We start from the raw sequence: 144,179 nt of genomic DNA on the forward strand, positions 1-144,179 counted from the left end.
AATTGTTATCAAGTGCCACCCATACAGTCATGAAGAACACTTACTCTAGTACTCATGGTGTGATTTTGGGACGTTTTTACTGTAGGAATTTGAAATATTGGCATGGCAAACTTATGTATAGTGTCAATTTGGTTGTTTTTAGACCACTTTTAAAAAATCAATAAAATTAACAAATCAAATTGTTATCAAGTGCCACCCATACACTCATGAAGAACACTTACTCTAGTACTCATGGTGTGATTTTGGGACAATTTTACTGTAGGAATTTGAAATAATGGGATTACAAACTTATGTACAATGTCCATTCGGTTTTGTTTAGACCATTATTTGAGGCTCAATAAAATCAATAAATCAAATTGTTATCAGGTTTCACCCATGCTGGCATTAAGTACACTTACTATAGTACCCATGGTGTGATTTTGGGACAATTTTACTGTAGGAATTTGAAATAATGGGATGTCAAACTTAAGAAAAATGTCAATTCGGTTGTGTTTAGATCACTATTTGAAGATCAATAAAATGAACAAATCAAATTGTTATCAGGTTCCACCCATACTGGGATTAAGTACACTTACTCTAGTACACAGTGTTAGTTTGGGACAATTTTACTGTAGGAATTTGAAATAATGGTATGTCAAACAAAAATGTCGATTCAGTTGTGTTTACACTACATTTAAAGTCCAATAAAATTAACAAATCAAATTGTTATCAGGTTTCACCCATACTGTCGTTAAGTACACTTACTCTAGTACGCATAGTGTGATTTTGGGACAATTGTACTGTTGGAATTTAAAATAATGGGATGTCAAACTTAACAAAAATGTCGATTCGGTTGTGTTTACACTACATTTAAAGTCCAATAAAATTAACAATTCAAATTGTTATTAAGTTCCACCCATACTGTCATTAAGAACACTTAGTCTAGTACCCATGGTGTGATTTTGGAACAATTTTACTGTAGGAATTTAAAATAATGGGATGTCAAACTTAAGAAAAATTTAAATTTGGTTGTGTTTAGACCACTATTTGAAGATCAATAAAATTAACAAATCAAATTGTTATCAGGTTTCACCCATACTGGCATTAAGTACACTTACTCTAGTACACATAGTGTGATTTTGGGACAATTTTACTGTAGGAATTTGAAATAATGGGATGTCAAACTTATGTAAAGTGTCAATTGAGTTTATACCACATTTAAAGTCCAATAAAATTAACAATTCAAATTGTTATCAAGTTCCACTCTTACTGGCGTTAAGTACACTTACTCTAGTACACATAATGTGATTTTGGGACAATTTTACTGTACAAATATGAAGTAATATGATAACAAACGAGTAAAATGTCTATTTGGTTGTTCACATACCACTATTTGAAGATCAATCAAATTAACAAATCACATTGTTATCAAGTTTCACCCATACTGTCATGAAGAACACATAGTCTGTTACTCATGGTGTGATTTAGGGACAATTTTACTGCACAAATTTGAAGTAATATGATAACAAACTTATGTAAAATGTCAATTTGGTTGTGTTTACACCACTTTTAAAGTCCAATAACATTGGACTTAAATCAAATTGTTATCAAGTTCCACCCATACTGGCATTAAGTACACTTACTCTAGTACACATGTTGTTATTTTGGGACAATTTTACTGTACCAATTTGGCGTAATGGATAACAAACTTGAGGAAAGTGTCTATTTGGTTGTTTACACACCACTATTTAAAGATCAATGAAATTAACAAAACAAATCAACTTGTTATCAAATTCCACCCATACAGTCATAAAGAACACTTACTCTAAGTCTAGTACCCATGGTGTGATTTTGGGACACATTTACTGTAGAATTTTGGAGTAATGTGATAACAAACTTTTGTAAAATGTCTATTCGGTTGTGTTCATGTAATCTAATTAATTATTAACAAGTAAATGTAATCTAATTGTTATCAAATGCCACCCCTAGATTCATAAACTACACTTACTCTAGAATGTACAGTGGGGCAAAAAAGTATTTAGTCAGCCACTGATTGTGCAAGTTCTCCTACTTAGAAAGATGAGAGAGGTCTGTAATTTTCATCATAGGTACACTTCATCTATGAGAGACAAAATGAGAAAAAAAAAATCCAGGAAATCACATTGTAGGATTTTTAAAGAATTTATTTGTAAATTATGGTGGAAAATAAGTATTTGGTCAATAACAAAAGTTCAACTTAATACTTTGTAACATAACCTTTGTTGGCCATGACAGAGGTCAAACGTTTCCTGTAAGTCTTCACCAGGTTTGCACACACTGTAGCTGGTATTTTGGCCCATTCCTCCATGCAGATCTCCTCTAGAGCAGTGATGTTCTGGGCAACACAGACTTTTAACTCCCTCCACAAATTTTCTATGGGGTTGAGGTCTGGAGACTGGCTAGGCCACTCCAGGACCTTGAAATGCTTTTTACGGAGCCACTCCTTCGTTGCCCGAGCGGTGTGTTTGGGATCATTGTCATGCTGGAAGACCCAGCCACGTTCCATCTTCAATGCTCTCACTGATGGAAGGAGGTTTTGGCTTAAAATCTCACGATACATGGCCCTGTTCATTCTTCCCTTAACACGGATCAGTCGTCCTGTCCCCTTTTGCAGAAAAACAGCCCCAAAGCATGATGTTTCCACCCCCATGCTTCCCAGTAGGTATGGTGTTCTTGGGATGCAACTCAGCATTCTTCTTCCTACAAACACGAAGAGTTGAGTTTTTACCAAAAAGTTCCATTTTGGTTTTATCTGACCACATGATATTCTCCCAATCCTCTTCTGGATCATCCATATGCTCTCTGTCAAACTGGCTTAAGCAGGGGGACACGCCTGGCACTGCAGGATTTGAGTCCCTCTCGGCGTAGTGTGTTACTGATGGTAGCCTTTGTTACTTTGGTCCCAGCTCTCTGCAGGTCATTCATCAGGTCCCTCCGTGTAGTTCTGGGATTTTTGCTCACCGTTCTCATAATCATTTTGACCCCACGGGATGAGATCTTGACCCCAAGGGAGATGATGGTCAGTGGTCTTGTATGTCTTCCATTTTCTTACAATTGCTCCCACAGTTGATTTATTCACACCAACCTGCTTGCCTATTGTAGATTTACTCTTCCCAGCCTGGTGCAGGTCTACAATTTTCTTCCTGGTGTCTTTCGACAGCTCTTTGGTCTTGGCCATGGTTGAGTTTGGAGTCTGACTGTTTGAGGCTGTGGACAGGTGTCTTTTATACAGATAACGAGGTCAAACAGGTGCCATTAATACAGGTAACGAGTGCAGGACAGAAGAGCTTCTTAAAGAAGAAGTTACAGGTCTGTGAGAGCCAGAAATCTTGCTTGTTTGTGGGTGACCAAATACTTATTTTCCACCATAATTTACAAATAAATTCTTTAAAAATCCTACAATGTGATTTCCTGGATTTTTTTTTTTCTCATTTGGTCTCTCATAGTTGAAGTGTACCTATGATGAAAATTACAGACCTCTCTCATCTTTCTAAGTAGGAGAACTTGCACAATCAGTGGCTGACAATACTTTTTGGCCCCACTGTATCTTGTGATTTTGGGAAACTTTTACTGTAGGAATTTAAAATAGGAATTAAAAATAATGGAATGGTACTTAAAGTCTCTATTTGATTGTGTTTAAAGTCCAATAAAATTAGCAAATCAAATTGTCATCAAGAGCACCCCACCACCAAGCTTCATGAAGAACCCGTTTGCTAGTACTCATCTTATGATTTTCAGACAATTTTAGTCTAGGAATTTGATAATGTAATGACTTGCCAAACTTATGTAAAGTTTGTATTCAGTTTTGTTTTGACTAATTTTTGAAGTCCAATAAAATACTCAAATTAAATTGCTATCATTTAATAATTTGATTTGTTTATTTTAGTAAACTTTAAACTGTCGACTGGACTTTTATTCTTTTTTTAGATTTTATTATATCTATATAATTTTATTCTATAGATATTATACATATACTATATATATATATATATATATATATATATATATATATATATATATATATATATATATATATGTATATATCTACTTAGATATATTCATACATAAATAATCATAAAAATAATTATAGACAGACAAATTCCATTGATGCTCTTTATTTTGCTTTGATTTTTTTAATGGGTTTATTTGCCTATATATATAGTATAATATCTAAATATTTTGTACTTACTGATTTAATTTATTAATTATCATTATAAGCACAAGTCACTTACTGATTAGTAAATGACAATATTACATTAATACTTAAATATCAACTGCTTTTTTTGTTACAAGAATAAATATTTTATTTATTAATTACACACGTACTAATTAAATATTACATTATTAAACGCATGTAGTATTACATTCATTTCATCATTTGTTAATGGTTTATCACAATTTTCAGATTATTAAAACTTTGGACCCCCAAGGTCTATACAAAACCAATTATGCAATTTTGTGATGCCATTACTCCAAATTTCAGCAGTTAAGTTGTCTTAAAAATCACAAAACGAGTACTTGATTAATTGTTCTTCATGAATGTAAGGGTGGTATTTAATAACAATTTGATTTGCTTATTTTATTGATCTTACTAGAGTAAGTGCTCTTTATGATCCTAGTGGTCGCATTTGATGAACTGATTTGGTTTTTTATTGGATTTAAAAATGTGGTTTTAACACAACCGAATATACACTTTATGTAGATTTGCCATCCTGTGACTCTAAATTCCTACAGTAAAATTGTCTCAAAATCACAATATAAATACAAAAGTAAATTTTCTTCATGAATGTAGGGGTGGCATAACAATTTGATGACAATTTGATTTGTTAATTTTAATGATCTTCAAATAGTGGTCTCACAGCCGAATAAACATTTTACATAAGTTTGCCCAAAATCACATGATGTGTACTAGAGTAAGTGTTCTTTATGACAGTTTGGGTGGCACTTAATAACAAATTGATTTGTTAATTTTATTGGATTTAAAAAGTGATGTAAACAAAACAGAATTTAAATTTTACATAAGTTTGCCATCCCATTATTTTAAATTCCTACAGTAAAATGGTCCAAAAATAACACTATGTGTACTAGAGTAAGTGTACTTAATGCCAGTATGGGTGGAACCTGATAACAATTTGATTTGTTAATTTTATTGGACTTTAAATGTAGTGTAAACACAACCAAATCGACATTTTTCTTAAGTTTGACATCCCATTATTTTAAATTCCTACAGTAAAATTATCCCAAAATCACACTATGTGTATAAGAGTAAGTGTACTAAATGCCAGTATGGGTGGAACCTGATGACAATTTGAATTTTTAATTTTATTGATCCTCAAATTATGGTCTAATCACAACCGAATTGAAATTTTACATATGTTTGTAATCCCATTATTTCAAATTCCTAAAGTAAAATTGTCCCAAAATCACACTATGTGTACTAGAGTAAGTGTACTTAATGACTCTATGGGTGGAACTTGATAACAATTTAATTTGTTAATGTTGTTGGTCTTCAAATAGTGGCCTGTACACAACCAAATAGACACTTTACTCAAGTTTGTTATCACATTACTCCAAATTCCTACAGTAAAATTGTCCCAAAATCACACCATGAGTACTAGAGTAAGTGCTCTTCATGACTGTATGGGTGGAACTTGATAACAATTTGATTTGTTTATTTTTTTGATTTTTAAAAAGTGGTGTAAACACAACCGAATTGACACTATACATAAGTTTGCCATGCCATTATTTCAAATTTGTACTGTAAAAATGTCCCCAAATCACACCATGAGTACTAGAGTAAGTGTTATTCATGACTGTATGGGTGGCACTTGATAACAATTTGATTTAATAATTTTATTGGATTTTAAATGTAATGTAAACACTACTAAATTGACATTTTACATAAGTTTGCAATGCCATTTTTTCAAATTCCTAAAGTAAAAATGTCCTCAAATCACATCATGAGTACTAGAGTAAGTGCTCTTCATTACTGTATGGGTGGCACTTGATAACAATTTGATTTGTTAATTTTATTGGACTTTAAATGTACTGTAAACACAACCGAATTGACACTATGCATAAGTTTGCCATGCCATTATTTCAAATTCCTACAGTAAAATATTCCCAAAATCACACCATGAGTACTAGAGTAAGTGTTCTTCATGACTGTATGGGTGGAACTTGATGATAATTTGATTTGTTAATTTTATAGATTTTTAAATAGTGGTCTAAACACTACCAAATAGACACTATACATAAGTTTGGTATGCCATTATTTCAAATTCCTACAGTAAAAATGTCCCCAAATCACACCATGAGTACTAGAGTAAGTGTTCTTCATGACTGTATGGGTGGAACTTGATAACAATTTGATTTGTAAATTTTATAAATTTTAAAAAAGTGGTCTAAACACAACCGAATTGACACTATACATAAGTTTGCCATGCCATTATTTCAAATTCCTACAGTAAAATTGTCCCAAAATCACACCATGAGTACTAGAGTAAATGTTCTTCATGACTGTATGGGTGGAACTTGATAACAATTTGATTTGTTAATTTAATTGGACTTAAAATATAGTGTAAACTCAATCGAATTGACATTTTACATAAGTTTGCCATGTCATTATTTCAAAATTCTACAGTAAAAATGTCCCAAAATCACACCATGAGTACTAGAGTAAGTGTTCTTCATGAGTGTATGGGTGGAACTTGATAACAATTTGAATTATTTATTTTATTGTATTTTAAATATAGTGTAAACTGAACTGAATCGACACTTTAGGTAAGTTTGCCACGCCATTATTTCAAATTCCTACAGTAAAATGTCCCAAAATCACACCATGAGTACTAGAGTAAGTGTTCTTCATGATTGTATGGGTGGAATTTGATAATTTGATTTGTTAATTTTATTGATTTTTAAAAAGTGGTCTAAACACAACCGAATTGACACTATACATAAGTTTGCCATGCCATTATTTCAAATTCCTACAGTAAAATTGTCCCAAAATCACACCATGAGTACTAGAGTAAGTGTTCTTCATGACTGTATGGGTGGCACTTGATAACAATTTGATTTGTTAATTTTATTGATCTTTAAAAAGTGGTCTGTACACTACCAAATAGACACTTTACTCAAATTTGTTATCACATTACTCCAAATTTGTGCAGTAAAATTGTCCCCAAATCACACCATGAGTACTAGAGTAAGTGTTCTTCATGACTGTATGGGTGGCACTTGATAACAATTTGATTTGTTAATTTTATTGTACTTTAAATGTGGTGTAAACTGAACTGAATTGACACTTTACATAAGTTTGCCATGCCATTATTTCAAATTTGTACAGTAAAAATGTCCCAAAATCACACTGTGTGTACTAGAGTAAGTGTTCTTTATGACTGTATGGGTGGAACTTGATAAAAATTTGATTTGTTAATGTTATTGATTTTCAAAGAGGGGTCTGTTTACTACCAAATAGACACTTTACTCAAGTTTGTTATCACATTACTCCAAATTCCTACAGTAAAAATGTCCCAAAATCACACCATGAGTACTAGAGTAAGTGTTCTTCATGACTGTATAGGTGGTACTTGATAACAATTTGATTTGTTAATTTTATTAATCTTCAAAAACAGGTATTTACACAAACAAATACACACTTTTTTCATAAAAGCTGTTAAATGCTCTATGCATAGATTGTAACACACTTTTGTTTCTGCTACACTTTATGTGCATCAGAACTCGGTAGTCATGTACAGTATATGAAGCTGTAAAGAGATGATTTCATCTTCGCAGCTGTATTACCGTATATTACGGTTTAAACGCGCAGTAAAAAATGAAGTGCAGATAGCGTGACCGAGCTTTTTTAAAGTGCAGATGGCGTGACCGCGGTCGTGCGATGGACTGGTAGATCGCGATCGAGGTATTGCCCAATACCTCGATCGCGATCTACCAGTCCATCGCACGCTGGTAGTGCCCACCCCTGCTCCACACCTTGTCGTTCAGCTGCAACAACCTTATAAAAACAACTCACTACAAACTCACAGTGACCTAAGGTAAGAATCGGACCCAGATCTACAGGACCATGTTGCTGTGCGGGATTGCTATGCTTGTAATCAACCAATAGAAACAGTGATTGCGCAAGAACAGCTGGTCACCATGGAAACCATCTCCACCACAACTGCTTCAAACTAAACGCTTTATGGCCGAAATGGAGACAACACCAAAACATTGCTTGGATCTGAACGCCCCCGGCTTTATTGGCAGTGAATTAGACGATGGACAACTCTCTCAGAACTCTGAGTACAAACAGCCGAACTTTAAGATCAGCAACATTGACTGGATTGCTTGTAAAGACTTTACAGCTGATGAGGGTAAAAGACAGATCGAGGAGTACATAAGCACTTGGGGGATGGACCCGGACTGGATGTTCAGTGTGAAGTTCCTACAGGAGAGTGAACTCGAGTTTGAGCTGCAGTACCACTACAGAACATGCTGGAGCATTCCGACCCCCCGCTGCCCTATTCCTAAACACACCGCTTCTGTTTACTTCATCATCCGCGTCTCCAAAGTCAAACCTTCCAGCGTTCCTGTTCTGGTCCAGTTTCAGGTGGAATCCAACAGATCAGTCCACGTTCCGGGGAAAACGAGATTCCGTGAAAAGTGGCTGAGAGATGTAATTGACAATAAAACCTTGCTAATGGACTCAGTCACATTTTAAACATAAATGTGCACTGGCTAAATGTGTCGGGTGTCTAAAGAAAACAACGTGTTGAAATAAACGTGTGTTAGTCATTTGTTTAATGCGGAGTCTGTAGATTTGACTTGTTTATGTTATATAAATGAATAAACCTAGACGACACAAACTGCCTTACCTCACTCAATATCCACAAACATCAGATCGTTTCATTTTAATAAATACAAAAAGGTAATGAGTTTCAACTTTGAAACACTGTAAGCTGACTAGCTAGCCTAGGTATACGTTAATACTAGGCCTATGTTAACGCTTACCATAACTAAGATTACATTTAGCAGCACATTCTCATAAAGTAAATAAATCTTTAATAGAATAATACACTATAGCTGTCAGTAACAAACGATTTCTCATACCCGGTGTTTGTTTAACTGATAATACTGTTAAAATAAAACACATACAAGGATGTGTTCCAAATAGCCAAGCATTCCCTAAGTAAGCAGTAAATAGGGTGTAAAAAGAATGGAATCTATATCATAAATAGTGCACTTCTTAACCACTATTGAGGCATTTGGAATTGAGCTGATTATGACAGGCATTGGTTTTAGTAATTCATTGATCAAAATCGCCAAGTCAGCACACTTACCCAGTTCCTCAATGTATCCTGCTATCATTTGAATAAAAAACAGTTTAAGTGGTCAAACTGAGTCCATTTTAATTAAGCGGTTTATGTAAACGATAGCCGGCTTTGCTGGAATGTTTACTTGCCAAGAAGCGTCGCAGATTTCCTTTTCCTCCCTCAACATTACTGTGTGCTTTTGTTATAGTTATTACAACTGCCGCCATCTACTGGAACAAGCTATGTGCTCCTCCAACATCATCTTTCTATAATGCAGGGATGCCCATACTTAATGCGATCTACTTTTTAAAATAGTTGACCTAATCATTTTTCAAAAAAACTGTACAGCTTTTTTTTTAAATGCGCTTTAGTTGCCTATTTTGATATTCAGCATTACAGGGCAAGCAACTGAAAAATCACACTAACCATATTCTGATTATTTGCACTGAATGGTGTCAGCCAAGTTTATGTAGTGTGGACAATAGCTGCTGATGCCAGTTCTCAAGCAGCTTTCACGTGTTCATCAGTAAGGGTGGACCGATATTTATCCTTAATTATTTTCATGTTGGAAAAGGCTGATTCACACAAGTAGGTCCAAAATGCTGTGAAATATGTGAAAATTTTCTCATGTTTGGATATTTTTGTTCAGCAGAAGCCCTTGAACTTATATGAATGTCAGATTGTAGGGTTTGACATTTTTGTAAGTAACATGATCCGTCAGCTTCTTCCAAACGAAACACAGCCGTCTTTGCAGTGTTCTTGCCCGAATAAAACCGTTTCTGGTTTCTTTGTTCTTGGTTGCTCACTCATCTTCACAAACAGTGTACAAAAGGAAAAATGTGCAAAGTGGCTACTGATGAATGAAAACTTTCTAGATTAGGAGTGCTCCTTGGGCGAGCTGAGGCGTAGCTATGGTAACAAACCCGCAAATTAAAGAAAAAGTGGCCACATTTCATGTCAGTCATATTGACCTGTTTGAATGAGGCACGATCTACCAGCATACACTGTGCGATCGACTGGTTGATCGCGATCAATGTATTGGGAATCCATGCTCTAAGGCCACACAGCCAGCAACAGTTTTTCATATTTTCTTTAAAAATGTTAGGTGCACCAATCGTTAAGGTTTTACAAACCGTACTATTTGAATATGTGACATCGTAATTGAAAAAAAAAAAACATTAAAAATATTACATGTTCAGATTTTGTCAGGTTTGTTTATTTTTATAGTTGTAAAGGCTTTAACTCCAAAATGGCAAAATAAACTGCATTCTTGTTTCTTAAAGGTTTTATGAGCTGAAAGTACATCATATAATAGAAAAACAATACATCAGAAATCAACTTTGTCGGCTGCTCAGATGGCGCAGCGGTTAAAACACACGCTGGAACCAGCGTGAGATTCGATACAATGTATTCGAGATCCCAACTCTGCCTGCCATCTAAGGCTGAGCAGCCACATGAGCAACGATTGGCCTGTTGTTCAGATGGGCGGGACTAAGCCGGATGGGGTCTCTCTCCTTTGACTGGTGCAATTACGACCTCTGCTGGCTGATTGATGGCACCTGCACAGAGATGAGAAAAATGTGATCTCAGGGTGTGTCTCTCCGTACACAACGCTGGGTTACACTGCACTCATCGAAGTAAAAAGATAAACAAAATACAATCATTTAAACATGCTGGAGTCATACATCCAAAAACATCTTTATTTGGTCTTATGATTGTAGCTTTCGCATAGTATACATAACCTCTTAAAGTTTAACGTTTCTCCTGCTGGTTTATGGAGTAGGCTCCTCCAGGCTGGGACCTGGATAGACTCTGTTCCTGTGATTAAGAGGGGGAAGTCTAATAGGCAATCTTCCTCTCTTTTTCAGTAGCGTCTGCATAGCCTGAACTCGTCTTTCCTGCTGCAGCCAGTAAAGCATCTCAATCCGGTCCCAACGCATTTTCTCTCCATACGGCCGCCCCTGTTACAAATATTGCAGAGGAGATGCTAAAAATCTCAGATTTATCAAACAAAAAGAAAAAAACTGTGAACTAATGCAAACAGAATTTGGCACAGTTCAAGGGTCCTGAAAACCACAACTCCACCTACTGTCTGAGGAGTTTAGCATATTCTACCAGCACCTCTGTGAGTTTGTTCCCAGTTTAAAAAACATGTATGTGGATTGCCTACTGCTACATTTTGAAGATTTATAATAGAAACACACTGAGATTTTAAACAATTTGCACAAAAATTACAAATTTTTCGTATCCAATTACCCTGATTGCTTTACCTCTTCTGATACAACCCTCCACTGCTGACTGAGGAGCTTTGCAACTGACACACACCCCCTCCGACTGCATCTTTTCACCTGCATGAGGCGAGTTCATATGCGGATCAGCTTTGTGCACGGAGAGCCACACCCTGATCAGCATTATTCCTCAACTCTGCGCGGGCGCCATCAATCAGCCAGCAGAGATTATAACTGCAACAGTTATGAGGAACCCAGTCCGGCTTTTCCCACCCTGTGAAAAACAGCTCATCGTTGTTCATGTAGGCGCCCAGCCCAGCTGGATGGCAGAGCTGAGATTCGATACGATTCGAAATCCCAGCTCTGGTGTGCTAGCATGTTTTACCGCTGTGCCAACCGAGTTCCCCCACTGCACTTATAGTTTATGTAATAAATATTACTTAAAATACAAATTGGATTTTTACTGAATGATGTTCATGTTTATATTCATTTCTTTTATTTTTTTATTTTGTAATTAATAAATGTAAGCATTTAGTAATAAAATCAGTTGCAGTTTATGCGTCAATAAAACAGAAGTAGTTGGTACGAAACATTACAAAGAATTAACACAGTTGATTCAATTGCTACATAATAGATTACCAATGATAAATTATTTATGCAGATAAAATAAATCAAAAATATTTAAGAAATTTAGGGAGTAAAACATGCTGGCTGATGAATACTGTGCATGATCAGGGCTGTACTTAAGAAACAAAACAAACTGCCAACAAGAAAATCACAGTTTTACAGAAGACATTTGTCTACAAGAGACATGATTGACTAAGACTGACCTTAAATGTGACAGTATCATTGTAGGTAGTTGATATATGATGGATGCTCTTGGTCAGCATGCCATCCAGAGCTGCTATCTTAGACAGGAGCTTCTCCCTGTGTCTTGATTCCTTCATTCTGACCATAGAGGAGCCAAAGTGACCTAGACAGAAAGTGACAGTAGTTTGTGTATGCCGGCAAGCGTATTAAAATGTGTTTGCTATGTTTTTAGGCATTTATTGCAGGATTATGTCGCCTTTTGACTGCAAAACTGATAAAAGCAATTACAGTGACAGTATTTTCCCACAATATTTTTTATATTTTCCAAAAACTGTCTATAGCAGTACATACAGTATATTGCAGCATGAAACCAGTGTACACTTTTAGGCATTGGGCAGATGCCTTTAGTCAAAGTGACTTGCACTTGAGAAATGTACAAACACAGCAATTAGGAGGGACTTGACCCTTCAATCTTTTAATATATAGTCCAGCCCTCAACTTTTGGAGTGACCACCATGGAATATAGCTGCCACAACTTTCAAAATTGAGTATGGACAGATCAAACAGAAGTGGCCCCTGTTTTTAGTTGATGTATAAAGATAGCCATGATATCAATTCCTTATTCTGCATTTACAAAAATGAAAAAAAATTCTGTTGTTTCATTTGCACTCTTCTTTTGTGAATCTTAATAAAGACTGTATTCTCTGCTTTCCAGAATCATATCTATACGTTTCTTAACTTTAAACATCAGCAAATGCCAATAACAACAATGGTCTTATATAAAGTACAACCCCATATCAGAAAAAGTTGGGACAGTATGGAAAATGCTAATAAAATAAAAATGCAGTGTTCTTTACATTTACTTTGACTTTTATATCATTGCAGACAGTATGAACCCACGATATTTCATGTTTTATCTGCTCAACTTCATTTCATTTTTTAATAAACATCCATTCCTGCATTTCAGACCTGCAACACATTCCAAAAAAAGTTTGGACGGGGGCAATTTAGGGCTACTAATGAGGTGAAAAAACTAAATAATTATGTGATTCCAAACAGGTGTCAACAGGTGATTGTAATCATGGTTTGGTACAAAAGCAGCATCCAGGAAAGGCTGAGTCACTGATGAGCAAAGATGATCAGAGGATCTCCAGTTTGTCAACAAATGTGTGAGAAAATGATTGAAATGTTTAATTCTTAATTCTTGGGGGATTTGCATATTTCACCCTCTACAGTGCATAATATCATTAAATGATCGGGAGGAATTTCAGAGCATAAAGGCCAAGGGAGCTTAAGCTGAACGCCCGGGATCTTCAATCCCTTAGACAGCACTGCATCAAGAACTGCCACTAAACAATAGCTGATATAACTACATGGGCAAGAGATTACTTTGGCAAACCTTTGTCAAGCACTACAATACAGAGTTACATGCACAAATGTACGGGTACATGTACTGGACTGGCCTGCCTGCAATCCTGACCTGTCCCCAGTAGAGAATGTGTGGAGAATTTTGAAAGGAAAAATGCGACGACAACCCCGTACACTTAAGACGTGTTTGCAGGAAGAATGAGAAAAAATAAAAGCTGAAACACTAAATCACCTGGTATCCTTAGTACCAAAACATATTTTAAGTGTGGTGAAAAGGAATGGCAACATTACAAAGTGGTAAATGCTTTACTGTCCCAACTTTTTTGGAATGTGTTGCAGACCTGGATGTTTATTAATAAATTAAATAAAGTTGAGAAGACAAAACATTAAAAAAATATATCAGGTTCATCCTGTCTGCAATCAAATAAAAGTCAAAGTAAATGTAAGAAATTTTTTATTATTTGCATTTTCCATGCTGTCCCAACTGTTTCTGATTTGGGGTTGAAATATCTTTAGTTTCATCTTTAAAAAAATGAAAATTCAAAAAGTGAGATCCCCAAAAGTTAAAAGTACTTTATTTATGTCATTCATTCTTGTTTTGTTTTGGCAGTTATGTTGTGTTTAGCTATTCGTCCACTGGTCTGACTACATAATCAAATAGAAGTTTTTAATTTCACTCATTAACTCCTATTGTAATGCGATTTACCAAGAATGTGCTCTTAAAATTGATCCTGGTTGCTCTGATCTTTAACACTGGCTATGTCTAAACACTAGAGTAAGGTAATGGTCCCAGTTTCTGATGTGCTCCCTTGCAAAATTTAATTGCCCACCTGTTATTATAGATTAAGACTGAGGTGTTTACATGTACACTGTAAAGAATCTCTATAAAAATCTGTTTACATGCACGCTACAAGTAATCCGATCCAAAACGACACACACCTGTAGAGTACCACTGGCTGTACATGTTACCATGACAACAAACATCTAACGAGTCTAGTCAGAGGAGCAGCAGTATGTTACCTGGGTTTTCAGTTGGTGTGTTTTTTTTTTTTATTGCTTTAAAATTATGGTGCACTCAGGAGAATGTAATTCACGTTAACTTATTAAAGAAGGGGCGAGAGGAAGATGCCCTGCAACATTCCAAGGCACATAAGCTGTATGCCAGTCGCACCACCAATAACTCAAAACCTTTTCATAAATGACACAGCAGTCATTCATAACTTTATAGGACTTGATGAAAAATTACCTTGCCCACGCAGAACATACTATAAAAGCCCCTATTCCAGTAGGAATGCATGTTGCTGTTGCCTTTATTATGCAAATGCACATATGCAAAACTTCCACCTCGTACAATCAGATAGAAATTGTATTCAGATTGACCTTAATCAGACTGGTTTATTCCCATTAAAGTGCACAGATGGACATATTCTATTCCATTCGAGCTATTAAGCTATTAGTGGGATTATTAATGGATCATCAGGCTGGACATAAACATGGCTACTGTTTTCAAGAGAAAACCCACATGAACAAATTGAGAAAAAACTTCAATACAGACAGTCACCAGATATGTGGATTACCATGACAGCTTTATCATGTTCATTTTGTTACATTTGTACTGAATCAGACTATGCACCTTGTCGGAAAAACCTGTTAGGATCAGATGCCATTGTTTCAAACTCCTCCAGCTGAGATACTAGTAACTCCCTTTGCTGGATCAGCCGAGCAGCCTGCTCCCACACCGCTGTTGCCTAAGATTAAAAAGCCCACACATACTCATTCAAACATCACAACCACTGGTAAAATAATGCTTATTAATTATGCAATACTCCAAGTATTAGATGGAACTCTACCTCCAGCAGCTGGTCTCTGTGTGTACTGGAGCTGTATTTGATAGCCATGTCCAGCCTCTCTGCATCAGACAGGCAAAGGGTTGTCCAGATTCTCTCCAGTCTGGTCTCTATTTGCTCTTTACCCACAGACTCCTGTACAGGCAAACTATAGTTCTCAAGTGCTTTCTGCACACAAACATTTACAGTGTGAATGTTTACCACAAGCATAAAAATTAAATAAATATCACAACAATTGTTTGGAATAAGCCTGTTTTTCCCCCACAAAATGTAATAGTCAGTTGGAATTTTTGCTAGCCAAACCATCACCATCCAAAATATAATTGGAATTATAATGGGTTGGGTTGCACCAGGTGAAGCCACACATCTGTGAGGTTTAATATATGAACCCAATATGCAGGATGTGTAACCAATGACAGACGAGAGCCAAGGAAACAGCTACTAACAAAAGTGGCCAAAATTCCAAAAATCTAGCAATCAAGCAAAAAATCTGTAGCCCAAAGCTAAAGGAGATACAACAAAAAGCATGTTAACCAGAATAGGGTGCATCACACTCCATGTGCACATGCAGAAAAGAAAAAAAGGCCCAAAACTTGTCCCAGAGAAACATAAGCCTACTGTGTCCCCACTGAGCTTCAGAAAACTCAGGTGTCCATACAGGAACATTGGCACTAAGCACAGACACCATACAGCACAATTCAATTAGACTGCAGTGAGGTGGCAAACAAAACCAGTATACAAAGGACTCTCCAGCTGTAGTGAGTTATCGCTACTGAGGTGCAGCAACTGCCTAATAAAAGAAAATGCCACTGTCAGTCATCTGCACCTCCATGCCCCATGCTGATCTCTCTATATCAGCTCATTACCAAAATACAAAAAAAAACATAAAAAAAAACTTGTTTTTGTGTTAATACAACCCATTGGTAGAGCATTACTGCAAGAAGACTACAGAAAGTGTGTAGGTGTTTTAGTGTTTAAAATCCTAAATGAAGTGTTATATAAGAAGTGTGCTAATCTTCTGAATAGAGGACAGCCTGCTGCTGCTGTTTTTTGGCACCTGTAATAACTACAAGTCCCATCATGCCCTGCACACCAGCCTGACCAGCCCCCCCATCACCCCCGTCTTTCATGGCTCTTGTGCTTATTCTATGTGTTCTTGCTTTACTGGGTTTACACAATCTGGGGTTTAACTCACACTCTCGTTGCACACTTTGTATATATAGATTTGAACAAGGGCAACTTGCATCCGTCTATATGTAGTATTTTTTTTTTATCTCTGGTGGTGGTTTGTATCATTGTTAGTTGTTGTACTGATACGCTATATTGCCAAAAGTATTCGCTCGCCTGCCTTCACACGCATATGAACTTGAGTGACGTCCCATTCTTAATCCATAGGGTTTAATATGATGTCGACCCACCCTTTGCAGCTAAAACAGCTTCAACTCTTCTGGGAAGGCTTTCCACATGGTTTAGGAGTGTGTTTATGGGAATTTTTGACCATTCCTCCAGAAGCACATTTGAGAGGTCAGACACTGATGTTGGACGAGAAGGTCTGGTCTCCGCTCTAATTCATCCCAATGCTGTTCTATCGGGTTGAGGTCAGGACTTTGTGCAGGCCAGTCAAGTTCTTCCACACCAAACTCGCTCATCCATGTCTTTATGGACCTTGCTTTGTGCATTGGTACGCAGTCATGTTGGAACAGAAAGGGGCCATCCCCAAACTGTTCCCAAAAAGTTGGGAACGTGAAATTGTCCAAAATCTCTTGGTATGCTGAAGCATAAAGAGTTCCTTTCACTGGAACTAAGGGGCCGAGCCCAACTCCTGAAAAACAACCCCACACCATAATCACCCCTCCACCAAACTTTACACTTGAAGTACCGTTCTCCTGGCAACCGCCAAACCCAGACTCGTCCATCGGATTGGCAGACAGAGAAGCGTGATTCATCACTCCAGAGAACACATCTCCACTGCTCTAGAGTCCAGTGGCGGCGTGCTTTACACCACAGCGTCCAACGCTTTGCATTGCGCTTGGTGATGTAAGGCTTGGATGCAGCTGCTCGGCCATGGAGACCCATTCCATTAAGCTCTCTACGCACTGTTCTTGAGCTAATCTGAAGGCTACATGAAGTTTGGAGGTCTGTAGCGATTGACTCTGCAGAAAGTTGGCAACCTTTGCGCACTATGTGCCTCAGCATCTGCTGACCCCGCTCTGTCATTTTACATGGCCTAACACATCGTGGCTGAGTTGCTGTCATTCCCAATCGCTTCCACTTTGTTATAATACCACTGACAGTTGAATGTGGAATATTTGGTAGGAAGGACATTTCTCGACTGGACTTGTTGCACAGGTGGCATCCTATCACGGTACCACGCTGGAATTCACTGAGCTCCTGAGAGTGACCCATTCTTTCACAAATGATGTTTGTAGAAGCAGTCTGCATGTCTAGGTAATTGGTTTTATACACCCGTGGCCATGGAAGTGATTGGAACACCTGAATTCAATTATTTGGATGGGTGAGTGAATACTTTTGGCAATATGGTGTACCTGTCAGTGTTGTAAATGAATACCTTGCATAATTGTTGTCTAATGCTTTCTCACTGTTACAGAAACACCGGTTTCAAAAGAGACACCCAGGTCAAACAGGGTCCCAGTACCTTTACAAGGCCTAACTATTTACACACACTCGCATCTGGATGCAAGCTAGAGCCGTCTCCGCGGTCAAGTCATCTGATGCTATATTTTTGGGATTTCTGCAACTGTTCTTTTTGTGACGTAATGATTGGAGAAGGGTTTTTTGCTGAGAAAATTAATGAATTTGTGTTTCATAGGCTTGTATCTGTTTCTTTTCTGTGAATGCAACTGTTTGTAAAACACAAGGCAAATAAAGATTATTTATTATTAATGGTATAGTGTACTTTTCTGGGGTCTTTTCTGTGCCAATTTAAATAGGGTTTAGGTCAAATTTTTTACCTTTCTAATAAATACTTTATTTTTTTAAGTTCCCCTTTTTACACCCAGTCTAGTTGTGGCCAACTGGAGCTCTCTCTCACCCATGATCAAGAAACCTGGCAGGGGCAGGGTCTCAGCGCATCGCAGTATCCCACATTGCACCAGCGACAAGTAGCCCTGTTTTAGCCATTGTCCCTCCGCTACAGACACAGCCAATTTTGTAGCTGTGTCGGCTCCCGGCTGGCAGATGGCCAAGCTGAGATTTGAGCTTAAGATCTCAGCACTGGTGGGCTAGCATGTTTTACCGTTGTGCCACCCGAGTGCCTTGAAAATATTTCTAAGCAACTTCAGGCTCTTAAGACTATCTGTAAAAACAGCATGAAGATCACATGGATGTAGAAAAGCAATTGCTTAATTGTACATCTACTGGAAACTCACCACATGCTCCTTTTCCTCAGCTGCTCCATCCACCTCTGAAACAAGCGAGTTAAGGTTAAAGTCAGATTAAATAAGATTAATTTAATCATTTACTCATTTTAACACTTCACTCTTCAATCAGTAACCTACATTAACCATCATACCACTAGTGCCTTGTGAGAGAAAAAGTTCATTTACACTAGAAATATTAATACATAATCAATTACTACTTAGAAAATGTAGATTAGGGCCAGTAGTCATATTCCAATATTTCAAGAATACTGCTACAATAGAAAGTTACTGGATGTGTATGTGGTGTACGTGAAAAGAAGTGCATCAATTGCATTGTATGATGTTCAAAACCCAGTTCTAGCTAATTTAGATCAGTTCCTATGTTCAAGCTAAGAAATCTCTGTTAACGGTGGAATCTTCCACTGTCCTACATGGTCACCAACGAGTATATAAGGATGTTTATTTTTTAATGTGTTATCGCATCCACAGAGTCTCTGTGTGAGACTTTGTCGGTGTGATTCTTCTACTCACAATCAAGTCTCTGAGGTATTTCATTAAGAGTTTTTCCACCGCAGCCTCATTACCCTTACGCTGCATTTACATGATATGTGGCAAAACCGATTTAGTACTGGCTATGATGTGAAAGTGTAAACACCACTGTATGTGGCAATATGTGCCCAAACCATCTGTGAATTAAGCACAAAACGCTTATGTGAAAGCAGCCTTAGAGTGAAAGGAAATTCAAATTTTAATGTGTTATAGTAAGCAAGACTGGAAAGAACTTGCCACAAGGCCCTGGTTCCTTCCACAGACCCCCCATCAGCACTGTGTCAATGTTCCACAGTCCAGGAACATATTCCCTCTTTTGTCTCCTAAGTGCATCAATCTTCTCCTGCTGCTTTCTGAAACAAAAATCAGGGATTTATAACTACAATATTTTGTAGTTGTACCATTATAAGCTAACAAAGATGGAGTGGCCTAATAAAAATTAGCATGGCTTTTATAACTCATCCCAGAGAGGTATTTCTATAACTCAAAAAAGTCATTCATTAAGTAAATAACATACAATAAAATGGCAGCACAAAATGTCTTATAATGTTTGATTCACCTTTCATTCTCTTTCTTTAATTGCAACATATTTTTTCTCTCATCTTCCTCATCACTACTGTCACTGTCATACAGATGAAACACCACGGACAGGTAATCTGACTCCTTCAAGTAAGAAGAAATGACAGCCATTAAATAAATATACACCGATCAGCCATAACATTAAAACCACCTCCTTGTCTTTATACTCACTGTCCATTTTATCAGCTCCACTTACCATATAGAAGCACTTTGTAGTTCTACAATTACTGACTGTAGTCTATCTGTTTCTCTGCATGCTTTGTTAGCCCTTTCATGCTGTTCTTCAATGGTCAGGACTCTCCCAGGACCACTACAGAGTAAGTATTATTTATCTGGTGGATCATTCTCAGCACTGCAGTAACACTGACATGGTGGTGGTGTGTTAGTGTGTGTTGTGCTGGTATGAGTGGATAAGTCACAGCAGCGCTGCTGGAGTTTTTAAACACCTCACTGTCACTGCTGGACTGAGAATAGTCCACCAACCAAAAATATCCAGCCAACAGCACCCTGTGGGCAGCATCCTGTGACCACTGATGAAGGTCTAGAAGATGACCAACTCAAACAGCAGCAACAGATGAGCGATCGTCTCTGACTTTACATCTACAAGGTGGACCAACTAGGTATGAGTGTCTCATAGAGTGGACAGTGAGTGGACACGGTATTTAAAAACTCCAGCAGCGCTGCTGTGCCTGATCCACTCATACCAGCACAACACACACTAACACACCACCACCATGTCATTGTCACTGCAGTGCTGAGAATGATCCACCACCTAAATAATACCTGCTCTGTGGTGGTCCTGACCATTGAAGAACAGGGTGAAAGCTGGCTAAAAAAGTATGTAGAGAAACAGATGGACTACAGTCAGTAATTGTAGAACTACAAAGTGCTTCTATATGGTAAGTGGAGCTGATAAAATGGACAGTGAGTGTAGAAACAAGGAGGTGGTTTTAATGTTATGGCTGATCAGTGTATACACCACACATACTGTGGCCTCTCTAACAAAGATATTATTCAAGATATTTAAACACAATTATTTAGGAATAACCTGGTTGGAAATGTAGTCAAGATAATCATCACTTGACAGGTTTAGCTTCCACCACTGGTGCCATGCTGCATAAGCCTGAGACTTTACATCACTTGGCCTCCTGTGTTTGTCTAGAATCTTCTTACTCCTCCTGTTTTCAGTAAAGTAAGCAAGAAGCATTGCAAAGAAGCAAGTATTGCAAAATATCCAAAATCCAAAATTAAACTAAAGAGGTAAATAATCTGAGCCAAACATGGATGTCCATTTAACTCTCCTACAGTTTTACCACAGTAACTTAAATAGTAATGCATACGCTGTTTTTGGCCTATGATAGCCCGACTGATAGAAGTACACATTTGCCTGTGCATCAGAATAAATTGTGCATAAAGAATGACTGCCATGTGTCACAACATATAAAGAATTTGGCAAAACTTCTTTTTTTTAGGTCTCTATCTATTCGAGACCTAAAAAGGAGCAACATTTTATTGATTAGTTGTAAGCAAAATGTAAAAAATTACTTAAATACATTTTGATGTACTAGTATGTTGTTTATGCCAATGACTGTGAGCATAGAGTAAAATAACCTACAGATAAGTACCTGCTCTTTACTCTTTGTAATTCTACCCAGCGTGGGTGGTAGGTAGTAGGGTGCAGGTTGATCTCTTTAAACTACACTTCCTATGCCTCATCAAACGTTACATGCTACATTTGGAGGTAAACATTTTAAAAGCGCACCTGAGACTTGGCTCTAAGCTAAGTCATCTGACTGCCTATCTGCCTGATTTTCTTACTTTCTGGTGCTTTTGCTAGATGCCTTTTTGCAGACATTAAGTCTACAAAATGTAGTATACACAACTTTTAATGACAGTGACAATAGCAGGAAATTAAAGAGACAATCACCTGTGAGGCATGCTGTAAGGATCAAGCATTCGTAGTGAAGGGTTCATCAGCTTTTTTTCAAGATTCTTTTTTAATCTTGGCATTAATTCAGTATTGTTTAGAGCTGGTTCTATCATGGGATCCTCATATGAAAAAGAATACAAAATAGTTATGCAAAAAAATTTAAACATAAGTTCTAATTGTTAACACGTTTGTTAAAAGTAAATTACTTACCTCATCAAAGTGAAAATATTCAGCTGAAATACTTTTGGATAGTTCCTTGTAAACTTCTTTAATTTCAGCTCCAGCAAACAGGTTTCGATCTAACCCTCTGACTGACATGGGATTAATCTGAAAATTATTTTCCCCATAAAATGTTAGTCTCAATCACTTTTAACATTGCCACTCAACAAAGTTTAAATGTAGGTTTGTACATTTTGCCTTCTCAAATAAATAGTATCAAAAGAATGTAGTTAGCGTGTCAGTCTGACATATCCAAAGGTTTTCGTAAAGATGTTGCTCTGGTTACATATAAGCTTGCTTTGTGGTGCCCTATTAGGGATGCTATAGCAAACCCTTTTCCAGAAAAGTTGTTAATTCTCTTTAACACTGAACTGACAAAAGTAATATAAACATATTTTGAATGTAATGCCTGTTTACCGTGTTACCTTTCCTATAAATCACACGTTTTAATCATTTGGTAAGTGAGACACTAATTGACAGGTATTCATGCAATGCATGAGGGCTTGAAGCACACACACATTTAACAGTGGTTTCCTTTGTCACAGACTTCTCCAGTGTCCAAGATTTCTCCAGATACCCTAAATCTTTTAACAAAATTATGTACAGTAGATGGTGAAAGACCTAAATTATTTGCAGTCTTGCTTTAAGAAATGCTCTTTCTAACTAATGCCAAGTTCACACTACACGATTTTTGCCCTGATTTTCGCTCGCCAACTGGTCGGCGCTAGATTTGCCGGCTCAGGAGCATCTCGGCGATCGAAAGTCGGCTCTCAATCGCTTCGTGTGAACTACTCAACAACTCGATCCGAGTGGCTCGCCGAGCAAAGAAAGATTTCTAGCTTGTCAAAAAATCTGGATTAGAGTTGCCCGACTGGCAATGAGTGCTATGTCGAACAGCCAATGTGAACGCAAGATACGGTGTGAGGAGAAACACAGGGGAGGCGTTGTAAAAAGGTGGGACATGGGCGTAATATAGTTTATATCAGAATACATTGGCACACACAGAAGTTATACAGTATTTCTGACCTTATCGTTCTCTACAAAACACCAATGCTACATTGCAAAAATATTTATTAACCTCCAACTTACTATAGAACAATCCAAGCCAAATCCACTCAGATTCATTTATTTTTTTCTTCTTGATTTTATGCTGCACATCAGCGCACAAACTTTTATCGCTCGCTACTTGCTGACGTGCATTTTTGGACGTGGCATCATTTAACTCCTCGTCACTTCTCGTGTGACAAAACGTAGTTTGGGAGACCAGAGAAGCTCGCCTGCGATTCCAGTTGGTGATAGATTGTGTAGTGTGAAACCCCCTATCGCCGATCAGTCGTGTAGTGTGAAAGCCACACCGACTTGAAAGACTCCCGAGTGCAAGAGATCCAGTTGTGTAGTGTGAACTGTACAGCAACCTGACGACTTGAAAAGTCATGTAGTGTGAACTTGGCATAACTGACAATTCTTTCACAAAGTTTGTCACAAAGTATTGAGCCACCACCCATCTTTGCTTTTGGAATCCTCCATTTTATACCCAATAATAATACCCTCATCTGTTACCAAGTCACCTGCTTAGTGTGGAATGTTTCAAAATAGTGTAACTTCTTTTCTTTGTACTTTTGTCAGTTAAAAAGATTAGTAAATAAGCATTTTAGCCTTTTTTTGCATTTTACAAACTGTCCCAAACTGTTACTTTGCTTTAATTTTTTTTGGCCACCATATTTAATTACAATTGTCCCATTTTGTTAGTGGCTTTTTACCCACAGTACTGTTCTATCTTGGTCAAGTGTCTTGAATGTTTAAGGGTTTACCTCGCGCTTCACTCGCGAGGTGCAACCCACCCTGTTACATTTGTTACATATTCTTGTTTAATTCCATGCACATCACTTTAATACCTTTTAAGGTGAAGGGGGCTTAAAGATTTTCGATTGCAACTGTTTGTACTGTACTGCATGTGTGAGGTATATTGGAAAATTTACTGTACCTCTCCAGTAAGGTCATTGTAAACAGGTGGGTATTGGCTGATGTTGATGGTCTCAGCAAGGGACCTATCTGTCACACGGGTCTCAGCTGTTCGTGCAATACTCTGAGAAAACACACTCACATTTACCCCTGTTACCACAGGGTGCTTTGGCCTAGCTGCTTTAATCTGTTGCTTCTTTATTTGCTCCTCTTCTTCCAGTTTCTTTCAAAAAGGAACACAGAAAATTAGAACAGAAATGTGCAAATGTCCACACTGCTGATGTACTATATTGTTTATTTAACTGTACTATACAGCAGACTAATTAGTCCATTGGTAAAGTGTCCAAGAATGGTGAAATGCTTGTTTGATTAGGTTCTTGTTTGATTTTGGTGAGTTCTGCAGCTATTCAGTTTCTGTAACTAAGTAATCCAAACTTCTTTGGGAAAATGGTGATGAATGGTGGTGTTAATAGTTTAATAATGACATTTAACTTTGTAGCATGGCCTCCTCATTTCTTGTTGGTGTTGATGATTGACTAGAGCTGCTTACATCTCTCTCAGATATAAACAGAGCTAGTTTGACTGCACCTGTTTTAAAGTACATGAACGAGTGATCTTTTTGCCAGGGTGCGGAGAGAAAGTTGGTCTGATTGGTCAAATATAACCCATGAACTACCAAAAAACAGGACTGTTGTTTAGTTTTTTATTCAGCAAATCTGGAATGTGGCAACATTTGGGTGACACTAGCTATCCCTGACCATTGTCTGGCTACACTCCTGCTTCTTTGTCATATATTATGCCAATTTATTTTTTGTTACACATGCAGTTACTATAGCTTAACATGTTTGTGTGTTTCTACCTGCAGCATGTATGTCAGTCGTTTAAGTTTGCTGGAGCCAGTGGTGTTCAGAGCTTGAATCAATGGAGGAAGGGCTGTCTCAAAATCAGTCACAGAATCTGTGTCCTGTACCAGTCTACATATAAACACTCATAAACAACAGCAAGATCTTCTGCCAAACAAGCATATTTAACGCAGCATTTATCCTGACCATATAGTCATGCATTCCACACCGTTACACAGAGGTTGCAGCTGTGGATATTTGGATGTGTTTTTTTATGTGTATTTGTTTGTGTGTGCGTGTGTGTCTATGTTTGGTTGACCTTCTCAGGTCCTCAGCAGGGCTCATGTGCATCTCCTGGCTAATCTTTGGTTCTGTAGACAGAAGCACTAAAGGAGTCTGAGGCCGTGCTGGCAGTAGTGACATCTTAAACTCCTTCTGCAGTGTTTTACTCCTCAGGTCTGGCATGGAAGTACATCCCTAAGAAAATAATAAAAAATATTAATCCATATTAACAGTGCACCAAATGGCACAGAATTCATTTTATCCAAAAATCTCAGTTTTTATATATATCAACATGGATCCACGTATGTATGCACTAATAAATATGAGATATTACAGCAGGAATTCGAAGGTTTACACATATAGAAGTGACTGCACAAAATCAGTACATGTCTACTTGTGCTTGAGTCCTAATAATTACCAATAAATACCAACAATTTACAGAGCAATTACTTTTTTACAGTAGTCTTTTTTACTTAAATAGATTAAGTTAAAGGGTGGGACAGTGGATCGGTGGGTTTGAGTCCCAGGTGGAGAGGGTCTGGGTCCTTTCTGTGTGTCTGAATGGGATTTCTCCGGGAACTTCGGTTTCTTCCCACAGTACAAAGACATGCAAGTGAGGTCAACTGGAGATACAAAATTGCTGTGTGTGCATGTGTGTGTGTTTTCCATGTGAACTGGCGACCTGTCCGAGATGTTTCCTACTTTTTGCTGTGACTCTGAACAGGATCAAACGGTGGCAAAACAGCCAATAAATGAACAGATGACTAAATTAGAAATGACTGCAGGGAGTGAGTTACCATGGTAACAAGGTGTAACATCAGGTATTTTCAGAGTGGGCGTGGCTTCATGATGAGTATATAAGGAGAGCAAATCAGCTTTCAGTTAATTTCATTACTGAGAGGAGCACACACACACACACACACACCTGCACACACACCTGTTTTAATACTCAGTTAACATGGAGGAGATTATAATTGACCTGTTGTTATCACAGAAGGTCAAGAGACTGCGAGAGGAATTTCATCGACTGAATTACGTCCTACAAGGCCCAGCAGCTTTCGGTAAAGAAAACATTAGCTGCAGAGCCTCCAAAATCCCAGTGTCTCTGTGGTCTATTGAGAAGAAGCATGAGGAGCGAGAGTGGAAGAAGAACGCTTCAACCAAGGAGCAGAACCTGAGATCTGAGGTACCTGAACTAATACAATATCAAATCAAACTATTTAATTTGAAGACAATTCTAAAACGTGAATGTATTTATTAACTGGGGGTTTTGCTCAGTTCTGTTACATTAATCAAATTCATTTTCTTCCCAAATTCTTCTTATATTCAGAAACGCCAGTCCTAGATCCCGTTGCCTTTGGCTGTGATTGAGAAGAGACAGGCAGAGAGTCTACAACAGCACCTACAACATGCATTGAAGCCCCCATCCAAACCCCAAATGCTAGAAAAATCCTTCCGGCAGAAGAGAGCAGAAAGGCTGAGGGCTGAAAACCTAACAAACTGCCCTGAGCAGGAGCTTCCATCTCAGACTGGACGAGTCACCCTGAGGCCTCTTCAGCTGAAAAAGAGTTCAGATGAGACCTTGAACATCAAAATGACTCCGTATGAGCCGCTACCGCCGACTGATTCTGGCGTAGGGTTAAATAGACTGAAGAGGGTGAAATACAATTACCTGGGCAAGTTCGAAAGGAAACCGGTTAAAAAAGTCGTGGACTGTGGAAACCTTGATGAAATGTCAGCAGTGAAGAAAGAGAAAAGACGATGCAAGCAAATGTACAACTACCTGGGTCGATTCAAAAAGGAACAAGAAATTGAAGAAGCAGAAACGAATGGCTCTTCTGATGGAATTCAGGAACAACCAGTAAGAAAATCGACCCATCATCCTCGACTCGCCAGCCCTTCGCTTCCGGAGGGCATGCATTGTGGCCGCAGATTCGCCGAGAACCGCTTGGACACCCACACCGCCATCTGCTCCAGGCTCCAGCAGAAAAAACGCTCTGTCTTTAACTCCAGCAAGCAGAGGAAGAAAGGCTCGCTACTGGAGGGGTACATCAGCTCAGACGACAGAGCAGAATTCAAGGTAAGAGCTCCACATAACACTGGTTTTCAATACATGACTGACTGGAACTCAAACTGGGAATTAACTGGGATTTTATTTGCAGATGACCAAGAGCAAAAACATCAGCGCTGCAGACTTTGTGACTTGCCCAAGCTGCCTCTGTCGAATGGCTCCACGCATCGCCCAGATCCACATCGCCAAGTGCATCGCCAGCAGAGAATATCAGGAATGACCGGGCGGGACTGGGCATCCACTAGGCAACAGTTCTGGTAAATTTTTGTGTAAATAAACCACAATAAAATAAAAACTAATAAAAAAAATCTTACATTTGTGAACGTTTCTATTTTCGACATTATATGTGAACCAAACGTTCAGTCACAGAAAAACAACAGTTAAGGCTGCCTGAAATACACGTTCCTTACAGCTGGATGTAAACTTTTAACCTTTAACTGTAGATTTGTGTATCAGATGCAAAGTTAATAGAGTAAAAATACAAAACAGTACACGTTCACCATATTAAAAAGTAAAAGTTCATTCATCCATGTATCTTCAGTAATCAATTTATCCTGATCTGGGTCACAGTGGGACCAAAGATACAAGGTGCAGAGTGGAAATTCACCTTGAACAGGATGTCAGTCGATCACATGGCATCATACACTCTCGTACAATTAAAACATGTACAAGGGTGAGAAACAAACTCAAGGATCAAACCAGGATCCCTGAAAGCATGCAGCACCAACACTACCTAAATATAATATAAAACTGCATTTCTTACAATATTAATAAGAATACTGCCTAATCAAACTCAGACGTCAGTAAAGAAGCAACATCATACACTCTTATACAATCTAAAAATGTAAATGAGTGAGAAACAAACTCAAGGCTCAAACCAGGCTTCCTGGAAGCATGCAGCACCAACACTACCTAAATATAATATAAAACTGCATTTCTTACAATATTAATAAGAATACAGGCTAATCAAACTCAGACATCAGTAAAGAAGCAACATCATACACTCTTATACAATCTAAAAATGTACATGAGTGAGAAACAAACTCGAGGATCAAACCAGGCTTCCTGGAAGCATGCAGCACCAACACTACCTAAATATAATATAAAACTGCATTTCTTTCAATATTAATAAGAATACAGGCTAATCAAACTCAGACGTCAGTAAAGAAGCAACATCATACACTCTTATACAATCTAAAAATGTACATGAGTGAGAAACAACAGACGTCAGTAAAGAGGCAATATCCTAGACTAGTGAGCAAGTACACGTGGCATACACCAAGAGAATGAAACCATTTTAGTAAGAGGGCTGTAATTAGGTTTATACTTCTGTTAGCAATCAGTATGTCCGAAACACCACATACTTTTGGCCATGTAGTGTACAATGATCACATGACAGTGAGTGGACACGGTATTTAAAAACTCCAGCAGCACTGCTGTGTCTGATCCACTCATACCAGCACAACACACACTAACACACTACCACCATGTCATTGTCACTGCAGTGCTGAGAATGATCTACCACCTAAATAACACCTGCTCTGTTGCTCTGTGGTGGTCCTGTGGGGTTTTGACAATTGAAGAACAGGGTAAAAGCAGGCTAAGAAAGTATGTAGAGAAACAGATGGACTACAGTCAGTAATTGTAAAACTACAAAGTGCTTCTATATGGTAAGTGGAGCTGATAAAATGGACAGTGAGTGTAGAAAAAAAAAAGGTGGTTTTGGCAATGTTATGGCTGATATATGTATCAAGAGCCAGACAAACATAATGTAATAGATAAAACTTCAAATCTCTCTATATAAATAAAAAGTAATATGTTGTTATTATATACCCTGCTTTTGGGAGGTGGGAGGGTAAAATTATGCAAAACTCTATAAACAGGGACAAGAGGCAAACCTGGATCAACAGAACCCTCAAGCTGATCATCACCCACACTATGTGCTGTGCCACTGTGACATCCTGTGCAACTAATCAGAAAAAAGAGGGAGATAGCTGGATGCAGGTCAATAAGATTGGGTACCTTCATTCTGGTAATATGCTTTTGAAAATGCTGATCATTCTCTTCCTCTACTTTCACAAGCACACTGGTAGTCATACCTAGACACATAAATCACAGTCAGCCAACTCACAAAAGAACATACACAAAGAAAGCTGAAAACAGGTGTAGAGACAATTTGTGTGTCTAGACCATGAGACCTACATTGTGTGTCAGTTTTACTGTTTTTCGGCTTTAGTTCACAGCAGAGGTCATAAACAAGATCCAGATCCAAATCTCCTATTTTTTCCTCTATCTAAGGAGACAAGATTAAAATAAATGTAAGTGTTTATCACCTTACCCTTCTCCTGTAAATCCCATCGCATACAACTACCTCTATTAGGTCTTTCTCAACTGTTTGCTTGTGCTGTCCGCTTGCCATGCCTTTTTTGTAGCCAGATATAAAGTGTAGGCAGCTGTCCAGGATGTGAGGATAAGCAACCGCCTTTAGTGCACTTTGTTGTCTATCACAAAGATTTAGTGCATGTTTTCTGGCACTCCATGCAGTTTTGAGTTTCTCTGCAACTCTGAGTCTTATGAAGTGAATGTTCAAACTGCAAATAAATAAAAAGGTCACTCACTGTATAATCTGGATAAACTGTATATCATTTATCCAAATGTATTCTATTTTATTATTTTATATTATTTATATATTTTATTCTAGTATTAAGTGCCTTGAAAAGTTTTTATCTCAATCCTAATCTCAAAATGTTTTATTAAAAAGACTTAATTAAAATTGCAAAACATGATCATTTTAATTGATTTCTCTTTACAACCCACTTAGTTCCTCTGGAAAGCAGTGAACAACACAAGGTCATACCATACATGATACATAGGATTAAGAGTACCATTTTGACTTTACTGACTGATAAAAAGTTAATTGTTTTGCTGCAAGAAAAACTTTATTCCCAGCAGGGCAGGTTGTCACCTGCTGATGTGCCTTTTTAGTTTTACACCACATATAATACTTACAATTCTTGCCCAAAAGTTCCAATTTAACTTTACTAGACCACAAGACTTTGTCACTGGCCAACTTTGACTTTGCCAACTTTTGAGAGCATAGATGAGCAAAAAGAAGAACCTAAATCACTATATTCTTGCACACATTTGTTGACTACTAACAAATTAAGTAAGCTGGCACCACAGAGTAGGTATTATTTAGGTGGTGGATCATTCTCAGCACTGCAGTGACACTGACATGGTGGTGGTGTGTTAGTGTGTGTTGTGCTGGTATGAGTGGATCAGACACAGCAGCGCTGCTGGAGTTTTTAAATACTGTGTCCACTCACTGTCCACTCTATTAGACACTCCTACCTAGTTGGTCAACCTAGTAGATGTAAAGTCTACAGTATGCAGTGAGTGTAGAATATACAGTGTATCACAAAAGTGAGTACACCCCTCACATTTCTGCAGATATTTAAGTATATCTTTTCATGGGACAACACTGACAAAATGACACTTTGACACAATGAAAAGTAGTCTGTGTGCAGCTTATATAACAGTGTAAATTTATTCTTCCCTCAAAATAACTCAATATACAGCCATTAATGTCTAAACCACCGGCAACAAAAATGAGTACACCCCTAAGAGACTACACCCCTAAATGTCCAAATTGAGCACTGCTTGTCATTTTCCCTCCAAAATGTCATGTGATTTGTTAGTGTTACTAGGTCTCAGGTGTGCATAGGGAGCAGGTGTGTTCAATTTAGTAGTACAGCTCTCACACTCTCTCATACTGGTCACTGAAAGTTCCAACATGGCACCTCATGGCAAAGAACTCTCTGAGGATCTTAAAAGACGAATTGTTGCGCTACATGAAGATGGCCAAGGCTACAAGAAGATTGCCAACACCCTGAAACTGAGCTGCAGCACAGCGGCCAAGATCATCCAGCGTTTTAAAAGAGCAGGGTCCACTCAGAACAGACCTCGCGTTGGTCGTCCAAAGAAGCTGAGTGAACGTGCTCAGCGTCACATCCAACTGCTGTCTTTGAAAGATAGGCGCAGGAGTGCTGTCAGCATTGCTGCAGAGATTGAAAAGGTGGGGGGTCAGCCTGTCAGTGCTCAGACCATACGCCGCACACTACATCAAATTGGTCTGCATGGCTGTCACCCCAGAAGGAAGCCTCTTCTGAAGTCTCTACACAAGAAAGCCCGCAAACAGTTTGCTGAAGACATGTCAACAAAGGACATGGATTACTGGAACCATGTCCTATGGTCTGATGAGACCAAGATTAATTTGTTTGGTTCAGATGGTCTCAAGCATGTGTGGCGGCAATCAGGTGAGGAGTACAAAGATAAGTGTGTCATGCCTACAGTCAAGCATGGTGGTGGGAATGCCATGGTCTGGGGCTGCATGAGTGCAGCAGGTGTTGGGGAGTTACATTTCATTGAGGGACACATGAACTCCAATATGTACTGTGAAATACTGAAGCAGAGCATGATCCCCTCCCTCCGGAAACTGGGTCGCAGGGCAGTGTTCCAGCATGATAATGACCCCAAACACACCTCTAAGACGACCACTGCTTTATTGAAGAGGCTGAGGGTAAAGGTGATGGACTGGCCAAGCATGTCTCCAGACCTAAACCCAATAGAAGATCTTTGGGGCATCCTCAAGCGGAAGGTGGAGGAGCGCAAAGTCTCGAATATCCGCCAGCTCCGTGATGTCGTCATGGAGGAGTGGAAAAGCATTCCAGTGGCAACCTGTGAAGCTCTGGTAAACTCCATGCCCAGGAGAGTTAAGGCAGTTCTGGGAAATAATGGTGGCCACACAAAATATTGACACTTCAGGAACTTTCACTAAGGGGTGTACTCACTTTTGTTGCCGGTGGTTTAGACATTAATGGCTGTATATTGAGTTATTTTGAGGGAAGAATAAATTTACACTGTTATATAAGCTGCACACAGACTACTTTTCATTGTGTCAAAGTGTCATTTTGTCAGTGTTGTCCCATGAAAAGATATACTTAAATATCTGCAGAAATGTGAGGGGTGTACTCACTTTTGTGATACACTGTACATGCGTTTTTCTCCCATTGTTCTCCCAATTTAGTGTAGTCAATTTGTCTTCTGCAGCTGGGGATCCCCGATTTTATTGCAGTTGAGGGTATATATACGCCTCCTCCGACCCCCGCGCAGCCTTTAACAGAACACTTTTCCACCCATGCACTCTGCACAGCCGTTCCTATACGCCAATCAGGGTCCTTACACAGCGTTCAAAGACCCCGCCAACACAGTCCGGTCATCCCCCCCTGCAGGTAATGCCAATTATGACCACTAGATGGCGCTCAGCCGGCCAGTGGCAACACCGAGTTTCGAACCGAGGAGTTCAGAATCTCAGTGCTGGTGTGCTAGCGGAATGTCCCGCTGTGCCACCTAGGCAACAATCATGTTTTTACTTTCTTTGTTTTAATCACTTAAATTATGGGTGAACATTTTAAAATTGTTGTCTGCAGTGATCAAATCATAGATTTGTTTAAAAGTGGAGAATAATCATATATATATTGTAGGTATTATTTTGTATTATTCCAGCACTATAGCACTGCATTTAAAAACTGTCCTACTTAAACACATAAACTACTAGCTATAATCTACATTTTGTGCCTCTTTAAATACATACTGAATGACAACTTATTTTTATTTACTTAACGTTTCATTTAAAGTTCCACATGTTAAACGTAGGTGATAATCTATAAAAGAATAAATAAAAATTAAATCTAAATTGTATTAGAAGGGAATCTTACTGCTGGCTAAGGTCATTGGCCATCTGAGCAGCCAGACGGCAGCGGTTGGCATGCTGGCTAAAGATGCCCTGTTTCTGCACATTTTCCAACAGGTGCAGGTATCGTAGATACAGCTTCTCACAGATATAAAGCACCTGAGTGACAGTACAGCTGTACAGCCACTCATTTTCTTCTGGGGTAATCGTGGGGTCAGCAGGGAGCCTTTGCAGATCCTGCCACACCAGACTTACCTCGGATGTCATTACTGTTAACTGCATATAAACAACAAGAACAAAATAATGCATAGCCAGGGCAACAAGTTTAGTTTTACATGCAAGATATTATATAAATACACAATTTTAGAGCTAAAAATATAAATCATTAGCCTTAGGTTAGGCTTAGGTTCTATGTGACTAGTTAAAGACCAACCAGAGCTTCCTGGTCCTCTGTACAAGCACAGTGGGGTGACTGCTGTGTGATCCTGCTCCTTAACTGCTGACAGAACTCAGATAAAGAAGCTGGACTGTAGTTGTTCTTCTGAGTTAAACTATTTTTATTTCTGTCTAGGAGACATTAAGAGATGAAACATTTTCCCTGATGTTACTTATACACTATATTTTAAACACAGAAAGCACAAGTTACTGTCTGTACAGTATCTGTCAAGTGTCTGTCATTTTGTAACACTGATGCGCCAGGTTTAAATCACACACCTGCAAGAATTGAAAATGAATCCAATGTCAGAATGCTTAACAATACTGTGGCTAAAAATCCACAATCAAAAAGGGTAATATGAAAATTTAAACATCATTACACATTTAGAATAGAATAACATTGGGAAAAAAAAATTTGGTTAATGTAAATCCATGTGTCAATCTTATTTCAGATTTTAAATTAGCCACAAAAATTCCATATAAAAGCTTAATGAATTAACATTTCATATAAACTTATTTTATACACTACATAATCAAAGTTATTTTAATATAAAAGTATTCTATACTCTATGTACACAAACTTATTTGGACACTTGATGATAAGCTTGCTAGACATCCAACAAAACCATTATAAATATAGTTACATTACAATTGCTTTATGAACTGGAAATATAATATTACAAACCCAAATGAGAAATCAGAAAGTTGGAACAGTATGGAAAATGCAAATAAATAGATGTTTACCTTTACTTTGACTTTTATTTAATTGCAGACAGTATGAACCCACATATACATTTACTCCATAACACATTTAAAAGTAGTTGGGACAGGGGCATTTTAGGACTAGTAATGAGGTATTAAAAAAAAGAAAAAGAAAAAAGAAAAAAAATATATATATATATTGATATACAAACCAAATCATATACCTCCATTCCTGCATTCCAGGCCTGCAACACATTCCAAAAAAAAAAGTTTAGAGAGGTGCAATTTAGGGCTAGTAATGAGGTGATTCCAAACAGGTGATGTCAACAGGTGATTATAATCATGGATTGGTACAAAAGCAGCATCCAGGAAAGGCTTTGATGAGCAAGGAAGATCAGAGGATCTCCAGTTAGTCAACAAAAGCATGAGAAAATGATTGAAATGTTTAAAAACAATGTACCTCAAAGAAAGATTGGAAGGGATTTGCATATTTCTCCCTCTACAGTGCATAATATCATTGAACCATTGAAGGAATCGGGAGGAATTTCAGTGCATAAAGACCAAGAGTGCAAGCTTAAGCTGAATGCCCATGATCTTCGATTCCTCAGACGACACTGCATCAAGAACCGCCACTCAACAATAGCTGATATAACTACATGGGTGAGGGATTACTTTGGCAAACCTTTGTCAAGCACTACAATACAGAGTTACATGCACAAATGCCACTTAAAACTTTGTGCAAAAAAGAAGGCTTATGTTAACCATGTCCAGAAGCGGCATAGGCTTTTCTGGGCTCAAAGGCATCTAGGATGGACCATCCCACAGTGTGTATTTTGGTCAAATGAATCAGCATTCCAGGTCTATTTTTGGAAAAAAGATCCACTGATCATCTTTGCTCATCAAAGATTCAGCCTTTCCTGGATGCTGCTTTTGTACCAAACCATGATTACAATCACCTGTTGACATCACCTGTTTGGAATCACATCATTATTTTGTTTTTTCACCTCATTACTAGCTCTAAATTGCCCGAACTTTTTTGGAATGTGTTGCAGGCCTGAAATGCAGGAATGAAAGTATATTAACAAATGAAATGAAGTTGAGCAGACAAAACATAAAATATCTTGGGTTCAAACTGTCTGCAATCACATGGAAGTCAAAGTAAATGTAAGGAACACTGCATTTTTATTTTATTTGCATTTTCCATACTGTCCCAACTTTTTCTGATTTGGGGTTGTAATTGATGCCTATTTAAATGTATATCCCAGTTCTAATACCAGATAGTAGTAGTGGCAGCATGACTAAAGTTAGGCCAAAAAACAAGTGTGTTGTGCTAATCATTAGAAAGATTAAAAGAAAGGTTAACCAGAAAAAAATTAAAATGCAACCTCTTGTTTTCCTGTTGTTTATATCGGTCTGTGAGAAGTGTGAAAGTGGTTCTAGGACATTCTGGAAACACCTCTGAATCCTCCGATGGCAGGACATCAACTGGGTCATGTCCTCTCGCTTAGCTTCTAGTCTCTGGCTTCTGGTCCAGCCAGTGTCATACTTATTCATCATCACTTTTTCAGCCATGCTTTGTGTCTCCACAAGATCTTAACTGCAGTAGAACAGAATACAACAAATTTATGGCATTAGTGCAGTTTTATGACATTTGAAAACATGTTTATGTATATTACATATCAATCTTCTTCTCTGGAATAAGGAAGAGGACAGGGAAAATTATGGCTGACCCCTCACACACTGATCACTTCCTTTTCTAGCGGTTTCTATTTCAGTGGAAACCAAGAGTTAGAGCCTTGAAGACTCTTCTATCTTCTTCAGTTTCTTTCCCCAGGCCATCAACTTCAAACACAAGGACCATTCCTACATTTCTCTGCATGAAACAGTTGCACATGCACTTTATCACACATGCTGTACATATGTATTCACTGTATGTACCATGCCATAATCCTCCTGTGCAAATATGCACCTTAACTACTTTAATCCATATTTAATAGTCACTATTATTATCTCCATTGCACATTTTTAACTTGCCGTTTGTCAGTGTACTGTAATATCACCATTAGACACTTTTTTTGTAGTGTATAGTTTGATAGTGTACTGTCTATTTATGTCTCTAGTCTATGTTTATCTATAGTATACCTTTTCTATAATATTTTATTAAACTTAAAATATATTGACACCTGCACCCTGAGAAATTCCTTGTACACCTGGTACTTGGTGAATAAATAAAGGTTCTGATTCTGAAGGAGAGATCAAAGTCATCTTACACTTACTGTTAAGAGTGTCGTTTTCTCGAGTAACCTAAAACATGAAAGGAAAAGGGGGTATTTCTTCTGGAAAAATTTGAAATTATCTTTATGGAAATGCTTAGTTGTTTATGAACAAGGATGGATGAAGTAATGCGATGTTTTTCACCGCACAATTGCACTACAATTTAGCCACGGTGACATTATCATTATTATTATTAAATGATTCACAGACTCTTTGACAAAAAAAACTAAATTTAATGCCAATAACCTTTGATTTGTCAGGCAGTACTGCATCACCAGTAAACACATTTAATTGCTGCATCTAAAAATGAAAGTTAAGACCCTACTACACAAAGCAAAGCCATTAACATCCAGAAATGTCAGTAACTTCACACGGATTTGCTGTGGCATGCAGACATCAGACATAAAAAATGCTTTCAAGGAATCCACTGCTGTTGTAACAAAAGTGAGTGAGACTGTATTAGAAATTATTGGCATGCATCAAGCAGAGAAAACATCTAAGGAGATTGCTGAAACTATTAAAATCAGGTTAAGAACTGTCCAACGCATTATTAAAAAGTGGAAGGACAGTGGGGAAACATCATCTTCGAGGAAGGAATGTGGTCGGAAAAGAATCTTGAATGATCGTGATCAGCGATCACTTAAACGTTTGGTGAAATCAGATGGTAGAAAAACTACAGTAGAACTCAGGGATATGTTTAATAGTGAAAGTAAGAGCATTTCCACACGCACAAAGCGAATGGAACTCAAGGGGATTGGGACTAAACAGCTGTGTAGCCTTAAGAAAACCACATGTCAGTGAGGCCAACCGGCAAAAACGGCTTCAATTTGCTAGGGAGCATAAAGATTGGACTCTGGAGCAATGGAAGAAGGTCATGTGGTCTGATGAGTCCAGATTTACCCTGTTCCAGAGTGATGGGCGCATCAGGGTAAGAAGAGAGGCGGCTGAAGTGATGCACCCATCATGCCTAGTGCCTACCGTACAAGCCTGTGGGGGCAGTGCTATGATGTGGGGTTGCTGCAGTCGGTCACGTCTAGGTTCAGCAACGTTATGTGCCCAAAGAATGAGGTCAGCTGACTACCTGAATATACTGAACGACCAGGTTATTACATCAATGGATTTTTTCTTCCCTGATGGCACGGGCATATTCCAAGATGACAATGCCAGGATTCATTGGGCTTAAATTGTGAAAGAGTGGTTCAGGGAGCATGAGACATCATTTTCACACATGGATTGGCCACCACAGAGTCCAGACCTGAACCCCATTGAGAATCTTTGAGATGTGCTGGAGAAGACTTTGCGCAGTGGTCCAAATCTCCCATCATCAATACAAGATCTTGGGGAAAATTTTATGCAAAACTGGACAGAAATAAATGTTGTGACATTGCAGAAGCTTGTGGAAACGATGCCACAGCGAACGCGTGCCGTAATCAAAGCTAAAGGTGGTCCAACGAAATATTAGTGTGTGTGACCTTTTTTTTGGCCAGGCAGTGTATTTATCAACTCACTGTATCGAGGCTGCATAACAATACACTGTTCCACTAAGTGCCTAAGTGACCATAAGGTTTTAACTTAAATATAGACTAAGCTTAGTTATTGACTAGCATGTTTTACCAGTTAGTTGTTTTAGTTTAGTACCAGGAACAAGTCCATGAAACTTGGTACGTGAAATATTTAAATTACACAGTTGTGTGTAACTGATAAGCTGTTACTCTGGTATACTGAGATGAGTCAAAACATAATGATAATATGCTGTCAAAACAGCTCTAACCTGATCAGGCACGGACTCCCCAAGACATCTGAAAGAGTGCTGTGGTATCTGGTACCACAAAATTATCAAGTCTTTTACCTTCAAAAGAATGCACGTGACCTGATGTCCACACGGTCTTCTAAGATTTGGTTAACACGTTGACCTTCTTCCATTGCTCTGATGTCCAAAACAGATTAGTAGATGACAACAAAAATAACTACTAAAATATATAACTTATATACAACTTGTGTTGTATACGTGACGTGCATGTTATTGCAGACAGCATTGGTCAGTTTAGCTGAGCTCTAACACTGTAACCTAGCAACAAAGTAGGGCTCTTTGCTAAGAAACCAAATTCTATAACTCAAAACTAAAGTTCACGTGATAATACATGTTATAAACTATATTTTAAGCCTCATCATTTGTTTATTTGGTATAATACCAGAAAGTTACTGTTGTAAAGGTAAAAGTTTCTGCATATTCCGTTGCCTAGAAGCTATAAAAGGTGTTTATGGTACCGCTGCTCACCCTTCTGTCAGCAACATGTAACTGCAACTATACCTGTTTAAATGACATGGTGAATTTCTTCATTCATTTATTCAAAGCTTTGTCCGGACAGGGAATCAAACCCAGGCCCTTCTTGCTACCCACAACGCTACCCACTGCGCCACCTGAGGGATTCATCTAATGGACAGTGGTCCTCGTAGAGAGGCAAGTTACATTAGACGTTTTGCGAACAATAAGTTGTTTCACTTAATACATGAAATATATTAAAAGGCATTCATTTATTTTCACTAACAGTTTTATCCTGGTCAGGGTCCAAAACCACCTGAAAACATTAGGTGCAGAAAGAAATACACTCTGAACAGAGGGCCAAATTCATTAAAGGGCAACACATATTTAATCGACATTAAAATAGTCCAGTGTAAGTTGTTTTGACTCAAGAGCAGACAAATAACAAATAATGCTATAATTCTGCATTTATATAGAAAATTGGCAAATCTGTCAGCTCATTAACATTTACTCACTGTCTTAACCACTTATCGAATTAGGGTCGCGGGGGAGGGGGGGTGCTGGAGCCTATCCCAGCTTTTCAATGGGCACAAGGCACACAGTAACGCCCTGGATGGGGCACCAGTCCATCGCAGGGCAGACACACATACACACACACACCCTTTCACCTTTCACGCAATTCAGTGTCTCCAATGAACCTCACTGCATGTTTTTGAACTGTGAAAGGAAACCGGAGCTCCCGGAGGAAACCCACGCAGACATGGGGAGAACATGCTAACTTCACACAGAGAGGACCCGGACCACCCCACCTGGGGATCGAACCCAGGACCTTCTTGCTGTGAGGCGACAGTGCCATTTACATTTATGTATAGAATATTTATCTATTAGAATAATTCATATTAAACTCTTTTAAACATTTAAAACAGCACTTTACATTATGTCAACAACAACAATAATAATAATAATAATAATAATAATAATAATGAATTGTCTGATTTACAAGTCCATCAGGGGGCAAACACACACACACACACACACACACTTATGGCAATTTTTAATAGCTGCAATTAACCTGACTGCATGTCTTTGGACTGTGGGAGGAACCAGAGCACCCAGAGGAAACCCCCACAGACATGGGATGAACATGCAAACTCCACAAAAAAGGACCCGCACCACCGCACCTGGAAATCAATCCCAGGAATTAAAATTCAAACACATTGAAATTCTTCTTGTCCACAGAGAAGACCACAGTTTGGACAATTTTGATCTTTGATCTGAAGATCTTCTCTAGTTCATTCATTCTTGCTCTGCCAGGTACCAGTCTGTGCTGTATTTCCTGACTGCTGGATCTTTTGCTGCTAATGATTAATGATTTGTCCAACATTTCAACATCTTTTTCTTCAGTGGTAAAGCCAGTGGTCTGTTCATATTGACCTGGAGTACCATCTTTTCACTCTGTTCTTGAACTTTTATTACTTAATGACTTACTAAGTGGAAAACAAAACCAGTTAGTTAAGCTTTTGCATTGGGAGAAAGGAGAAATTTTTTCTCTTAGCTGCTCTTCATACACAGTGACAAGAGGCATCAATTCCCCAATTGCCTCTTTTTAATTACTTTGGCCTTGGAGTTTGTTGAAGGCATCAAATTAATCAAATATCAAATATTGATCAAGCTGGTCAGTGAAAGTCATTTCATTGTGCTTTTTTACATTAAATAAAGGTTCAAGTTAACAAATTACATATTATTTATTACATTTTACAAAATATTATTTTCCAACTTTTCCAAATGAAGTTTGTAAATTTGTAAAATGGAATTGCAAGTTTAGTTTTTTTAATATGTTTTAGTGCTCTTTATAATGGCTGCTAATTTAGCACCTAATAGCAATCAACACAAGAGGTGTACACTTCGGGTAGGATGGAGCATAGACATGACCGCTTAAGAATTCAAAATCTGTTCATGGTCCGCATTTGCCCTCGAATCGAACTTGAGACGTGCCGCAGGGCGGAGAGTGAGTATCCTATAGACGCACCTGTTAATAATGAGTGACCGCCATCTAGCGCTGAACCACAATAAAATAAAAGCAAACGGACTGACACTGATAGTTTTACTAAAACAACACACCAACGCCATTACTCACTTCATCTTTCTTTTTTTCTTGTCTTTTTTTCAAATCACTTGACCTAAAGATCTCTCAATATCTAACAAGCAACGTAGTCGAGTAGATTAAAGTAGCCCGTTGGTTTTATCTGTGAGTTTGTTACAGTGAATAAAACATATAATAAATAAAAAGTATGAGTTGAATCCTAATTGATTTCTGATTTGTGTGTAAAGTAAGAAACCTCTTCCGTTTGTCGTGTTTCAGCATCCGGAAGGGTGGAACCTGCGTCAAGTGTTGCAAATCACCTCACCTCGCGTTTTCTGTCATGTTGCTGTTTTGGAACACTTTCTAAAACGGGTTGAAACATCGGTTTAAGTATGAATTCGCATTAAGTAATTTAATATGGCTGTTATGGGTTTGTGTTAGATATTTAAAAGCGCGCTACTGGAACCGTGAGTTCAGACCTGCTGTTCGCATTTTGTGTTTGACCGAAGTGCAGAAGCTGTTGAGAGCAGACGCGACGCCGAGCTTTCTGTTTCTTTGCAGGTAATGTCTTCTTAAATTCAGTAATTCAGTTCTTATAACAATTAAGTAGCTTATAACAACCTTAAACTACCTGTTTGAAGTTGTGTTAAAGTTGTGTTAAAGCTGTGTGCGTGTTTACTTGATTTGGTGTTGCAGGTTTGGGTTGAGTTCTGAACTGAAGTTGCACATATTGAATTGTACTTGTACAATGTATTTTAATACAAACTTAAAACCGGTGATATTTGTAACCAGGCTCGAAAAAGGGGAAGACCTGAACGTCTGCGCTTAAGATTTGGACGTTTTGCCTAGATTTAAATGCCTTAACAAAAGGAGTAAAATGTTTACTAGTTTTTTTAATTTATAGTTTTCTTTTGGATTTAAATACCAATTAATTCACCCGTAGTATAAAGAGAAATTAGTCTATGCTAGATAGGTCTGTCACGATTTTGACATTTTACATTTTAGTTTACAAATGATTGCAGTTGTGCTTGGATACAGATGTGTTAAAACAGTGTTAATGAAACATCTGTCTCTGTAAAGGTCAGTAAGTGGTACTGTTAATCGTGAAGGAAATTAAGACCTCAGTACATTTACATTTTTGGCATTTAGCAGACTCTTTTATCCAAAGCGACTTACAGTACTGTGACAGGATATTGTCTAAGCAATTGAGGGTTAAGGGCCTTGCTCAAGGGCCCAGCAGTCACAACCTGGCAATTGTGAGGCTTGAACCAGCGACCTTTTGATTACTGGTCCAGTACCGTAACCACTAGGCTACAACTGCCGTCAGTAGCTACTTACATACATAAAAATAGTACACACTATAGAGATTCACTGTATACAAAATACCTGCATAATAACAACACCGCACTACAACAGGGGGCTGTGGGTACATATGAAGATGTAATTTGGTATAAATTGTAAAGTATAAATCATAAAGTGGTCTAATTTAACACAATATGTTTATACAACAACAATTGTGGTTCCAATTTTATAATAAGCTCTTATCCTGAAAGCACCATATAAGCTTAGAAATGATCATATTCAATTGATTATTTACTTATTCCCTATTATTGCCGTCTGGATTATTTAAAGCACTTGCATGCTGATTTTCATAGAAAGAAATGAACTAAACATATGATGTTCCAGAAGAATCCTGTTCCAACTTACTGCACTGTTCAAGCACACTTATTCATATAAAATAATAATCATTAACCCCCTCATCCTGGTCAGGGCTATGCTGGGCCTTATGCCACCCTTACATACAAGAATCGGTACAAGTCAGCAATTTCTTTGCAAGAAATTAAAGTCCTCAGATCTCTTTGTAGGAGAAACCAGAGTACAGAGAGAAAACTGGACTTAGGGTGAACATTGACAGTGATTGGAGCTAAGGATCAAACCATGGTACCCAAAATACCAGCTGTGCCACGTGCCCCATGATAAAATAAATAAGTAAATGACAGGATTTGTGCTTTTGAAGTCAGTACAAGTAAAAAACCATTGTTTATCTTTGCTGTAAGCTAGTCAAGTTGACCAATGCCTATATACAGATAGAGGTCAGTTAAGTTGGTTGTGTTTTAAAACACTTAAAAAAAAAAAAAAAAATATTGACCAATAGCTACAGCATGATAATGGAACTTGCATTACCATCCTGCTTGTAATCCAACCCTAGCCTGTTACTTTAGCTGTAAGGAAAACCACTGCAGGTAACCACAGCATTGTGCTATATGATTGGTCAGTAATTTAACTTCTTTAATTTTTGTTTTCAGTTCAACACACAACAAACAACACAAAATGTATTAAATTAGTCCAAAACAAAAATGAACCTTTCAATTTAGTGTGTTTTTTGAAGGATGTTTGATGGAAATGTCCTACCTGTATTTGAAGCCCTTATTTGCAGTGGTGTTTGTTTTAATGACCTGCATATGTTCATATGAAGTTCAATAACAAATGTTTATGTTTGGGTGGTACAGTTGGTACCCAGAGTACTCATAACATAGTTCAATCTAATTTCTTGTTACTGTAAGGAGTTTAGCTAATCTCCCCTTCCCCCTTCCATGTCCATGTGGGTTTACTGGAGGTTTTCCAGTTTTCTTTTCCCTCAACAAAACATGCTTGTTGGTGATTGACTACTAACCCCTACCTGTTTGTTCTCATTGGTACTAAAAAACTATAACAGATTTTACTTGTTTAGCTAAATTATGACCAGAATGCTTTAATCCAGTTTAATTATTTGTATTTAATTGCATTTAAAATTGCACAATCATCTTTTTTATAGAAAACACCGCATGTCTTCCTTCTATCCTGTAAGAGCAGGTCAGCTAACAAACCGTAGTAGCCATGTTGACTATTTGTCACAGGTTGATAAGAGTGGGATTTTAGTATTTAAGTTTGCATTATTATTTTCTCAGCAGTTTGTTAAGGTATTGTTTAACCTGTTGAAATACATTAATACGGTGGCTAAGTGGGCAGCACTGTCGCCTCACAGCAAGAAGGTCCTGGGTTTGATCCCCAGGTGGGGCCGTCCTTTCTGTGTGGAGTTTGCATGTTCTCCCCGTGTCTGTGTGGGTTTTCTCCGGGAGCTCCGGTTTCCTCCCACATTCCAAAGATATGCATGTAAGGTGAATTGGAGATACGAAATAGTCCATGACTGTATTTGACATTGAACTTGTGAACTAATGAACCTTGTGTAATGAGTAACTACCGTTACTATCATAAATGTAACCAAAGTGTAAAACATGACGTTGAACTAATAAACTAATAAACTTTGTACTAAACTTTGTTTATTTGTACTAATAAACAAACAAACAAACAGTACTTGCTGGAACATCATTTTACCTTGATAACCTCTAATAATTGATTTCTGTAAGTGCTAACAAGCTTTTGACAACTCTCTTGTGGCATGTTTGACCTTTATTCTCATTTAAAAGATCCCAACTTATTGAGATTTGTTTTTGTGCTGCAAATGCTGTATTTAAATTCCTCTAAAGATTTTCTTAAATTTGATTCCTCAACCAAGCTTTATTTGACTTGGAAGTGTGCTGGGGATCATTGTCTTGCTGGAAAGTCAAATGATCACCAAGATACAATTTCACCACAAGTGGCATAACATTTCTTCTCAAAGTGACTTAGTATTTTTGTGATTTAATGATTACAGTCACATTGCCAAGCAAAATCCTGCAGCAGAAAAACATAGGTCATAATCCTTATCTTTGCACCAGACAAACTACTGATCTATGTGGCCAAACAGTTCCACTTTTGATTCATCACTCCATAGAACTGTGTCCCAGTCATCTGCAGGCCTATCTAAATTCCTTCTGTCATATTCCACTTAACCTTCCTATGCTTTTTGGCCAAGAATGGTGTCATAAATTTCAGCCATAAAGTTTTTGGTTGTTAGGTGATTATCTTATGGCTTCCACTGAGACATTTGTCCCAGCCTTCACCAGGTCATCATATAAGTGTTTTTGCAGTAACAGTGGATGTTTTCTTCATTGTCCCAAAGTGATTGCTAAGTCCTCTGGATGAATTTTTGGTCTTTCTTGCAATCAGACAATCAAATAAAGGCTCATTATTCAGTTCTAATTGGTTTAATCATGTTGTGACCCAGCTAGGTCATACAAACTAACAGTATGTTTTAAGACAGCTGTCTTAAGTAGTGGTTAAATATCTGTGACATGGCAATATCAACAAAATATCCTGCTACTTTAAAATACATCATTCATTTGCATTTACATTTACATTTACATTTTCAGCTCTTAGCAGACGCCTTTTTCCAAAGCGACTTACAGCACAGTAGACAGTCTGAGCAATTGAGGGTTAGGAGCCTTGCTCAAGGGCCCACCAGCAGCAACCTGGCAATGGTGGGGCTTGAACCTGCAACCTTTTGTTTACTAATCCAGCACCTTAACCGCTAGTCTACAACTGCCCAAGGATAAAGTGGTTGATTAATACAGAACAGAATGACTTTTTAAGCCCACAGCATTTTTGCTCATATAAGCACTAACAATTCACATCCAAACACAACTGGTATACTTAGTTTCAGTGTGCAATACTGACATAGTACACACTAACTACCAGTGTGTAATATGGGCATAAAACACACTAACTACCAGTATGCAATACTGACATAGTACACACTAACTACCAGTGTGTAATATGGGCATAAAACACACTAACTACCAGTATGCAATACTGGCATAGAACACACTAACTACCAGTGTGCAATACTGAACAAGTACACACTAATTACCAGTGTGCAATACTGGCAAAGTACACACTAACTACCAGTTTACAATACTGGTTGTATACATTTGCTGTATCATTCAACTAAAAGTCTTAATTTATAGGAAAATCTAGCTCTGCAAACATGTTTCTGTAAAATCCTTATTTGAATATTTATGGGGGTTGAATATTTCCGATTGCGTCTACAGGTGATTTGAAGTCTTTTATTACTAGCAAACTTTGTAAACCATGGTGTCAAATTAAGTAGAAAATTATGTTAAATGCTAAACATAAATAAAATCTTATTTCTTGTATGAAGGTGTGTGTCACAAACTGATCGGCCTCACTCCCAAGGACCAGCCAGTCATTATGTAGCCACTTCGCCAGCCGTTAGCAGTGCATAGATTTGAACTCGTGATTTCGAGATGTCAAAACTGGTGGGCTAGTGTGCTTTATTGCTGCGCCACCCTAGTGCCCTTCTTGATTAAGACATTTTGGAATCACCACCATCAGCAATCGAACACAAATTGAGAAAATTGCGTTTTGTTTCTGCATTACATTTCTAGTGGTTTGCAGACTTGTCAAAATAGGTTAAATTTGTTCTTCTATAGAGTATGAAAACCCATCCCAACATGAATCCCAGGTAGTTATTGCAATAAAACACACTGATAACCACTAAATATTAGACTTATGTTGTGTTTGCTAAAAAGCAATGTATGTCCCACTGATCCAGGCCATCTTTAAAAGCACCGTTGATTAAAATAGAAGGTCCTGGGTTCGATCCCCAGGTAGAGCGGTCCATGTCCTTTCTGTGGGGAGTTTGCATGTTTTTCCAGTGTCTGGGTTTCCTCTGGGAGCTCCGGTTTCCTCCCACAGTCCAAAGAAATGCAAGTGAGGTGAATTGGAGATACAAAATTGTCTATGACTGTGTTCGACATTAAACTTGTGAACTGATGAATCTTGAGGCTCCGATACTAAACATCCGATACCGTGGCATTACGAGATTTTTTTACTTCTAAAACTAAAGCAATTCATTTTTCACCCACGGGAGACAGATTGAATTATTCTCACTGACCACGCTCACACGCACATTTAATGTTATTTAGTTCCGTTTGACAAAAAAAACCCTTCAAAATAGAGCTAACAGCGAAGATAAACCGGTTACAAAAGCAGCGACCGCTGTTATAGGACGTGTTTGTGTTCAATACTCTGTTCACAGTGTCGATACAAGTGATTCAGGAGTCGACTCATTTTAAGCGCAGCGTAAGTTTCTTTTCTCAGTCATCTCTCCGTTTTTACTGTTATAATGAATGATGCGGTTGTAAATAAACACCAACTACTACAGAACATTTTGTGTGACTCGCTTACATTATAAAGCTCAGGCTTAATTATACTGGTTATTACCACAGAGCGGGAGCCGACTCAGAGTCGTTTACGATTTACCGAGGTGAACCACAAATGGATGTGCTGATAGAATCGGCTCAGATGGGATCGGACTGTATTATCTTTTTAAAGTAAATATTGCAATCAGCAGAATCTCATCGCATGTATGATGTGCACAACGTTAATTACGTGCGTTTATTAATGATTTTTTACGTTAGCTTGTCAGAAGCTTTCTCAATGATGTCTGTTCCACTGCACTATTTTACACTAAAAACTACACTATTCCATAATGCTCCAGATTGCATCATTCTAAATAGGTATCGGTATCAGTATCCGCGAGTGCAAACATACATGTACTCGTACTCGGTTGGGAAAAAATGGTATCGATGCATCCCTAAATCCTACCATTGTCTGCTTGTACTAAAAGAGGAAAATGTTTACTAAGGGAATTGCTTCTGCAGGTCTCTGTTTATCAGAGCATCTGTTTAATCCTTTAATTGTAAATACATCCCGATAAGTGTGTTTTTTACACACAAGTATAATGTTAATGTGACGGACTAAAATCACATTTAGAAAGACCCAAGTCTTAACACTCATTTGAACTTGTTACAATAGCAAAATTACTGCTGGCTTACATTAGAGGAACTGCACAGTTTTAAAAATCCCATTTCGATTTCCACAGTCTTGCAACTTCTCTGTTGTGGTTACTCAGGGAACTTACACAATGCAGTATTAATGGCTTAGCAACCATTCTTCTGCTTTATAGTATTGCAGTGAATGAGTTTATGTTGTTTTATGTTGTTGATCACTAACTTCCATGTTTTTAATTCATGAACTTGATTATGTATACTTCATTCAAAACTTTGTAGGTAGGTATTAATCATAGATAGGGATATAGTCCTGATTGATTATTTAGGACATACAAGTACTTGTGTTCACCCTAATATTATGCAATAGGCTTAGTGGCAGTTTAGATGCACTGTTGTACGCTGGCTTTTTCAACCAGTACTAATAATTAAACAATCAATTGTTTTAGTCTGTGATTGGTTGGCATACTTAAACCACACTGATGCAATCACTCTGTATATTACAGCAGACATAGTCTTGATTGTAAAATGCTGTTTGTTTCTTTTTTCATTCACCACCACTTTATTGTGATGCACAAACTTCTCATTTCTTTTCTAAACCCCTGAGGTCCTTGGGAATTCAGCTGGTGCGCAGCAATTTCAAAAAGTTTGGGGAAAACCCTACATTGCAAAATGCATGTAAGCCTTTTATGCTTTGCTTAGACATATTTAAAGCAGTAATCTGAGCCCACTAGTTGTGCAAGGTAATTTAGGTAATTTCCCAATGCTGAGTTTTAGAGCCCAGATTACAAACAGTAGTAGTGCATTAAATCAGTTGTGTTTTTCTTCTTTTCTCAACAGTCATAACTCGATGCTGCAATAATACTTGCATGATGTAAAAAGGTCACAAAATACACATGTCCATTTATTGTCATCAAGAAAACTGCACTGCAACTGACTGAAGGAGCTACTTTTTATTTCTTATGTTTCACAAGTTTTCTTTAAACTGTTACCATGCTGAACCTACTAAATATTCAATATTCTATAATTTCCTCTGGGATTAATATCCATCCATCCATCCATCCAAAGGCCTTGTCATTAAAACTGAGCTACATGCAAGCATTTTTTTTCGTTTGTTGTTAAGCTTTGGGTCCCAGAGGTAATAGCATGATTCACTGTCAAATATAATAAGATGCAGTGAAGTAGTGTTCATATGCACACTATTAACCCCATCCCAATCATTTTTTAACATTTATTTGATCATTCAGGTGGTTTTCCCCTTTCCTGATTTTTTTTTTCTATTTTTGCAAGTCACTTTAGAAATTGTAGTATAGGGCAAGGACAAGGATAACACTCAAAAAACCCAGTTACAGTGGTCAGTTTTACTGATGGGATTACTGGCTTTTCAGTAGTGTGAAAGACCTAAATTGTGCATGTCATAGTCAGGGATACTGTATATGAAATGGGCTAACAATGGTAGTAGTATCATACCATGTTATTCATAGTATTCTGGGTCATTTCAGTGTGGTGTTTGCATGTTCTCCCCATGTCTTTGTGGGTTTCCTCCGGGAGCTTTGGTTTTCTCACACAGTCCAAAGGCATGCAAGTGAGGTGAATTGAAGATACAAAATTGTTCATTACTGTGTTTGACATTAAACTTGTGAACTAATGAATCTTGTGTAATGAGTAACTACCGTTTCTGTCATGGATGTAACCAAAGTGTATAAAACATGACAAAATCCTAATAAATAAGTAAGTATTCATGGTATACATGTTGAATGCAGCAAATATCAGCACAAACACCTGAGTGTCTTTGATAAGGACCAGCTTGTTATGACCAGAATACTGGGTTGAGGTGTCTATGAAACTGCATGAGGTTGCTCACAGGCAGTCATAGTGAGTACCTACCGGCAGTGGTCCGAGGTGTGACTAGTCACAAATTGCCAACAGGTTGTTAGGCTGCCAGTACTTAATGATATTAAATGACATAAGCGCTATGTGCCTGGTATGCACCAACAGAAGGGCCAACTAAGACTCAAATTTCAAGTCAAGTAAATCACTCCCTTCTGTGTGTGGCTGGGCAGTTGCAGGCCAGTCAGAAAGCCCATGTTAACAAATTTTAACCTTTTAAAAGCAGCTACATTGGGCTTGAAGGCATCAAAACTGAAGTGACACCAACAGGGTAATGACATGCAGGATTGTGTTGTACATGTAGCAAGTGTAGCAATGTTGTTGGGATGTTTAAATACTGTGTAAATTCATTTGTTTCTTAATTCATAATTAATTATTTGTAAATTATTTCCACAGGTGAAGTGTACTCCAGTTTTCAGAGAAGATTATATAAAGAGTGCAGATCATTTGTGCCCCTAAAACATTGCTGCCGTACTTTATTCGTCACCATGAGCAACCAGCCAAGACGGATCCGCCTAAAGCCGTGGCTGCTGGCTCAGGTGAGCAGTAACTTTATTCATAATTGAATATTGTGTCATCATAAACTGGTTCATGAGGTTGGAAGCTTATTGTTTACAAGAATGATCTTTTATTATTGTGTGTAGGTTTTAGTCATCTAGATGTCTGCCATGGGGACCCGGGGTAGAATAGGTCCTTAGCACCCCATTGCAAACAGAAAAAAGCAATCAAATTTTGGAAACATCTAAAAGAAAGCGATCCACTACTCCCCTCATCCAACTGGTCCTGAGTCTCTGCACCGACACATCATCAAAACACACTGAGACACCACCCACACACACCAGCACACCACTAACACAATACAGACTCAGGAACAGGAAAAATCTGCAAACCCAGTTAGAATGAGTCAAATTATGGTAGCTCAGTCTGTGGTTAAGGTACTGGACTAGTAATCATAAGTTGCCGGTTCAAGACTCACCCTCACCAAGTTGCCACTATTGGGCCCTTAACCCCCAATTGCTCAAACTGTATTCAGTAATAATTGTAATTTATTTGGATTAAAAAATGCAGTTAAAACATTAATTGAACCACCCACAAAGGAAATGTCTCTTGCAAAGCTGTTTGGATTCTTTATCCAGAAAAGCATCTATGGGATAGCAGGGAGGGTAAACAGAAACGCTTCCCTGTAATCATATCGCTAAACAAACTGCAATCTTAACCCAAAGCACAAAAGTGAAACCTAAAAAGAGCATACTGGAGCCAGTTTCAGGCGCTTAGCAGGGTAAATCTAAACAAAGAGCCCAAGGATAGCTGGAACTGAATAGGGAGGCTTACATATGTAATCACTAATGCAAAAAAGTCTATACCAAAAACCACAACAAAACCAACAAGGAGACTGAATCCATGGTTCATCAAAAAGTGCAAGGATGCCATCAAGAAATGAACGAAAGCAGGAGAACAATTGAACAGTCATTCAGCACCTAAAAATCTGATTAAATACAAGATATACTGAGCATAAGCCAGGAGGTTAGACACATTACAAAAAGACAGAACTGGAAAAATCTGACAACTTATCTAACAAGTATCACAACACCCAAAATATGGAACTTAATCAGATCAATGAAAAATCAAGAAGGCTACTTGTAGATAAATCACCTGAAACAACAAGATACACTATATTGCCAAAAGTATTCACTCGTCTGCCTTCACACGCATATGAACTTGAGTGACATCCCATTCTTAATCCATAGGGTTTAATATGATGTCAGCCCACCCTTTGCAGCTATAACAGCTCCAACTCTTCTGGGAAGGCTTTCCACAAGGTTTAGGAGTGTGTTTATGGGAATTTTTGACCATTCTTCCAGAAGCGCATTTGTGAGGTCAGACACTGATGTTGGACGAGAAGGTCTGGCTCGCAGTCTCCGCTCTAATTCATCCCAAATGTGTTCTATCGGGTTGAGGTCAGGACTCAGTCAAGTGCAGGCTAGTCAAGTTCTTCCACACCAAACCCGCTCATTCATGTCTTTATGGACCTTGCTTTGTGCACTGGTGCGCAGTCATGTTGGAACAGAAAGGGGCCATCCCCAAACTGTTCCCCCGAAGTTGGGAGCATGTAATTGTCCAAAATCTCTTGGTATGCTGAAGCATTAAGAGTTCCTTTCACTGGAACTAAGGGGCCGAGCCCAACTCCTGAAAAACAACCCCACACCGTAATCCCCCCTCCACCAAACTTTACACTTGGCACAATGCAGTCAGACAAGTACCGTTCTCCTGGCAACCGCCAAACCCAGACTCGTCCATCGGATTGCCAGACGGAGAAGCGGGATTCGTCACTCCAGAGAACTTGTCTCCACTGCTCTAGAGTCCAGTGGAGTGATATTTTACACCACTGCATTCGATGCTTTGCATTGCGCTTGGTGATGTAAGGTTTGTATGCAACTGCTCGGCCATAGAAACCCATTCCATTAAGCTCTCTACGCACTGTTCTTGAGCTAATCTGAAGGCCACATGAAGATTGTGAAGAAAGTTGGCGACCTCTGCGCACTAAGCCCCTCAAGCATCCGCTGACCCCCACTTCCACTTTGTTATAATACCACTGACAGTTGACTGTGGAATATTTAGTAGCGAGGAAATTTCTTGACTGGACTTGTTGCACAGGTGGCATCCTATCATGGTACCACGCTGGAATTCACTGAGCTCCTGAGAGCGACCCATTCTTTCACAAATGTTTGTAGAAGCAGTCTGCATGCCTAGGTGCTTGATGTTATACACCTGTGGCCATGGAAGTGATTGGAACACCTGAATTCAATGTTCTGGATGGGTGAGTGAATACTTTTGGCAATATAGTGTATATCACTCAGAACAGAGCTAGAAAGAGCAAATAAACTGGCAGAAACAAATAGCTGGACTTACAGGCATATAACACAGAGCCATACATCCAACCCTTAACAATACAAGAATTCCATTATGAGTTCCTCAAACATCTCCTTTATGACACATTGACTCTCTTACCCATATGTTGCAATGAGATCTGGATGACAGGACACTTACATATACCCAGATGGAAAGATGCCATAAACATACCTACCCCCACGCCTGTCAAGTGTCATAAGGGCCCGGATAGATATTTACATTAACATTAACCAGCTGCCAGTGTAAAACCAAGGAGACTATAGTGAATAATGGACTGGTGTGAATCCTGTAAAAACAAAATAAACTAAGCCAAATTCAGTGCAGTTTCAGAAAGGGAAGAAGCACACTAGACCATCTAATCACAGTAGAGATGTACAGGGGTTGGACAATGAAACTGAAACACCTGTCATTTTAGTGTGCGAGGTTTCATGGCTAAATTGGACCAGTCTGGTGGCCAATCTTCATTAATTGCACATTGCACCAGTAAGAGCAGAGTGTGAAGGTTCAATTAGCAGGGTAAGAGCACAGTTTTGCTCAAAATATTTGCAATGCACACAACATTATGGGTGACATACCAGAGTTCAAAAGAGGACAAATTGTTGGTGCACGTCTTGCTGGCGCATCTGTGACCAAGACAGCAAGTCTTTGTGATGTATCAAGAGCCACGGTATCCAGGGTAATGTCAGCATACCACCAAGAAGGACAAACCACATCCAACAGGATTAACTGTGGACGCAAGAGGAAGCTGTCTGAAAGGGATGTTCGGGTGCTAACCCGGATTGTATCCAAAAAACATAAAACCACGGCTGCCCAAATCACGGCAGAATTAAATGTGCACCTCAACTCTCCTGTTTCCACCAGAACTGTCCGTCGGGAGCTCCACAGGATCAATATACACGGCCGGGCTGCTATAGCCAAACCTTTGGTCACTCGTGCCAATGCCAAACGTCGGTTTCAATGGTGCAAGGAGCGCAAATCTTGGGCTGTGGACAATGTGAAACATGTATTGTTCTCTGATGAGTCCACCTTTACTGTTTTCCCCACATCCGGGAGAGTTACGGTGTGGAGAAGCCCCAAAGAAGCGTACCACCCAGACTGTTGCATGCCCAGAGTGAAGCATGGGGGTGGATCAGTGATGGTTTGGGCTGCCATATCATGGCATTCCCTTGGCCCAATACTTGTGCTAGATGGGCGCGTCACTGCCAAGGACTACCAAACCATTCTGGAGGACCATGTGCATCCAATGGCGGTGCCGTGTATCAGGATGACAATGCACCAATACACACAGCAAGACTGGTGAAAGATTGGTTTGATGAACATGAAAGTGAAGTTGAACATCTCCCATGGCCTGCACAGTCACCAGATCTAAATATTATTGAGCCACTTTGGGGTGTTTTGGAGAAGCGAGTCAGGAAACGTTTTCCTCTACCAGCATCACGTAGTGACCTGGCCACTATCCTGCAAGAAGAATGGCTTAAAATCCCTCTGACCACTGTGCAGGACTTGTATATGTCATTTCCAAGACGAATTGACGCTGTATTGGCCGCAAAAGGAGGCCCTACACCATACTAATAAATTATTGTGGTCTAAAATCAGGTGTTTGTTTCATTGTCCAACCCCTGTATGTCCATGGTGCCTTCTTCAAAAAAAGAACACACGGTGGCTATGTTCTTTGACCTTGAGAAAGCCTATGACGCAACATGGACGTATGAAATACTAAAAGATTTACATGACGTGGTATAAAGGCAGATTAACTACCTTCATTGGAGAGAACCTTTAGGGCACTGTCACATGAGAAGCAGCAAAGCAACCCTAAGCAACGCGCACTTCACACTTTTGTCGCATTGGGCTCACGATATTTGTGCTTGCAGCGGCAGACAAAGTTCACCTGATTGAACTTTGACCCAGTTTGCGCTGACCCTTTCAAAAAGCCTCAATGAGACAAACTGTTTCATATGAGGTTGTAAAAGTGACTAAGGCAGTACAAACAATGCTCAATGTGAACAAAGCTTAACGTGACTTATTGTATTAAAACAACAAGTGAGGAATTTTATTAGTGGAGAGAACTGTACAAAGCTTGTACAGAGAAGCCAATGAACCATCACTTGAAAATAGAGGAATAAAACTGGCACAACAATACACAATGAGAACCAAAACAAATAAGGGCAGCACAGCGTATGAAACAACCTTCAACCCTTACAATGACTCTACAAAGCAAAACTCAGAAACTAACATGCATAACCCTAGAACTGACACAAAGCGATAAAGCTGAGACCTTCCCACATACATGTCAACAGAATTTTTATTACATAAGGAGTATATTTCCAAATCATCAAACCATCTACACAGACAGAGCTACAAACAAAACCAAGTAGCTGCATCAATGTTAACATTAACATCTGGTATGAACAGAACATTCTGGAACAGAGCACAGTGTTTAGGGCAGAAGCACAAGCAACGCCCATGGCACTGGAATACATGGAGAAATCAAAACTTCAACAGACAATGTTCTGAATAGAAAACCACCGGTACAAGTACAGACATAAACATAAAACTGAAATCACATATGTGACATTTCAAATAACAATTTTAATCATTTTTGTTATTAAAATCAGATTGAATAATAGTTAAAATAGTAAAACGGCCGACAACAAAAATATACTGATCCAAATGTAAAATATCCAGTCACCTTTACATAATTAAACTAGACAATAAGTTAATATATTTTGGTATACAGGTATATACAGTGCATTTGGTGTGTACACTGTAAAAAATTTCAAGGCTCTCCAACTTAAAAATTCTTAGTGACCCGTTGCATCTAATTTTTTTAGTTGGCCTAATTTAAGTTATCTGAAATGCATAATTTAAGTTCTGCTGACAACCATAGAATTTAGGACCAACTAAAAAAAAATAAGTTGTGTCAATGAAATTCATCAAATACATCTTGTTGGTCCAACAATATATTTTCAATTCTGTCAACTACATTTGTTTAGTCCAGTTAATTATTAATTAGTATCAAAGTAAATTATAAAATATGTAAAATATACTGAATAAGTGAACACTGCATAGCAAATGTAAATTCGTAACAAATACATTTTATTTGCATGTATCATATAAACAATACATTTTTTTAAACATTCAGTATTCACAAGCATCAAACAAATTACAAGTTATACATGTTATAGTGTGTAATTGAAACAATTTATAGTAGAAAATGTAAGAAGAGCCTAAATGTAGTTTTTAAGGTGCAAGGGCAACTACAAATTACAAGTCAACTTAGCACCTAAATGTAATTGCTAATTTTTAAGGTGGAATAAAAACCAGTTTTGATGGTTTGGTGTCTTGAAGGCACTAGTGTAGTCGGGCAGGTTGTCCATTACTACCTCTTCTTCTATTACAACTGCAACATTGCAGAAGTTTCCTCATTCCCACAGTTGCTCACCCAATTCAGTTGAAATGTTGAGTGAAAACAGTTGTACTCGTTTACTGAACCTAACATTTTAAGTTGAAGAGTAAAACTCCTACAGCTGACGGGACAACACATTTTTTGTTTTTGGACCAACTATTTCCTGTTGTGCCAACATTTATTTTTACATTCTCAGAACATAACCAAACAAGGATTTTTTACAGTGTATATGTAATTGCTCCCTTTCTTATTGTCTCTTATACAAAGCTAAAGCAGTGCTTCTGGTGTAATAAAACACTAATTAATAAATGTATTTATTTATAAGAAACAACATTTGCCAATACACACACATTACACTATATATTTGCCCCTTTGCTACTCAATCAACCAGTTCATCAAATCTCTTAAGAGTTTGTGGACAAGGAGTATGTGGCCTGCTAAAAAGTGCTAAACTAGAAGATCATAGCACTATAAACCTATAGTTTTTTTCCTTATGCAACAGATTACAAGTGTATATATTACTCTAGTATTAGTGCACTAGTATATGAACATGAGTCTGATCCAGTTTTTTCTTCTGTCCCCCCAGGTAAATAGTGGGAAATACCCAGGTCTTCATTGGCTGAGTAAGGACCGTCGGTTGTTTCAGGTCCCGTGGAGACATGCAACACGCCATTTGCCCACACTAGAAGAGGAAAACACTATATTCAAGGTAAGACTTATCTGGTTTTAATGTGGGGTTGCAAATATACTTTGTTAACCAAGATCACAATTTAAATGTGCTGTTAAGAATGTGCATTTTAATTCATATGCGTGTCTGCAAACATATGGCTTTCATATTTTGTATTTAAAGAATGAGACCCGTTTTTGCTGCTTTATTTGACACTTTAACTGCATGCTGTCCTTATATTTTGTTTAAGAAAGAGATGACAATACATACATCATTGATTATTAGTTTTTCTTAGTAATAGTCTTTATTTTATGTTCTTCATTAAGTTAGAGCTTTCAGTAATTTTTCTCTGGGTATGATCCATAAAATATATAACCTACTTGTTTTGAAATTAAGTGAATGGAATATTGTTATTGAACTGTGCACCAGCGTAGTGTTCTTACTAGGGCTGGGCGATTTTGCAAAAAAAAAAAAATCTCGATTATTTTAAAATTATACCCGATTGTCGATTACGATTTCGATTTTTTTTTGTTCTTGTATAATGCAATTAAAATAAGACTCAAATTTCTTTTTTTGCATTGTAATTAAAGGCTGCAGAAGTGTAAAAATAGTAACAGCACCACCTATAATTATTCTTTTAAGGGACTCAAACTTTATAACGATATCACAATAATTAACAATAATTAAAACAAAATAGATCTAAATTATCTATATCCTTATCTATCTATATCTAAGAATAGCTCACAAACAACTTTTATTTTAAATAATGTTCAGCAGAACCTCCTTACATTAGAAAAAGTTCAGGTACAGGTTTCTTAAAAGGAACACAAGCCTGTACTGTGCTGTTTCCACCACTGAGTGAGTCTGTATCAGTATCTACATTGGGGGGGCATCAAGTGATCACTCAGCTCAGCTTTGATTTTGTCCTCTTGTGATTTGGGGGGTGGATACAACATTTTAAACATTTAAGGATGTGTAATGTGTCATTTTAGTCCCATAAAACTTTCAAACTGTATTAACCACTATTATGTGTCGTAGAATGATTCGATTCTATTGAACGGCCCTTTAAGCCAAAATAAAGGAACCGATTCGCGCATTTGGGAGTCGTTACATACATACGGCTCTTTAAAAGGAACCGAAACAAAAGATCCAACTCCCTATCGCAGAATTCACTGCAGCAGTTTCCCAGACGCGATTTTTTTACTCAGTAACGGATGTGATTTAAAATGTAGCGAATTACAATTCTTAGTACAAAACTTACTTAAGTAAAAGTAAAATTACAGGCTGTAAAATCTACTTTAAAAAGTACAAGTACACAAAAAAAACGACTCAATTACAGTAACGCGAGTAAATGTAATTCGTTACTTTCCTGATCGGGCTCATCGGCTCCGTATTTTGATTCAGTTCAGCGGTGTTTGATTCAGTGAATCTGGTTTTGGACTCTACCTGATTTTGTACACTGTTTTCGCCCTTTTTATATTAAACTTTCCCTGATTTATATTCCGCGAGCGTCTGGTCAGTTTCTGCTTCGTGACATGTTGGTATTTTAATTAAAATATAAAGTATGTAAACAATCGCGATTGTCACATTCTAACATCGGGTGAAAACGTTCATGCGAATTAACCGAATTAATCGTGAAAATCGCCCAGCCCTAGTTCTTACCATTTGCAGCCTTGTATCTGCTTTTTTGTAGATTCTAGAAGCATTACATAAGGAATCAATGTATGAAGATTAATTATAAAGGTTCATTTATATATACACACCGATCAGCCATAACATTAAAACCACCTCCATGTTGTTCACTCCCCTTTCCTGCTGTTCTTCAATGGTCAGGACCCCCATAGGACCACCACAGAGCAGGTATTATTTGGGTGGTGGATCTTTCTCAGCACTGCAGTGACACTGATCCACTCATACCAGCACAACATACACTAACACACCACCACCATGTCAGACACAGCAGCGCTGCTGGAGTTTTTAAATACTGTGTCCACTTACTGTGTACTCTATTAGACACTCCTACCTAGTTGGTCCACCTTGTAGACGTAAAGTCATCTTCTAGACATTTATCAGTGGTCACAGGACGCTGCCCATGGGGCGCTGTTGGCTAGATTTATTTTTGGTTGGTGGACTATTCTCAGTCCAGCAGTGACAGTGAGGTGTTTAAAAACTCCAGCAGCGCTGCTGTGTCTTATCCACTCATACCAGAACAACACACACTAACACACCACCACCATGTCAGTGTCACTGCAGTGCTGAGAATGCTCCACCACCTAAATAATACCTACTCTGTAGTGGTCCTGGGAGAGTCCTGACTAGAGATGCATGAGTACCGATACTGGTATCGGGTATTGGCCCGATACCGCGCTCATTAACTTGTACTCGTACTCGCAAACGAGGCTCCGATACTAAACATCCGATACCGTGTACCTAGTGCACGTTGCTGCGTTATGCCTAGTTCACACTACACGATTTTCTGATTTGTCAGGTCGCTGTACAGTTCACACTATACGACTGAATCTTTTGCACTCGGGAGTCTTTCAGTCGGTGTGTATTTCACACTACACGACTGATCAGTGATAGGGGGTTTCACACTACACCATCTATCACCAACTGGAATCTCAGGCGAGCTTCTCTGATCTCCCAAACTACGTTTTATTTTTTTATTTTTTTGCAAAAACATTCATGAGAAGTGATGAGGGGTTTAATGATACCACGTCCAAAAAGGCACGTCAACAAGTAGCGAGTGATCAGTGTTTGTGTGCTGATGTGCAGCGTAAAATCAAAGAGGAAAAATAAATGAATCTGAGTGGATTTGGCAACACGAACAGTATGGATGTTCTATAGTGAGTTGGAGGTTAATAAATATTTTTGCAATGCAGTGTTGGTGTTATGTTTTGTAGAGGATCAAATCAGAAATACTGTAAAACTTGTGTGTGTGCCGGTGTATTCTGATATAAACTATATTAATTAAGCCCCTGTCCCACCTGTTTACACTCCTCCCCTGTGTTTCCCCTCACACCGTATCCTGCGTTCTTGAGAGCCGAGTGTTGATCGCCGAGCGAACACCGAGTTGCTCCCGAGCCGGCAAATCTAGCGCTGACCTCAGGAACAACTCGGTGTTTGCTCGGCGATCAAAACTCGGCTCTCGATCGCTAAGTGTGAACTATCCAACAACTCGATCCGACCGGCTCGCCGAGCGTCAGATATCTGATGTGAGATGTGCGACTGGGAATGAGTGACATGTCGAACAGCCAATGAGAACGCAGGATACAGTGTGAGGGGAAACGCAGGAGAGGAGTGTAAACAGGTGGGACAGGGGGATAATATAGTTTATATCAGAATACACCGGCACACACACACGTTTTACAGTATTTCTGACCTGATCGTTCTCTACAAAACATAACAACAAAACACCAACATTGCAAAAATATTTATTAACCTCCAATTCACTACAGAACAATCCATGCTATTCGTGTTGCCAAATCCACTCAGATTCATTTATTTTTCCTCCTTGATTTTATCACATCAGCGCACAAACACTTTGATCACTCGCTACTTGTTGACGTGCATTTTTGGACATGGTATCATTAAACTTCTCGTCACTTCTCACGTGTGTTTTTGTTGAAAAAAACGGTATTCTAAATAGGTATTGGTATCGGTATCGGCAAGTACAAAAATACATGTACTCGTACTCGGTTGGGAAAAAATGGTATCGATGCATCCCTAGTCCTGACCATTGAAGAACAGCATGAAAGGGGGCTAACAAAGCATGCAAGGAAAAAGATGGACTACAGTCAGTAATTGTAGAACTACAAAGTGCTTCTATATGGTAAGTGGAGCTGATAAAATGGACAGTGAGTGTAGAAACAAGGGGGTGGTTTTAATGTTTTGGCTGATCGGTGTATATGTATATATATATATATATATATATATATATATATATATATATATATATATATATATATATATACAGTGTATCACAAAAGTGAGTACACATCTCACATTTCTGCAATTATTTTATTATATCTTTTCATGGGACAACACTATAGACATGAAACTTGGATATAAGTTAGAGTAGTCAGTGTAGAACTTGTATAGCAGTGTAGATTTACTGTCTTCTGAAAATAACTCAACACACAGCCATTAATGTCTAAATGGCTGGCAACATAAGTGAGTACACCCCACAGTGAACATGTCCAAATTGTGCCCAAAGTGTCAATATTTTGTGTGACCACCATTATTATCCAGCACTGCCTTAACCCTCCTGGGCATGGAATTCACCAGAGCTGCACAGGTTGCTACTGGAATCCTCTTCCACTCCTCCATGATGACATCACGGAGCTGGTGGATGTTAGACACCTTGAACTCCTCCACCTTCCACTTGAGGATGCGCCACAGGTGCTCAATTGGGTTTAGTCCATCGCCTTTACCTTCAGCTTCCTCAGCAAGGCAGTTGTCATCTTGGAGGTTGTGTTTGGGGTCGTTATCCTGTTGGAAAACTGCCATGAGGCCCAGTTTTCGAAGGGAGGGGATCATGCTCTGTTTCAGAATGTCACAGTACATGTTGGAATTCATGTTTCCCTCAATGAACTGCAGCTCCCCAGTGCCAGCAACACTCATGCAGCCCAAGACCATGATGCTACCACCACCATGCTTGACTGTAGGCAAGATACAGTTGTCTTGGTACTTCTCACCAGGGCTCCGCCACACATGCTGGACACCATCTGAGCCAAACAAGTTTATCTTGGTCTCGTCAGACCACAGGGCATTCCAGTAATCCATGTTCTTGGACTGCTTGTCTTCAGCAAACTGTTTGCGGGCTTTCTTGTGCGTCAGCTTCCTTCTGGGATGACGACCATGCAGACCGAGTTGATGCAGTGTGCGGCGTATGGTCTGAGCACTGACAGGCTGACCTCCCACATCTTCAACCTCTGCAGCAATGCTGGCAGCACTCATGTGTCTATTTTTTAAAGCCAACCTCTGGATATGACGCCGAACACGTGGACTCAACTTCTTTGGTCGACCCTGGCGAAGCCTGTTCCGAGTGGAACCTGTCCTGGAAAACTGCTGTATGACCTTGGCCACCATGCTGTAGCTCAGTTTCAGGGTGTTAGCAATCTTCTTATAGCCCAGGCCATCTTTGTGGAGAGCAACAATTCTATTTCTCACATCCTCAGAGAGTTCTTTGCCATGAGGTGCCATGTTGAATATCCAGTGGCCAGTATGAGAGAATTGTACCCAAAACACCAAATTTAACAGCCCTGCTCCCCATTTACACCTGGGACCTTGACACATGACACCAGGGAGGGACAACGACACATTTGGGCACAATTTGGACATGTTCACTGTGGGGTGTACTCACTTATGTTGCCAGCTATTTAGACATTAATGGCTGTGTGTTGAGTTATTTTCAGAAGACAGTAAATATACACTGCTATACAAGCTGTACACTGACTACTCTAAGTTATATCCAAGTTTCATGTCTATAGTGTTGTCCCATGAAAAGATATAATGAAATATTTGCAGAAATGTGAGGGGTGTACTCACTTTCGTGATACTGTATATATATATATATATATATATATATATATATATATATATATATATATATATATATTTATATATTAGGGCTGTCGAAGTTAACGCGATAATAACGCATTAACGCGATCTCAATTTAACGCGATTAAAAAAAATAGTGTCGTTAACGCAAATTCTATACAGGAAAAATGTACCTATACAGGCAGTGAGTGCCATGTAGAATTACATCACGAAGACCCGCATTGTTATGTTTTGTACTTAACCACGAAATACAAATGACACTAGTTATGTGGAGAACGTGTTTGTCTTTATTGCTTAATCCACAACTTGGAGCATCACACTTAAACATAACACGCCGTTACCCGCTGGTCACCTGATACACATATCAGCTCAGTGACGTACAACACACAGTGGTAACGTGATACGCAGATCACGTAAATGATCTATATCACACGCATGATAATAATAAGCTTTTTTCTCTCTTAATTTTCCCTGACAAGTGAAAAACCAAAATATAGCAACCTTAACATTATGAGGAAGAATTTCAAAGATATTCCTTTGCAATACTTTATCATTTCAAGAATATGATACAGACTGACCAACACTATTAAGCCAAATCAGCATTGAAAATTGACTTTAAAAATTGAATTTACTTTTAATAACCTTCTACAATGCTGGTGCTTCTTAAAACTGAATATTTTCTTTTAAACAGAAGTGTTATTTAAATGCTATTAAATTGTTTTCCAACAAACTCCGCCCAATTTGGCGGATAACCGCCCAATCTGGCAACACTGGAACGCGTTATTATTATCGCGTTAACTTCGACAGCCCTAATAAAAACGTATTCTGATATCCAGTTAGCAGCGTAGGGTTTATATAGCAGCAGGTAGAATAAGGTGAGAATAAGGTGCAAAAACAATGCAATATTCTGCAAAGATGCAAGTAATATAGTCACTAGTATGAGTTGTCAGAACCCAGGGAACAAGGCCGTGTTGATTGTGAATGAGTTTTTGTGTATGTTAGTGTATGTACACCGATCAGCCATAACATTAAAACCACCTCCTTAAAAAAAAAAAAAAAAAAAAAATGCAATGAATCGCGATTAACTATATGAAATTCTGAGATTAATCGCGATTAAAATTTTTAATCGTTTGACAGCCCTAATATATACAGTGTATATATATGTGTATATATATATATATATATATATATATATATATATATATATATATATATATATATATATATTAGGGCTGTCAAACGATTAAAAATTTTAATCGCGATTAATCTCAGAATTTCATATAGTTAATCGCGATTAATCGCATTAAAAAAAATCTGTGTAAATGTTATAGAAAACAAGGATTTTTAAGTGAAATGTTACAATTAAAATGGTGAACACATTTTATGCTAAATGTACTGATGTTAAAAACTGCTGGGACAAGAGAAAACTGTAAGGGAGTTTTATTCACTCACATACTAGGCAGTAATACTATCCAATGGTTTGATGGACGTTTCTACACGAAGTGAGTGTGTTTTGACCCTTTGGGGCTTCCATAGTTCATGGACTAACGTGCTTGACTCAGCTGTCCGGTATTCTTTACCGTAACAGAATAAGTTAATAAAGTGTTCTGCTTCCGACAACTTGTGAATATAGCGTGTATTTATTTCTTTATTATGCAAGTGCAAATAATGCGTTATTATCGCGTTAACTTCGACAGCCCTAATATATACAGTGTATCACAAAAGTGAGTACACCCCTCACATTTCTGCAGATATTTAAGTATATCTTTTCATGGGACAACACTGACAAAATGACACTTTGACACAATGAAAAGTAGTCTGTGTGCAGCTTATATAACAGTGTAAATTTATTCTTCCCTCAAAATAACTCAATATACAGCCATTAATGTCTAAACCACCGGCAACAAAAGTGAGTACACCCCTAAGAGACTACACCCCTAAATGTCCAAATTGAGCACTGCTTGTCATTTTCCCTCCAAAATGTCATGTGATTTGTTAGTGTTACTAGGTCTCAGGTGTGCATAGGGAGCAGGTGTGTTCAATTTAGTAGTACAGCTCTCACACTCTCTCATACTGGTCACTGAAAGTTCCAACATGGCACCTCATGGCAAAGAACTCTCTGAGGATCTTAAAAGACGAACTGTTGCGCTACATGAAGATGGCCAAGGCTACAAGAAGATTGCCAACACCCTGAAACTGAGCTGCAGCACAGTGGCCAAGATCATCCAGTGTTTTAAAAGAGCAGGGTCCACTCAGAACAGACCTCGCGTCGGTCGTCCAAAGAAGCCGAGTGCACGTGCTCAGCGTCACATCCAACTGCTGTCTTTGAAAGATAGGCGCAGGAGTGCTGTCAGCATTGCTGCAGAGATTGAAAAGGTGGGGGGTCAGCCTGTCAGTGCTCAGACCATACGCCGCACACTACATCAAATTGGTCTGCATGGCTGTCACCCCAGAAGGAAGCCTCTTCTGAAGTCTCTACACAAGAAAGCCCGCAAACAGTTTGCTGAAGACATGTCAACAAAGGACATGGATTACTGGAACCATGTCCTATGGTCTGATGAGACCAAGATTAATTTGTTTGGTTCAGATGGTCTCAAGCATGTGTGGCGGCAATCAGGTGAGGAGTACAAAGATAAGTGTGTCATACCTACAGTCAAGCATGGTGGTGGGAATGCCATGGTCTGGGGCTGCATGAGTGCAGCAGGTGTTGGGGAGTTACATTTCATTGAGGGACACATTAACTCCAATATGTACTGTGAAATACTGAAGCAGAGCATGATCCCCTCCCTCCGGAAACTGGGTCGCAGGTCAGTGTTCCAGCATGATAATGACCCCAAACACACCTCTAAGACGACCACTGCTTTATTGAAGAGGCTGAGGGTAAAGGTGATGGACTGGCCAAACATGTCTCCAGACCTAAACCAAATAGAACATCTTTGGGGCATCCTCAAGCGGAAGGTGGAGGAGCGCAAAGTCTCGAATATCCGCCAGCTCCGTGATGTCGTCATGGAGGAGTGGAAAAGCATTCCAGTGGCAACCTGTGAAGCTGTGGTAAACTCCATGCCCAGGAGAGTTAAGGCAGTTCTGGGAAATAATGGTGGCCACACAAAATATTGACACTTCAGGAACTTTCACTAAGGGGTGTACTCACTTTTGTTGCCGGTGGTTTAGACATTAATGGCTGTATATTGAGTTATTTTGAGGGAAGAATAAATTTACACTGTTATATAAGCTGCACACAGACTACTTTTCATTGTGTCAAAGTGTCATTTTGTCAGTGTTGTCCCATGAAAAGATATACTTAAATATCTGCAGAAATGTGAGGGGTGTACTCACTTTTGTGATACACTGTATATATATACACACACACACACACACACACACACACACACACACACACACACTTTTTAACAGAGGGCATTCTTAATAAAAATTAGTTGTTTTAAGTTAAGGGGGGGTGAAGCATGAAGCAACACAATTTAAATGGCTTACTAAATTACATTTTGGCTACTGGCCAAAAATCTAATTTAGCACACTGTTGAATGATGAATGGTATTTGGGACACAACAGCTTTACTCTGCTCTGTCTGCTGCCTGATACAGCCAGTTTCATGTTCTCTGTAAGGTTTCCTCATCCTTTTCATTCAGTCTGTAATCCCATTCAGTTTTTCTAGTTCGCTCTGCTTACCACTATCACAAGTTTTAGCCAGCGTGACCAAGATAGTTCAGTTTCATAATTAACCATGGAATTAAAAATAATCAATGTTATTGATTAATAAAATTAACCAATAATTCAATTAAATTCTTAGCCACTTATGTTCAATTTACTGAATTTTTTTGTCAATAAGTTGCTGCAGCCCTAGTTTTATATAATTCTTAGTGTGATTTGACTGCCATTGGGGTTGCAGAATGGTGCAGCTGGAGTGGATGCCACATAGTCCAGATGACCAGGGTTTGATCCTCAACTTTGGTCACTGTCTTTAAGAAGTTTTTTTTTCTTCTTTTCATGTCTGTGTGGGTTTGTTTGTTCTGGTGTCTGTAGCACCAAACTGTCTGTAGGTTGAGTGAATGTGTTCGTTGCCCTGCGATGAATTGGCAAGGGTGTCTGTCAAGGGTGTATTTTTGCTTTGTGCCTCTGCTGTCAAGAGTAAAGCTGTTAGTATATATGAATCTTAACAAGATGCATATGATATTTTTCACACTAAATTTTTCACACATTTTGTGCTGGATTCAATTTATAATCTTTATTATCAATTAAGATGTGAAAAATGTCTGCACTGTTGACTTTACATTGAAATCTACCCTTTGCATACCATACATGTGTCCTCTACAGTCATTCAACCCCACCCCTTCAGATAACTATCTGGGGGCTTTTCCACATTCTCAGGAAAAGCTTTGCAGAAGTAAAAACAGAGCAAAGTTTCAATTCCCCCACTGATTAAAGCTACAGGACATTATTTATGGAGGGCCTAAAACACTGTCTTTAAAAAAAGGTCTGCACAATCTCGTTTTTACTTTGAGTGCAACAACAGTGTTTTGTTATTGCTGTTATGAGAGATTACAAAACTTCCAAAAATCTATTTAAGATTAGAACTGCGGTAGATGAAAAGATATGTGCATGTATTAGCCTGCTTTTGCTGTAATCACAGATCTGCATAGTAGCTTTGTATGATTATCTGCCTTTATTATACCTTTAAAACCATTCTAGGCCTATGCAGTACCTCTGATATGATAACATACCTCTACAGAACACTTATTATGGTTATGTCCTGTGTAGTATTTCCAATATCACAATAAGCTGAAGTACATAGTACAGGGTGGGCCATTTATATGGATACACCTAAATAAAATGGGAATGGTTGGTGATATTAACTTGCTGTTTGTGGCACATTAGTATATGGGAGGGGGAAAACTTTTCAAGATGGGTGGTGACCATGGTGGCCATTTTGAAGTCGGCCATTTTGGATCCAACTTTAGTTTTTTCCAATGGGAAGAGGGTCATGTGACACATCAAACTCATTGAGAATTTCACAAGAAAAACAATGGTGTGCTTGGTTTTAACGTAACTTTATTCTTTCATGAGTTATTTACAAGTTTCTGACCACTTATAAAATGTGTTCAAAGTGCTGCCCATTGTGTTGGATTGTCAATGCAACCCTCTTCTCCCACTCCTCACACACTGATAGCAACACCGCAGAAGAAATGCTAGCACAGGCTTCCGGTATCCGTAGTTTCAGGTGCTGCACATCTCGTATCTTCACAGCATAGACAATTGCCTTCAGATGACCCCAAAGATAAAAGTCTAAGGGGGTCAGATCGGGAGACCTTGGGGGCCATTCAACTGGCCCACGACGACCAATCCACTTTCCAGGAAACTGTTCATCTAGGAATGCTTGGACCTGACACCCATAATGTGGTGGTGCACCATCTTGCTGGAAAAACTCAGGGAACGTGCCAGCTTCAGTGCATAAAGAGGGAAACACATCATCATGTAGCAATTTCAAATATCCAGTGGCCTTGAGGTTTCCATTGATGAAGAATGGCCCCACTATCTTTGTACCCCATATACCACACCATACCATCAATTTTTGTGTTCCAACAGTCTTGGAGGGATCTATCCAATGTGGGTTGGTGTCAGACCAATAGCGGTGGTTTTGTTTGTTAACTTCACCATTCACATAAAAGTTTGCCTCATCACTGAACAAAATGTTCTGTGTAAACTGAGGGTCCTGTTCCAATTTTTGTTTTGCCCATTCTGCAAATTCAGTGCGCCGATCTGGGTCATCCTCGTTGAGATGCTGCAGCAGCTGGAGTTTGTAAGGGTGCCATTTGTGAGTAGCTAATATCCGCCGAAGGGATGTTCGACTGATGCCACTTTCCAGTGACATGCGGCGAGTGCTACGCTGTGGGCTCTTGCTGAATGAAGCTAGGACAGCCACTGATGTTTCTTCATTAGTGACAGTTTTCATGCGTCCACATTTTGGCAAATCCAACACTGAACCAGTTTCACGAAACTTGGCAAGCAGTTTGCTAACTGTAGCATGGGAGATGGGTGGTCTCATAGGGTGTCTTGCATTGAAATCTGCTGCAATGACCTGGGTACTGCGTTCACCAGACATCAACACAATTTCTATCCGCTCCTCACGTGTTGACCTCTGCGACATGTCAATGGCTGAAAACAAAGAGAAGCTTGTAAATAACTCATGAAAGAATAAAGTTACGTTAAAACCAAGCACACTTCACCAAATTCTCAATAAGTTTGATGTGTCACATGACCCTCTTCCCATTGAAAAAACTAAAGTTGGATCCAAAATGGCCAACTTCAAAATGGCCGCCATGGTCACCACCCATCTTGAAAAGTTTTCCCCCTCCCATATACTAATGTGCCACAAACAGGAAGTTAATATCACCAACCATTCCCATTTTATTTAGGTGTATCCATATAAATGGCCCACCCTGTACATCCAAAGTCAATACAGACCTACAAAGTACCTCTGTCATTACATGTTGCTGTATTATTATTATTGTTATTATTATTATTATTATTATTGGTATTATAATCTAGGGCAGATGCAATGCTTTTGTTATATATACATATGCACAGTATGATTAAATGTTTTAATTGCATATCCCAGCTTGTTTGAAAACTGGAGTCAGAGTGCAGGAGTTAGACATTGTACAGCACCCCTGGAGCCAAGAGGGTTAAGGGCCTTGCTCAAAGGCCCAACAGTGTCTGCATGGCAAATCTAGGTTTTAGACCCACAACCTTCTGTTTTATAGCCCAAAGTTGTACTGACTAGGCTACCACCATCCCAATATGACAATTAGTAGAACTAAGGTCCGGCACAGTGGTTAAGTGGGTCGCCCTGTCGCCTGATAGCAAGAAGGTCCTGGATTCAATCCCCAGGTGGGGAGGTCCGGGTCTTTTCTGTGTGGAGTTTGCATGTTCTCCCTGTGTCTGTGTGGGTTTACTCCGGGTGCTGGTCCTTTCTGTGTGGAGTTTGCATGTTCTCCCCGTGTCTGCGTGGGTTTACTCCGGGTGCTACGGTTTCCTCCCACAGTCCAAAGACATGCAAGTGAGGTGAATTGGAGACACTAAATTGTCCATGATCGTGTGTGATATAACCTTGTGAACTGATAAACCTTGTGTAATGAGTTACTACCGTTCCTGTCATGAATGTCACCAAAGTGTAAAACATGATGTTAAAATCCTAATAAACAAACAGAACTAAGGTCATTACAGCTCTGCTTAGTATTCTGTTATTATAGGCTAACAGTATGTCTTAAGTATGTATGTCTTATGTCATTACAAGGCTACATAGTACAACTGAGGCCATTGTATATTTAATGCCACTGCTGATGTCATATCTTTGATATCATGACAAACGTAATTACAATTCATCAAAGTACACACGTCAAAGGGTATAATGTCAATCAGAACAATGCCTTATTATAAAGAACTGTAAACTGTTCATTTAGATTGATAATGTTCATAACAACCCCTTAAGGTCCCCTCATTTTTTCTGTAAAGGCTTGGGCACTGGAGACAGGAAAGTACCAGGAAGGAATAGATGAGCCTGATCCAGCCAAATGGAAGGCCAACCTGAGATGTGCACTCAACAAGAGTCGCGAGTTCACTCTGAAGTATGATGGCACCAAGGCGACACCCATGCAGCCATACAAGATTTATGAAGTGTGCGATCAGCCAGTAAGTGTAGGTAAGGAAAGGTTTTAAATGTTTTCAGGTACGGCATTGTAAGCAGGTCCTGGGTTCGATCCCCAGGTGGGGCGGTGCGGGTCATTTCTGTGTGGAGTTTGCATGTTATTCCTGTGTCTGTGTGGGTTTCCTCCGGGAGCTCTGGTTTCCTCCCACAGTCCAAAAACATGCCAGTGAGGTGAATTGGAGATACAATTTTGTGTTTGACATTAAACTTGTGAACTGATGAATCTTGTGTAACGAATAACTATCGTTTCTGTCATGAATGTAACTTGAAAAGTGTGTAAAACATGATGTTAAAATCCTAATAAACAAACACACAAACAGGTACGGCATTGTCAGATTTAAAGCAATAGTAGATATAATGAAAGGAAGTTATTATTTAGCCCTACATTGCAGATAAACAGCTATACTATAAGTTGGTCTTAGGCCTTACTGAATCAACCTAACATTTGTAGTATCTCTACACTTGGGTACCAATGTAATTGTAGTATTTTAACTTAAAAGGTACCACAAATGCAGAGAATACATATTAGACATTATCATTATTGTTAACAACTTTATTAATGGAACACCAATACTAGTGGCAAAACATCTTGGATTAAGATAAACTTAACTACTGTAACATCAAGTAGATAGTTAGTTGCTCTGTTTGTTCCAGAGGAATTGCAGGGTTGTGATTGGTCAGGAAGAGTCAGGACAGTTCTAGGTGGAATTTCACCCCACCTTTGGACTTCTTACCCTATGTTCAGATCGTCAGCGAGGCAACGTGACAAAGCGACCGGCTGTTGTTTATTTTCAATTAGAGCTGACGATTTCCAGCAACAGTAGGTGGAGTGAACGTTGGTGATGCGAAGTGGGCGGAGTCAGTGACTTTCTGAGTTTTTTGCATATTAGGAGCAAAGTGATGTAGCGATGAGCATTGAGCAGAGCTGTACACACATTATCCCCCCATTATGAAACGGTGCGCTTAGTTTTTGGTTCGTAGTTGGAAGATGGAAGAGAAACTCATTGTCGCAGTGTGTAACCTAATAGTATCTCGAAACTATTTACTTCACTGACTTAGTCAGTACAGACTGCATTTTTCACCTGCACGACTCGAGTTCATACACTTGACGGGCACTGTGTACAGAGGGCCACACCCCCATCAGCATTATTCCTCAGCCCTGTGCAGGCACCATCAGCCAGCCAGCAGGGGCCACAGTTGCACCAGTTATGAGGACCTATGATCCGACTTTCTTACCCTCTAACCCTGAACAACAGCCAATCGTTGTTCATGCTGCCGCCCAACCCAGTCGGAAAGGCAGAGCCGAGATTCGATACGATGTATTCGAAACCCCAACTCTGGTGCGCTAGCGTACTTTACCAGTGCGCCACCTGAGCGGCTGCTTTTACTTATTTTTAATAGGTCTTCTAAATGTTTTGTTAAAAAGCGTATTCTTATTAAGCAGACCCAGGCCTATTTTAACCTAGCATCTTTTATGCTCTCATAGATGGAGGCGAGGATGATGATGAAGAGGAGGAGGTGAGTGGGTGGATTGTTTATTATTATTATAATTAGAAGAGCAAAGTGTTAGCTGTTTTTACAAGTCAGGATTATTTTTACCTTCATGTTATTATTTATCTTTCAGCTACCAAACTTCGAGCACCTCTCTATCAGTAAGCCCTTTAAATCTATGTACAATAACATTCATTTTGTTTTTCCCTGTTAAATATGTTAATGTGAGAATTTTAAAATGCATCACTTTAATATGACAAAATGAAAACGGCCTTTTTTTTTTTTTTTTTTTTTGAACATGTGGAATGTGGACAGACCCTCGGATCAGCGAGCCTCCAAGCTACCCTGCATTTCCAGCCAACCAAGTCGAACCATTATTCCAGCCTGTTGCACCACCAGATTTACCTGGCTTTTGCTCTATAGCACCTACCATGAAGCAGGAAGAGTACATACTTAGGGAAAATGCTCCAAACGGACTAAACATGGATTCTGGGATTATTGCACCACCGGCTGTGCCCAGTACTGTTGGTATGCAAGGCACCATTGTAGACAGTCCAATGTCAGAGGTGCAACCTGAAGCAGAGAGCCATGTGCAGTCATGCATTTCTGACCTACTTACCAGTCCACATATGCTGCCATGTAAGTATGCTTTTATTGTTCTTATTTTTAGTAATATAATTTTAATTGTCATTGCAAATGATGCACTTTGCATTCAGTGCCATTGTGCTATATTTTTTGTGTACATTGGCTTCTAATGCAACTTGATGATTTTCCTTTCCATTAAATTTTTTTCTTCTCCACATATAAACACTGAGTAAAAAAGAGCAATTTACCTCATTTAGCTAGCGTAGATTACTAGCATAGATTATCCTTATACAATAGTTAAAGCCTAAGATAAAACATTTTTGTTGCATTTTTTGTCACCACTGCACCTTTCAAGATAGGAAACATAGCATACCTGAGTAATCACCTGATGCTGCCACTGACATTTTAATAAATGTTCAGTGAGTCATGTCTATTATCACTTGTCCTTACATAACCCAATATGCAATGTCAACAATTATTCACGGTAACTTTAGTCCACAGTATGTGGTTTTTTTTGACAGTTGTTTGACTGAGTGTTATAGATCTAATGGATTTCTCTATACAAGGACTTTTTTTAATTTAGATGATAATAATAGTAATGATAATCCATCATTTAAGTTTAACTTAAAGCAGTTTTCAAGTAAGGAAGAAATCAATCCAAACGTCTAGATAGAGGACTAAAAAGTAATGCGTATTTACTTTTTGACCAGCTATAAGTGAGGAAAATTATGTCTTTAAATTAAGTACTAGTACATACACCAATCAGCCATAACATTAAAACCCCCTTTTTGTTTCTACACTCACTGTCCATTTTATCAGCACCACTTACCATATAGAAGCACTTTGTAGTATACAATTAATACAATTACTGACTGTAGTCCATCTGTTTCTCTGCATGCTTTGTTAGCCCCCTTTCATGCTGTCCTTCAATGGTCAGGACTTTCCCAGGACCACTACAGAGTAAGTATTATTTGGGTGGTGGGTCATACTCAGCACTGCAGTGACACTGACATGGTGGTGGTGCGTTAGTGTGTGTTGTGCTGGTATAAGTGGATCAGACACAGCAGCGCTGCTAGAGTTTTTAAATGCCTCACTGTCACTGCTGGACTGAGAATAGTCCACCAACCAAAAATATCCAGCCAACAGCGCCCTGTGGGCAGCATCCTGTGACCACTGATGGAAGTCTAGAAGATGACCAACTCAAACAGCAGCAATAGATGAGCGATCGTCTCTGACTTTACATCTACAAGGTGGACCAACTAGGTAGGAGTGTCTAATAGAGTGGACAGTAAGTGGACACAGTATTTAAAAACTCCAGCAGCGCTGCTGTGTCTGATCCACTCATACCAGCACAACACACACTAACATACCACCACCATGTCAGTGTCACTGCAGTGCTGAGAATTATCAACCACCTAAATAATACCCGCTCTGTGGTGGTCCTGTGGGGGTCCTGACCATTGAAGAACAGGGTAAAAGCAGGATAAAAAATTATGTAGAGAAACAGATGGACTACAGTCAGTAATTGTAGAACTACAAAGTGCTTCTTTATGGTAAGTGGAGCTGTGAGTGTAGAAACAAGTAGGTGGTTTTAATGTTATGGCTGATCGGTGTATGTGTGCTACAGTTATAGTCAAAAATATTGTGCACCCTGCACTTCTTTCACAAACTGTTGAATTACGAATGCCTTGTTGTTCACATGTTTATTTCTTTTGTTTGCATTGAAACAACACACAAGCTGAGAATAATAAATTTAAAGTTATTGTTTATTTGGTAGCACAATAACTGAAATCAGTATCTTCCTGTAACCATGAATGAGTTTCTTACACCTCTCTACTGGAATTTTGCACCACTCTTTTTGTTTTAACTGCTCCAGGTCTGTGAGATTTGAATGGTGCCTCTTCTCAACAGATGTTTTGAGATCTCTTCACAGGGGTTTGATTGGATTTAGATCTGGGCTCATTGCTGGGCACTTCAGAACTCTTCAATGCTTTGTTACGATATATTCTGGGTGCCTTTTGCAGTGTGCTTTGGGGTCATTGTCCTGCTGGAAGACCCGAGACCTCTGACAGACACCCAGCTTTCTGACATTGGGCCCTACATAGCCATCCAAATTTCTTCGGTAGTGTTCAGATTTCATGATGCCTTGCACATGGTGGAGCCATGCATGCCAGAAGCTGCAAAGCAACCCCAAAACATTTTTGAATCGGCACCATGTTTGAACGTATTGGAGATTTTCTGTAAATGGGAGATGATTTTACCAGAAAGCAAAATCTTTATTTAATCTGTCCACAGGATGATTTTTTTCCCCCTTAGAAGGGTAAGATAAGGCAAAATTCATTCTGGCTTTTTTATATCTTTGTGTCAGCACTGGGGTCTTTCTGTGTCTCCTGCTATAGTGTATTTTTTCATTCAGGTGACGATACTGACACGAGCTGACACTTTTGTACCCTGTAGATCAGCTTGAATTTGTTTGGAGAATGATTAAGGTTCTTTATCAACCATTCAAATCATTTTTGTTGTAATCTTCTTTTAATTTTTCTCTTCACTTCTTAGTGATGTTGCACACAGTGGACACAAACATTAAGTTGTCTGGAGATAAACTTAAAGCCTTGAAATTGTCTTCGCTTTTGCACAGTTTTGATTCTCACATTCTGTAAATTATTTGTTGTTCTTTCTTTTCCTCCTTCTCAGGGTGGTACCATACAGACACAAACATTGAGTCAACTGTCCTTATTTAAACCAAATGATTTTTTTTTATATCCAGCACCTGTTACTTGCATTAGATTAGTTCAAGTACAGTTTTAAGAAGCATCACATGACTGAGCATCTCATGATCAGCTATTTCTTACAATTTGAAGGTGGTGTCAATATAGTGCTGATTTCTAAGGTTCTGTGTGAAATATCAGATTTGACTTTTTCCTCAGCTATTTTGTTGTACTTCCAATGCAAAGAGAAGAAATAAATTTGTGAATTTCAAAGCATTTGTAATTGCAGCAATTTTCTGATAGAAGTGGTGCATTTTCTGAAATAAGTTCAAGGGTGCCAGTAATGTAGGCTATGACTACAAATATGGTTCATAAGAACCAGTTGAACTGCAAATTTTAAACATTATGACATCTTACACACTAGTAGCAATTCTGTCATTATGTAAGCATTTGCCAGGTAAAATGCATAAAAGATAAACACTTCTAGATAAAAAAGGCATCATGCCAGGATAGACACTTTAGTCATTTGTCTGGTACTGGGTGTGATTACATGTTCAGACTTCATTAACTGCAGAAATGTTTACTTTAGGCCTTATAGTGGCAATTAGCGGAAAATAGTGGAATCCTTTTTAAAGCTGCATATCAAATCATTAAAATAATACCAAACCACACAGACATGCTCCAGCAGTTTGAGACAAGCTCTTTTTGTAAAGGAGCTTCTACAAAAAACAACAAACAAAAATAAAATAGACAAAATAAACCTATTAAATAGCCTTAGTTCTGGACTAAAAGTCAGGTTGCTTTATCAGATTTATTATAATTTAATATTAGCCTTAATATTAATCAGATCGTTATTGGTTCTTTAAGATTATTTATATATATATATATATATATATATATATATATATATATATATATATATATATATATATATATATATACTGTGTGTATATATATATATATATATATATATATATATACAGTGTATCACAAAAGTGAGTACACCCCTCACATTTCTGCAAATATTTTATTATATCTTTTCATGGGACAACACTATAGAACTAAAACTTGGATATAACTTAGAGTAGTCAGTGTACAACTTGTATAGCAGTGTAGATTTACTGTCTTCTGAAAATAACTCAACACACAGCCATTAATGTCTAAATAGCTGGCAACATAAGTGAGTACACCCCACAGTGAACATGTCCAAATTGTGCCCAAAGTGTCAATATTTTGTGTGACCACCATTATTATCCAGCACTGCCTTAACCCTCCTGGGCATGGAATTCACCAGAGCTGCACAGGTTGCTACTAGAATCCTCTTCCACTCCTCCATGATGACATCACGGAGCTGGTGGATGTTAGACACCTTGAACTCCTCCACCTTCCACTTGAGGATGCGCCACAGGTGCTCAATTGGGTTTAGTCCATCACCTTTACCTTCAGCTTCCTCAGCAAGGCAGTTGTCATCTTGGAGGTTGTGTTTGGGGTCGTTATCCTGTTGGAAAACTGCCATGAGGCCCAGTTTTCGAAGGGAGGGGATCATGCTCTGTTTCAGAATGTCACAGTACATGTTAAAATTCATGTTTCCCTCAATGAACTGCAGCTCCCCAGTGCCAGCAACACTCATGCAGCCCAAGACCATGATGCTACCACCACCATGCTTGACTGTAGGCAAGATACAGTTGTCTTGGTACTTCTCACCAGGGCGCCGCCACACATGCTGGACACCATCTGAGCCAAACAAGTTTATCTTGGTCTCGTCAGACCACAGGGCATTCCAGTAATCCATGTTCTTGGACTGCTTGTCTTCAGCAAACTGTTTGCGGGCTTTCTTGTGCGTCAGCTTCCTTCTGGGATGACGACCATGCAGACCGAGTTGATGCAGTGTGCGGCGTATGGTCTGAGCACTGACAGGCTGACCTCCCACATCTTCAACCTCTGCAGCAATGCTGGCAGCACTCATGTGTCTATTTTTTAAAGCCAACCTCTGGATATGACGCCGAACACGTGGACTCAACTTCTTTGGTCGACCCTGGCGAAGCCTGTTCCGAGTGGAACCTGTCCTGGAAAACCGCTGTATGACCTTGGCCACCATGCTGTAGCTCAGTTTCAGGGTGTTAGCAATCTTCTTATAGCCCAGGCCATCTTTGTGGAGAGCAACAATTCTATTTCTCACATCCTCAGAGAGTTCTTTGCCATGAGGTGCCATGTTGAATATCCAGTGGCCAGTATGAGAGAATTGTACCCAAAACACCAAATTTAACAGCCCTGCTCCCCATTTACACCTGGGACCTTGACACATGACACCAGGGAGGGACAACGACAAATTTGGGCACAATTTGGACATGTTCACTGTGGGGTGTACTCACTTATGTTGCCAGCCATTTAGACATTAATGGCTGTGTGTTGAGTTATTTTCAGAAGACAGTAAATCTACACTGCTATACAAGTTGTACACTGACTACTCTAAGTTATATCCAAGTTTCATGTCTATAGTGTTGTCCCATGAAAAGATATAATGAAATATTTGCAGAAATGTGAGGGGTGTACTCACTTTTGTGATACACTGTATATATATATATATATATATATATATATATACTGTGTATATATTAGGGCTGTCAAACGATTAAAATTTTTAATCGCGATTAATCTCAGAATTTCATATAGTTAATCGCGATTAATCGCATTAAAAAAAAATCTGTGTAAATGTTATAGAAAACAAGGATTTTTATGTGAAATGTTACAATTAAAATGGTGAACACATTTTATGCTAAATGTACTGATGTTAAAAACTGCTGGGACAAGAGAAAACTGTAAGGGAGTTTTATTCACTCACATACTAGGCAGTAAATGTCAGATTGTAGGTTAGAATTTCTCCATCAGCAAACATTGTAGATCAGCGGTGCTTTAGGTGGGATAAGGCGTAGTTATTGTAACAGACTTTTCTGTGGTTGTATTGTGACAATGGTTTGATGGCCGTTTCTACACGAAGTGAGTGTGTTTTGACCCTTTGGGGCTTCCATAGTGCATGGACTAACGTGCTTGACTCAGCTTTCCGGTATTTGGTACCTTAACAGAATAAGTTAATAAAAGTGTTCTGCTCCCGACAACTTGTGAATATAGCGTGTATTTATTTCTTTACAAGTGCATCACTACAACGCTCGGTTACATTATGTTAACAAACCGCAAATGAAAAACAATGGCAAGTCCGACATTAAAACGTTTGTTTTAACATAATGTTAACATAATGTAACCGAGCGTTGTAGTTCTACCAGTCAAGTCTCAACATTAACTAGAATTTGCGTTAACGGCACTATTATTTTTAATCGCGTTAAATTGAAATCGCGTTAATGCGTTATTATCGCGTTAACTTCGACAGCCCTAGTATAGTATATATATATATATACAGGGTGGGCCATTTGGCACATTAGTATATGGGAGGGGGAAAACTTTTCAAGATGGGTGGTGACCATGGTGGCCATTTTGAAGTCGGCCATTTTGGATCCAACTTTAGTTTTTTCAATGGGAAGAGGGTCATGTGACACATCAAACTTATTGAGAATTTCACAAGAAAAACAATGGTGTGCTTGGTTTTAACGTAACTTTATTCTTTCATGAGTTATTTACAAGTTTCTGACCACTTATAAAATGTGTTCAAAGTGCTGCCCATTGTGTTGGATTGTCAATGCAACCCTCTTCTCCCACTCCTCACACACTGATAGCAACACCGCAGAAGAAATGCTAGCACAGGCTTCCGGTATCCGTAGTTTCAGGTGCTGCACATCTCGTATCTTCACAGCATAGACAATTGCCTTCAGATGACCCCAAAGATAAAAGTCTAAGGGGGTCAGATCGGGAGACCTTGGGGGCCATTCAACTGGCCCACGACGACCAATCCACTTTCCAGGAAACTGTTCATCTAGGAATGCTTGGACCTGACACCCATAATGTGGTGGTGCACCATCTTGCTGGAAAAACTCAGGGAACGTGCCAGCTTCAGTGCATAAAGAGGGAAACACATCATCATGTAGCAATTTCAAATATCCAGTGGCCTTGAGGTTTCCATTGATGAAGAATGGCCCCACTATCTTTGTACCCCATATACCACACCATACCATCAATTTTTGTGTTCCAACAGTCTTGGAGGGATCTATCCAATGTGGGTTGGTGTCAGACCAATAGCGGTGGTTTTGTTTGTTAACTTCACCATTCACATAAAAGTTTGCCTCATCACTGAACAAAATGTTCTGTGTAAACTGAGGGTCCTATTCCAATTTTTGTTTTGCCCATTCTGCAAATTCAGTGCGCCGATCTGGGTCATCCTCGTTGAGATGCTGCAGCAGCTGGAGTTTGTAAGGGTGCCATTTGTGAGTAGCTAATATCCGCCGAAGGGATGTTCGACTGATGCCACTCTCCAGTGACATGCGGCGAGTGCTACGCTGTGGGCTCTTGCTGAATGAAGCTAGGACAGCCACTGATGTTTCTTCATTAGTGACAGTTTTCATGCTTCCTCATTTTGGTAAATCCAACACTGAACCAGTTTCACGAAACTTGGCAAGCAGTTTGCTAACTGTAGCATGGGAGATGGGTGGTCTCGTAGGGTGTCTTGCATTGAAATCTGCTGCAATGACCCGGGTACTGCGTTCACCAGACATCAACACAATTTCTATCCGCTCCTCACGTGTTAACCTCTGCGACATGTCAATGGCTGTAAACAAAGAGAAGCTTGTAAATAACTCATGAAAGAATAAAGTTACGTTAAAACCAAGCACACTTCACCAAATTCTCAATAAGTTTGATGTGTCACATGACCCTCTTCCCATTGGAAAAAAACTAAAGTTGGATCCAAAATGGCCGACTTCAAAATGGCCACCATGGTCACCACCCATCTTGAAAAGTTTTCCCCCTCCCATATACTAATGTGCCACAAACAGCAAGTTAATATCACCAACCATTCCCATTTTATTTAGGTGTATCCATATAAATGGCCCACCCTGTATATATATATTTATTAGGGCTGTCGAAGTTAACGCGATAATAACGCATTAACGCGATCTCAATTTAACGCGATTTAAAAAAATAGTGCCGTTAACGCAAATTCTATACAGGAAAAATTTATTTATACAGGCAGTGAGTGCCATGTAGAATTACATCACGAAGACCCGCATTGTTATGTTTTGTACTTAACCACGAAATACAAATGACACTAGTTATGTGGAGACGTGTTTGTCTTTATTGCTTAATCCAAAACTTGGAGCATCACACTTAAACATAACACGCCGTTACCCGCTGGTCACCTGATACACATATCAGCTCAGTGACGTACAGTGGTAACGTGATACGCAGATCACGTAAATGATATATCACACGCATGATAATAATAAGCTTTTTTCTCTCTTAATTTTCCCTGACAAGTGAAAAACCAAAATATAGCAACCTTAACATTATGAGGAAGAATTTCAAAGATATTCCTTTGCAATACTTTATCATTTCAAGAATATGATACAGACTGACCAACACTATTAAGCCAAATCAGCATTGAAAATTGACTTTACTTTTAATAACCTTCTACAATGCTGGTGCTTCTTAAAACTGAATATTTTCTTTTAAACAGAAGTGTTATTTAAATGCTATTAAATTGTTTTCCAACAAAATCCGCCCAATTTGGCGGATAACCGCCCAATCTGGCAACACTGGAACGCGTTATTATTATCGCGTTAACTTCGACAGCCCTAATAAAAACGTATTCTGATATCCAGTTAGCAGCGTAGGGTTTATATAGCAGCAGGTAGAATAAGGTGAGAATAAGGTGCAAAAACAATGCAATATTCTGCAAAGATGCAAGTAATATAGTCACTAGTATGAGTTGTCAGAACCCAGGGAACAAGACTGTGTTGATTGTGAATGAGTTTTTGTGTATGTTAGTGTATGTACACCGATCAGCCATAACATTAAAACCACCTCCTTTTTAAATAAAAAATGTGATTAATCGCGATTAACTATATGAAATTCTGAGATTAATCGCGATTAAAAATTTTAATCGTTTGACAGCCCTAATATTTATATATATAATTTATAAAATTTATATATTTTATATACTATAAAGTTTATGAGAAATATCTAAACACCCACTTATTCTTGTAATTATCCAGTCATGCAGCATCAGCACAATGCAAAAACTCATACAGATGAATCACATCTTCACAGCAGCATCACATGTAAATGCCAAAAATATCATTTAAGTGACTAAGCTTATTGCATTGTTGTTGGTGTATTTCCTTGTAATTTTAATGCACAACCATCTCTAGAGTCTCTAACACCTTCTGAGGTCAGAAAAGGAATTACCAGACTGATTTGCACTGACAGAAAGGCATTAGCTCTTGTTTTTAACTGTAGTGATCAAAAACATGTCAAATATTTAGAATACAACAGCAACAGGTTTGATTTAATTCTCTTGAACCCTTATTTAATTGACCAAAGTACAAAGAACATATTTCTAATGTTTTCACTGAACACTTTGTGTTTTTTTTTTTTTTTTCAATATAAAAATACTTATGGCTTTTACTTTGCATTATAAGATTCAGGTGGCTTTTCTTTATGCAGTGGCATAATTAATGTTTTTTTAATTCCTCCCAACCCCATATACCTATATTCATCACAGTATCCTGAATGTTTCTGATAGTGTGAGAGTCACACACATTCAGCAATGGTTACCAGTTTGCCGTACCTGGACTGGGATTCCTCTGTATTCCCAGATTTTTTACAATATTATGTACTGTAGATGGTGAAAGACCAAACTTATTTGCAATTTTACACTGACAATTTTTTTTAACTGATTGACCATTCTCTTACAGTTTGGCACAAAGTTGTGAGTTATGACCCATCTATGCATGCAAAGACTAATCCTTAGCCTTTTGAATTTCGGGAAAGACACATTTACCACTGATACACACACACACACACACACATACACATAAATATCTATATTAATATATATATACACTGCCTGGCCAAAAAAAAGGTCACCACCTGGACCTAACTAAGCAAATAGGCAAGAGCCTCCCATTGGATAATTACTACATCGGTGATTATGTTTCAACATGTTATTTAACCCTAACTGATGCAGTGAGTAGCTTCTCATTTGTTAAACAACCATGTCGAAAGACACATCCTGTGGTTGTGGAAAAGATGTTAATCTGTTTCAGAAGGGTCAAATTATTGGCATGCATCAAGCAGAGAAAACATCTAAGGAGATGAAACTACTAAAATCGGGTTAAGAACTGTCCAACACATTATTAAAAAGTGGAAGGACAGTGGGGAAACATCATCTTCGAGGAAGGAATGTGGTCGGAAAAGAATCTTGAATGATCGTGATCGGCGATCACTTAAACGTTTGGTGAAATCAGATGGTAGTAGAACTCAGGGATATGTTTAATAGTGAAAGTAAGAGCATTTCCACACACGCACAATGCGAAGGGAACTCAAGGGATTGGGACTAAACAGCTGTGTAGCCTTAAGAAAACCACTTGTCAGTGAGGCTAACCGGCAAAAACGGCTTTAATTTGCTAGGGAGCATAAAGATTGGACTCTGGAGCAATGGAAGAAGGTCATGTGGTCTGATGAGTCCAGATTTACCCTGTTCCAGAGTGATGGGCGCATCAGGGTAAGAAGAGAGGCGGCTGAAGTGATGCACCCATCATGCCTAGTGCTTACCGTACAAGCCTGTGGGGGCAGTGCTATGATCTGGGGTTGCTGCAGTTGGTCAGGTCTAGGTTCAGCAACGTTATGTGCCCAAAGAATGAGGTCAGCTGACTACCTGAATATACTGAACGACCAGGTTATTCCATCAATGGATTTTTTCTTCCCTGATGGCTCGGGCATATTCCAAGATGACAATGCCAGGATTCACCGGGCTCAAATTGTGAGAGTGGTTCAGGGAGCATGAGACATCATTTTCACACATGGATTGGCCACCACAGAGTCCACACCTGAACCCCATTGAGAATCTTTGGGATGTGCTGGAGAAGACTTTGCACAGTGGTCCAAATCTCCCATCATCAATACAAGATCTTGGGGAAAAATTAATGCAACTCTGGACAGAAATAAATGTTGTGACTTTGCAGAAGCTTGTGGAAATGATGCACAGCGAATGCGTGCCGTAATCAAAGCTAAAGGCGGTCCAACGAAATATTAGTGTGTGACTTTTTTTGGCCAGGCAGTGTATATATCATAATATTGATTATATAATATTAAATATAATATTATTATTTTGCACCGTCCCAATTTTTTTGATTGTTTAAAAATAAAAAATGTGTCTATATTTACAAAACACCATTAAATTGGTCAGCCAAAATATTAAAAGAATAAAATAATTACATTATTGGTTTTATTGTATTATTGAAGATTCCAAATTTTTTATTCATTGGTCTTTAAGACCTTCTTAGATAACGGCAGTGCATCATTACATCACAAATTCTGAAAGAAAGTCAAACATGGTGGAGAAAGTGTGATGATCCGGGGCTCTTTTGTTAAATATTGGGGCTATTTTGGAATCCTGATCCAAAGAGGCTATCACAGCATTTTGTAGCACCTTGTAATTCTTTCTGGTTAATGTCAATTTGGTCAGGGATTCATCCTATGGCAAGACAGTGACCTGAAAACTCCAAACCATGTCAGAACTACCTTAGAAGACAAGAAGAAGATGGAGTTCAAATAATGGCATTACTAACAGTCTTCAGTGCTTGCAATGTCATGATTTAAGCTAGATCTTCTTGTCTTTTTAGATAGTTCTGGAGTTTTACAATATTCTTAATATTTGTTCAATTAAACAATTACTTTCTGTATTAATTTTTTGTTCTTCTCTCTCTCTCTCTATTTCAGTAACAGACCTCGACATTAAGTTCCAGTACCGAGGCCGCTCAGTCGGCTCTCTGACAGTAAGTAATCCTCAGGGCTGTCGGCTTTATTATGGTAACTTTGCACCGACGCCAGAACAGGTGGAGCTGTTTGGGCCCGTCACACTACACCAGGTGCTGTTTCCTGGAACTGCTGAGATCCAAAACGAGAAGCAGCGTTTTTACACTGAGCATCTGCTAGACGTGATGGACCGTGGTCTGATCTTGGAGATTCGAGGCCAAGACATCTACGCTGTGCGTCTTTGCCAATGCAAAGTGTTTTGGTCTGGGCCGGGCGTGCCCGAGGGGGGTCCACCTAACCCTATGGAACGGGAGCGCAAAATTAATGTGTTCAGCCTCAACAATTTCCTGCAGGGTAAGTTGATTAAGATCTATGCTCGGGTGCACTGTGTGATTTTATCAGATTTTGCTTTAAAGCTTTTCTATTCAATCACTCATACTCATCTCAGTTATGATTTGCCAGTCACAAAAAAGAGAATTAGAAGCATTTCATCTTTGATTACACACTTTATTTAACTTTTTTTTACTGTGTGCATTACATTTTGATCCAAAAATCTGATCTTTCATTTATTTAGTATAACTTCTCTAAGTCAAATGAAATAAGTAAATAAAAGACGGATCACAACCTTTCCTGCCATGAACATGGCCCAAAGGGCAGACATGACGTTAAAAACTAAACACTAAACTATTTTTAAAAACTAAACTACATTTATTTAGTACACTCTATTTTACAGAAATGTCCATGCCATAAACTTCCATAAATAAAAAGCATAAGATTAAAAGTTTCTAGTTCTGCTTAGAAACGTATTTAGCATCTCTTAACATTTATAATCTGTTTTAATTTTTTTGTATATTATAGCAAAATAGTGTAATCATTTATAAAATAATGTATGTGAAATAAAGGGCAAAGCTTAAAAAGAGGTTGAAAGTATAACAGCGGGTTTAAAGTAAAAAATAGGGCATTGCTGGAAGTTCATATGGAATTGGCATGGTCTGGGAATCCATAGCTAAAAAAACTGACAAAATAAGGAGAGTGGGTTGTCTTGGTATCCACAACTGCTAGGATAAAATGGTGAGGACCTGGTCAGTTTTAAACCGTGTCCTTTCTGCATTATTAATAATTGCATTTGTAACAACTCTTGTACTAGCTTTATAAACACTTTAAAAATTTTAACCTCTGATCTCTTATTTGTCACCCTTATAGGACTTATACTGTACCAGAAAGGGGAGGCACCAACCCCTCCTCCCTTTGAAATCTATTTCTGCTTTGGAGAGGATTGGCCTGACCATAAACCTAAAGAAAAGAAGCTTATAATTGTCCAGGTGTGTTTCATTTCATTTTCAAACACAAATGTAAATATTGGATTAATGTTAACCTGTGTGTGTGTGTGTGTGTGTGTGTGTGTGTGTGTGTGTGTGTGTGTGTGTGTGTGTGTGTGTGTGTGTGTGTGTTTACACATGGTAAATGCAGAAAGTGCAGAAGAGGCTGTTGTTAGTGCTGAAAAGATTGCATAAAGATCACTTGTTTTGTTTTTGAAATAGTCAGTTGTCTATATACTTTTGGCCATAAAGTGTATACATACACACCGATGAGGTATAACATTATGACCACCTTCCTAGTATTGTGTTGGTCCCCCTTTTGCTGCCAAAACAGCTCTGAGTCGTTGAGGCATGAACTCCACTAGACCCCTGAAGGTGTGCTGTGGTATCTGGCACCAAGATGTTATCAGCAGATCCTTTAACTCCTGTAAGTTGTGAGGTGGGGCCTCCATGGATTGGACTTGTTTGTCCAGCACATCCCACAGATGCTCGATTGGATTGAGATCTTGGGAATTTGGAGGCCAAGTCAACACCTCAAACTCATTGTTGTGCTCCTCAAACCATTCCTGAAGCATTTTTACTTTGTGGCAGGGGGGCATTATCCTGCTGAAAGAGGGCACAGCCATCAGGGAATACTGTTTCCATGAAAGGGTGTACATGGTCTGCAACAATGCTTAGGTAGGTGGTATGTGTCAAAGTAACATCCACATGGATGGCAGGACCCGAGGTTTCCCAGCAGAACTTTGTCCAAAGCATCACACTGCCTCCGCTGGCTTGCCTTCTTCCAATAGTGCATCCTGGTGCCATGTGTTCCCCTGGTAAGCGATGCACATGCACCCGGCCATCCACATGATGTAAAAGAAAACGTCATTTATCAGACCAGGCCACCTTCTTCTGATGCTCACGTGCCCATTGTCGGCGCTTTTGGCGGTGGACGGGTCAGCATGGGCACCCTGACTGGTCTGCGGCTATGCAGCCCCATACACAACAAACTGTGATGAACTGTGTATTCTAACACCTTTATATCAGAACCAGCATTAACTTCTTTAGTAATTTGAGCTACAGTAGCTCGTCTGTTGGATTGAATCACACGGGCCAGCCTTTGCTCCCCACGTGCATCAATGAGCCTTGGCCGCCCATGACCCTGTCACCAGTTTACCACTGTTCCTTCTTTGGACCACTTTTGATAGATACTGACCACTGCAGACCGGGAACACCCCACATGAGCTGCAGTTTTGGAGATGCTCTGACTCAAGCGTCTAGCCATCACAATCTGGCCCTAGTCAAACTTGCTCAGATCCTCACGCTTGCCCAATTTTCCTGCTTCTAACATCAACTTTGAGGATAAAATGTTCACTTGCTGCCTAATACATCCCACCCACTAACAGGTGCCGTGATGAAGACATACTCGGTGTTATTCTCTTCACCTGTCTGGTCATAATGTTATGCCTGGTTGGTGTACGTATGTGTGTGTATAGTTGATTCACCATATGCATGGTATTAGCCAGGTGATGTGTATTGTCTGTTTTTATGCCAAAGAGACCAGAGAATCTGTTTTTCTCATGTTGCCAGAGTCCTTTACATGCCATTTAGCAAAACTCCAAGTGATACATAGAGTGCTGGAGATATGGTTGGTTGTCCTTTCAACAGATTCTCCCATTTCATTACAGGAATGTAATTATTTTATAGTGACCCTTGTGTTGTTCATTAATTTTGTGAATAAGGCCCAGCCAACACTAGGAAGGCTCAAGGCTGTGCCAAGCTTCTTTCATTTAAAATTTATTGAGGGCATTGTTGTTTCGTATCTGTGCTCTGATCTATGCCTTGCCTTTATCTGATCACATAGCTCCACAGACGGATGTACTTAATGGCTTGTTTTTTGTCTGTGCAGTATACATTGTGGTCTGTTATAGAGTAATGTGTGTGCCTCTCCATTATCATAGCTAAACTTCACTGAGTTCTAGATACTAGATAGATAATTTGGATCTGATTTACCTGACCTGATTCACAATACTTTTGTGAGTAAGAGGTTTATGTATCAACAGTAAATGTAAATGTAAAAAAAGTAAATAAAAATAAACAAAAGAATTTGTAATCAAATCAGTATTTAATGTGACCAGCTTTTGCCTTCAAAACAGCATCAATTTTTCTAGGAACACTTGCACACAGTTTTTAAGGAACTTTTGGCACTCCTTGCTCACTCTTTTTTTTTTTGCAAAAATGCTCTAAATCTCCTGTGCACAGCCCTTTTTGGGTCTCCACACAGACTATCAATGGAATTCAGGTCTGGGCTCTTGCTGGGCCATTACAAAACTTGTCTATGTGGCCGCATGCTTTGAGCTGTTGTTCTGCTGAAAGGTAAAATTCCTCTTAGTCTTCAGCTTTTTAGCAGAGGCCTGAAAGTTTTGTGCCAAAATTGACTGATATTAGTTCTATTCTGTTTGAAATTTCCTCCACCATGACTAAATCACCAGATCCAGACCAAGAAAGCATAATGCTGCCACCACCATGCTTCACTGTGGGTATTCTTGTGGTGATGTGCTTGTGTGTTTTTGCACCAAACCTTTGAAATTATTGCTGCTTATTGTTTTTCAATTAAATTGCACAGATTGCAATCACAGTGTCACATTAAAGGTGGTAATAAATCTGTGTACATACACACACATTGGCCTTCCCTATAAATAGATCTGATATAGGTATGCAAATTTGGCTCTTTTTTTTTTTTTTTTAACCAATAACAGAAAGTCATTAGGTCGATGATGATGACAAGCTTATGGTAATATATAAAGTGTATAAAAAGTGTATAAAGTATAGTAATATATAAAGTGTATAAAAAACACATCGAGTTTCATATTAAGAAGATGCACAAGCTTTATTTAAACAGTACGATAAACAGTATTACCAGAACCAGAACCAACATTCAGATTCATAAAACTGTATAGAGATTCAGCTGGTATCTTAAAGCTTTTTCTGACAACGTTAGTGAAGTTATTTTAAGGTGTTAATCAGTGTTTTACTGGAGCATGATGTGAAATACAGCAGAAGTGAAAAATACAAACAAATCCGCATGTGCTTGAGTTTAACATTGTCAGACTGCATACGGATACAAAACAGCTTCACCATTTGTGATTTTAATGTGTAATAGTTTTGCTATTGATTGTTTAATCATAAAAATGAATTATAATTTTTCTGTTCAGATAAACCTCAAACTCAGAGCTGGCACATACGTACACATTGAGGGTGGGTGAGGGTGTAATTTTAATTGACGTTGTACAGACTATAGCTGCGCTCTCAATTGGACTCAAGCATCAGCTGTTACATGAATTTAAATGACAATTTTAACAGACATTAATCAGACAATTACTTTTTTGTTGCTTATTGGTTAACCAGTTATTTCCATCCCTAATCTGAATACAATGGCATGTAATGCAGTAAAAAGTACATTTGCAGCATGAATATACAGCAGACAAATCTTCAGTGGTTAGAAATTACATGATGTTATTTTGTCAGCATTGACCAGGATCACAGGAGTATTTCTAGCACATGCTACAAAGAATTGAGGCATGTAGTTTCTAATCTTCCTCTTCAAAGAATTAACATTTCTTCTGATCAGAGCAGAGAATCTTTTTCCTCATGTTGCAAGAGTCTTTTTCATGCTAAGCTTAACAGTGGTGTCAATCTTGCCACTGCCATAAAAGTCTGATTTATGAAGTGCTGGATGGGTCTCCCATTTCTGCATAAGACTTTTGGCGCTCCTTTAGAGTGATTGTTGGGTATGTTATCACCCTAAACAGGACCTTCTTGTCTGTATGGCCAAATCTAGGAACGCTCATCAATGTTTTGCCAAGATTCTTTTATTTTATGAGGCATGTAGTTTCTGAATGTGCTATACTTCATGTATGTTATTTGGTTTTGTAGTAAATATTACTCATTATGATTCATCCATATTTGTTCGCCAATGTTACACCATCTTTTGGTGACCATCTGTTAGTAATTAAAAGCACTCCAGTAACCAGGAATAGCTGCCAATCTGCTTACGTTTATTGAGTGCTTATTGAGCTTTATGTTGTATTAATGCAGCAAACATTTTAAACAGATCTTTCATGACAGTGCAGCATACACACTAAGGTTTAGTGACCCTTTTACCTTGTCAAGTTGACACAAGAACTATGTGATTAATCCCCTTTTTAACCAGGCCTAAATGGTAGAACTGCCCTGCCCCTGCTCTGCTATTGCCCCACTGATTTAATTGTTTTCTCATTTCCAATTTAAAAATTGGCTGTGACTTTTTTGATGCTTCTAAAGACCTCAGTTTTTGTCCGTATGATTGAAAGTCATTTATTCAATGTAAAACGACCTGTTAGCTGATATCTGTAACATATCTAAAGGTGTTTATGTATTTAATGCCCCATGTACTGTTGTGTTTGGCAGTGAGTGGTTAGTATATGTTATCTTGCTAACTCTTCAATAGGCAACAACAGTGCAAAGTATGATCTCTTTTCAATCAATTATTTTTTAAATGAGTGTCAATCAGTGCAGATATTATTGTTTTGTAAATTTGTTTACCATGTTGAAAATAACCTAGGGATCATAGCATAATAATTTGTACATTTCTCCACTCAAATTTTAGAAAGCCCCAGATAGGGCTGGGGGGTATTACCGAAAATTTGTATTACGGTATTTTTTAAGATTCTGACGGTTTCACTGTTTGTTTGTTTTTTTGTTTTTTTTGTATGTCTGGGACTTTTTATATGTCTGTTGCTTATTTTACTGTCATACGTACATAGAACATAAAAAGTTGTAATTTCACCATGTATATAATGAAGGTTTTGAGTACTATAAGGTTTGCTTAGCCCCACAAAATGACACAATATATGATGGAATCAGTATGTGTGACAGTTGCAATAAATACAGTTTTTGTTTATTTAATATTTAAGCATTGTACAATTACCCTTAGCTCTCTTTTAATGAATGAAATGACGTTTGCAAACTCCACTGCACAACTTGACCACAGATCTGTTTTAGAAAAGTGGATGACTATATATCTCCGCTTCCAGTTCGCTTATAACATTGGTTTAGCAACTGACAAAGTTTTTTCGCCCTGTAAGACATACCTGGAATCTAGTGTTTTAATTATTGCTCTAAAAGCTTCTTTCTCGACTGTATATAGAGAAATTGTGTCCTTGCATATGTGGATTGTTACTGAGTTTGTAATGTCGTTGTTTGCAACAGCAGTGGCTCGACAAACCATGCAGTATATAGTGTTTTAGTCTGTTTTAAACTGCCAACACGCCTAATTTCTTTGGCAGGTTCTTCCGGTACATATTTGGTCTTCCCTTCTTCATCTTCCATCTGTTTTAGTTTATATTTTTTACCATATTGAGGAAACCTCTCTCATCTGTTAACACTGTTATGCTAATGCTACCTGGATAACTCGTGAGCTGTGTCTAATCTGCACAACGCTCTAAAGCGCTTTTAGCTGCGGACAATATTATATGATTTGCTGCCTACTGAAGCCCACAGCTGTTAAAATGAACTATTTTACGGTATGGCGGTATTTGAAAAAAACGGTATACAGAATGTACTGTGATACCGCCCAGCACTAATCCCAGATCTTGTTCATTGTTTTGTCTGTGAGCTCATAAGCATTTATGTATTTGTTATTGTGTACTTGTCTAAGCACAAATATTTGCACAAATGCATCTCATGAGTGTGTGGCAACTGTGACTAGTCTTACAACACATTTATATTTACAGGATATAGCAGACACTCTTATCCACATGACTTACAAAAGTGCTTCCAACATTTCCTTAATCTAGCAAGAATAGACAACATTCTAAGAACACATCTGTTGAGGCTCTGTTAGAACAAAAGTACAGGTAGAAATAAGTATTTATTTATTTATTTATTTTAAAAAAACCCAGTTTATTAAGTGCAGGGTTAGTTTCCAGTTAAATGCTTAGTAAAGGGGTGGGTCATTTTAGTCATTATTAGTCATTTTTAAAGATGCCAATAAGTAAAATCTAGCCAACTGAAATCTTCAGAAGCATCAAAAACATTGTTAAGGGGTACAAATTTCTCCCCGAAGTGCATCGAGTTTCAAATATAACTTTAGGGGATGTTGAGTTATAGGTACCACTGTACTTTTTAGATCTACTGTAGGTCAAGAAAACATTACTTCTATGTTATTTCTATGTTACTTGAGCTTGTCATTGTTACTATTTGGTTATCGTCTCTCAGATTAAAGAAATACTGCTAATTGCATATCTTGACTGCAAACTTGACTAGATCTGAACTTTCCTTCGCTGGTTTGACTTGGTACTAATGAAATATATTCTATACTCTTTGCAGGTGGTACCTGTGGTGGCAAGGATCCTCACTGAGTTGTTTTCCGGCGAGCTCTCTTGGTCCACAGACAGTATCCGTCTGCAGATCTCCAACCCTGATCTAAAAGACCAGACTGTGGAGCAATTTAAGGAACTCCACAGACTTCTACAAAACCAACATGCCCAGGCTTCATGGCATCAAAACATCCACTAACTCACTGCGCTCGGTTACACCATTGCTTCTTACTGATTCAAGTGATGAACACTTGCTGCAGAGTTTGCAATACTGAACTTAAACCTAAATGGTTGGACCACTCTTTTTTACACTCAATTATACCTAATGTCTAAGTTCAGGGGATTTCTATAGTAAGTGCCTTATGGATTCTATTGAGGGATTGAAGGATGCACTGCAGCCTGTGATTTCACATGATACTGTGTGCATGTCCGAGTAAAAGGTGGTGATTTTATATTTGACATTTGGTTTTCACTTAAGCCATTAGCTGGAGGTCATTTGAGTCTCTGGATTTGGACAAATTTGGACTGCAATATGCTTACAGTGCTGATGCAATGACAAAACAACCTCTTTGAACATACCAAACTGAACATAGCAAAAATCATTTACTAATTTAAAGTATTTAAGACTATAGCACTAGTTTGAAGCATTTAGGACTATTACCCCTACTGAGCAACACTGCTCTCTGAACTCTTAAACACTTGCAAATGTCTTAGTGTAAAAAACTTTAAATGTGTATGTATTTTGTGCTTGTACAATTCCTTGAACATTGTTTCAATAAATACCACAGCAGTATTTTAGAGTGCAGGCATCACTAATTGATGCTCCTTGGTAACTCGGCTGTTTTGCCTGCCAATGCTTTTTTCCTTTCTTTTTTTAAACGAGAACATATAGAATTTTCAACAGTTTAAGTTAAAATATGCATAGTCTTATATGATATGTGGACCAAAAAGCCATATGTTTAACTATATTAAATTTAGTATATTAAAAATGTATGCAAATTGAAGTGACTGGATGGTGATTGTGAGTCTGAATAACTTGCCTTTATATAGATGTACACTGATCAGCCATAACATTAAAACCACCTCCTGGTTTCTATACACACTGTCCATTTTATCAGCTCCACTTACCATAAAAGAGCACTTTGTAGTTCTACAATTACTGACTGTAGTCCATCTGTTTCTCTACGTACTTTTCTAGCCTGCTTTCACCCTGTTCTTCAATGGTCAGGACCACCACAGAGCAGGTATTATTTGGGTGGTGGATCATTCTCAGCACTGCAGTGACACTGACATGGTGGTGGTGGTGTGTTAGTGTGTGTTGTGCTGGAATGAGTGGATCAGACACAGCATTGTGCTGGAGTTTTTAAATACCGTGTCCACTCACTGTCCACTCCTACCTAGTTGGTCCACCTTGTAGATGTAAAGTCCGAGACGATCTCTCATCTATTGCTGCTGTTTGAGTCGGTCATCTTCACAGGACGCTGCCCACGGGGCGCTGTTGGCTGGATGTTTTTGGTTGGTGGACTATTCTCAGTCCAGCAGTGACAGTGAGGTGTTTAAAAACTCCATCAGCGCTGCTGTTTCTTATCCACTCATACCAGCACCATGTCAGTCACTGCAGTGCTGAGAATGACCCACCACCCAAATAATACCTGCCCTGTGGGGGTCCTGACCATTGAAGAACAGCATGAAAGGGAGCTAACAAAGCATTCAGAGAAACAGATGGACTACATTCAGTAATTGTAGAACTACAAAGGGCTTCTATATGGTAAGTTGAGCTGATAAAATAGACAGTAAGTGTAGAAACAAGGAGTGGTCATAATGTTATGCCTGATCAGTGTATATTTATCTTCCCATGACGTTGTCTCAACATAAAAGGTGGACACCTTACCATGAATCAGCCCCAATCAGCTACATCATCTTCCTACCTCTGTTGTATTCTCTCTGTGTGATTTATTCCTGATTGGCTTACATTAAAGGACCCGACAGAGCTATGGTACTCATTTAACTATGATTAATGTCCTTTATGATGAATGGAATAAAACACTTTGCAAATACGTATTATATTGTTCTTAATTAACTTCATTTTTTTCCCTTCACTTGTATATTTTGTCTTATGTCAACTGTTTTTAAACATCCTACCTTTTCCCCCCACACAGGTTTGCTTACTGGACCCATATGCAGCAACATTCCTTATATATTCGTCATGTCTTCTGCAGCTGCCATGTGACTTAGGACTTTTTTTCTTACCAGGCCTAGAGCATTTCCGCAAGATTTTGAGAGTCTGTTCAGTCATAAAACCAGTGAACAAGAAGATCTGGCTAACAACTGTTTTGCATTTTTGCTGGTGTTCTAGTCACTGCTAGCACGAGGCAGTACCTGTAGCTGTCTAGGTTGCACAGGTAGTCCAGCTCCTCCAAGATGTCAGATGCTATCACAAGGTTTGCTCTGTCTCCTAGACTCCATGAGGGTGACTGTGCTCACAGTGCAGCACCATGCAGCTCGATTTGCGTTTGTCAAAAACACGTTCACCTGTTCACTTCACATATGAGAGTAAGTTCACACTGAGCACATGTGACAGATGTAAAAGTGTCTAGAGATATTAGCGTGAATGTTGTGCTGCCTGCAATACCATGACTAATTTGGTGGTGGGTCAGTGATGGTCTGGGGAAGCATATCTTTCAAGGGTTGCAAAAACCTTTATGTGATGGCCAACGGTACCCTGACTGCTGTTAGGTACCGGAATGAAATCATCACTGTCAGACCTTAGACTCGTGCAGTGGGTCCTGGGTTCCTCCTGGTGCAGGACAATGCTTGGCCTCAGTTCCTGGATGACTAAGGTGTTGATACAATTGACTAACCCTCAGTTTTACTAGGGCTGAATCCAATTGAAAACCTCTTAGACATGATCAGTGCATCTGACGCTGCCAATTAGCACCACAGACGGTCCATGAGCTCACTTCTCACTGCCCATTCTCACACTTGGTTAGAGGGTCTTTTCTCTATTCATTTCTGTTAATGTATTAGTTTACCCATATTGTAAACATATGTGCTGTTTGCAATAGACACACATTTGTAATATGATTACATTTACTATTGTAATCCAAACATGACTTGTTTAATGTGAACTTGGCTGTTGTGTGTGCGTATATATATACACTATATTGCCAAAAGTATTCACTTACCCCTCCAAATAAATGAATTCAGGTGTTCCAATCACTTTCATGGCCACAGGTGTATAAAACCAATCACCTAGGCATGCAGACTGCTTCTACAAACATCATTTGTGAAAGAATGGGTCGCTCTCAGGAGCTCAGTGAATCCCAGCGTGGTACCGTGGTAGGATGCCACCTGTGCAACAAGTCCAGTCGTGAAATTTCCTCGCTACTAAATATTCCAAAGTCGACTGTCAGTGGTATTATAACAAAGTGGAAGCGATTGGGAATGACAGCAACTCAGCCACGAAGTGGTAGCCACGTAAAATGACAGATCGGGGTCGGCGGATGCAAGGCGCATAGTGCGCCAACTTTCTGCAGAGTCAATCGCTACAGACCTCCAAACTTTGTCGCCTTCAGATTAGCTTAAGAACAGTGTAGAGAGCTAATTTATTGTGTTTTACCCTACAACGGTTGTATGTCCACTATGGAATTATGATAATACCAATAATATTAATATTATATAATAATTTACAAATGTGTAAACGTTTTAAGATGGAGAAACTAAACATGAAGTCTATACGGAAGTTTTTGTAAAAAAGGTATAAAATGTAGAAATGCAGACAGAAGCATCTCTGTTAAGTCACGTTGGATTTAAAGTGGGAACAGTCAATGATTAAATGTTTATAATAAATTGACTATGGACTATGATCTTAACTTCTTTAGCATAATTAAAATTTGCCCTAAATAAAAAAGCCTGTCTGTCCACAAGCATAAACACCATGCCCAAGTGTTAAATAAACCACCAGGATCTGCTCAGCTGTTTGGATATTTAAATAACCACACCCACCCCTAATCTAACCTATGTATTTGTGTGTGTGTATCTGAGAGAGAGGAAAGACCTGTTACAGGAGTTGCTTTACTTAAATGAAATCTGGTTAAGCAGGTTGACAGAGGAAGAAGGGGGAAGTGATTGGACACGATAAGCTGTGGAACTGTGTTGAAATGATGCTCATACAAGGTCTTTGCTCCTCACCTCCATTTAGCTTTTATTGTTCATGAAATGGCTACACACTGCAGATGGGATGTGCTGCTCTGTATGCCAAAACAGGTGGAAGAACAAAATTCATATAAATCAGTCTCTCATTTTACCTTTATGTGGCAAGTCGTAAAAGTCCTCCAATGTTAAAAAGGTCATTCAAATTTCCCAGCATTCCCCTTTCACAGTCATCTGTGCGCGAGTATCCTATCTTTCATTTCTGATGGCATGACAGCAACAATTTAAAGACATGTCCATGAAAATAAATCTCTCAATTTCTCTGTTTAAAAACGTACAAGTCTTTTTCTACAATGCATTATGAGTTGCAACCAGGCACATCCTTGATTTCAATTCCTGTTTTGGCAAAGACGGGTGTAATTCTTGCTCTCTTTCCCCAACAAGATGACTTCTTGTTTAAGCCGTAGGAGCACTGGCCTAGCAAGGGAGCAAAGGGAGTTTTTCCTTTTACACCCTTGATTTTTTTCCTTTCACACCCTCGATGCCATGGTCACCCCAAAGTTACGCAGCGTCCCAACAGCTCTTCACGGTGCACGCACAGTCCCACCCGTCCATTAATATCTCAAAAGCAGTCAATCTTGAGCTCCTTTGCAGTCGTCTCAATGTTTGCAAACAAAAAGATCTGACCTATGGGGGCGGGAGAAAACATATAATCAAGTAACACATACACACATAGTTAAGTAACACTTTGTAGCTTTATAACTACAAGAATATAGTCAAATGGTTTAAGTTTATAGGAACACATTCCAAACTGTAGTTTTTTTATGCATTTGATTGTTTTGTTTGTTTGTTTATTAGGATTTTAACGTCATGTTTTACACTTTGGTTACATTCATGACAGAAACGGTAGTTACTCATTACACAAGATTCATCAGTTCTCAGGGTTATTTCGAACACAGTCATGGACAAGTTTGTATCTCCAATTCACCTCACTTGCATGTCTTTGGACTGTGGGAGGAAACCGGAGCTTCCGGAGTAAACCCATGCAGACATGGGGAGAACATGCAAACTCCACACAGAAAGGACCCGGACCACCGCACCTGGGGATCGGAACCCAGGACCTTCTTGCTGTAAGGAGACAGTGCTACCCTCTTAGCCACCGGCACCCTTTATGCATTTAAAGGTAAAAATCCACATTTAGATTTTTAGGATTCCTTTTTGAAATGTTGTTAAAACTTGAGTTTACTCATCACGCGGGCATGGAAAACATCATGCAACTGTTGTTCTAAACATTAAAAATATAAAGTTAAACATTTTCTATATACAATCTCAAATCAGGAAAAGTTGGGACAGTATGGAAAATGCATGCCTCTGTCCCAATTTTTTTATGTGATTTGATGCAGACATTAGCATTCGAACTGGCCAGTGAAAACATTGAAAATCTTTTCTTTGTACTTTCGTCAGTGAAATAAAGGTTCAAGGGAATTAACAAATTACAGATTCTTAATTTTACTGCCTTTTGCAAAATGTCTCAACTGTTCTGAAAACAGAGTTTGTATATATGCCACCTACAAAACAGTTACTTAAAACAACAACAAAGTATATAGTAAAAGAATTACGCTTCATAGTGATTTTATGCTGCATAATATTTGAATGTGACCATTTTCTCTTTAGTGCTTTAGGCAAGGAACTTTGCTTCTCTGGTGTATATAATTATATATCTACATCTACAGGCAAAAGTCAGTATTTAGAGTGACCTCCATTGGCACTAAGTAATCTTCAGTTTTCTGAAGTAATCTTCTAGTGGATTGTACCAGGCTTCTTTCAGCACTTCACAGAGTTCTTTAGATTTAGATGTATTTCTTTCTTTGTCTAGGTGATCCCATACTGCCTCTATAATATTCAGGTTTGGACTCTGTTTAGGCCAGTACATGACAGTCAGTGTTTTATCAGCTGTTTTACTTTCCAAAATATGATTTCACTGCATTAGCAGTGTGCTTGGGATGATTAAACCATTCCCAATCAGGCGCCAACACCACTGGCAGGAATGCAGCTCAAAACCGAGACAGACACTCCACCATGTGTTACTGAAGGCTGCAAGCACCTATAATTCCAGTTCTATCCAACTCAATTAGACTCAAATATTTTACACTTGGATTCACCATTCCATATATTTGGTCTTCATTCTAATCTTTGTGAGCTTTAGCACATCTCAGCTTTTTCACCCTGTCCCTCTTCCAAAAAGACCATTCCTAATCGAGCTTCTTCAAACAGTAGAAGGATCAACTACGCATCCCAATGCAGCTGCCAGGTGCTGAGCCAGGGTCTTGCTGGACGTCTCCCACTCTTTTAAGGAAAAAAAACTCTGAGAAACTTCTCTTCAGATTTTTATAACAAAATTTGTTTGCTGATTTCCCTTTGAGAGTGGCCTTGATAATGCAAATGATGATTTTGTCTGTCAAATTCTGTGATTTGGCATTTTGAATAGATTGATGTGATTAAAGTTGGTATTATACATACTAGCAAGCTCGTACAACAGGTGTATGTAATGCTCAAGCATGTCTAGCACAATCCTGGTGTAACAGACCTTTTTCACAACAGTCATTTTAACATGAAATAGTACAGCAAACATAGGTTTAAGAGAGCCAGCTGTTCCTGCTGTTACTCAAGTGTAAAAAGAGGTCACACTAAATACTTGCCACTTTAGCCTATAGAAGCTGTTTTTTTATTACATAAAAATTCTCTGGTTGCATTCTAATTAAGAGACTGGAAAATAATTATAGCTGGTCATTATACCATTGCTAAAACAATTCTAATGGTGGCTTAAGCTTTTTGCACAGTATTGTATGCATGTATATACACTGATCAGCCATAACATTAAAACCACCTCCTTGTTTCTACACTCACTGTCCATTCTTTGGGTGGTGGATCATTCTCAGCACTGCAGTGACACTGACATGGTGGTGGTGTGTTAGTGTGTGTTGTGCTGGTATGAGTGGATCAGACACAGCAGCGCTGCTGGAGTTTTTAAACACATCACTGTCACAGCTGGACTGAGAATAGTCCACCAACCAAAAATATCCAGCCAACAGCACCCCATGGGCATTGTCCTGTGACCACTGATGAAGTTCTAGAAGATGAAACAGCAGCAATAGATGAGCGATCGTCTCTGACTTTACATCTACAAGGTGGACCAACTAGGTAGGAGTGTCGAATAGAGTGGACAGTGAGTGGACACGGTATTTAAAAGCTCCAGCACAACACACACTAACACACCACCCCATGACATTGTCACTGCATTGCTGAGGATGATCCACCACCTAAATAATACCTGCTCTGTGAGGGTCCTGACCATTGAAGAACAGGGTGAAAGCAGGCTAAAAAAGTATGTTGAGAAACAAATGGACTACAGTCAGTAATTGTAGAACTACAAAGGGCTTCTATATGGTAAGTGGAGCTGATAAAATGGACAGTGAGTGTAGAAACAAGGAGGTGGTTTTAATGTTATGGCTGATCAGTGTATAAATCACAAAACGAAAGGCAGGCAGGACTAGAAGAACTAGTCAGGACATCAATTCAACACAGGACATGTCAATCACCCTACAATATGAGCTTGTATACTGAGGGGCAATTTAGTGGCAAACTAGAATTCTGCATGTCTTTGGTGCAAGGTAAAAGTCCTTAAAGAAAAGATGGTACTACAAAGTCTTTATAGTGAAAAATTGTACATATTTGTGTTTTTTTTATCCTGACATTGAGGCCGTCTCTTAAAAAATATTAAATATTATGTTAACATGGTACTGATAACATTACTGATGCTGCTAATATGACATACTACTTAGTACCCTTATGTAGTTAAGGACTAAGCTTAAGCTTATATTTCTGTAGTGTTTTTTGCACATGCATGGTTGTAGAGAACCATAAGAGATCTTATAGAATATACAGGCACTGAATAACCTGATTACCAAAAATGTATATCCTCAGTCAGTTTAGTACTATTTTTCTATTTTAGGAAATCAAAAGTATGCTTTTTTATGACCGGATAAATAATCAAGGCAACTGTCAAAATCCTGTGATAATTGTTTATTGCGCATGGGAATGTGAACAATGCGTTAAGCCTCTACTTACCTAACACTGCAGCATGTGTGGGTTGAACCCAGCTATCGGTAAAGCCTGGTGAACTCCCTCACAGCCCAGCACACCTGCTTACACTCCTCTGCACTGAATACAAACAAAACGGAAGAAATGATGCTAGGAATTCTTAATGTGTGGGTGAGTTTCACCTGCCTTTCTGTTACAGGGAAAATCCTAATATGAGCTGCATGCATTGTCATTGTATGTGTCAGGGTTGAGTAAATTATGAATTTGCGTGTCAGGGCCAAATCCTCATCTGGAGACCAGGTTGAAACTTGCCCAGTTTGCCTGTGCTTAATGCTTGTAAAGACCTGTTTGGAACCAGAATGTTTCTTTACTCTTGCAACATGCTGCTGCCAAAGAATGATGGCAAACAACAACTGAGCCCAGGACCAAATGAGTCATAAGCCTATTTATAGATAATTAAAACCCAACCACACACACTGCTTTACATTTGCTATAGTTGCCATAGTCTTTGGGTATATAGGCAGATGCATGCAAAGGTGGCTAAGAGTTAAACTTACCTTGTCACCTGCTTGTGGAAGTCTGTGAGCTGTTTATGAGTGACAGTAACAGCTCCAGACATCTCCTTCGGAAGGCCTTTTAATGCAGCTTCGAGCCACCGGCAAAATGTCTTTGCAGGGACAGAAAAACACTTATTTAACTTCATCACAAAAGCAGAGAATTCATATTACGTGTTAGATTTTAATAAGTGTGTTAGATTTTAAAGTATCTTAAGTGGCACCTAGTGGTCAAGTAGTCTATCACACCCTTAAGTCTATTACACCACACAGGCCTGATATTACAGTATCTATTTAATGTGATGGCTTAAAATCAGACCAAATTTGTCACATTTTCCAATCCAGTCCATGGATGTTTGGTTGCTTTGATAAGCTAAAATATACAAGATTAACTACACCGATTAGGCATAACATTATGACCACCTTCCTAATATTGTGTTGGCGCCCCTTTTGCTGCCTAAGCAGCCCTGACCCGTCGAGGCATGGACTCCACTAGACCCCTGAAGGTGTGCTGTGGTATCTGGCACCAAGATGTTAGCAGCAGATCCTTTAACTCCTCTAAGTTGCAAAGTAGGGCCTCCATGAAACAGACTTGTTTGTCCAGCACATCCCACAGATACTCGATTAGATTGAGATCTGGTGAATTTGGAGGGCAAGTCAACACCTCAAACTCGTTGTTGTGCTCCTTAATCCATTCCAAAACCATTTTTGCTTTGTGTCAGGGCGCATTATCCTGCTGAAAGAGGCCACAGCCATCAGGGAATACTGTTTCCATGAAAGGGTGTACATGGTCTGCAACAATGCTTAGGTAGGTGGTACGTGTCAAAGTAACATCCACATGGATGGCAGGACCCGAGGTTTCCCAGCAGAACTTTGCCCAAAGCATCACACTGCCTCCGCCAGCTTGCCTTCTTCCCATAGTGCATCCTGGTGCCATGTGTTCCCCAGGTAAGCAACGCACATGCACCCGGCCATCCACGTGATGTAAAAGAAAATGTGATTCATCAGACCAGGCCACCTTCTTCCATTGTTGGTGCTTTCAGTGGTGGACAGGGGTCAGCATGGGCACCCTGACTGGTCTGTGGCTGTGCAGCCCCATATGCGACAAACTGCGATGCACTGTGTATTCTGACACCTTTCTATCAGAACCAGCATTAACTTGACCCTGTCGTTGGTTTACCACTGTTCCTTTATTGGACCACTTTTGGACCACTGCAGACCGGGAACACCCCACAAGAGCTGCAGTTTTGGAGATGCTCTGACCCAGTCAGTTTGCTCAAATCCTTATGCTTGCCCCATTTTTCATGCTTCTAACACATCAATGTTGAGGATAAAATGTTCACTTAATATATCCCACCCACTAACAGGTGCCATGATGGAGATAATCAGTGTTATTCACTTCACTTGTCAGTGGTCATAATCTTATGCCTAGTCGGTGTATACTAGATACACTATAGATACAGTCCCTCCCTTGGTTGTGATTAAAGGACTTACCGGCCGGTCGAACATCATAATCTCCCAGAGTACTTCAGCCACATCAGGCAATGTGTATGAGGGCAAGCAGAAACAGCAGGTGTGTATCAACTGTGTTACTAGCTGCTGTCCATGCTGCTGCATGGCCTGACCGATCAGACGTTTTCGCAAATCAAAGTCCTCTTCATGCTAAGAAAAAGGAGATAGTTTTCTTTTATACTTGGCAACTTGACCCTGCATCTTACTTAAATTCATTAAAAATCTCATCTTCATTATAACAGTACATTATAAACAATATTTTCCATAATATTCACAACAATTTTGAGGCTGTGATTCTACTCAACATTTCATATCTATACTTCAGAATAAGATGCTCTTTATTTATACAAGCATTTGCATACATAGTTTAAATACTGTTTATAAATTAAACTCAAATATTTAAGAAATGTGTGTTTATTAATTATATTTCAAGATATGTTTATGGCCCCTGACCTTCAATAAAGCTCCACCCTGCTTAACGTGGTCAGAAAAGCAAAAATGTTTACAAATCTTTCAAATTCAATAATGTATTTGTACTTTTTACAGTGGCTTTTAAATTTGAATACAAAAAGACGACACTATTAATAAGTTAAGAACTACTGTTACACACTGGTTACTTACGTCATTAGAAACACCTGTATGAATAAGATCTCTAACAAACTTCATCACACTGCAGTTGGCATCTCTGTGGTCCAGCGCTGTTGCAGCGATGGCGCACTGCAAAATGTGGACAATGATGGTGCTGCCTAACAACGTGATAGGACTGCGCTGGACAAACCTAAAAGAGGCAGAAAAAAATAGACAATTAAGTTAATTTTTAACAACACTCACAGTGTTTTAAAAAAATCAAAAAGTTTTAAAATCAGCTTTTTGCCACAGTGGACAATTACGTAATAACATCAGTAAGGCTATTTTAACATTCAAATAAACATTAGACTGATTTGTGTTCTTACACTCTTGCTCTATTAGACTCTATTTTTGCTACTGTAAGGAATTGTTTATTGTGGAAGCACTTCTGTAAGTTGCACTAAGTAAGAGAATCTGCTAAATGCTGTGAATGTAAATTTTAAATACATTTTAGTATGCGCCATATAGATTTTTAAATATTGGTCATACATACAACTGATAATTGTAAGTACAAGTTAAGTTGTTAAGTTGCTAAAATCTGGGTAAAGTAAGCAGGACAAAGGTGAGTAGACATGTCATGTTTTACACACTTTGGTTACATTCATGACAGAACAGGTAGTTACTGGTTACACAAGTTTTATTGTTCAAGTCTTTAATGCCAAACACAGTTGTGGACAATTTTGTATCTCCAATTCATCCAACCCACCCAGAGACAGGGAGAACATACAACTCCACACAGAAAGGGCCCAGACTGCTACACCTGGGAACTGAACCAAGAAACTTCTTGCCGCTTGGTGAGTAGACAATATGCAAATTGTGCTGCCCAGAACTTAATTTCATTCTCTACAAAATCAGCCTGTCTGATACAATGGATTATAAAATAATGTCAAATAAAATTTGTCCTGAAATCTTGCAACCACACACAAAAAAAGTTACCTGGTAGCAAGTCTAAACAGGTCATCGACTGTGTCAGGGTGGTTGCGTAAACCATTAGGCTGCTCCAGCAATTGGAAGGTGGGCATACAGAGAGCCTGTCAGGAAAAAAAAAAAAAATCACAATTTATTACAACCAAGCATTTACAATTCTTGAAGCATTTACAATTCTTGAAGCATTTACAATTCATCTACAATTCTTGAAGCATCTACAATTCTTGAAGCATCTACAATTCTTGAAGCATCTACAATTCTTGAACCATCTACAATTCTTGAACCATTCTTGAACAATTAATGCAAATAAAATGTGCAGGCTTATGCTACTATTCAAATATTGTTGTTAGAAAATCCATTGTTGTAAGTACTTGCTACAGTCAAGTTATGTTTCTAATGATTGTTTTGGGAAACCACAAAGCAAAAAAAACACATGCATGTCACCATAAGCCAATCCACATTTCTACACTGAGCCAAAACCTTCGCCTATAAGTTGTTGCAAATGTTGATAAATTTTCAAAATTGTTTTTCTGTTGGACACAACAAGGTTATTTTACTTCTTTAAAATATTGGTTCCCATGAAAATCATTTGTGTTTCCGCTCAACAGCAGCAGACAACAATATTGTAACACAAGATAAGTAGTTTTTTATCACTGAGGACAGAATTGTAATTGCTTGTATCTGCTAAGGGTTATATACTGTGTGATTATTTGCTGAGTTTTCAGAGAAGAACTGGAAAACCGAAGCTGTAAACCGAAAAGTGCGCGAACGTTTTACAGCATAGCGCAACTTCGAGAACTGGTGCTCAGCCAAGAGGACAAACCTCAGAGCCATGGGTCAACATGTCTAATTTCTAAGGAAACTGGGCTTGGCCAATCATTCTGAATTATTCATCATAATCTGATGCTGCAACAGTGAAAAACTGTAAAAAATTGTTCAATAGATAGTCTTATTTCTTCTGGATTAAAAAAATTACATAAATAATACACTATACAAAATTTACTGAAACAAAGAACTTGCCCATGTTTATAAAACTGAAACTAGTTTTTTGAGTTTGCATGTAGGTATGGGGTTAGAGTTGTTTAGCTACACTAAAGAATATATCAGAATCTCTATTATTCGCCAAGCACCAGATGTACCATTTCTTGGTGTCAACATATATACATCTAATGAAATAAACACTATATATAAACATAGAATAAAAATAGAATAAACAATACAGCAGCGACAAGACAGTACAGTATCAGACAAAGTGTGCAATGAAGTTGTACAGTGCACTGAGACTTCAAGTAAAAAATAGATAAGGGAAAATGTGGGAGGCATGTGTGATGTGCAGCATGTAAGATAAGATAAGATTTATTCTGTTAAAGTGGAGGGATGTGGGAATAGTCCTTGTTTAGTATAGTAATGGCCTGGGGAAAGAAGCTGTGGAGGTAGCGGTTAGTCCGAATCTTTAAGGCTCTCACTAATCTATTTACATTATAAATACTTTACAAAGAAAGTTACACTAATGTGTGTGTGAACAGTACCTGTAGCATGTCCAGCAGGCCTTGCCTACAGCCCTCCTCCATGCCATATTCATCCACCAGGATACTACCCAGGTAGAGAAAGCATGAGTGCGGGTACACCTGGTACACACTCACCATCTAAAAAAAAAAAAAAACATACAACCATGGTAATTACAAATAGTCACACAATCAACAAAAGCTCTCAACTTTATACACTTCAAAACATCACGACTCTGGTGGGACGTTAAAAATTATTCACCATGCCTACAGTTGTACCCCCTCCTAAGAAAGTGTGTCAGAAGCTATAACTTTAATGTATTTACATGATTACTATTACACATTTAAATTCTACAAATAAAGAAAAAAAAGATTAATTACAGTAATCATTTGAACCATAAGGTGCATTATTCCCCAGTAAAAAGGTTGGGGCGTGGCTGAAAAACCAGACAAAAGTAATTGCTTGGAGCTGTAACTTAATCCAGAGAAAAAGTCTTTTCAGGACAGAGTAAAAGAGGAAATAAACACTTGAATTCAACAAGTTGAGAATGGTTTAGTTACAGACAACTAAATTCTTTTCATAGTTGAGTGGCTTTTAGACATAATGGGACAGATCCTCTGAGTCAGCAGCGAAGATTTCCCAGAAATTTCAAAAAACACAATTAAGCCCATTTGGGAACAGCCAAGCCCCAAATTTGATAGGGGATTTCAACTGGACATTAAATTATTTGTATTGTGGCAGAAATACTGCACTGCTTGGGCTAAAATATGATGCTTGTATTTTGTTTTGGCACATTCTAAGCACCACAGAGTAAAATGTAGTGCAGCTGTGAGTTAATTTCAATTCAAGCAGATTTGTATTCAGTTTTGACACAAATTCAGAATTTCATTCGTTTAAATGCAAACCTACATGTATTGGGTTTTTTTTTCTGTTAAGAGGTCAAGCAACGTTAAATCAGTGCAAGGGATCTTTTACTTTTCATTTTGGAACATTATCAACACATTAGTCCGACTTCAACACAGCCTCGTCTGCACTGTATTTAACTTTCAGTGAGGCATACATGTTCGAAGCACTGCATGTTGGAAAGCAAAGAAAGCTGTGCCTTGATTAAACTTCACAGTCAACTGTATACATTTCTGACACAAATTTAGCACCTTTTGTTTTAAAATGCAAATCTCTGTGTATTGCACCTAGTAAAAAGGTCCATGTAAAAAGAATGTAATAGAGGTTTTGCTTTTCATTTTTATGTTATGAAAAACCAATGACACGTACTGCATTTCACAATTTTTCCACTATCGTAATTGCACTTGTACCTGGCACTAATTCCTCTCATTAATTCCTGGTCATAATATTTATATTTACATTATTTTTGTATTTATTTAGATGTTTTACACTGTGTTTACACAATGGTTATATTCACGTCAGGAAAGGGTAGGTTATATTTTTATTAGTCTATAGCCATTGTCAAGCGTTGGTTTAGTATGTTGTTTTATATGCGTTCTTTTAGACCATTTTTTTTTTTCAATAATTTGAGGATTGTTTCTACTTTGTCTTGGTTAAAAAATTGTCCATAGTTTTAGGTATTGCTTTACATTGTCATTCTCGTAAGTATTTGGGGCATTCAGTCAGTATATGTTTATTTATATTTATGTAATTGTTTTACACTATGGCCATGTTCACCATGTTAAGCTGTTTTAATGCAGTAAGGCATAAAACCCTGTTGAAACTTGATTATATTTTCCATGGAACTGTAAAAGATGGTAAGTTAACAAGTAGCATTGTCTACTGATGTTCAGTTATCAATCATTTCCACACCTGTGTGACAAGTGGCTGCAACAGGGCTGCTGAGCCTTTTCCCACACAGCGCACAGCAAACCTCAGGCAACGGCAGCAGCGTTCAACAATGCGATTGTCTGCCTGGTGCGTGTTCAGCGTCTCTGACAACACAGGCCAGATCTGAAAAGAGCAAAAATGCAATATGGTCAACTTAGTCAGAATAAAAAGGAACAGTTAACACTTCATGTTCATCAAACAAGGAATAGATCAACATGTGCGGTTTTACCTCTTGGATGACTTTCTGACAGGGATGTGTCTGTCCGGTCTCTACGATGGGATTTGTGTGTCTATAAGAAGCAAATAAAGAGACAATAAGGCAAACGCACTAGAGCAGTTTACATGTAGGACTAGTTTGTATAGAAATAAACCAAGCTTATTCCATGAAGTGCATTAATTTTATTTTTAAAAAAATCAAAAATACGCATGTGGTTAATTAAGCTTTATTCACTGTAGTAGGACCCTTATATGAAGCTAATTATTTTGTAGCAATGTTTAAAATTATAGTGTAGAAAATGGTCAAGTCAAAATGCTAAAAAAAATGCCAAATAATAGTGTAATAACAGTATCATAATAATACAACCAGGTGTGTGTAAAACAGACTGTTTTCCTTCATTTATTTCTCATTCATTTCTTATTTCTTGGATGTGACATTAGTGCTTTTACTTCCCCAGTTAAAGGATGAGTAAAAAGGCATCTTCCAGTTTTTGGTTGTAAATATATTTATACTACAGTAGACTCTAGATAACATTGCAATATTTAACACAAAATCTTGGTGTTTTTAGTGTGGATTTACCTGAAGATAACAGCCAATCTGTCCAGCCATACCGTGGGATCTGCTGATTTCCCATTATTTGAATTCTGAGACAGCAGCTAAAACAGACACTCACACATTAATCTGAACAATGGCACCACCATGTGTGTAAAAAATAATTATACAAGTGCCATTTTTTATACTGTGGAACATAGAAGAGTTTTTCATTTTGCAAGTAAAAGTAAATATTTTTGCCCGAGTTAAGTAACCACTTTTCAAAAATAAATAAATAAATAAATAAATCACTTCACAATTAAAATGTCAGTAATGCCAAATACTAAGACAGTGAGAATTCAGCTTAATATTTCAAAGATTCATCTTTTCACTTTAATTGCTGCGCTGATTATATAGTTCTGTACATCACGGCACCTGTTAGTGGGTGGGATTTATTAGGCAGCAAGTGAACATTTTATCCTCAAACTTGATGTGTTAGAAACAGAAAAAATGGGCAAGTGTAAGGTTTTGAGCGAGTTTGACAAGGGCCACATTGTTATAGACGACTGGGTCAGAGCATCTCCAAAACTGCAGCTCTTGTGGGGTGTATCAGTATCTATCAAGAGTGGTCCAAGGAAGGAACAGTGGTAAACCAGCGACAGGGTCATGGGTGGCCAAGGCTCACTGATGCACGTGGGGAGCAAAGGCTGACGAGCTACTGTAGCTCAAATTGCTTGAAGAGTATTTTGGTTCTAATAGAAAGGTGTCAGAATACGCAGTGCATCGCAGTTTGTTGCGTATGGGGCCGCAAAAGGGGGACCAACACCATATTAGGAAGGTGGTCATAATGTTATACCTCATCGATGTATAAGTAAAACATTACAATAACTTAAAAGAAAATGCAAAATAAAAGCTTTTTCACTAGTGATCTCAGATTTTTAGCTTCTAGCATGTTTTATTACATCTAGCATTTTTATACCATTTGGCACCTAGAAGACAGACACACACCTTTCTTAAGGCCATGACCTGCACAGCACACAAATCACTTAGACACTCTGCTATCTTTTCCAGAGGAAGTCGAGCCAGAACTAGGGCTGTGCCTGAAAGAAAAAAAGAAAAATAAAGTACACAGACATACCTAAATCCATCATACAAGTTCTCACTAAACCGAGCAAGATACATACAGCCACAACATTATGTTGACATTTTTCAATAAAGTTGTGCCACTGCAACCTTGATAATATTCCTGCAAATGTACTGAAGCGGTGGAGCACAAAAATTTTTATATTCATTGTTCTGTTATATTGATCAAGGCTAAATGACTGGAGCCGATTTGCGATGACCCCTAAATGTAAGGGAAAGTGTAAACAAGTAGGCCCAAACCATGCAGGTAAAATATTATTTATATTATTATCTGCATTTATTTTGAGATTTAAACTTTAATTCATGGCATGTGTGTGCAATGCTGTTTTCACTTGATCAGTGTTACACCATTTTACAACTGTATGCCACACACACAATCATCCAAGCTAAAGCCTTTTGTGAACTATCTTTCCTAGACCAGCACAAAAAATACAATAAAAATAATTAGTCAACTCTATATGCAACATCCCATATTAATTTTGGCATGGAAATCAACGCTTGTGTTGCATGTGTGGACAAATGAGGTACTAGACGATTTATTCCAATTTATTTATGTCTGTTAGCTAGGGGTGGGTTTATAAAATCGATTTTTCGATTTTAATCGATCTTTATTTGAACGATCCGATATCGATTCATATAAATGCGAGATCGATTTTTTAAATACGCCCCTTTTTACGGTGCACACGGAAATCTATTACTATTGATACCCCCTTTAATTTCGCGTGACCAGCCACTGTTTTTTCATGCAACGAGATCTGACCTGCACATCAGTTTAGCATGGCAGAAGCTCAAGTTATGACCACTACACAACTTTTTGCACTGATTTTCGCTCGGCTCTGGATTCGGGAGGAACTCGGTGTTCGCTCTGCGATCAAAACTCGGCTCTCAATCAATGTGAGAAACAGCGAGGGGAAACACAGGGGAGAGGTTGGAAACAGGTGGTGGAGCGCAATATAGTTTCTATCAGAATACATCAGCACACACGAGATCGTTCTCTACAAAACAAAATATTTATTAACCTCCAACTCACTACAGAACGATCCATGCTGCTCGTGTTGCCAAATCCACTCAGATTCATTTATTTCATCAGCGCACAAACTTTGATTGCTCGCTACTTGTTGATGTGCATGTTTGGACGTGGTATCATTAAACCTTTCATCACTTCTCACGTGTGTTTTCGTGACAAAACGTAGTTTTGGAGACCAGAGAAGCTCGCCTGTGATTCCCCCTGGTGATGGATGGTGTAGTGTAAAACTCCCCATCGCCGATCAGTCGTGTAGTGTGAACATTAGTGACCACGTGTTAATCAGAGTGTCGTGTAGTGTAAACTTGGCATAAGCTGTACAACAGCCAGGTGTATGTTTACATTACATTTACAATGTTGTAGCATGTCAGACAAATGGAAGAAAACAGTAACATTCATTTTTTATTATTATTTCATTTGTCTGACATGCTACAACATTGTAAATGTAATGTAAACATACACCTGGCTGTTGAATGTTACTGTTTTCTGTTTTGGATTAATTATTTATGTAAACAAAATACACAAATATTTTTAATAATGAGTGTTCTTTGTACAATTATCACATTCGTTCTCTGAACATCTGTACATATGTAAACAAAACCTGTTAATGTAACTCAAATATGCCTAAATGTGTTGAATCGAAATTGGATCGAAAATCGAATCGAAAATCGAAAATCGAAGATCGAATCGAATCGGGACCTGGTGAATCGGAATCGAATCGATCCAGGAAATTGGTGGCGATACCCAGCCCTACTGTTAGCTACTAATACCCTTTCAGTGAAATTATTTAAATATTGCCCTTGCGAGAAAACTTAGGACTTATCAGTTGAAACAAAGATGGTACATGGTGAAGAACTCTAAGCTTTGAAAAGAGCACTCTCTGTAAACAATATATGTTTAGGCATGAGTGATGACCGTACCTTTGAGCAAGCCAATCGCAGCTTCTGAGCTCAGGGCAAAGGAATCGAGTGAACGAGCAATTTCCAACAGGCCCTGGAAGTGTTGTTGCATGTGCTCCCTGCACACTGAGCACAGGTTGTGGATGGCCTTAGCTGCCACAGAGGCCAGTGGCTTCTCCCGTAGTGCCTTCATTAAATAGTCCAGCACAGGATCTAAAACAAACAAAGCCTTGAGTTAGCACCATGTTTAGAGTTGTTCATTGTTGTCGGTCAATGATAATTTGCCTAAAGCCCTCAGAGCACTACATTTTGCTCTTTTTTTAAAGCTACAAATTTAAATAATGATCAATGCTTGTCTAAAATAATTTTACTATTAAAAATACAATGTAAACAATTTTACATACTGGTCAGATTTGACCATTGCGATTTATATAGCTAATTCTGTGGTTTGTTCATTACTGGTTGTTAAATATATGCACAAATAAATAATGCCACTTCCCCCATCATAAAAGCCTTGTCTTAAATGTATAGTGTTTTCTGCTTTTCAGACGAAAGGATAAAAAAAACATAATTATTCAGTTGACTGCATTGCTTTTCCCACACTTCTAAAGTCCTCCCTTAAGCACATATATAAGATTAATTACAAAAGCTTATTCAACTTCAGTTATTAGGTGAAATTAAATTGGATAAAATTTAATTCACTTTAAGAGTCCAAAATTGTAATAAACGCCTTATGGCAAAAAAGCAGTGTCAGCCAATTCTGATGGCTCACATTAGTAGTAACATGTGTCTAACCTATAAAACCTATTAAAATAAGTTTTCCGTATTAATTCCTAATACCTTTTCTTAAGTTAATTTGTACAAACCCCATTTCATGTGTAATTTGGTAATTCTCTTGAATCTTTATTTAATTGACTATTTTTTTTACAGATCAAGTTCATGGTAGTGTGTTAATATACTATTACTATTAGAATTGGATTCCTGCAACACACTCCAAAAAATGGGACGGCAGCAAAATAACAGTAAAAGGTTGATAGAATATGGAAAGTACAGTTTTTGAAACATTCCACACTAAGCAGGTGAAATGGTAACAGATGATGGCAGCATGATTGGGTATAAAAGGAGGATCCACCAACCACCAAATAATACTGGTCTTTCACCACCTATCATATAAAATATTGTGAAAAGATTCAGAAATTTAGAAAAAATATCAGTTCATGTAGAGCAAGAACAGAAAACACCACAGTGCATGACCTTCAAGCCCTCAGACACCTCATGCTAACGTGATAAATATAGCCACATGGATTCGGAAGTTACTTAACACAATTCTCTACTGCATCAAGAAATGAAACCTGAAATTCTATTACAGAAACAAAAGCCAGACATCAATTCTATGCAGAAACACCCCTGTGTTGTCTGGGCCCAAGCTTATTTCAGATGGACTGAAAGACAGTGGAAATGTGCACTGAGGTTAGATGAGTCCACATTTCAGCTTGTATTCTGGAAAAAGGACAATAAAATCTCTGTGATTAAAAGGACCATCCAGACTGTTATCAGCAAAAGCTGCAAAAGCCAGCAACTGTCGTAGTATGGGTGATTTGCATGTGTATGAAAGTACCATTGATGTGAAAGTACTTATAGGCAACAGTGTTTATGAACCCATGCTGTTGTAGTGTGTATAGTATGAGGGCTGGCATTGTCTTGTTGCAGAGTGTGTGTGTGTCTGACTGGTCTGCCACTCCTGATCTGTTTCCTACTGAAAATGTATGTTGCATCAGCAAGTAGAGAATCAGACAATGGTGACCTCGGACTAATAAGAAACTGTCTCATATTAAACAAAAATTTACTTGCATAACTGGAAGAAAAAAAAAAAAAGAATTAGAGACCCTCAAACTATTTAAGTCTCAGTAATAGGAAATCTGAGGTAACGCAGTGCCTAACATGCCTCATGTCACATTTTTTAAGTATTACAAAATTTGAAGAGCTTTGTTCCTTGTCTTTTTTTTAAATAAGGTGGTAGAAGTCTTCTGGTGTTGTCTTGGGGAACATCTCTACCAGAGACTTCAGACCCGACTCGGACTCGTTTCAAATGACTCAGACTTGCAAAAAAATGACTCGTAAACAACAAGAGTTGCTAGCGTCAGCATGTGTTAACATTAGTTACGTGTGACAAGTTCAAATTATTTGAACATTTTCGTTACCTTTAGATTGGAATCTCACTTAAAATGGTGGAATACCCTACGAAGTGCACTTGACAGGAACAACTGGGATGAATGGATCGCTCCTATAAAATTAACGCTAATGGCTGAAAGACCGCTTTCTGAACCAATTAGATCTTCTGATTTTAATTTTTAGTAAGAAATGCTGTTATTTGCATTTATTCAGTTTGCGTCACAAAGATGATTGTCAATGAAACGCTTGATTTCCTTTCTAACTAGTTCGTGTTTTACTTCACAACCAGGAAAAGTTTGGAGGTTTTTAATTATAAGCACACATTTACAAAATAACAGATTATATTCCTAATGGGACAACACGGTTATAAATTTAATAGCATCTGGAAGAACATAAGCTAAGGTAAGCAGTGGTTATGATTTTTTGCCGTGTTTTGGATTTTGGCCACTCTGCCATGATTTATCGCACGCTTTTGTTTTGCAATGAAAACAAAACATATCAGTTTAAGCTTTTAACTGGTACCTTCTTGTTATGGAAATTTGGACAATGACTAGGAAAGTAAAGGGACTAAGTAAAATGGCAAAATACAGTTGCTAATCTGTTGTTTTTTATATGAACTTACATATTATTTGTTTATTTTACATTACATTTCCAATATACACTACCGGTCAAAAGTTTTAGAACACCCCAATTTTTCCAGTTTTTATTGAAATTTATGCAGTTTAATGTCTTATTGTACTCTGAAATGAAGACATAGAACAAAAAAAGTTAAAAAAATAAATCATGGAATTAATTTATAAACCAAAATGTATTATAAAAGTTTGATTCATTAAAGTAGATACCTTTGGAAGATAAAACAGCTGAACACACTCGTGGCATTCTTTCTACAGTGAAAATTAAATATTCTTTAGAAAGGTTTTCCCAACTCTGTTGCAGAAGTTCCCATAAATGTGTGGCACATGTCCAGTTAATCCCAAACCAGCTCAATGGGGTTTAAATCTGAGACTGTGCTGGCCACTCCATGTTTTCAAGCTTACCATCTTGTTCTTTTTTCCTAAGGTAGTTCTGGCAAAGATTGGACATAAATGTTTTGGGTCATTATCTTGCTGTAGGATGAACCCCTGACCAACTACGTGCATCCCAGAGGGTACTGCATGGTGCTGCAGAAAGCTGTGGTAGCCGTTTTGGTTCAGGGTGCCTCTCACTCTGTACAAGTCACCGACCCTGGATCCAGCAAAACAGCCCCAGACCATCACGCTTCTTCCTCCATGTTTGGTAGTTGATGTCACACACTGAGGAACCATATTTTCGCCTACTCTACGGCATACTAAAAATCCTGCGTGATAAACCGAAGATTTCAAATTTTGATTGATTAGTCCATAACCAGTCTTCAGTAGTCCATTGGCAGTGTTCCATGGCCCAGGCAAGCCTTTTGTTCTCATTCTGACATCTTAGCAATGGCTTTCTTGCTGCAACTCAACCTGTCAAACCTGCAACTCGAAGTCTTCTCTTCACAGTTGAAACTGAGACTTTCTTACTATGACCACTATTAAGCTGTGCTTGAAGCTGCTGAAGCTGCCGCCTACCATGCAAGCTGTTGACTCTTAGAAACTTGTCTTCTAATTCTGTTGTGGCTTTGGGTCTTCCAGACCTCTTCCTGTCAGAGTTTCCCCCAGTTTCTAAGTGCCTTCTGATGATGAAGGAAACTGTACTCACTGACAACTTGATTTTCTTCGCAATTTTTCTATAGGAAAGACCTACATTTTTAAGTGTTATGATGGTCTGTCTCTCTTCCATTGTTAATTGCATTTTTCTTGCCATTTTTATAGCAACACAATACTTTCTGCAGAACAATACTGTTCAAATAATGCTCACAAGGGTATGGTACCACAGTGTGTTCCAACACTACTTTAATGCAGACAGAGGGGGTTGTAAGCAATCAAGAAAAATTGGAAGACCCCTAGGAATTGGCAGCACCAACTTTAAAGGCTTGATCAACCTCCATTGCTTCAGAATAGCTTTAAGTTGTTAACCCATTTTTTGTTCCCTGAAAAAGGCCATTTTTTATAATGCTGAAATGTACAGTACATTATTTTTCAGTTTAGGGTAACCTTACTTCTTTTTAACCTCTGGCAGTTCAGTACTTACCTTTGTACCATTTCAAGCTATTCATTGGACTTAAACTGCTTGAGTTTTAATAAGAAAAACTGGAAAAATTGGGGTGTTCTAAAACTTTTGACCGGTAGTGTATGTTTTGTGTATATTATATTGACTCGTGACTTGACTCGGACTCTAGTCTAAAGACTTGTGACTTGACTCGGACTTGTATTTTGTGACTTGTGAACAAGTACATCTATAAGATGAATGATGTGGCACTAAATATGTTTATATTTACAAACTACAATGAAACCGACCACTGAAATGCTGCAAAGTATTGTCAGTTAAAGATGCACAAGGATAAAAAAATATATATATTACGGATTCTGCTCATTACTGCATTTTACAAAATGTCCCAACTTTTCTGGAAATGGGGTTTGGAAATTTACCTACCCAGTATAATATGCAAATGATTAATACCGTGAGCAGACATAAGCAACAATATGACCATTGTAGCAATTGTATGAATGCTGTAATTCTGACAAAGCTGTGCTCACCTAAGAAGCGAGGATTGCGGTCTATAAGTTCACTCATCTCTCCCACCAATTCAATACTTGTGTAACGCACAGCGATGTGCACAGTCTCAGGGAGAAGCACGACCTGCTCCAGCATCTCAGTCAAAGTTTGATTATTCTCACTGCACACACATCAAGGAGGAGACATTTAAGATTTACAAACATGTTGGAAACATGCATTAAAATATCTTTACCTGCATAAATAGTGTAAAATAATATATTCTGAACACTCACGGATCTATACTTTTGGCAATTGAAGCCATGATGAAGAGCACAGCCTCTGTCACTTCCCAAGGTGGGTTCCCGTCTTTCAGAGTAGAGTAAAGCTGCATGAGAGACACAAAATTAGAAAAGCTCTTTTATTTATTAGTAGTTTCCATGCCTACTATAATTGTATTGAACAAGGATAAATGTCTATTGAAATTAAAGATCCTATTGAAAGATCCTCCTGACTAGCACACAATTTTCACACATGTTCTGTACAAAACTCATGACAATTCATGACAACAACTGGTACACAATTAGTGTTTTTTGTATTTTATGTAATTTCTCCCCTTTTTCTCCCCCTTTAGCGCGTCCCATTGGCCGATTGCGTCATGCTTCCTCTCCACCAATGCCGATCCCTGCTCTAATTGAGGAGAACAAAGTTAACCCACGCCCCCTCCGACACGTGGGCAGCAGCCGTATGCATCTGATCACCTACACTTTGACGAGTGCAGTGCAGCTCAGCATTGTGTACGGAGAGACACACCCTGAGAGCACTCTTTTCTCATCTCTGTGCAGGCGCCATCAATCAGCCGGCAGAGGTCGTAATTGCACCAGTCATGAGAGAGAGACCCCAACTGGCTTAGTCCACCCATATCTGAACAACAGGCCAAATAGTTGTTCATGTGGCTGCTCAGCCTAGCCGACAGGCAGAGCTGAGATTTGATACAATGTATTCGAGATCCCAGCTCTGGTTCCAGCGTGTGTTTTTACCGCTGCGCCACCTGAGCGGCCTGGTCTTTCTACTTTTAATTCTAGGTAGTAAATTGCATGTGGTTAAAAACTTAAGTTTGACAGTGATATGGGGAGAAATAAACTCCCACAAACACACCAGCAATGAACATCAATGTCTACATGAACATAAGCTTATATTTACATAACAGTAGTCTATTTTTAAAATATTGTTGTGCTCAAGTAATACTTTTAATATAAATAGGGAAAAAGACCATAATTTATATTTTGATTGTAATATTTTGAAAAAATTGCCAAATTTTAACTTAAACCACCTTAAAACGCATTTCATACAAACATAAAAACCTCAAAACAGTGAGGAAATAAACATTGTGCAGGAGCACATTCTATCCACTGTCCAGGTTAGTTTTTGTAAGCAAAAGAAAAAAACTAAGCCTAGCTCAGCATAACATTGGCTATGAGATGCAACTACCTGAAAGAAACACTCCATAGACCCCACAAGAAATATAACATCCTTGACAAGATCGGACACCCTCAGTCTGAACTCTCCAAAGTCATCTGTGTCTTCTGGGATTCCTTCCTGTAATTATAACAATCAAATAATTGGCAAATGTTTTATTTGATACAAAACACAATATTTTGGGTAATGGATCTACATTTAAATCTTAAGAAAAAAAATTTTTTCATTTAAGCACAAGTACAGTGTAGTTTGGTGATGTTCCTGTTCAGTTATTACAATTATGGTATGGAAGTTGGTAAGTATCTTAAGCTAAAATTGGGTGTCTCTGAGCAGCTCCAAAAGACATCTGCTCAGGACTCAGCTTAGCACCAGCCTGCACTATAAAGCCATAAATCAGCTTTTCAAACAGAGGTCAGGTTACAGGTTTTTTTTCCAGTAGGCAATATTACAATTAAATTTTAGAATTAACATTATAACAAATATAAAATTTTAAATAAATATTAATATTGAATTTTAGTATAAAATATTCAATTTCTAGTACTGAGTTTGGTATTATATGTACATTTGAACCTGTACAGGTTTAGCAAGGGTAATAAAACTATTCAGTGCAAAAAAATCCAAAACTATTCAGTGTAAACACAAGGTATAATAAAACTTGAATTAATATATTCATTTCACCCTAAAAATGCACCTATACTGGTTTAACACTATTAAAACTTTTTTTGAAACAGTCTAGATTGTCCTTTTTGTCTTGATAAAGAAAACTTTCGCAGCAACATGAGGGTTTTACATACTATATAATCTGAGGATTCGAAGATCATGCATATTCAATAGTGCATATCATGCATATTCAATAGAAGATCATGCATATTCAATATTCAATAGATCATGCATATTCAACAGAGATTTCTTCAAATTCCCTGAATCTTTTAACACTATTATGTATGGTGGATGGTAAAAGAACTGTGTTATTTGCAATACTGTGTGAATAAATTTTTAACTAATGTATGTAATGGTTGGTTTGGAATATAACGCCATGTTAAACACATTCTAAACAAGGTCTGTGGTATTTTTCTTCTAGTCTGCAGGGTCGAATAAGATCTGATTTCCCAGGGGAATAATGTGTTGTGGGGGTTCTGTGCTATTATGTTTGGGCTTAGTTTTAGGTGTTTTCTGTGTGGTTTAGTTTTAGGTCTTCTATGTATGGTTTAACTCTGGTTTGAGTCTTATTCATTTACAAGCAGGGATGGGTCCAATTTAGAAATATTACTATTTACAGTCCAAAAAACTATATTAAATGCCTTCGGAAAACCTTCGTCACTAAGCACACTTTACACATTGTTTTTAAAATTAATAGACGCAAATAGGGAAAAGGACCATTTAATTATTACCAAAAGCAAAGTTCAGGGAACTGATGCCTATTTCATTTACATGTTTACTATTAATAATCACAATAAGACTGTTAGGAGTACATGACAGACACAAATTGATATGTCATGGTGTGAAACAACAATTGTGCTTACATGGTCTGGGTCCAGCTGGCAGTGACGTGCCAAACAGTGCAGCAGTCTCTGGATGTAGGGTCGGAAGACGTTGTTCAGTGTCACATCATTCGACTTGTAGAGATGTTCCCCCAGTCGATACCAGAAATTAAATGAGATTTCTACCACCTTATTTTAACAAGAAAGTAAGAACAAAGCATTTTAAACTCCACAATATTTAAAGGTTAGTATTGTGTCTCAAAACGTGTGTAGAATGTGTTAACTATTGTATATTAAGTATTTTTAAAAAGGCTTAGCTAGGTGAAATTATCCAGTAATAAAACAATCATGAAGAGACACATTTACACACTCCATCATTTTATAAAAAGATCTCTATGCCTAAATGTTGCAAAATATTTTTAACACACTAACAGCTATAAGATAACTACGTATACATTTGTGCAGTTTACAGTGCAGTTCTTTAGGACAAATGTAAAATATGCATTAGTCAACAGTCAAGGCAAAGGCAAGATTTATTGATAATAAATTCTTTAATATAAATTAGTGTTGCTAAATCCAACTTCTTTGAAATATGTTGCACCCATCAAATTTAAAATGAGCATATCTGTAAGATATTGACTTTTGTTTCTTGCAGGTCAAATTCAATTTACCACTCACTGCTTTCTGTTTTAATTAGCATTCCTTATACTATTGAGGCATGCACTTAAAAGACAAACGTTTGTTACTTATTCTATAAGAAAAATGAACACTAATTGGGTCAAATGCAGAACACAGAATAAGTAATGTGTGAGTGGTGATTGCAATACCTACCTCATACTGGGGGTGTCCAGCACAAATAAGCAACAGCTCCAGGGGGCGCAGGTCCCCCATACCTTGTCCAGGAGTTCTTACTGTGATTTCCATAAACGTCTCACACAACTCAGTAAAAATTCGGCAGTAATTTAGCACCCTGCATGTGTATGTAAGAATAAAATGACATAAAAAATTACATACAATAATTAGAGCCAAATGTAAAGCAATGGTGTCTTGTGTATGTTACTTTACTTGTCAAGATCCTCCCGAGCCACAGCCATATGGTAGGCTGTTTCTAGTGTCAGCACACCCTGGAAAAGCTGCATGGCAAGAGCCACATGTGTGTCTACATTCTCAATGGCATAGAGGGCTGAGCACACACAATCGGATGCAGCTTCGTGCAGGTTGGTGGAGGTCTCATCCCTTTGCTGGCATTAGTGAAACAAGACAAATAAAAAAAACAACCTAAAAACACCAGCTCACAAAAGAAAATAACATTAAAGTGTGATGGAAATAATTGTCTTGCTGAAAAGTTCAATTCAAAGATTTCATTTCACCACAGAAGGCGTAACATTCCTCCTCAAAATGCCTGGGTATTCTATTAATTGCAGATCATTTTAATACTGGTAATGAGGTCAATTTGTCAGCAAAAGGCATCAAACCCTTCTGCGTATGGGGCTGCGTAGTCACAGACCTGTCAAAGTCTCCCTGCTAACTTTTGTACACTGTTAAAAGCACCTACAATGGACATGCAGGCATGAGATCAGAACAGGTGGGCACGTGTACATCAATTACCCTTATAAGAGATGGCACCAGAGAGCACTGCAGGATGATACACCTTGCAATTTAAAAAACCTGCTGGTAACACCCTGGTACATGATACCACAAGACTCCTTCAGGTATCTTGTGAGGTCTAGGTGTCAGCAGCTCAGAGAAGTTTTATTATGTCACATTAATACTTAGCTGTTCAGACTACAGACACGTTGCTGTTGATGGATTTCAGAAACAAATATGAAGTTGCAGATCTTAATTTTGCTGATCAAAATATCATGATAAGACCCATTTGAGACAAATGAGATTTAAGAAACGGATTTGGCCCACTATTACCTGCAGTGTGAAATTGAGCATAGACAGCATTACTTAAGACAGATTGCATTATGTTATCTGTGTGCATGTTAATGGTAAATATTTATCTGCATGTATGAAAAACCAAATACAATACTAGGTATTTTTAGCTGTCAATATTGAGCTGTGATTTTCCAAATGAGTGTAAATAGTATTTTTATGTATTGCTTTATTGGTTAAAACAATATAATGTTTTTTTTTACAATTTACAAAAACACAATAATACATTTTGCTTACTTGGTAAAAGTTATTCTTACAAAATAGAACATTTAGTCATTTCCTGTTCCCAGAGCATGAATAAGTTTGGGTTAACGTCAAAAGACCCAGCACTAAACAAACTGAATGGTTCTACAGACACTGCACATACGAGAAGGCATGTAGCGTTAGTGAGCAAAAATATTATCGCAAGATCTCCAACTTCTGCAAACAGCTTCCCCACATAACAAAAAAAAGACACTTGTGGTCAGTGTGTGAGCAAATACACACACAAAAAGCATGAAATAAGTATGGTAACAAGATTTTCACAATTTCAGTATTTGGCAGTGCTGAAAAGAACAAATGTAATATTGACCATGTAAATTATTCTTGTCATTGAAGCACAATCAGGTGACAACCAGATGGATTCGATCTACTCATCAGAAGATTAAGTTCATACATTTGTAGATACTGTTCACATGTTAAAAAATTTGGCGGTGCTTTTGGTTTTCAGCAGAACATTTTCTAGCATTGTGGCAGTAGAAAATCATCAGTTTAAGCCTTTAATGTCAAACACAGTCATGGACAACTTTGAATCTCCAATTCACCTCATTTGCATGTTTTTGGACTGTGGGAGGAAACAGGAGCTCCTGGAGGAAACCCATGCAGACACAGGGAGAACATGCAAACTCCACACAGCAAGGACCCGGACCACCCCACCTGGGAATCTGACCCAGGACCTTCTTGCTGTGAGGCATCAGTGCTACCCACTGAGCCACCACGCTGCCCAGCAGTGGAAAATAAGGCATCAAATTAGGTTAGTTTGTCAGAAGTCCAATAGTCCACTCTTTCTCGGCACCAAACCATGGCTAAACTGAAGGCTTTAAGGGGCAGTGCATGATACTAGGACACTTTGTCAAAACTGGAGTATTGGTAATTTGGTAATTAAGACATGATCAGGCAGCTCAAAGTGATCACACTATCAGATACAGAATCACAACTTCTGTACAGAATGTGCTAAATAAAAAGTGAGTAACTCCTTTCAACAAAGGCATGGCCAAAAATCAGGCTATGTAGCAGCGGTCTCAAAAGAGAAGTCACAGTCTCTAATCTGCTTATCATCAGTGTAAAAAAGGCTAAATTCTTGTATGGTCTAAAACACACTGAATGAACAAAAAAATAGTCATGTTTACTGATGAATTCAAGTTGCCTGCTCAGAATCAACTATACCCTGACAATAGAGAAGTACCACTCCATTCCTCATAATCATGCTATATCCTATACCAGTTAACCAATAACTGCTAAAGTTATTGCATTTCGATAAGTTACTGCATTTCGTTGCCTTGTACCTGTACTAAGCAATGACAAAGTTGAATCTATCTATCTATCTATCTATCTATCTATCTATCTATCTAAAGAATTGTTGATTAATGCTGTTGGTTAAAAATGTAATTCAAATTCATTTCCTACAGCTGATGTTTTATTTCAACTGAAAGAACAGCTACATCTTCATAGTAGTGCTGGACAATAATTCGATATCGATATATATCGCAATAGAAAATGTTTCGATAACGGTGATATGATTTTTAAACAAATTCGATCGATATGCTTACGTCAGTGCGTGATGACGTACGCCACAGGCATGACGCCAGTGCTCAGCGTTACCGCTCTGATTACACTCCGCTACAACACGGTGGATATTAGCGGCTAAATGAGTTCAGTAGAAATAGTTGATAAGAGAGGAAAGACTAGACTCTTTCTTTTTTCTGTAGTCTTCAAGCACAATACCTGATACAGCAAATTCTGCAGCAACTCTAAGCACTTTTGTTCGAAAATGTTTACATACAAATAATAATCAGTCCATGATGTGGATTAAAGTTGGGACCAGAGGTGGAAAGTAACATTTACAGAGGTGGAATTACATTTACTCGCGTTACTGTAATTGAGTAGTTTTTTTGTGTACTTGTACTTTTTTAAGTAGATTTCACAACCTGTAATTTTACTTTTACTTAAGTATGTTTTGTATTAGGAATTGTAATGCGCTACATTTTAAATAAGATCCGTTACTGAGTAAAATAAAAACGATAAAGAAATCGCGGCTGGGAAACTGCTGCAGTGAATTCTGCGACGGGAATCTTTTGTCTCGGTTCCTTTTAAAGAGCCGTATATGTACATAATGACTCCCAGAAGCGCGAATCGATTCCTTTATTTCAGTTTAAAGGGCCGTTCAATAGATTCGAATCATTCTACGACACATCACTAGTGGTTATACAGTTTGAAAAAGTTTTATGGGACTAAAATGACACATTACACATCCCTAAATGTTTTAAATGTTGTATCAACATGTTTCTTCTATTATATTTGAATAAAAACAACTATTGTGAGATTTATATCCACTTGTCATGTTTGTATTACACAGAAGAGACACACCCTCCTGTTAAAAAAGTAACGAAGTTAAGTTTACTCTGAGTACATTTTAAATCAGTTACTTTTTACTTGAGTAGATTTTTAGACTAGTAACTTTACTCGTACTTAAGTAAAAATTCATTGAAGTAATAGTACTTTTACTTGAGTACAATATTTTAGTACTCTTTCCACCTCTGGTTAAGACATGTTAATATATTATATTATATATTGTCAAAGCTTATGTTTATTTGAGAATGATGTTGTGTTTTTGTCTGTATACAAATGCTGAATACAAGTAAAAGGTAAAAGCTAATTTATTTGTATTATTATTATTATTTCTAAAATATTATGTAGTTGTAAAGGGTGAGATTTCATAGACTTTTGCAGGGTTCAGAGTTGCAGGTACAGCCTTCCAATGTTGGGGTTCCTGGCAGTTTTTCTGACATTTGTATTATTCATATCGATATCGGAATTATATCGTATCGACCGAAATTAGGAGTTATATCGTGATATAAATTTTAGCCATATTGTCCAGCCCTACTTCATAGTAGAAGTTGCGATTTAAAACACTCTTACCCAGCCTTTATTTTACATGTGTTGTAGGCATCAAATTTAAAATGTATTAATATTAACAAAGGCAAAATATTAAGTCATTTATTCTCTGTACTATTGTTTATACAAATGCAAGCCAAAAGCTTCATTAAATGTTTAAATGTAGAAAAAAGCCCAGCAAGGTTGGTAGCACTGCTGAGATATGCTCTTGTGAGCTTGAACTCTCTGCAGTGGTGTGCTAGCGTGCAACACCCAAGTGCACCTTATACAATATTTGATGTGAACTGTGTAACTAAACCTCTTGATTCGTGTCTTTATGAATGTCACATGCCTGACCATTTGCATAAGTATGCAAATGTGCAGAGGTGGAAGGAAATAAAGTAAGTTTCAACCTGTTAATAATTTAGTGTGCTAGACACTGAGTCAGACCACTAAAGAGGTCACTGATCTAAAAATAAAGAAATCACATAAATTCTGGCAACAATAGGCAAAAACTGCTAGAGTGAACACTGAGAAGAGACTCGAGTACTCACCAGAACTTGAAACAGCACCATTATCAGCTGATTATTTGCCATGAAGTTGCTATCAAGCACACCCAGGTTAAACCAACTACCCAGACACCGGAACACCTTGATCAACATCTTCTCATCACTTCCAGACTTCTCAACACATGTCACCTGGTTACAAACAGAGAAATTGATTAATCACACAAGTGACTCACAAGAAAACATTACAGTTTACTGCTACACTGCTAAGTTTGTTTGTTTATTAGGATTTTAACATCATGCTTTACACACTTGGTTACATTCATGACAGAAACGGTAGTTACTCATCACACAAGATTCATCAGTTCACAAGGTTATATCAAACAGTCATGGACAAATTAGTGTCTCCAGTTTACCTCACTTGCATGTCTTTGGACTGTGGGAGGAAACCCACGCAGACACGGGGAAAACATGTAAATTCCACACAGAAAGGACCCGGATCACCCCACCTGGGGATCTAACCCAGGACCTTCTCGCTGTGAGGCGACAGTGCTACCCACTGAGCCACCGTACCGCCCATACTGCTAACAAAATTTAGCCGAAGTGCTGAGTTTGTTTTTTGCTGTTGCTCGTTTTGCTTTGTGCACTTCATGCATTGTTGGAAAGTTGTTTCCCAGTTTTATTGCTGTATTTAATAAAAAGCTCCTTTTCTAAATAACACTATATGGAGATTTTTAGACCTTGGCAGATGGTCTAAAAATGGAAAGTGTCATCATGTGTATACACTTAAAAGGTGTTAAAAGGTGTTCAAGAATTTAGTAGACTATAGAGATAAATCTAGTCACGTTGTTGTTTGATATGCCGAAACGATTTGCAGGAGAAATATTAGGAGAATATAAATACCTTTTGAATAACATGCTTACATTTAGTTAAATTTTAGGTGTACAACAACATTAGAAACACTTTGGCAATAAACCTGCCATAAATAATTTGGTGTTTATTAAAAGCAAATACTTTCTGAGGTCAGTGAATGAGTTTTAACAGATCCTTATCTGAGTCAACCAACATCACTACCTAAAAAGCTACAACCAGGAAGACATTCAAATGATCTCCAGTCTACTCAACTCTTGACAAACATAAAACCAACAATTTTTAAAACCAGGACCGTATTTAAATTACAAAACTAACAGCGCTGTTGAGCCAACCCCAATCCATCTTGTTCAGTTGTTTAAAAAGCTTGTGGTGAGGTGCCCATATACTGTGGTGCATAATAGTTTTTCAGTATTGTGGTATAAATGGTAAAGCTACATTTATTCTGTAAACATCTTCATATTCCCAACAGCCCCATAACAGGCAGTTATTTTATTATTTTAATATTTCAACTGCACTACAAATGCAACTCACCAGCTATGGTGACTATTAGGGCTGGCACCGATCCGATACTCTGTAACGGTCCGATATTGGCCCAAATCACTGGAGCGGATATCGGAAGAAAAAAACATGTAATCTGATCCGATACTGTTGCTTAATGTAAATAACACTTAATGTAAATAAGGCCATTGTTCGTGTGTAAAGCAAATAACACACAAAAATACGTTCCAACAGTGTGCTGTTTATTGCTACTCACTCTGCAACTGCCATAACATGATGACATTATTAACATGTGCCACTGATCTACAACTCATTCGCAACAGCCATTCAGAAATTAAAACACACTGATCTACTTAAACTTTTAGCATTTAAAAAAATCGTCTACTACTGCCACATCTAAAAACACTGTTTAAACACAATAAAAACCACTTTATAAATGATAAATTGCTCACCCGAGATAAATCTCTTGGAGATCTCTCACATCTTTAACGATTAATCCATTAGTGTTAGTAAATAAAACAAACTACGCTGTTTCCCGTTTAGCCACAGACGTCCTCTTCAAAATCCAGCAGGGTTTAATCATCTAAAAACGTGACGGAACTTTAATGGAAAATGTCAACTCTGCGTCAATTCTAATTGGTCCATCGCGTTTGACTGACATCCACATCTTCCAATTGTAGACACTTGTTAAACAAGCCAAAAATACTGCTAAATGTTCTGTGTGTAAAAGTTAAAATAAAAACAGTTGCAGTTTTGTATAAGTGTGATGTTGTAGGTTCTGTATTTATTCCTTTAGAATATTTGTTTCACAGTCTGAGCATTGTTATTTATATCGGAATCGGCAGATACCCAATTTGCAGTATCGGTATCGGACATGAAAAGTGGTATCGAGCCAGCCCTAGTGACTATCTATATACCTGGTGCATCTACTGATTTTGTTTAAAAAATGATACACTTCTGGCCTTTAATAAGAGTGTGAGACAGTAAGGCTTACCAGCAATGTGACCACAGTAGTGGAGTAATAGGCAAGATCTTCGATGATCTCGGTCCTCCGGTTGGCACCAATTCTCAGATTACGACTGTGCACTTCCTCCGGGAGCACAGTGAGAATCTCAATCAGGAAAGGCATAGAGGTCACGTCATTGTTGTACCTGAAGAGAGGGGTTAAGAGAAAACAGGGGCTAACATTGGGCTATTAGGTAAAGGAGCAAATTAGGAATTAGAAGACCACAAATCCCCATCACTCTTTAGTGGTATTTCTTTATAAAACATGCCTATAATATATATCTTACTTCTGCAAATTTGTGCATTAATTGTTGTTTTTCAAAACTGGAATCCAATTACAGACAACAAATGTGTGACTAAAATTTAGTAGTCTCCTTTTCCATTTGACTTACATTTTTGTTGAAGCCACTTTCATACTCTAACCAAGTCTGCCTATCTTACTACAGCTATCAATCTGGGAATTTTGGAAGCTAACACATGCTTCCTAAAAACATATCAGCCATCTTTTTAAACAGAATGAGCCACCTATGCTACACCTTACACTAGACATTAGAACCAATTATGCTCAGTTGGACTGCAAGTTTGTTTGTTTGTTTATTAGAATTTAACGTCATGTTTTACACTTTGGTTACATTCATGACAGGAACGGTAGTTACTCATCACACAAGATTCATCAGTTCACAAGTTTAATGTCAAACACAGTCATGGACAATTATGTATCTCCAATTCACCTCACTTGCATGTTTTTGGACTGTGGGAGGAAACCGGAGCTCCAGGAGGAAACCCACGCAGACATGGGGAGAACACGCAAACCCCACACAGAAAGGACCCGGGGGATCAAACCCAGGACCTTCATGCTGTGAGCCGGCAGTGCTACTCACTGAGCCACCGACTTGGACTGCAAGCATTGCCTGGGTATAACTTGCCATTTTCAACAACATAACATACTTGTTAAGTTACACCACTGCCATTTTTTGAGGTCCTGCATAGTTTTCTCAACTTAACTGGCTAAAATGGCATTATTAATAGAGGGTTCTTACTTTTCTATGAGTGTGTGAACACAACCCTTCCATGAGGCCATCTGTAGAGCGAGATCAGCTATTGCCAGAGCAAGCTGGAGAAAAGAGAACAAAAAGTACAATTAAAAACTTAACATTCAGCACTGCCTCATTCTGTTATACAAAAGTTCATATATCACAAGTATTTCTGATGATAAAATAAACAAAGATCTCTAAAATTAAAATTAAATTGGGCACTTAGGTGGTACAGCATAAAAATACGCAAGTTAACTAGAGGTGCAATTATCAGCACACTCTCAGTGTTGGTTAGATAAAACTGGTGGAAAACTGTGCCAAGTTAGGTATGCAGACCCAATTACAAGAGCGGAAAAAGTGAGAAAATGATAACAATACAATACTAACAATCATGATAATCATAATATTAATAGTTTTATTCATTCAATTTGTATTATTGTTTAGCTGCTGTTAGTACCAGTAAATATGACATATTTACAAAGAATGTTTTTATGGTTATTACCTGTGTGACAATAATGGGCGAGAGGTCTTTGAGGTTTAGAATATGAGAGAGCAGTGAGTCGCGTAAAGAAAGGTGTGTCTCCTGGGGAAGCTCAAAGAAAGATGTTTGAATCTTCATCTTCATAGTTTGTGCTGCAAAATAACAAGACTCCACATCCTGCTTCAGCTGTAGGAGCTGGTCTGAGATCTCCCATGCATACATCTGCACAGAAAGGTTTGTCGTCATTGTTAGAGAAATGTTTAAACCTTAGGTATGATCATTTTAATCATTAGCACAGCAGTGTAACCACAGGAGAAAATACTGAAGTTAAAGGACACAAAAAGAAAAAAATGGACTTTTAGGAAAAAAAGAGCTGCTGACTATTACATTACAGAATTCAATCAATGGCTGTCCTGTAATGCTGCAATTTCCGGGAAATTACACAAATCACAAAAGAATGTGCCAGAGGGAGAAAGAAGATTCAGGAAAAAATACTCATTAATATTAATGTCATAAGCACCATTTGCCACAGAACAGCATTAACTTTTCTTTGAATGGCAACATAGTCGTATATGGTTTGTGGTGAATTGTTGAAATATTTCTCAAGAAAAGGTAAAAGAAGTAAAGGTCTTTTTTGCAGTCGGTGTCCAGAACTTTCCATGGTAGTTAAATTTCATATTTTCATTTTTAAGCTTTCATTTTTATACTGGTCGGGGTTGGGCCAGATTCAAATCCACTAGGAAACACTGGGTGCAAGGCAGGAATCCTCTGGACAGGGCACCAATTCATCCCAGGCTTCAGTCGTCCCCCTTCAGACATAGTCAATTATGAATGTAAGCACTGCTAAGATTCAAACCTGAATCTCAGCAGTGGTGGAGTGGTGTAATAGACAGCTGTGCCACATGATTAGTCATCATTAGTCGCCATAACGTTTAAAAACGGTTCAGATTGGAAAAAACTTGTGCAAAACCTTTAACTTCATACTATAACTTTCATAATCTGTCTATACGACAGTAGAGCAAAATCTCTTCAATATCACCAAACAGCATGTATATCACAACACTTAGACCTTTCTACACAACCCCACATTGTGACTAATGTTTATTATATCAAGCATATTATTTCCATTCATTCGTGGTGAGTCATTCATCATTCAAAGTGTGCGTGAAAAGACATGTTAAGGACCAAAGTATTATCATGTTAGGGTTTAAAGGTTTTAATATGCATTGAACACTCTGTGCTACTGTTAGTGTAGGTGTAAACGTCTGTATATGTTCAAAACTAGAGGAATACCTGGATGGAGAAATAAACACGAATATAAAAATAAACATTCTGCTACAGGATGCAGAAAAATACACAGCTAAATCAAATTAAAGTTAATTTGTGATTAAGCCAAGGTATTCTGATTTCAATATAGAAGATAAGAAAGATATCTGCGGTTTGGGGCTGCAAACTAAATAAAAAAACCTAAGCAACACAATTGCTGCCTATTCTGTCTAGAGCGACCAAGAGTTCTTCATGAACATAGGACTGATGGCCTAGATGTGTGCACTGTCGCCTCACAGCAAGAAGGTCCTGGGTTTAATCCCCAGGTGGGGCGGTCCATGTCCTCTCTGTGTGGAGTTTGCATGTTCTTCCTGTGTTTGCGTGGGTTTCCTCTGGGAGCTCCGGTTTCCTCCCACAGTCCAAAGACATGCAAGTGAGGTGAATTGGAGATACAAAATTGTCCATGACTGTGATGATGATGATGAATCTTGTGTAACTACCGATTCTGTCATGAATGTACCTAAAGTGTGTAAAGCATGACGTTAAAATCCTAATAAATAAATAAATCTACGAATAAGCAACAGTCCTTTGATAGGCACTTAAATAGGGGTCGGTCAGATAGTTCCATACGACTGAATTTTATTCTGGATAGATTGATTACAGTATACCTAGCTTAGGGCTGGGCAATATGATAGTATGTATAATTGTAAAATAAATAAATGAGAAAGCAGACTGGGAGAAACTGCTTCATTTCATTGTCATGTAAAAAACATAAATTTAATTTATACATTCAAACAACACACTATATATGTCTGGTATAATAGGCTGTTCTGACCACAAGTAAATATCGTGGTCAGTACAGTGGTCACAAATGACATAAACCAATGACAATTACATGTGTCTCCTAGTAGACATTCCGCTCTGTGTGAAATGTTTGTTCGTTTATTAGGATTTTAACGTCATGTTTTACACTTTGGTTACATTCATGATAGGAAACGGTAGTTACTCATTACACAAGATTCATCAGTTCACAAGGTTATATCAAACACAGTCATGGACAATTTAGTATCTCCAATTCACCTCACTTGCATGTCTTTGGACTGTGGTAAGAAAACCGGCGCATCCGGAGGAAACCCACGCGGACACGGGGAGAACATGCAAACTCCACACAGAAAGGACCCGGACCTTCTTGCTGTTAGGCGACAGTGCTACCCACTTAGCCACCGTGCCGCCCTGTGTGAAATTAGTTCGTACTAAATGTCTATGGGCATCTAAAAATGGCAGCAGGGTTGGTGCTTTAAAGCTGCCATGTCGATATATGGCAGGAGTATTGTACAAAATGACAGCATGCAGTGTACTAGTTATACTAAAGTTACCTTCTGCGCTAAATGGGGTGCTTTCACTATTAACAGCGTTCCGTACAGCTACGGTTTTTATTTTGGTTGAAATTACACCAATCAGGACTTGAAATGTAGCTAGGACCCGCCCTCAGCGGTAGAGATCATTGGTCCAGTTGCTGTGCTATTGCATTAAAATGTGCACTCTGTATAAAAGTGTACAGAACACTGTAAGCACAAACTACAAGTGTAATATTGCATTAAATATTGTAGTATACTTAGCAACGTTGCTAAACGGCTAATGGAAGAAGTACAGTTCAACTAGTGGCAAACTAGCTCGTTAGCTGTCAATGCTACCGTGCTTATTAGCACATGTTAGCCGTTCCTGGTGTTTATGTTGGCCAGCGCAAATTGAATAGCTCAGGACGAAAGTCGCCATGTGTGAGTAAAGATTAAAAGAAGCCCGTGTATAAAAGTAAGAGTTTAACCCGTGTCTACCATAACAGTCTAGATTCAGCTCCATAGCTTCAGCCATGTCTCTTACTCTTTGTAGTCAAATGACTTCCGAATCACCAGTGACTTCCCCAACAAACACACAATGCACTTCATGGTGTGAATAAGTCACTATTCTATTTAAAAGAGAAAAGTAAGCCATGTTGGAAGATTTCGGATAGAGTTTATACCGCTGTTCAGGCCCCGGTTAGCATTCCCTCCCCTCACTATTCCCCCTGAATCACAGCATTACCGATCGCTGCAGCTCTCCCAGCCACACCGACGCTCGCTCCTTCCCGCCGGGATTGGGATCATGATAAAGCGCCTGCACAGCCTGATACACCACCGCCAGCGAAGGTTTCTCTCCGTCCATTCTCTTCTCTGAGTATCCCGAAACAAGCTCTATCAATGGAAACGATACCGCGGGCCTTATACTGCTCAAACACTGAGCGCCATCTCAACCAGCCGCACTGCAAAGCTGTGTACCCAAAAAATTCATTCGGGTAGAAACACAGCACAGGAACTCTAGTAAGCCGACTGCGTGAACTACCAAAGGTCACGGTGTTCCGTACAGCCGTATACAATTTAAAATAAATAAAATAAGTGAACAAATGCATAAATAAATGTAGAAATATAGATATGCATATACATAAATAGTATTAAATGTGTGTATATATATTTATATACACTGATCAGCCATAACATTAAAAACCACCTCTTTGTTTCTACACTTACTGTCCATTTTACCAGCTCCACTTACCATATAGGAGCACTTTGTAGTTCTACAATTACTGACTGCTTTCACCCTGTTCTTCAATGGTCAGGACCCCCACAGGACCACCACAGAGCAGGTATTATTTAGCTGGAGTTTTTAAATACCGTGTCCACTCACTGTCCACTCTATTAGACACTCCTACCTAGTTGGTCCTACCTAGCTTGTAGATGTAAAATCAGAGACGATCGCTCATCTATTGCTGCTGTTTGAGTTGGTCATCTCTATAGACCTTCATCAGTGATCACAGGATGCTGCCCACGGGGCGCTGTTGGCTGGATACAGTATTTTTGGTTGTATTTTTGGTTTTTGTCTTATCCACTCATACCAGCACAACACACACTAACACACCACCACCATGTCAGTGTCACTGCAGTGCTGAGAATGACCCACCACCCAAATAATACCTCCTCTCTAGTGGTCCTGGGAGAGTCCTGACCATTGAAGAACGGCATGAAAGGGGGTTAACAAAGCATGTAAAGAAACAGATGGACTACAGTCTATATGGTAAGTGGAGCTGATAAAATGGACAGTGAGTGTAGAAACAAGGAGGTGGTTCTAATGTTATGGCTGATCAGTACAGATAGATTCGATTTGATTAGATTAGATATACAGTGTATCACAAAAGTGAGTACACCCCTCACATTTCTGAAAATATTTTATTATATCTTTTCATGGGACAACACTATAGAAATAAAACTTGGATATAACTTAGAGTAGTCAGTGTACAACTTGTATAGCAGTGTAGATTTACTGTCTTCTGAAAATAACTCAACACACAGCCATTAATGTCTAAATGGCTGGCAACATAAGTGAGTACACCCCACAGTGAACATGTCCAAATTGTGCCCAAAGTGTCAATATTTTGTGTGACCACCATTATTATCCAGCACTGCCTTAACCCTCCTGGGCATGGAATTCACCAGAGCTGCACAGGTTGCTACTGGAATCCTCTTCCACTCCTCCATGATGACATCACGGAGCTGGTGGATGTTAGACACCTTGAACTCCTCCACCTTCCACTTGAGGATGCGCCACAGGTGCTCAATTGGGTTTAGTCCATCACCTTTACCTTCAGCTTCCTCAGCAAGGCAGTTGTCATCTTGGAGGTTGTGTTTGGGGTCGTTATCCTGTTGGAAAACTGCCATGAGGCCCAGTTTTCGAAGGGAGGGGATCATGCTCTGTTTCAGAATGTCACAGTACATGTTGGAATTCATGTTTCCCTCAATGAACTGCAGCTCCCCAGTGCCAGCAACACTCATGCAGCCCAAGACCATGATGCTACCACCACCATGCTTGACTGTAGGCAAGATACAGTTGTCTTGGTACCTCTCACCAGGGCGCCGCCACACATGCTGGACACCATCTGAGCCAAACAAGTTTATCTTGGTCTCGTCAGACGTCAGGGCATTCCAGTAATCCATGTTCTTGGACTGCTTGTCTTCAGCAAACTGTTTGCGGGCTTTCTTGTGCGTCAGCTTCCTTCTGGGATGACGACCATGCAGACCGAGTTGATGCAGTATGCGGCGTATGGTCTGAGCACTGACAGGCTGACCTCCCACGTCTTCAACCTCTGCAGCAATGCTGGCAGCACTCATGTGTCTATTTTTTAAAGCCAACCTCTGGATATGACGCCGAACACGTGGACTCAACTTCTTTGGTCGACCCTGGCGAAGCCTGTTCCGAGTGGAACCTGTGCTGGAAAACCGCTGTATGACCTTGGCCACCATGCTGTAGCTCAGTTTCAGGGTGTTAGCAATCTTCTTATAGCCCAGGCCATCTTTGTGGAGAGCAACAATTCTATTTCTCACATCCTCAGAGAGTTCTTTGCCATGAGGTGCCATGTTGAATATCCAGTGGCCAGTATGAGAGAATTGTACCCAAAACACCAAATTTAACAGCCCTGCTCCCCATTTACACCTGGGACCTTGACACATGACACCAGGAAGGGACAACGACACATTTGGGCACAATTTGGACATGTTCACTGTGGGGTGTACTCACTTATGTTGCCAGCTATTTAGACATTAATGGCTGTGTGTTGAGTTATTTTCAGAAGACAGTAAATCTACACTGCTATACAAGCTGTACACTGACTACTCTAAGTTATATCCAAGTTTCATGTCTATAGTGTTGTCCCATGAAAAGATATAATGAAATATTTGCAGAAATGTGAGGGGTGTACTCACTTTTGTGATACACTGTATATGTATATGTAGACAAAAATAATCCATGTTTCTTTTTAGTTTTATATCATTTAAGAAACCACTAGCTTAAAATGTAAGTATCCTGAAGGACTAGGTAAGAATGGTACAGGGGGATTGGCTGCTTTAAGTTGTCCCTGTGACTGAATGGGTTAACACTTCAGTGTCTGATGCCATGGGATTGATTGGCACAGTGTTGTATACTGATTATGGGTTTAATATCATTTTACAAAATGTCTAAACTTTTATTTTGGAAATGAAGTTTGTACTTAGTATAAATAAAACATTTAATTCAGTTTTAATAAGCTCGTAATTGCAGTACTGTCTATCCTGTAATATCTGTACTGTAATATCCTGCTTATAATTTAAAAAAAATTAGGTACAACTTGATGTTAGGTGCGTTACAGCCCATCTAATGTTGCACAGTCATAAAACATATTCACCCTTTTCATTTTTTTCAGCTTTTTTTCTTTTATGCCACACATTTTTGATCTTGAAAAATCTGTGCAGTGCAAAAACTAAATCTTAGCAAGTTAAATACTCCTAAATCTAAGCAAAAATACTTTTTTCGTCTGTTACATAAATGTATTTTAGAAGGCACATAGTGTGTTGCTTTTTTTTTTTTTTAAATACCTTCACCAGTCTTATGTAGTAAATTTAAATCTTTTTTCTGTTTTGTTATTTATTATTTAAAATAAACAAAATTTTCTCACTTAGTCATTGCAAGTTTGTACCTGGAAGTTTGATATCAAACTAGAGCTTCTTATTAGTTTTAAAAACTTGTCTCTGCTTACATTACCTACTTGAAATTTACTTAAGACTGAAGGCTTAAGGCTAAAATGAGATAACATTTCCAATATGTACCTCATATTGGTAAAACAAACCATTTTTTTACTAAACAAAACAAGTTATTTGGCTCTGTCTAGAAAAAAAAAATTGGCACTCCCTCAACTTTTTACTTTTAATTTTACTTTAAAATCCCAAATTTCTGGAAGAAAGCAGAATTTACAGTTTGCTTATTTATGACGAGTTACCCAGGTCTCAAAGCAGTAAAGCATCCCCACACTGTTTCACTACCACCACCATGTTTGGCTGTTTAATTGAAGTTTTTTGACATTTTGAACAACCAGACATGTTAGTTATATATAAATTAAAAATTTTATAACATTTCACAAATTCAGAATTGTGTACAAGATGACAAAACATGCTAGCACACCAGAGCTGACCTTTCAAACTCGCCAGTTCGGATCTTGCGCTATGGCACCACCTATGTGGATAATTATTGACTTGCCAATTGCCGGACGTGGTTTTTCATAACGGTTGCAATAACGACCTCTGCTGGTTGATTGAGGGTGCCTGCACAATGAGACCGGGATAATGTAGATTGTGGCGTGACTCTCTGTACAGGATGTGGATCCCCATATGAACCTGCCTCGTGTTGGCCAGCTCCGCTCACGTGTCTGAGGGGCGTGTGCGCTGGCTGTGGTTCTCCCTAACATCAGAGGGGAAGATTACAGCACTACAGCCTGAAATATGTAATAGGGTAATTGTATATTACTAGAGTGGGAGACAAAATGTACGTATTGTTAAATTTAGTCATAATCTGACAGAAGTAAGTTTGACAAATTTACACACACAAACGAAAAAAGGCAAATGCAGCAACTTTTCTTCCCCAAACCCTTCAATAAAAAAAGGCTTTACAACTGACCTCATATTAATGAATACACAAAATAGAGGAATGTTAAAAATGCATTGCAATGGCACTATATGCAGAATCACCTCTGGTACATTAAAAAAGTACAACTTTACTACATACCTTGTACTGTAGGTGTATTGTTTTACATTATTACATTGTTGTACTTTCTTGCAGAATAAATGTTAATGATCATCTAGCCCTTAATGTAATGTCTGATCAGCAAAGGTCACTAACATAAGCCAACATAGGAAGTAAAACCTGACATCAAGTCTGACGATGCATTTTTATGTATTTTTAATTACTCATTAATCCATACAAAAACAAGCAGTAGTATCTTTTATAACACAAATTTCATTCTGGAGAATTGGTATCTGTTTGTTTTTTTCTTGGTATCTGATGTTAAATGTATAAAGTACAGTGGTACCTTGAAACTCAACGTCAATTGGTTCTGGGAGTGGCGTTGAGTTTCAAGGTACTTTTTCCCATAAGGATGTATGGGAAACCTGTTAATGCATTCCATGGTCCAGTGGAACTGCATATATTTTAAGCTAATGTAAAATAATGAGGTTGTTTTTAACACTTATACACTGAAAATAACACAAATCTAATATAAAAACACTAAAATACAATTGAAAAACGAACAAAAAAATACAGTAAAACCTGCACTTCACCTTTACTTCTTTATTGTTTCCTTATGCTTCTTAATCATGGAGATGCTTGATCCTTGAATACAGTATTCCGTTCAGTAAAGGCGCATTCACTAGAAAAGTGGCACAATGGCTTTTGCGCCGGCTGTCCCGTTATTTCCTATGGTCAAGTCAAGTCAAGTCAACTTTATTTATATAGCGCTTTTTACAATATACATTGTCTCAAAGCAACTTTACAAAATCCAGGACCAACAGATACAAAAACCCCTGTTGAGCAAGCCGAGGGCGACTGTGGCAAGGAAAAACTCCCTGAAAATTACAGGAAGAAACCTTGAGAGGAACCAGACTCAACAGGGCCCATCCTTCTTGGGTGGTCTGGAGGATACTTTAAATAAATACACGATTTACACAAATCATACAAACACAGAATTGAATGATCTAAAAGTCATACAGTGGTAATAAATAGATAAATAAACAATTAAATAATAATAGAGTTGTTATCCGCTCTAGTCTTCAATAAAGTCTGTAGTGATTTCTTGTCGTTGCAATTACTCCAGACCCGTCACATCTGACAGGAGCAGCATCGTTGTCCCGGCAGTCTCGACTTTAATCCTTAACCTCGGCGGGTAAACAGGTTTCCATCAGAATGCCCTCGGGGTAAAACAACAGAGAATGTAGTTAATAATGTACAATGCTAGTTGACAAACAGTTTTACAGAGAGTTTTAGACTCCGGCAGCCCTAATTATTACAGCATAACTAAAAGGGAGAGCGAGCAGGTAACAAGGTCATGAAGACTTTCACAGGACATCAGCGCCCACCTCTCCTACCCAAACCAGAGTGATTGGACAAGAGAGGCAGAACGACAGCGACCCAACATCCCTGATCACCACAAGTTTCTATGACCAAGAACCCCCAAGCCCTGCGCCTTTGTCTATATTAATCAAAAGCCTGAGAAAATAAATATGTTTTCAGTTTAGACTTAAACATTGAGACTGTGTCCGAATACCGAACAGAGGCAGGAAGATTATTCCAAAGTTGTGGAGCTTTGTAAGAAAATGCTCTTCCACCAGCTTTGGTCTTTTTAATTTTAGGAACTATAAGTAACCCTGCATCTTGTGAACGAAGTGGACGTGCTGGGTTGTAGTAATTAATAAGCTCACTCAGATACTGTGGAGCCAGACCATGTAGCGCTTTATAGGTTAGTAAAAGTATTTTGTAATCAATGCGAAATTTAACTGGCAGCCAGTGTAGAGATGATAGAACAGGAGTGATATGATCAAATTTTTTAGTTCTAGTTAGCACTCGAGCTGCTGCATTTTGAACTAACTGGAGTTTGTTTAAGGATCTACCAGAGCATCCAGTTAGAAGAGCATTACAATAATCTAACCGAGAAGTTATAAACGCATGGATCAGTTTTTCGGCGTCATTAACAGATAGTATATTTCTTATTTTAGAGATATTACGCAAATGATAGAAAGCAACTCTAGTAATATTATTAATGTGTGTATCAAAGGAGAGATCTGAATCTATTGTGACACCTAAGTTTTTTACATCTGGGCTGGGAGTAACAGAGAACGTGTTTAAGTTTAGCACCAGGTTAGACAACTTGTCTCTTGCAGCTTTAGAGCCAACAAGTAAAACCTCAGTTTTATCTGAATTAAGTAAAAGAAAATTACACGACATCCAGTTTTTTATGTCGTTTACACAATCTTCTATCTTACTGATTGTGTCAGTATCATTTGGTTTGGCTGATATATACAGCTGTGTGTCATCTGCATAGCAGTGAAAGTTTATGCCATGTTTATGAATAATTTCACCTAGTGGAAGCATATAGAGTGTAAATAATAGCGGTCCAAGTACCGACCCCTGTGGAACACCACACTTTACTTTTGTAGTTTCTGAGCATTTATTATTTACATAAACGAATTGAGAGCGGTCAGTCAGATATGATTTAAACCAAGAGAGAGCGAGTCCTTTAACACCTACTGTATTTTCTAGCCTCTCCAGTAAAATGTTATGATCGACCGTATCAAACGCTGCACTAAGATCTAATAGAACAAGAAAAGAGACACATCCATTATCAGAAGACATTAACAACTCGTTAACTACTCTAATTAATGCGGTTTCGGTACTATGGTTGGGTCTAAATCCTGATTGAAATTTTTCATGAATACAATTTTCATTCAAATAAGAACATAGCTGTTTGGAAACGACTTTTTCTAATATCTTTGAGACAAAAGGAAGGTTTGAAATTGGCCTATAATTAGATAAAACATGTGGATCAAGATTAGGTTTTTTAATCAGGGGTTTAATAACAGCACTTTTAAACAATTTAGGTACATATCCAAGGCTAAGGGATGCATTGATTAATGTAAGCAGGGGCTCTACAATAGCTGGGAGTAAATCTTTAAGTAAACGAGTTGGAACAGGATCGAGTATACACGATGATGACTTCGATGATTTAATCAACACAGTTAGTTCCTTTTGGGAGATTGGATTAAAGGAATTTAGTTGGATTAACTCGTTACTATTATCACCAATGCTGCTCGGAGTGAGTCCATACTTAACATTGGCAAGTGACACACTCTGACTCTGAAGTCGTATTTTTTCTATCTTGTCATTAAAGAATTTAAAAAAATCATCACTGGTACAGTCGGGTGGTATATTAGATTCAGTTTCATTGACGTTTTTAGTTAATTTGGACACTGTCTCAAAAAGGAATCTGGGATTGTTTTTATTTTTCTCTATTAGGGATGAATAATATACAGATTTAGCTTTTATAAGTGCATGTTTATACTCAGTTAGAGCATCTTTCCAAGCAATCTTATACACCTCCAGTGTAGTGTGACGCCACTTACGTTCTAATTTCCGTGCTGCTTGTTTAAGTGCGCATGTGTGGTCATTGTACCAAGGAGCAAGTTTTTTCTCCCTAATCAGTTTAGTTTTGAGTGGGGCTACGTTATCTAAGGTTGTGCGCAGTACGGTCTCTAGGTTTTGAGTTGCCTGATCTAGTTCTTTAGGTTCTGATGCTGATATATTTGGTAATTCTGGTAGGCAGTTTATGAACGCTGCTGCAGTTGCAGATGTAATAGTGCGCTTACATTTAAAACGATTTGGTTGCTGTATATTATTGGACAGGGACACTTCATATATTAGTAGGGAGTGATCAGAGATTAAGTCATTCTGTGGCACAATTTCCAGGTTGTCTATGTTTATACCATAAGTAAGTATTAAATCTAAGGTATGTTTACAGCGGTGAGTGGGTCCTGTTACATTTTGGGTGATGCCTAAGGATTCTAAAATAGAATCAAACGCAATTTTGAGTGGATTACACTTATCCTCATAATGAATATTAAAGTCACCAACAATTAGAGCTTTCTTAGTTGATAAGACTAATTTAGAAAGAAAATCGGCAAATTCGTTAAGAAATTCTGAGTAAGGACCAGGGGGTCGATAAACAGTAACCAGTTTAAACATACTATTTTTATCAGATGAACATTTATTGGTTATGTCAGAGATAAGAACTTCAAACGAGTTTGTTATGGGAGTTGATTTTACAGTAAGACCTATGTCTTTATCATAAATTGCGGCTATTCCTCCACCACGACCGCTAAGACGTGGCTTATGTTCATAACTGTAACCCGGAGGAGATGCTTCATTTAAACCTAGATACTCATCAGGTCTAGCCCAGGTCTCGGTTAAACACAGGGCACTAAGACAATTATCTGTAATTATTTCATTTACAATTACTGTTTTGCATGCAAGTGACCTGATGTCACTAAAGTCCTAACTTTAGTTTAACTTTACTAGGGTTTTCATGATGCTCATTTAGATTAATTTTAATTAAGTTATTATGACATACTTTTTGATTTTGTTTTGGCTTACACCTGCCACGGTAAACAGACACAGTCTCAATGGTTTGTGACCTAAGGATTCCGGGTGACGTCCGATGGCGACTCGCAGACAGTCGGTTAGGCCTGTTAGTCTGCTGCCTGGTCTTGGCTCTGGATAGTCATTTAACACTATCTGCCGCTACACTAACGCGGTGGTAAAGCCTGTCACCTATGCTGCAAGAAATGCGAGCAGCACCCTCCCACGTGGGGTGGACACCATCCCGCTTCAAAAGACCAGGCCTTCCCTCAAAGGTGGACCAGTTATCTACAAAATCAATGCAGTTTTCTGAGCACCATTTAGACATCCAGCGGTTCAGCGACAACAACCTGCTGTAGGTTTCGCCACTGGGTCGAATCGGTAAGGGGCCAGAGCACACTACTGCCTCAGACATCGACCTAGCTAACTCACACACCTCTTTAACATTACTCTTAGTAACCTCAGACTGCCGTAAACGAACATCATTAGTGCCGACGTGGATAACAATCTTCGAAAATCTACGATTAGCATTAGCCAGCACTTTCAGGTTTGCTCTGATGTCAGGCGCCCTGGCCCCCGGAATACAAGTGACTATGGTTGCTGGTGTCTCTATGGGGGTTGCAATACGCACGTGTCGGAGCTGAGAATCTCCTATAACCAGAGCACTTACATTAACAGGCTTCTCAGCGGGTGGCTCACTGAGTGGGGAAAACCTGTTGGACACGTGCAACTGAGATGGTCGGTGCTTTTCCCTACGACTATGTCGCCGAGACGTCACCCAGTCGCCCCGCTGTGAGGGCTCTAATGCCGGAGTCTGGGGTTCTGTACCTGAACTGCTGGCATTCGGGACTGCTACAGCTGAATCTAAGCCCTCACTAGTAGTAGTCTGTTCTAACGCCCGAATGCGCCCTTCTAACACTGAGAGCTTGCCGATGCACAAAGCTTAATGTGACTTATTGTACTAAAACAACTGAGGAATTTCATTAGTGGAGAGAACTTATGAGCAGTAATAATTAAGAGAGGTTTAGTGTTCCTATGTTGTTCTTTTAATACATTAAGTCTAAAATGTATTTTAAGCTTTTTTTTAAACAATAAGCATTTTAGACTCTTTCGAAAAAAAGCTGATTCATTTACATCATACGGTTTTATCCAAAGCAACTTACAGTACTGTGACAGTATACAGTCTGAGCAATTGAGGGTTAAGGGCCTTGCTGAAGGGCCCAACAGCAGCAACCTGGCAATGGAAGGACTTGAACCGGTGACCTTTGGATTACTAGTCCAGCGCCTTAACCGCTAGGCTACAACTGCCTTACAATGATTCTTACAATGTTTCAGAACCCTGAGCTATAACACAAGTTTAAAAGTGAAACAGAAGAAAAATCCAGCTGAACACAGATACACGTGGAGCTTTCAGAGTGATTTTGACGGTTATTCCACACAAATGCAGATTCATCTCATATTCACACTTTGATGACGTTTCACCACACCACTCAAGCCAAGCGCTGAACAAAACAGTTGTTCATTGTTAATTTGAAATGAAATACATTTAAAAAAAGAAACTGTACACATTTCTCGATGAAGGGTGTTGAGTTTCAAAGATTTTTAGTTTAGAGAACATTGAGTTACAAGGTACAACTACCTACTTTCACAACTAAAATTCGTAACTCCACAGAATTGATTATCCAGATTTTTTCATTCCTCTCCAATGCTTGCCCGAAAGACTAGTAACTTGTATTAAAATCATAAGTTAAATACTAAGGTTAGTTGCAATGAAAAAAATAATGTATATACAGTAACAAATGACATTTTGTTTACCTTTATTTTGTTTATAGCAAAGTTTAAATAAGTATCTGTATATACAGTGTATCACAAAAGTGAGTACACCCCTCACATTTCTGCAAATATTTCATTATATCTTTTCATGTGACAACACTATAGACATGAAACTTGGATATAACTTAGAGTAGTCAGTGTACAGCTTGTATAGCAGTGTAGATTTACTGTCTTCTGAAAATAACTCAACACACAGCCATTAATGTCTAAATAGCTGGCAACATAAGTGAGTACACCCCACAGTGAACATGTCCAAATTGTGCCCAAATGTGTCATTGTCCCTCCCTGGTGTCATGTGTCAAGGTCCCAGGTGTAAATGGGGAGCAGGGCTGTTAAATTTGGTGTTTTGGGTACAATTCTCTCATACTGGCCACTGGATATTCAACATGGCACCTCATGGCAAAGAACTCTCTGAGGATGTGAGAAATAGAATTGTTGCTCTCCACAAAGATGGCCTGGGCTATAAGAAGATTACTAACACCCTGAAACTGAGCTACAGCATGGTGGCCAAGGTCATACAGCGGTTTTCCAGGACAGGTTCCAGGACAGGTTCCAATAGACAGGCTTCGCCAGGGTCGACCAAAGAAGTTGAGTCCACGTGTTCAGCGTCATATCCAGAGGTTGGCTTTAAAAAATAGACACATGAGTGCTGCCAGCATTGCTGCAGAGGTTGAAGACGTGGGAGGTCAGCCTGTCAGTGCTCAGACCATACGCCGCACACTGCATCAACTCGGTCTGCATGTCGTCATCCCAGAAGGAAGCTGACGCACAAGAAAGCCCGCAAACAGTTTGCTGAAGACAAGCAGTCCAAGAACATGGATTACTGGGATGCCCTGTGGTCTGACGAGACCAAGACAAACTTGTTTGGCTCAGATGGTGTCCAGCATGTGTGGCGGCGCCCTGGTGAGAAGTACCAAGACAACTGTATCTTGCCTACAGTCAAGCATGGTGGTGGTAGCATCATGGTCTGGGCTGCATGAGTGTTGCTGGCACTGGGGAGCTGCAGTTCATTGAGGGAAACATGAATTCCAACATGTACTGTGACATTCTGAAACAGAGCATGATCCCCTCCCTTCGAAAACTGGGCCTCATGGCAGTTTTCCAACAGGATAACGACCCCAAACACAACCTCCAAGATGACAACTGCCTTGCTGAGGAAGCTGAAGGTAAAGGTGATGGACTAAACCCAATTGAGCACCTGTGGCGCATCCTCAAGTGGAAGGTGGAGGAGTTCAAGGTGTCTAACATCCACCAGCTCCGTGATGTCATCATGGAGGAGTGGAAGAGGATTCCAGTAGCAACCTGTGCAGCTCTGGTGAATTCCATGCCCAGGAGGGTTAAGGCAGTGCTGGATAATAATGGTGGTCACACAAAATATTGACACTTTGGGCACAATTTGGACATGTTCACTGTGGGGTGTACTCACTTATGTTGCAGCTATTTAGACATTAATGGCTGTGTGTTGAGTTATTTTCAGAAGACAGTAAATCTACACTGCTATACAAGTTGTACACTGACTACTCTAAGTTATATCCAAGTTTTATTTCTATAGTGTTGTCCCATGAAAAGATATAATAAAATATTTGCAGAAATGTGAGGGGTGTACTCACTTTTGTGATACACTGTACATGACAATAACACACAATTTAAGAAGAGGATAAGTAAATCAAACAACTATTTAGTGTATTTAATAATATTTTAATGAGAAACTGCTGTCATTTCAAATATTTAGAAAATCATACATTGTGTTTTGTGTGCATATACATATAGAAAACATTGTTCCAAACTGGACCCCAGTAATGTACAGCATATTAAAATCCAACTGAAATCATGCAGTGAGTTCAATCATGGTGTGTTAAGCATGATCAAGGACTGACGGCAGCACATTTTCAGCAAAACGCATTCCTGTTTATCTTTGGAATAAACTAAACCTGCTTCTAATACACAGACAATTCTCACTGTTTTTTTCAGTTATAGTATGACCATGAGAAACTAGACAAGTCAATGACTACATGATCATTTAAAAATAAAAATATAAAATAAAAGGCACAGTGAGAATGTATCATTAACACTGGACTGTCTAAAAAATTGGTGCAAGAAAACAAGCACAAAAACTAGTGCAGGCTCCATTTGTTCAGTCTTAACATAGCAGTGTGACACTTAGGGTAACAATCCTAAACTTTTCCATTTATGGTAATGCCTCCAAAATCATACACAATACTAATGTAAATTATTTTCATCTTGAAACACTGATCTTAGGTCATAAAACCAAGAGAGAAGTAAAAACACTGTGCACAAGAGACTGTGCACACAAGAGTTTACTTTCTTTTAATGCTGCTTTAGTGTCATATGAAATAAATCAGTCACCACCCTGTTATTTTTAAAGTGACAAATAAAGATAAAAATTTTTTAGCTAGTCAACTACAAACAAAAGTTAAAACTCATCATGTCGTACTAATGCTTCTCCAAAGTCAGTTGCTTGACTTCCCACAAAAAGGTCATACTTGTTGAGTATTTCTTCTTTGGTCAGTCTGCCATCCTGAAAGAAACCAGAAACAAGTCAATGCAGACTAATGAGTTATATTAACTATGTATATTAATATAATTAAACATCTAATTTTTGCAGATAATATTTCCTGTGTATTTAATAATTACAACCTAAGGTC

General features: G+C 38.5%; 5 protein-coding genes across 7 annotated transcripts in view; 2 read left to right on the plus strand and 3 right to left on the minus strand.

The window, feature by feature from the left end:
* Nucleotides 1–8,173: 8,173 nt before the first annotated feature.
* Nucleotides 8,174–8,748, plus strand: akap14 (A-kinase anchoring protein 14). Its single transcript, XM_063004227.1, has one exon. The coding sequence runs from the start codon at nucleotides 8,219–8,221 to the stop codon at nucleotides 8,735–8,737; it is 519 nt and encodes a 172-aa protein (XP_062860297.1). The 5' UTR covers nucleotides 8,174–8,218; the 3' UTR covers nucleotides 8,738–8,748.
* A 1,790-nt stretch (nucleotides 8,749–10,538) lies between these two features.
* On the minus strand, nucleotides 10,539–38,575 carry ccdc87 (coiled-coil domain containing 87). Of its 2 annotated transcripts, none has more exons than XM_062994645.1 (21): nucleotides 38,409–38,575; nucleotides 35,671–35,882; nucleotides 33,582–33,715; nucleotides 33,174–33,424; nucleotides 29,768–29,987; nucleotides 29,599–29,689; nucleotides 29,419–29,495; nucleotides 25,363–25,520; nucleotides 25,061–25,175; nucleotides 24,224–24,424; nucleotides 22,231–22,347; nucleotides 22,018–22,139; nucleotides 21,139–21,268; nucleotides 20,071–20,174; nucleotides 19,749–19,864; nucleotides 18,972–19,006; nucleotides 15,586–15,750; nucleotides 15,369–15,483; nucleotides 12,388–12,530; nucleotides 11,072–11,290; nucleotides 10,539–10,888 (listed from the first exon to the last, which is right to left on the minus strand). In XM_062994645.1, the coding sequence occupies exons 2-20, from the start codon at nucleotides 35,855–35,857 to the stop codon at nucleotides 11,102–11,104; spliced, it is 2,670 nt and encodes an 889-aa protein (XP_062850715.1). In that variant the 5' UTR covers nucleotides 35,858–35,882; nucleotides 38,409–38,575; the 3' UTR covers nucleotides 10,539–10,888; nucleotides 11,072–11,101. The 2 variants fall into 2 exon arrangements, with proteins under 2 accessions (XP_062850715.1, XP_062850716.1); XM_062994646.1 differs by having other exon boundaries at nucleotides 15,586–15,717; nucleotides 38,409–38,574.
* A 2,829-nt stretch (nucleotides 38,576–41,404) lies between these two features.
* Nucleotides 41,405–92,274, plus strand: irf5 (interferon regulatory factor 5). The gene is made up of 10 exons (XM_062994647.1): nucleotides 41,405–41,466; nucleotides 49,923–50,065; nucleotides 56,429–56,551; nucleotides 69,602–69,788; nucleotides 71,281–71,312; nucleotides 71,419–71,446; nucleotides 71,601–71,924; nucleotides 83,465–83,854; nucleotides 84,704–84,822; nucleotides 91,171–92,274. Exons 2-10 carry the CDS (start codon nucleotides 50,015–50,017, stop codon nucleotides 91,357–91,359), a joined length of 1,443 nt encoding a protein of 480 aa, XP_062850717.1. The 5' UTR covers nucleotides 41,405–41,466; nucleotides 49,923–50,014; the 3' UTR covers nucleotides 91,360–92,274.
* Nucleotides 92,275–95,339: 3,065 nt separating this feature from the next.
* Nucleotides 95,340–130,953, minus strand: tnpo3 (transportin 3). Of its 2 annotated transcripts, none has more exons than XM_062994649.1 (23): nucleotides 130,744–130,953; nucleotides 127,417–127,617; nucleotides 126,921–126,994; nucleotides 125,870–126,026; nucleotides 123,553–123,696; nucleotides 118,994–119,169; nucleotides 118,760–118,898; nucleotides 117,971–118,117; nucleotides 116,460–116,567; nucleotides 115,265–115,356; nucleotides 115,013–115,152; nucleotides 110,208–110,399; nucleotides 108,129–108,220; nucleotides 107,169–107,233; nucleotides 106,602–106,662; nucleotides 106,355–106,495; nucleotides 104,563–104,679; nucleotides 103,043–103,137; nucleotides 102,101–102,257; nucleotides 101,462–101,629; nucleotides 99,971–100,080; nucleotides 99,441–99,533; nucleotides 95,340–95,999 (listed from the first exon to the last, which is right to left on the minus strand). In XM_062994649.1, the coding sequence occupies exons 1-22, from the start codon at nucleotides 130,861–130,863 to the stop codon at nucleotides 99,473–99,475; spliced, it is 2,757 nt and encodes a 918-aa protein (XP_062850719.1). In that variant the 5' UTR covers nucleotides 130,864–130,953; the 3' UTR covers nucleotides 95,340–95,999; nucleotides 99,441–99,472. The 2 variants fall into 2 exon arrangements, with proteins under 2 accessions (XP_062850719.1, XP_062850718.1); XM_062994648.1 differs by having other exon boundaries at nucleotides 107,169–107,245.
* Nucleotides 130,954–143,190: 12,237 nt separating this feature from the next.
* Nucleotides 143,191–144,179, minus strand: part of calua (calumenin a) — a 23,579-nt gene continuing 22,590 nt past the window's right edge. Inside the window, exon 7 of the mRNA XM_063004255.1 lies at nucleotides 143,191–144,052. Within this exon, the coding sequence (XP_062860325.1) occupies nucleotides 143,948–144,052 (105 nt within the window). The 3' untranslated portion in view covers nucleotides 143,191–143,947. The remainder of the gene's footprint in view (nucleotides 144,053–144,179) is intronic.

The sequence above is a fragment of the Trichomycterus rosablanca genome, chromosome 1 (assembly GCF_030014385.1).
Source record: "Trichomycterus rosablanca isolate fTriRos1 chromosome 1, fTriRos1.hap1, whole genome shotgun sequence".
Taxonomy (NCBI): Eukaryota; Metazoa; Chordata; class Actinopteri; order Siluriformes; family Trichomycteridae; genus Trichomycterus; species Trichomycterus rosablanca.

Excerpts from the sequence above, each read along its gene's own strand:
- irf5 (XM_062994647.1), top strand. The coding sequence starts at position 50,015 with ATGAGCAACCAGCCAAGACGGATCCGCCTAAAGCCGTGGCTGCTGGCT. Across the intron at positions 50,066-56,428 it reads AGCCGTGGCTGCTGGCTCAG|GTAAATAGTGGGAAATACCC; the intron begins GTGAGCAGTAAC and ends CTGTCCCCCCAG. Across the intron at positions 69,789-71,280 it reads CGATCAGCCAGTAAGTGTAG|ATGGAGGCGAGGATGATGAT; the intron begins GTAAGGAAAGGT and ends ATGCTCTCATAG.
- tnpo3 (XM_062994648.1), bottom strand. The coding sequence starts at position 130,863 with ATGGACGGAGAGAAACCTTCGCTGGCGGTGGTGTATCAGGCTGTGCAG. Across the intron at positions 126,995-127,416 it reads CGCCCATTATTGTCACACAG|CTTGCTCTGGCAATAGCTGA; the intron begins GTAATAACCATA and ends TCTTTTCTCCAG. Across the intron at positions 115,153-115,264 it reads ATTGCCAAAAGTATAGATCC|TGAGAATAATCAAACTTTGA; the intron begins GTGAGTGTTCAG and ends ATGTGTGTGCAG.
- akap14 (XM_063004227.1), top strand. The coding sequence starts at position 8,219 with ATGGCCGAAATGGAGACAACACCAAAACATTGCTTGGATCTGAACGCC.
- ccdc87 (XM_062994645.1), bottom strand. The coding sequence starts at position 35,857 with ATGGCTGAAAAAGTGATGATGAATAAGTATGACACTGGCTGGACCAGA. Across the intron at positions 24,425-25,060 it reads GACTGACATACATGCTGCAG|AAACTGGAAGAAGAGGAGCA; the intron begins GTAGAAACACAC and ends CCTTTTTGAAAG. Across the intron at positions 11,291-12,387 it reads ATGATACTGTCACATTTAAG|GGGCGGCCGTATGGAGAGAA; the intron begins GTCAGTCTTAGT and ends TATTTGTAACAG.